Raw genomic sequence first — 135,957 nt, 5'->3', positions numbered from 1 at the left:
ACTGTTTGATAGAGATTTACTGGCTTCATGGAGGCCATCAGATCCCGGTGGTTAGTCAATAAATAATTTCATTGCAAAAAATAATTAAAAGAATGCAGTTCATTTAAATAATAATTCCTTTCTACAGAAACACCCAACAGGAATGTACAGGAAACAGCATCTGGTACTAACATGACATTGAGTTTTTATATAATAAAAACATGCCAGCTCCTTGGTCACTGCACCTTTGTCTGCCTCAAGTATTTCCAAGTTCTCTTCTAAGCCTGTGGCAAATTGTAAACAGGACCCTGAGAGGTGACGAGACCAGATTCTGGTCTCGCAAAGGAACTGCCAAGTTTGTCCCTAGAATCTATGTCATCAAAGGGCATAAGGCACCTGTTTTTGAGAGTTAGACTTTCTAATGCGATATAACTAATACTATGTAGTAATAAGGAATGCAGCCATAGCATGGATGTGTTACGTGACAATTCACATAAAACACATCTGAATTTTGGGGGGCATCAGGGATGGGAAGAGAATTCTGTCTACAATGTAACACCCAGGGTATAGATCCCCACCAGCTGGCTTCAGACCAGTTTGCTCATGTGTTGCTTTGCAACTGGCCTGGAAGGGGCAAATTCCCTCTGCTTGCTGCGGCCAGATAGGGCTGTGAGCTGACAGGTTGGAGAGGTGGGGGTGTCTACACTGCCTGGCTGGGTTGATTTAAATGTAGCATCAAGTGTTAGCAGTCAAGAGTTTCATGACCATGAGCGAGCTGCTGGAAGGTTTCACAGGATCGGGGGTGGATCAGACTGCCTGGGGAGAGGACACACAGCGTGGATAGGGGGAACCAGACACACATGGGAGACACACCTGGTCACATAACTCAGCGGGGCAGGGGATGGATGTACGTAGTACATACAATACTGTTGCCTGAAACCAGTGACTGCTGGTTTGGGTTGGGACGGGGCTCAGTGCTTGGGCCTGGTGAGGTGGTAGTCGGTGATGAGGTCCTTGCCAAGGCAGTTGGTGATTCCCACAGGCTGACTGGGTTCCTGGGAAGTGCAGATGTACCAGCTGGGGTGAGAAGTGAACTCAAACTTGGTCATGTTGTCCACCTGGATGCAGTAGATGAAGTACTGGAAGTCATCTCCAGAGATGTCCCTTTTGACTTCTGCTTCCTATGGCCAGAGGAAAAGGAAAAATGGTGAGAGGGAGCTCAAATTTGCAGGTGCTGGTGACCATTGGGAGGATAGGGGTGGGGAGGGGTAGTCCATCTCTTCCCCTGGCACTGGCTCTCCTGGGTGACCCTGGTCATGTCACATAGGCATTCTGCCCTTCTGTGGCATGACCTAGCATGATCCACTTCGAGTACTAGTTGCTTGGCCCCTTATACACTGGTTTGAGGAGAGAGAAAGAGAGAGTGAGCAACTCCCTCCTCTGTCACCGACTCTCCATATAACCTCAGTCATGGCACTTAGCTACTCTGATCCCAGCTGGGCTGAGCTATCACAGAGCCTCTTCCCTGCTCCCCATAGGGGGATGGAAATGTACACCACTCACCGCCAGTTGCAGCATGGGCTGGTCACCACTCAGCACACTGGAGAGATAGAGTCCCTTGTCTTTGATGCCCAGAGCAACAGGCAGCCTGACAAGGAACTGGCTCTGTGCTGCGCTCTGGAGTCTGTAGATGTTGATGCATGTTGATGATGACTGCAAGGCAACAAGGATCGCAAGTCAGGGAGGTGGGAAGAGGCAGGGAGTGGGGAGCTAGACATGGGAAAATTCCAGCTAATTCCTGCTATTCTCGGAGTCATCACTTAACTGGTGTGAATGACTCCCATTTCCTTTCTAAGGGCCTTCCCCTTCCCTTAATCAACCTAGCCTTTCTCTGGCAATGTTGCTTCCTGTTAGCTATTCCTGGTAATGTCTCTCTTCTGTCTCCCAGCTCTACAGACTTCTTTCAGCCCTAGCTAAACACCTTAATGCAGGTGTGAACTCAGGGGAACTTCACTCAGGTGTGGCAATGACTGACAGTGAAGTATTGAGTCACTGTCAAGGTGCTCAAGAAGGCCAGATTTTGTTTGATGAATCTGGAGAAGAAATGTATGTGGAGCTGTCATGACAATTGAACTATTCAAACTACGTCTTGGAACTATTCTGTGCCTAGCTGGTTGTGATATTTGAACAAAACATAAACTGGTGAATTCATGAGTTTTCCAGTATATTTATAAATAGTTTATGTGAATGTATATATTATGCATATATCTATTATCTACATGTTTCATATTATATATATCGTGTGTGTGTGTATGTAAGTACAGTATATAAATTTGTGTGTGTATATATATCTATCTATCTATATCTGTATATCTAGTGTATATATATATATCAATATCTAATATATATCTATATCATACTTATTTTGAGCCTAGCTGGTTTTGTTATTTAAACTTAATGTATAAGCTGCTGAATTAGTGCATGTTCCAACATATTTATATAGAGTGTGTAAGTGCGTGCATGTGTATATAAATAAATAAATATATGTATGTATTATATATACTATATATGTAATATATATTATATGTGTATTTTATATTATATATTATGCACATATAGCTATATATCTCTATAATCTAGATATCATATCTAGATAGATAGAATATATTTATTTGTGCTTTGATCTTGAACTGATTTATAGAAATCCTGGAGAGGAGGGGCTGGAAGGAAACTTCAGGGGTCACGTCTAGTCCTGAGGCAGGATAACCTCTGTCCAAACCAGGGGCGGGCAATTATTTTGGGCAGAGGGCCACTTACTGAGTTTTGACAAGCCATCAAGGGCCGCATGACGGGCAGCCCAGGGCAGATAAATATTAATTTTCTAAATTTTTTAGGGACCCTGTGGGCCCGATAGAATGGCCTGGCGGGCAGCATCCAGCCCGCGGGCTGCATTTTGCCCACCCCTAATCCAAACCATCCCAGACACATCCATTATCTAAACTCTTCATAGAACTACTATCACTCTGACACAACACGTCACAACCAACCCTGCCACAGGGAAATCAGGGGGACCTCAGTGGCCAACGTCCTGCTGTAGTAAAAGGTTGCTCATATACATTAGAGAGGTCCCAGGCAGAGGCCGTGCTCCCTCTACAGAAGAAGGCAAAACCCTCCAGTCCAAACCAATCTGACCAGGAGGGGAATTCCTTCCTGACCCCAAATGCAGTGTTAATCTGAGCCGGAGTGGAGGGGCAAAACACTAGCCAGGACCCTCCCGGTTTCTGTCCCGGTAGGAGTATATGGCACAGCCTATTCCCCACCCCGAGCCTGGGCTGCACTCAACACCCAGTGCCTCCCCTGACATATGTAGCAGAAAGCAAGGCGAGGCAACCAGCAAAGCCCAGAAACCTGGGCAATGCTGGCAGCAGAGCCCAGACATCTTTATGTCTAGATCATCCCTACCCGGTAGCAGTCCAACCTCTCCTTGGCGCATCCAGTGATGGAGAGCTCACAACTCCCCTGGGCATAGGCCTAGCTAGACCCAAATCATTTCTGACCAGTGACTGTCCAACCTCTGGATAATACAGCCCTGGGCCCTTGCCATAAAGGCCCCTGAGCCCTTGAGTAAAGCTTCTAATTTCTCTTTAGCTGGAGAAAACTAGGTATCGTGTAATGGAGGATTCCAGGAAATTTTGGGACCTCATGAGTCTCCAATCCCTGCTAAAACCCTCTGAGCCACGTATTCCTCTGTGATGATGCCTCCCACCCTCCTTTGCAAACCCTAGATCAGTCTGTGCTAAGGACTGTACCTTCCCCTACATCTGAGAGCAGCAAGTCCCAAGCCTGAATGACCGACTGGGTGAAAAAGAACTGCCTCATGTTTGCTTTACGTTGATGGCCTGCTCATTTTATGTCATGACCAATGATTCTTATTTGAGGAGAGACAGTCAGTAATAAATCGCTATTGATATTCTCTTCACCATTTAGTAGCTTGGAAACATTTCTCATGTTTCCCCTCAAGCATCCGCCAAACTAAATAGGCCTGGCTGTCCATTCACCCACCCCACACTCTATCTGCCCAGTATCTATCTATCCCACTCACTATCCCTCTATCCATCCAATCACCCCACACTCTATTTATCCATCTATCCATGTCTCCACCCCACATAGATGCATAGATACTAGGGTCGGAATGGACCTCAAGAGATCATTGAGTCCGACCCCCTGCCCTTGGGCAGGAAAGAGCACTGGGGTCAGATGACCCCAGCCAGATGCCTATCCAGCCTTCTTTTAAATACCCCCAAGGTATGGGAGGCCACCACCTCCCTTGGAAGCCCATTCCAGATTCTGGCCACCCTTACCGTGAAGAAGTTCTTCCTGATGTCTAACCTGAATCTGCTCTCTGTCAGTTTGTGACCAGTGCCCCTTGTTACCCCAGGAGGTGCCCTGGTGAACAGAGCATCTCCAATTCCTTGTGGCTCCCCGCTAATGAATTTGTAGGTGGCCACAAGATCAACTCTCAGTCTTCTCTTTTGGAGGCTGAAGAGGTCCAGGTCCCTATGTGTCCATATAACCACCCCTCACTCTATCCATCTACCCAACCACCTACCCACCCCACACTCTATCTACCTATCTGTCTACCCACCCCACACTCTCTCTCTCATTAGCTTGGTTAGTCTCTCCTCGTAGCACAGCTCCTCCATACCGCTCATCATCTTTGTTGCCCTTCTCTGCACCTTCTGTATTTCGTCTTCCTCCTTCTGGAGGTGCAGGGCCCAGAGCTGGGCACAAGACTGAAGGTGTGGCCACCCCAGGGATTTATAAAGCAGCATCAGGATGCTTCCTGTGTCATTTACAATCCCATTCTCCAGCATCCCTAACACTGTGTTTGCCTTTTCAACGGCTGCTGAGCACAGAGCAGAATGCTTTTAGCCAGCAGTCCACTATGACCCTTAGATCTCATTCCTGTGTGCTAACGGCTCATGCAGAGCCCTTCATCCTGCAGGTTTAGTCTGGGTTATGTTTGCCCAGGTGCATCACTTTACGCAATCCTTGTCTGCTATGTAGTTGTCCATTTGCTCCATGGTGCCAGCCCCTTCTGCAGTTCCTTACAGTCCTCCCCGGTCTTTACCACTTTGAATACTGGTTTGAGGGGGGATCTCAGGGCTTTTGAGAGGCCGAGAAGTAACACTGGATCTCTTCGGTGCTGGGGAGAGCTGGCTGATTCCACAAGCGGGCAGGGAAGCAGGAGGCAGGGGCAGGCTGGGGAAGCCCCAGCGCGGGCAGGTTGGTGACTTCTCTGTGCTGCTGACTCAGATCCACTTCCTTCCCCTTCAGCAGGTCCTGAAACAGTTGGACCCCCTTGTGTAAGCCTGGCAATCTGAGCCCTGCAGCTCTTCCCCTCCTTATCCTGGGACGCGGAAAACACATGGCATCTGCTTATCAATGGTTGTATTCAATTTATACTGACGGTAGGCCAAGGTCTATGCTAACAGAGTCAGCTCAGGGGGGTTAGCCTAGAAGTCTGGTGTCCAAATAACACAGCTCCTTCACCCAAGTATCCACAAGAACCTTTAATACAATTTCCATCCTTATTTACTGCACTGTCTGCTACCCCTCACTTCCCCTTCATCCACAGGGCAGGGGGACAGAAGACGATGCTCTGATTTGAGGCCATGGTGTCATAACTGAAGAGGAAGCTGTTGTGGATGGGAGCATTGGCTTGATGTCCTATATCCAAGAGGTCATTTCTGGCAGAGAATGGACAGGATTTTCATAGCCCCCCAAGCCAGCTGGCACGCTCATTACTCCAGAAAAAGGTGGCTTAGTCAGCAATCAGGTGTCTATAAGGGGTGCAATTCTAGCATGCTATGTTTTTCATATAATCTGGCACCTTTCCCCCTCTCCAAAACCAGCTTCTGGGAACTGTAGTGCGCATTCAATGCAAGAAATATGGTAAGAGCAGGTCCTGCTGCTTACTGCTAGCTGCTGCAACTCAGTTGCATGCTGCCAGGAAATATCCTCCTTTCTTTGTTCTGCCTTACAAAAAACATGGTGCATATTATATGCCGGGATGTGTTTTATGTGAGAAGTTACAGTAGCTATGCAGATGGAAGTATTCACTTGCATGCCACAGACACTGTGTGCCACCCCCAAAACCCAGCCCTCTAATATTGAGGTGTGGCCAGGGTATGTCTTAAGTGGGGAAGCTGATTTTCTTTATCGGAATAGAAGCATGGAGATGCTGGGCTTCTGTGGCTGCTGCTTCTATCCCAGCCAGCAAGAAGCAGGGTTTAGTGCCTATTTTTAAGCCTCTTGTAGCTGCGAGGGCTGCAAGAGGATTAAATATAGGCACTATAATGGGCTGAGAGGCCAAAGGATATGTCCATTGCAGCCAATGAGGATTAATCCTGTGGCTTTTACCTGAAGCACCCAATTTGCCGGTGAAGGGTGATCATGCTGCCATTCACTCTCTCAGCCTCTGGAGAAAGCTGTTCTGCCTCAGTTCTGCTTTCCAGAAAATAAGGTTTATATCTTATGGAGGGAGGGTGTGAGGTATGTGAGGAAATAGGGTAATTTGGGGGCTATGCTGGGGGCACATTGGGAAGATGCTTTGGCTGGGTAGGCGCCAGCTTCTCTTGGTGCCTAATTTTTGCGGCTGAAGTAGAAGTCGGTGATGTTGACCTGGCCCAGCTGGTTGGTGAGGCTCACAGGTTCATTGCTTTTCTGGGAGGTACAGAGGAACCACCCGGGGTAGGCAGCTGACTCAAAGTGGTGGGTGTTGCCCTGAGGGGTGTTGAAGAAGGTGAAGCGTGATGCGTCGCTTTGGCTATTGGAGATGGTCATGATGTGCTTGTTCTGGAAGAGGACAGAGGAATTGTGAGGAGGTGGCAGCAGGAGCAGGGAGATGGGCTGAGGGCAAGGGCCATGGAATAGACACAAGCACCAGGCTGGCTAGTTATGACTGATTATCCATTCATCTTTATATCCAATTATAATATTGGTCTGTCTAGCCATCCTTCTATCTATGTATTGATCTATCTACTATCTGTCCATCCATCCATATGTCCATTTGTCTATCTATCCATCTCTCTAGGTATCAATCTAGCTAGCTATCTATACATCTATTTAGTTGGCTATCCACCTATCTACCAGTAAATACCACTCAATCCATCTGTCCATCCATCTATCTGTCATCTTGCCATCCATCCATCTATGCATTTATCTACCTACTATCTGTCTGTCTATCTATCCATCATCTGTCCATCCATCCTATGCTCCACTCTTTCTGTCTTACATCTATCTATCTATCTATCTATCTATCTATCTATCTATCTATCTATCTATCTATCTATCTATCTATCTATCTATCTATCTATCTATCTATCTATCTAGGATGTGGTTGGCAGGACAGCAGCTGGGCAGGGGCACCCAAGCCTCCGGCTACTATAGCCTCTGGCAGTTTCTGAGCAGGCGGCAGTGGCGGGGGCTGGAAGCTGGTGTGGCGGGGGGGGGGTTCTCAAGGTTTTGGAGCCAGTGGTGAGCAGCTGGGAGGTTGATTCTGCTTCTGAGGCACCTGATTGGAGATTTGGGGGATGCTCACCTGATCCTCTCCCTTCTCCCCACCTGCCCAGCACTTGGCAAGGCACAGCTTGGAGGGTGCCCACTACTAACCTCTGCCCCCTGCCCCATACAGCCACCCCAGAGGGAGGGAGGTCTTTCACAGGCCTGTGCTCACCTCCAGCTGCAGCTGAGGCTCCGACGCCGTCCCACACGACAGGCAGTGGTTTCCATCCTCAACACCCATGATGATGGGGTAGTTCCCCCTGTCCATGAACTGGTTGGGCACCACGCTGATTGTATCTGCTGTGGGTGGGGAGCAGAGGGGCTCCATGAACCCCAGGGATCCTACCTCTCCCACATCCAACCCCCTCAGCCATGTCCCCCCTTGGGGTCTTGTCCCCCACCCAATCTGGGGTCAAGATGTCTAGAATCATCTCTGCCTGGAGCTGTCCAGCCCAGAGAATGTATTCCTCTATACAATATGCCTCCTCCCCCGCAAATAAAAGATTCATGGCTTGTTTGGGGAAAAGGGGTGGGGTAAGAGTTTTTTTACACTGGTTGAAGGGGCTGAGGGCAGGCCAGCTTGGCTGCTTCAGGAAGGAGTTGACACATTAGGCCTATCATGGCTGCTGCCACATTGACAGCAGCTTTGGGCTGGGAAGGATAAACCCCAACACTTGCCCCTTAGCTGAAATGCAGGCAGGCACCTGATCACGCAGTCTGAGGAGGCACAGGGGTGGGGATTATACCAACCACAGCCCAGGCACTGGAGTGGGAGGATGCCCCCCCCCCATGCCAGTGCTGCACCCACCAGGGACCTGGCAGAGGAGAGGGTGCACATGGTTCACCTGCAGCATTGCTGTCATCTTGAACGGCCACGAGGTTCTTGGCACGGAGGCAGACGACTTTCTGCTTGACGTCCCGCAGGATGAAGGGGGCGGGGGAAGGGGCGGACTCGGGAGCACACTGATGTGTATCTGTCTCTGCGGGGAGGAGAGGGCAGAGTAGTAGTAGTAGTAGCAGTAGTAGTAGTTCATAGTAGTAGTAGTTGTTAGGGTCGGAAGGGACCTGAGCAGATCAAGTCCGACCCCCTGCCATGGCAGGAAAGAGTACTGGGGTCAAACGACCCCGGCAAGGTGTTTATCCAGCTTCCTTTTGAAGACCCCCAGGGTAGGAGCGAGCACCACTTCCCTTGGATTGCCAAGCATGTCCTGCAGGGGCCCCACGATACCCAGTGCCTTCTTTTTAATCTCCATGTATTTAAAAAAGGGCTTCTTGTTATCTTCAATGCTGGTTGCTAGTCCTATTTCTGTCTTCGCCTGAGCCTTCCTAACAGCCCCCCTACAGTCTCGAGCAATGGAGGTATAATCCTCCTTGGTGATGGCCCCTCCCTTCCATTGAGTACAGTGTCTTTAACCCATGGGGCTCTCCATCAGGGACCCCTCTGGTCCCCGTCTCTCCTGGCTTCCACCCTCAGATACCCCTGCCCCCATCTCTTCTGACTTCCAACTCATGCCTCCCCTTCCCAGTGAGACTCATCACTCTGTGGGGGCCTAGCAGATCCCCCAGAGATCTGGGATCCTGGCAGTGAGATCCTGGGGATTGTGCCCAGTTCACCCTGTGCTGGGTTATCCTGGTGGGGTGTGGGGTCCCAGGATGTTTTGTGGTCCCACAGCCAGCCAGAGTTGGGCATACCTGCCCCTCACCTTTGTGGGAGAAGGTGTCGAACAGGTCTTCCATGTCCTTGTCCCTCTGCCAACCTTTGGCAGGTTTTGGTTGTCCGACTGCCATTGGGGAGAGGGAACCGCGTGGCTGGGAAGGAGGGAAGCAGGGTCAAGCTGAGCCAGGATGGGTCCCTGGAGATGTCAGGGGTCCCCCATGTGGTTGGTCCCCTGCCCTCACCCAGCCCTGACAAGTCAATGGGTCCCCTTATCTCCCCCCACAGTGATCTCCTACCTTGTCTCTGGAGTCAAATGCAGCCATAGGGTCACTGGGGAGGCAAAAGGAAACAGCATCTCAGGGTTGTGGGGTGGCATGTCCACTCCCTACCAGTTCCCTGGGTCCAAGGATGTTCCTGCCCCCCACCTTCCCCCAAGTGCCTGGGGAATAGGCTTGGCCCTTACCCTGCTTTCTCCCTCCTGCCGTGGGCACACATGCAAAAACATACATGCCCAGGCTCATGCATATGGGCTGGAATGCAAAAACCAGAATTTCCTGTCTCCTGAATCCTTTCCTCTACCTCTCCCACATGGGATATGAAGCATCATAGGTGTGCCCCACTTCTGCCTCTGTCTCCGCAGCCACCGACACTCAGGGCAGCAGAGTATCTTCAGGGACCTCTTCCCAGATCTGAACCCAGCCCCTCATGCCAGCTGTTTCTTCAGGAGGCTGGCTGCTGCTGTGGCAGTCCCACAGCAACCAGGCTCCCAGGAGATACCTCACCATGTGGGCACCACCCATCTGTTGGGTAATTCCTTGTGATAGACATTATCGGGGTAGAGATGTTCCCTGGCAGGGAAACGGCATTGGGAATTGGGGGATCGTCTCTCAGCTAGGGAGCAGCTGGTTAGTGGGTTTTGAGAGACAATGGGCCTGCAGAGGTGCTACTGCTCCATAATGGAAGCTTGTTCAGTTCTTCTCATTTGCTGTGCCCTTGTTCTTAGGGAGCCCAGTGGAGTCCAAGTAGGGCTGGGGTGGGTGTTCTCTGGATACAGGGTTCCCTTTTCAATGACTGGTGAGTGAGGGTAGCAGTGTGGCATTGAAAAGGCCAATTGCAGGGCAGAAAGGATCAGCTGGAACACTGGAGACCTCCCCATTCATCCACCCACCCACCCACCGTTACCTACATGCATCCATCCACAAACATATACCCCCTCTATCTAGCTATTCATCCACATACACCTGCTCTATCTATCTATCCACTCACTCATCCCCTACCCTCCTACCCACCCACCCATATACCTCATGCATGTGCACTGGAATGCAAAAATCAGAATGCATCTACCTCCTCCACCCCCAGTATGTTCCCCAAGACAAGGGCATCCCATGTCCCATCCCCTAGAGATCAATGCAAGAGAATTCAGCCAGAGAGCAAGCCTGCCAACAGCAGAGCTAGTGCCAAGAGCCTGGTTTCCAGCTTGAGATTTCCCAACAGCATTACCTGTAACTAGCAGCGGTGGTGAGCGTGGGGCCGGGGCACCTTGTGGTCCGTGAAGGCTTAGGTTGTGTTCTGCCCCAAGTGACTGCCTGGCTAATTATATGGCTGGGAACTGGGGCAGGTGGATGCACCTGAGTTGGTTTCCTAGGTGTGGCCTTCACATGCAAATCTTCCCCCGTGCAGGAAGAAAATATGAGCCAACAGGCAGGGGTGAGAAGATGCCTTAGTTGTTGCCTCATGCTGGGATTCATGGATCCCTCGGGGCAGAATTTCCAAGCAAGTCTGGTCATCCTCATGAGCTGAGAACCAAACATTTGTACTTTGCTAAGGTAGCTCCTGAGAGGAGGCAAGACAGGCGTTGTCTCGTGCTGCCACCTTTTTCCTGGTAGGGCAGCTGCCCATCTACTGCCCTACCCCACTTCCACTGATCAGGAAGCAACAGGGCATCTAATCGCCACACTGAGTAGCCATGAGCCAGAATAGGTGCGTGGTTCTTTCTCCTCTTTGCTACTTTTCTGCCTCTCCAAGACATAGATGAACCTCAGGGATGTTTCCTGGGTGCTGGGGCAGGGTGATGGCCCCTGGACACCTCCAAGGCAGGGCTGGTGATACTGCTGTCTTTGCTGTAGGACCTGGGCTGCCTGTCAGTGCTGGGCAGCTCTGCCAGCCTTATATAATTGGTGATTTCAGCCCATCAGGCCCAGGGAGTTCCCCACTTACAGGTTTCCATATGCTGCCTGGGCATGCCAGGAGTGTGACCTGATTCAGCAGCTGGTTGCGTGGTTTCCTGGCAGCTCCATCAAGCTGCTGGAAAACCTTTTTTTACCAGAAAGAGCAGGAGGGCAGGCAGAAGCATGGGCAGATCCAGGCAGGGGCAGTGACTCAATTGCCCTTGCATTTGAGGCTTGCTCCACCCAAGCTTTAATCCAGCTGCTTGGCAGAGACAGTGGTATTTCTACTCATGCAGCAGTGACTCCACAACTCATTGTCATCTCCCTGATTCCTGCTAACCTCTCATCACTCCATGAGTTTTAATGGCACTCTCTCCTTTTGTAATGGTCTTGTTTCCTTAATCAACCTCTCCTTTCTTCTGCAACATTGCTGTTTGTTAGCCATGCCTGGTGATGTACCTGTTCTCTATCACAGGCAGTAGTCTGTTAGTTGTAGTTAAAAATTTTGGTGTGGGCAAGGGGGAGGGGCGGGGGGGGGGGGGAGGTCAGCCTTAATGCAGGTGGTTATTCACTCAGGTGTGGAAGTGAGGAATATTGCGCCGTCCTTAGCAGCACAAGAAGGCTAGACATTGTACTATGAAGCCAAGCAACAGCTGTTCACAGTTCAAATGGCTATGAGACTTCTGCATCTTTTGACTATTTTGTGTCCAGCTTGTTGGGAGTTTTCTTAGCCAGCTCGGATGTGGTTAGGAAAATCCAACCACCTCCAAGCTCTGGGGGACTTGAACTTGGAACTACATCAAGGCCTCTGCCCTAGGAGTAAAGCTTCTAGGCTCTCTTTAACTGGAGAACGATAGGTGTTTGGTTGATACACTGCAGCCTCCACAATCCCCTTCTTAAAATCCTAGGTCTGCACCTGGACAGCTTTCAGGAAAGGCCAGTGCTTTAGAAACAGAGGAGGAAGGGGAAGGCAATGATGTGGTTCCAAGTTGTCCCTCAGAGGTTGGAAGCGGGTGGGTGGAGCCCCACATTTCCCCACCACATCTGAGCTGGAGTGATTTCTCCTGGGTGCAAAAGCCTGGGCAGCGGATGTGAAGACTCAAGCTGTCCACAAATCAGTGTCCTCCCCTTTGGTCTTGCTTGTTTAGTCCAAAGGTAAGGCAGGTGCAAGCCAGGACTCCAGGCAAAATTTCTCTAGTGCAGGATCTGCTAAAAAATAGCACCAATTGAACCTTGTTTCTTGCATCATGTGATGCAAAATGCTCCTCACATGGATGGCGGCTTCTTAGTAAGATCCTTTGGCCTGACAACATCCCTGCCCCTTGAGTTTCTGGAAGAATCGGTCAGATATTCCCAGTTAAACACCACCCCCACCCCCGAATGCCATCCCTGCCTGCCCTCCAAACCTAGAGACGCAGTGTGGCAGGGCACTGTTTGTGCCTGCCACTTTAAGAGCAGAGCCAAGCAGCCAGCAGGTGCTTGGTTGCCGTGGCTGTTTTGCAGTTGGCAGACCAGGCAGTAACATTGCGTGGCTACAAGGTTGCATGCAACAACTTGGAGGTAAGGGAGGAGATGTAGGTGATGTTTTGGAGGTTCCTGGTCCTGGGCATGAGCTAAAACTGCACCCTGCTGGGAGTGGGTGGCCTGGCGGGGCTCTCAGTGGCGCAGGAGCCCCCAGGAAATGCCAGGCCAGTTACCACCCTGGTGAAAGGCGGGTAGGAGCGCCTTAACCCCAGCCCTCACCTTTGGGTGGGTTACGTATCATCGGAGGTAGTTGGGGCCAGGCATGGCTGTGGCCACTGGGGAGGAAAGCCCCATGGCCCCAGTAAGGAGGCAGTGTGGAGCCCCAGTGTGGGGGGCAGAGATGAGGAGCCCCAGTGAGGGGAGGCCAAGGTATGTCTTCGGATGCCTGAGGCTGCAGCTCGGGCCAGAGGCCGAGTAAGGGAAGCCCCAGTGAGTGGGGGAAAACCAGAGGGCTGGGAGCCCAGCACTGTTTGAGTGTACAGAGCTGTTCTGGGAAGGGGCCAGGGCAAGCTTAGACCCAGTCAGGTAACTGGCTGGCCACTACCCCAGTGAGGGTCGCGGGAGAGGCCCAAAAGATGGTATGTCTGCCAACCAAGGTGTGAGCTAGCTAAAGCCTGTGGCTGAAGGGGCCTGCTCCAAGAGAGAGCAAGCCAGTACAAGTTGTCGACGCGTGACACAGACCCTGTGAGAGAGGGTGGAGTGTGAGAGGCCTTAGTGAGAGGAGGGTGGTATGAATGTGTGTGCATCTGAGGCCTGACAACGAGGCTTAAGCTTGTTCGGGCTGTAGGCTGGGAGCATTGTCATCTGGATGCCATCTGCGAGGCTTGGGCTGCTGTGTAGGGGAGGAATGGAGCCTCAGATAGCGTCCCCTGGCATCGGGGCAAGAAATGGGCAGCCTCCCACCTTAATTAACAACTTAATTAATTACAACATGGCGTAGCAGGAGAGACTGGAGAGAATCATCAAGGAGCATATCTGTGGGGGGCCAGCAGGGGAGATCATGCTCAGGGGCTATCAACATGGGTTGACCAAAGGCAGGTCCTGCCTGACCAACCTGATTGCCTTTTACGACCAAGTAACTAAATCCTTGGATGATGGTGTCGCTGTGGACATAGTCTTTCTAGACTTTAAGAAGGCCTTTGACACTATCTCTTACCCCATCCTCATCAATAAATTAAGCGACTGTGGCATTGATGCCTGCACAGTTGGATGGGTAAAAAATTGGTTGATGGAGCTCACCCAGAGAGTAGTGATGGATGGGTTGTACTCAGCCTGGCGAGATGTGAGCAGTGGGGTGCCCTAGGGCTTGGTCCTTGGGCCCGCACTGTTTAACATCTTCATCAGCAACTTGGACGAGGGGGTGGAAAGCACGCTGTCCAAATTTGCTGATGACGCTAAGATGTGGGGCGAGGTGGACACACTTGAAGGGAGAGAGAGGCTGCAACTAGATTTAGACAGACTACAAAAGTGGGCAGATGAGAATACGATGGGGTTCAATGTAGACAAATGCAGGGTGCTGCACCTTGGGAGAAGGAATCCACAGCGTACATACAGGCTGGGGAGTTCCCTTCTTGAAAGCACAGAGGTAGAAAGGGATCTTGGATTATCAAGACTCACATTTGTGAGAGCCTGGCAGAAAAAACTATGCTGAGGGGAAACCAGCACGGGTTCGTAGCAGGTAGATCATGCCTGATTAATCTAGTCTCTTTTTATGACCAGGTTACAAAACGCCTGGATGCAGGAGTAGGGGTAGACGTCATTTACTTAGACTTCAGGAAGGCCTTCGTTACGGTATCCCACCCCATACTGGTGAACAAGTTAAGAGGCTGTGACTTGGATGACTACACAATTTGGTGGGTGGCGAATTGGGTAGAGGGTCGCACCCAGAGAGTCGTGGTGGATGGGTCGGTATCGACCTGGAAGGCTGTGGGCAGTGGAGTCCCGCAGGGCTCAGTCTTTGGACCGATACTCTTCAATGTCTTCATAAGCGACTTGGACAAGGGAGTAAAGTGTACTGTGTCCAAGTCTGTGGATGACACAAAACTGTGGGGAGAAGTGGACACGCTGGAGGGCAGGGAACAGGTATAAGCAGACCTGGACAGGTTGGACATAGGGGCACAAAACAACAGAATGCAGTTCAACAAGGAGAAATGCAAAGTGCGGCACCTAGGGAGGAAAAATGTCCAGCACACCTACTGCCTAGGAAATGACCTGCTTGGTGGCACGGAAGCGGAAAGGGATCTTGAAGTCCTAGTGGACTCCAAGATGAACATGAGTCATCAGTGTGACGAAGTCATCAGGAAAGCTAACGGTACTTTATCGTGCATCAGCAGATGCATGACGAACAGATCCAAGGAGGTGATACTTCCCCTCTATCGGGCGTTGGTCAGACCGCAGTTGGAGTACTGCGTGCAATTCTGGGCACAGCACTTCAAGAGAGATGTGGATAACCTGGAGAGGGTCCAGAGAAGGGCCACTCGTATAGTTAAGGGCTTGCAGGCCAAGCCCTATGAGGAGAAACTGGGGCACCTGGACCTCTTCAGCCTCCGCAAGAGAAGGTTGAGAGGCGACCTTGTGGCTGCCTATAAGTTCATCACGGGGGCACAGAAGGGAATTGGTGAGGCTTTACTCACCAAGGCGCTCCCGGGGGTTACAAGAAATAATGGCCACAAGCTAGCAGAGAGCAGATTTAGACTGGACATTAGGAAGAACTTCTTCACAGTTCGAGTGGCCAAGGTCTGGAATGGGCTCCCAAGGGAGGTGGTGCTCTCCCCTACCCTGGGGGTCTTCAAGAGGAGGTTAGATAGGCATCTAGCTGGGGTCATCCAAACCCAGCACTCTTTCCTGCCTATGCAGGGGGTCGGACTCGATGATCTATTGAGGTCCCTTCTGACCCTAACATCTATGAATCTATGGAGTCATTATTGACTCCAAGATGAACATGAGCCGCCAATGCCAGACCACAGCCAGCAAGGCCACGCCTTGTCATGCATCCAAAGGTGCATCTCAAGCCGGTCCAGAGAGGTGATACTCCCCCTCTATGCAACTTTGGTCAGGCCACAGTTGGAGTACTGCATTCAGTACTGGGCGCCGCACTTCAAAAGTGATGTGGCCAGCCTGGAGATGGTTCAGAGGAGGGCCACCCAATTGGTGAGAGGGCAGCAGGACAGGCCCTATGAGGAGAGATTGAAGGACCTAAACCTGTTCAGCCTCAGCAACAGGAGGCTGATGGGGGACCTGGTGGCTGCCTACAAACTCATCAGGGGAGATCAACAGCAAATAGGTAGAGCCCTTTTCTTCCCAGCACCACCTGGGCTGACAAGGAACAATGGTAATAAGCTGATGGAGAATAGTTTTAGGTTAGAGATCAGAAGGCAATATTTTACAGTTAGGGTGGCCAAAATCTGGAACCAGCTTCCCAGGGAAGTGGTCCTTGCCCCTACCTTGGGCAAATTCAAGAGGAGGTTGGATGATCACCTGTCTGGGGTCTTGTGAACCCAGCATTCATTCCTGCCTGTGGCAGGGGGTCAGGCTAGATGATCTGTTCAGGTCCCTCCTGACCCTAGCAATTATGAAACTATGAAACTGGTGGGCGATGTGCCCAGAGGCAGGTGGAGAAACCAGCACTGTGGGTGGTCAGAGAGCTCCCACTTTGCCACACACAGCTAGGTTTCTGTGTCTCTAGGTTTGGAAGAGAGACCTAGATTTAATTCTTAGTTTTAATTCCTTTCTCCCTGGGTGGGCTAATTGTCCCGAGCACACCATGATTTCAAACATGAGACTGTTTAACAGAGATTTATTGGCTTCATGGGGGCCATCGGATGCTGGTGGCTTGTCAATAAATACTTTCATTGCAAAACATAATTTAAAAAACAGTCCCATATTGTATTGGCACCAAGATAAGGAAAACTGACATTGTTGGCAATCCCCCTTTTTTGACTGATGCAGTCAATAATATTGCTTATAAATTCCCTGTGCATATGCACAGCCGCAGTGCAGCAGCAGGCAGCCAGGTGCATAGCCCAGCAGTGTGGAGAGCAGCGTCCAGCTGATAAGTGTTGTGAGGGAAGGGGTGTGTGTGTATGGGTGGGGGGAGGGGGGATCAGGGGGCAGATTGAGGCCTGCATGGTGTGGGAGGGAGTAGGGCTGGGGTTGGGGCAGGGACAGGGGCAGGCACTGCACAGACAGGGCAGGGCACAAGACAGAGCCATGACTCCTCTGGGGGATGAAGGAGGGGGGCTCCACCTGCTGCGCACACCCCAGTAGGACATGGGAGGGGGGCGGGGGAGTGTGCTCCTGGATCTGTGCACAGGGCGAGGGTGGGCTGCTACTGTGGGCTTCTGCTGCAGGCTGGGCTGGGGCAGGGGCAGTGCTGGGCTCTGGGAGGGGGACTATGGGCGGGGGGGGCACTGCAGCCACCTGAAAATTCCCCATAGCCCCCACACCCAGTGCCAACAGTGCCTGCCCTGAGTGCAGCCCAACCCAGCCCCCCACTGGGAAGAGCTCAGTGCTGCCCTGGGCCCAGCCCACAGTGGCAGCCTGCCCTCACCCCACACACAGATCCAGGGGCACATGTCCCCCATGCCCTCCCTGTGTGTGCGCAGTGGCCCGAACCACTTCCCCCACCCGACCCCCCAAACGAGGCACAGCTCTGTCCTGCGCTCTGCATGGCCCTGGATGGGCCTCTTAGAGAGGAGGGGCTGGAAGGAACCTCTGGAGGTCACATCTATTCCAAGCCCCTGCCTGAGGCAGGATCAGCTCTGTCCAAACCTTCCCAGACACATCCATCATCTAAACTCTTCATAAAACTACTGTCAGCCTGGACACAACACATCACACCTAACTCTGCCACAGGGAAAGCAGGAGGACCACAGCGGCCAAAGTCCTGCTGTGGTAAAAGGTTGCTAATATACACTAGAGAGATCCCTCCAGCCCAAACCAATCTGACCGGGAGGGGAAATTCCTTCCTGACCCCAGATGCAGTGTTAATTAAAGCCTGAGCAGAGGGACAAGACCCTCTAGCCAGGACCCTTCTGGTTTCAGTCCCAGTAGGAGTATGTGGCACAGCCTGATCCCCATCCCCAGCCTGGGCTGTACCCAACACCCAATGCCTCCCCTGACACGTGTAGCAAAAAGCAGGGCTGGGGAAACCAGCAAAGCCCAGAAACCTGGGAAATGTCCATAGCAGAGCATACTGGCCATGCTGGACTGGATAGGCAGAGAGACTGGAGAGCTCTGAGCTTCTCTTGGGAATCACTGTGTTTTTGAAAGCAGCGGGCACCAGGCTTTTTTGGCCATCAGGCAGCCAGTTGCTAACAGTGATCCCCGTCCCCTGCCTGAACTGCTGCTCTGTTTTCTGTTCCCTGTCTCTTCTGCCCGTCACCTCCTCTCCTTTTACATACTGCACATTGAGGCAGCCCAAAGGATCTCACAGCATACGGGGCTTAAACCCAAAGAGTAATCCATTCACCTCTCCTTTTGGAGACAGACAGAGGGAACATACAGGGACTGACAAAGAGCAGATGGATCTTTATCTCAGGCATGGGAGATTGCCCTATTGATAGGGGACTTTCCCAGCAGCCTGCTTTTCACTTGTATGTCTGAGCTCCTTCTGAGATGGTTTGTGGAGATTTCAGACTGGATCAGGTGCTTCGTGGATCAGAAGCCAGGATCACACTGGATTAGAAGCTCTTCATCAGAGCCCAGTGTTGTCTGTGGGCTGAAACTTGGGCAGAAATTCCTGCTCCCAGGTGGGGATGTCTGGGGAACATCCTGATATAAGCCCTGTTCTCAGCCCTAATGTTGAAGAGTCTCAGAAACCACAGTTCAAGCACCAAAGGAGCTGCTTTGAACATAAGAACATTAGAGCTGCCAAGGACTGAGACAGACACTGTCCATCCTGCTCAGGCTCCTGTGTCACACGCCGGCAAAGAGCAGAGTCTGGAAGGGAGCATGAGATGGGTCTGAGCAGGGTTTGTTCCTTTCTCACTTGTAGCCTCCAACATTTAGGGTCTGCTCTGAATCAGAGGCTGCGCCTCTCACTCCTGTGCCCAATAGCTACTGATGTCCCTTTCCTCCCAGATAATGTCCAGTCCCTTGGTGAATCTGGCTGAACTTTCTGCTCCCCTTACATCTGGCGGCAATGAGTGTGTCCCAGGGGAGCTGGGTAAGGGTCCCGCTTACCTCCTGCAGGGCCGGAAGAGCCGATGGAGGCCCACGCGCCAAGAACTCTGGCGTGGGTTGTCAGCTGGGCGTTTATCCGGCTGTGGCAAAGCAGCTGGGGCGGGGGGGGACGCCTTCCGGGAGGAACAAAAGGCGGCCCCGCCGAGGCAATGGGGTGGCTGGACAGATGAAGCTGTAGCGGGAAGCCTCAGCGAGTGGGGAGTCAGCTGCCACCCGCGGAGTGCAGGAGGGAAGGAGGCAGAGCGGAGCAGTGGGCAGCAGTGCTGGTGGAGAAGCCAGCACTGTGATTATCAGCTTAGCCGGTGGGGAAACCGGTGGCAGCGCCGGCAGCAGGACCGGAGGAGGAACTAGCAGGACCCTAATCAATGTAGCCGGGAAAGGAGCCAGCGGCAATGCCGGTGATAGAGCCGGAAAAAGGGCAGAGAGGGCCCCAGGCAGCCTAGCTGGGGAAGGAACCAGCTGCTGCACTGGCAAGAGGGCCGTGGGAGGAACTAGCTGGATCCCAGGCCACAGAGCTGATAGCGAAGGCAGCTGCAGCGTAAGCGGCAGGAGCGGCGGAGAGGCCAGCTGCAGCGCAAAAGAGGGCATCGGTGAGGTAACTGGGTGCCCCACACAGAGGAGAGCCGGTGGGAGATATGGCGACCTCGCGGACCCCCGGAGGAACACAGGTACCAGGCTGGAGGGACTGGGCTGGCATCCCTATAGGCAGTACGCCCAGCCCGAAGACCATTGTTGACAGCCGGAGTATTGAGGCGAGAAGGTGGCAAGCCAGGAGCGACGTTGCCATAAGAGGAAGAGCCTAAGGTGGCGAGTGGCCGGGGTGTAGGGGAGGACGGAGCCCCGAGGTTACCCACCGAGGAACGTGCTGACACTGGTGGATACCCCAAGGGTGGACCCCCCCCAATGAAGGTACCATCAAAGTCGTGGCAGGCGAGTTCAGGGGTCCCCCTGATACCAGCAGGGGTAACCTCCGGGGTGCATTCACGAAGCCAGGGCGCACAAAGCCTTGGGCCTGGGCAAAGGCGGCGCGGGAACACCTGGTAGAGTGGAGGTGGGTACACATACTTATAGGCTTGGCAGTGCTATGCTCGCTAGCACAGTAGCTGAAAGGGACTTGGGGGTCTTGATTGACCACAAGAGGAACATAAGCCCCCAATGCGATGCCGTGGCTGGCAGAGCAAACCAAACTATGGCATGCATTTACCAATGCATCTCAAGCAAAACTAGGGATGTTATCCTCCCACTTTACTTGGCCTTAGTGAGGCCGCAGCTGGAGTACTATGTTCAGTTTTGGGACCCTCACTTCAGAAGGGTCGTGAATCTATATTTCTCCCTGGATGGGCTGACTACTCTGAGCAAACCATGATCTGGAAACATGAGACTATTTGATGGGGATTTATTGGCTTCATGGAGGCCATCAGACACCAATGGTTTGTCAATAAATAATTTAATTGCAAAAAATAATTAAAAGAATACAGTGCATTTAAATAATAATTCCTTTCTACAGAAGAAGTCAACAGGAATGTGCAGGGAAGCAGCATCTGGTACTAACATGACATTGAGTTTTTATATAATAAAAACATGCCAGCTCCTGGGTCTCTGCACCGTTGTCTGCCTCAGGTATTTCCAAATTCTCTTCCAAGCCTGCGGTGAATTTTCACAGGGCCCCAAGAGATGACGAGACCAGGTTCTGGTCTCACAAATGAACTGTCAAGTCTGTCCCTAGAATTTGTGTCATCAAAGGGAATAAGGCACCTGTTTTTGAGAACTAGGCTTTCTAATGAGATATGAATAATAATAAGGAATGCAGCCATAACATGGATGTGTTACGTGACAATTCACATAAAACACATCTGAATTTTGGGGGGGCATCAGGAAAGGGGAGAGAATTCTGTCTACAATGTATCACCCAGGGTATAGATCCTCGCCAGCTGGCTTCAGACCAGTTTGCTAATGTGTTGCCTTGCAACTGGCCCAGAAGGGGCTAATTCCCTCTGCTTGTTGCAGCCAGATGGGGCTGTGGCCTGGCAGGCGGGGGAGGTGGGGGTGTCTACACTGCCTGGCTGGGCTGATTTAAATGTAGCATCAAGTGTTAGCAGTCAAGAGTTTCATGACCATGAGTGAGCTCTAATATAGAGCTCACTGGCTGCTGGAAGGTTTCACAGGATTGGGGGTGGATCAGACTGCCTGGGGAGAGGACACACAGTGCTATGGGGAACAGACGCACATGGGAGACGCACCTGGTCACATAACCCGGTGTGGGAGGGGATGGATGTACGTAGTACATACAACTCTGTTGCCTGAAACCAGTGACTGCTGATTTGGTTTGGGTTGGGAGGGGGCTCAGTGCTTGGGCCTGGTGAGGTTGTAGTCAGTGATGAGGTCCTCGCCAAGACGGTTGGTGATTCCCACAGGCTGGTTGGGTTCCTGGGAAGTGCAGATGTACCAGCCGGGGTGAGAGGCTGACTCAAACTTGGTTATTTTGTCCACCTGGATGCGGTAGAAGATGAAGCGCTGGAGGTCATCTCCAGAGATGTCCCCCTTGACATCTGCTTCCTATGGCCAGAGGAATAGGAAAACTGGTGAGAGGGAGCTCAGATCTGTAGGTGCTGGTGACCATTTGGGGGTGAGGGTGGAGAGGGGTAAGCCATCTCCTCCCCTGGCACTGACTCTCCTGGGCGACCCTGGTCATGTCACATAACCATTCTGCCCAGCTCTGGTACATGCTGAGGGCCAGTCCCAGCCCCAGCCAGAGGTAAGCGGGGATAAGAGGCTGATTCAGCCCCTAGAGAGAGGGGTTCTGGATATCAGCTTGGAGCAGACAGCAGCAAGTCAGCTGTTTAGGCAACAAACAGGTGGGCTGCACCTGTGGCTTGTTTAGAGCACCTACATCTGGCTCCATACCCTTGGATGCTCCTGTCTGGTCTTGTCTTGGACAGCCCAGCCTGGATCACCTCACTATCCAGGGCTAGCACTGACACCCAGTTTGGCCTTGACTTCTATGCTGGTAACCCCCTGGGCTAGCATGATCCACTTTGAGCACTAGTGACCTGGTCCCTTAAATGCTGGTTGGAGGAGACAGGAATTCCCTCCTTGCCACCGACTCTCCAAATAACCTCAGTCATGTCACTTAGCAACTCTGATCCCAGCTGGGCTGAGCTATCACAGAGCCTCCTCCCTGCTCCCGATAAGGGGATGGAAATGAATGCCACTCACCTCCAGCTGCAGCATGGGCTGGTCACCACTCAGCACACAGGAGAGATAGAGGCCCTTGTCTTTGATGCCCAGAGCAACAGGCAGCCTGACAAGGGCCTGGCTCTGTGCCCCACTCTGGGGTCTGTAGAGGGCCATGTTGATGATGACTGCAAGGGAACAAGGATCACAGTCAGGGAGGTCTGAAGATGGAGGATGTGGGAAGCTAGGCAGGAAGTTCCTACTAATCTCTGAGTCATCACTTCATTGGTGTGAATGACCAGCCTCTCCTTTCTAATTGCCTTCCCTTTCCCTTAATTAACCTAGCCTTTCTTCAGCAATATTGCTGCCTGTTAGCTATTCCTGGTAATGTCTGTCTTCCATCTCCCAGCCCTACAGCCTGCTTTTACCTCTAGCTAAACACCTTAATGCTGGAGTGGTCATGTGAACTCAGGGGAACAGGTGTGGCAGTGACTGTGAAGTATCAGAGGTGCTGTCAAGGTGCTCAAGAAGGCCAGATTTTGATGAATCTGGAGAAGAGACGTATATGGAGCCATCATGACAATGGGACTAATCAAACATCTTGGACTATTTTGTGCCCAGCTGGTTGTGCTATTTGAACTTAATGTATAAGTTTGTGAATTAGTGCATATTCCTATATATTTATATATAGTGTGTATGTGTGTATGTAATATATCTATAATATCTGTATAGACAGACAGACAGACAAACAGAAAGAAGTTGTGCTTTGATCTTGAACTGATTTATAGAAATCCTAGAGAGGTGGGGCTGGAAGGGACTTTGAGAGGTCACATCTATTCCAACCCTCTTCCTGAGGCAGGATCACCTCTGTCCAAACCTTCCCAAACACATCCATCATCTAAACGCTTTATAAAAACTACTATCAGCCCTGACACAACACGTCACACCTGACCCTGCCACAGGGAAAGCAGGGGGACCACAGTGGCCAACATCCTGCTGTGATAAAAGGTTACTAATATACACTAGAGAGATCCAGGGCAGAGGCCATGCCCCCCGCTACAGAAGAAGGCAAAACCCTCCAGTCCAAACCAATCTGACCAGGAGGGGAATTCCTTCCTGACCCCAAATGCAGTGTTAATTGGAGCCTGAGCAGAGGGGCAAGACCCTCTAGACAGGACCCTTCTGGTTTCAGTCCCAGTAGGAGTATGTGGCACAGCCTGGTCCCCATCCCCAGCCTGGGCTGCAGACAACACCCAATGCCTCCCCTAACATATGTAGCATAAAGCATGGGGCAGCAACCAGCAAAGCCCAGAAACCTGGGAAGTGCCCATAGCAGAGCCCAGGCATCCTTATGCCTAGTCCATTCCCACCCATCATTATGACTATACCATCCCCACCCGGTAGCAGTCCAACCTCTCCTTGAGCCTTCCGGTGATGGAGAGTCCACAACTCCCCTGGGCATAGGTCTAGCTAGACCCAAATCATTTCCGACCAGTGACTGTCCAACCTCTGGATAATACAGCCCTGGGCCCTTGACATATTAGGAAAGCTTCTAGTTTCCCTTTAACTGGAGAAAACTAAGTGCTGTGTTACACAGGATCACAGAAAATGTGGGGACCTGATGAGGCTCCAATCCTCATCAAAACCCTCCCAGCCACGTATTCCTCCCACCCCACCCTCCTTTGGAAACCCTAGATCAGTCTGTGCTAAGGGCTGTACCTCGCTGCCCGGCATCAGGGCCCTGGATGTGGAGAGCTACCAGCTGAGCAGGTGTCTGGAGGAAGAAGCATTTCTGAGCCACATCCTGGATGTCAAAGGAGAGGCACCGATGGAAGCGGAAGCTGGTGTTGGCTTCATATGCCAGTTGGCAATTTGAGAAAGGCACCGGTTCTGAAAGCAGAAACATTCCCCAGCGTCAGGCGCATGCCATAGACCCCATCTGGCTGCAGGACTCCAGTGGGGATTCACCTGCCTTTCCAGCAGCAGAGGGCTGTGGGAGCGCGTGTATGTAGTAGGGGTGAGGGTTAAGCCCTGCCCCCTGTGCCTAGGCCAGCAGGATAGATGGGGCTTCCATGCACCTTTAGATCAGGGCCCTAATGGGATTTGGAGGGGAGATGGACGGTAGCACCCACAGAGAACCCCCTCAAGGAATAGGGGCCTGGATGCTGCTAATGGAGGCTGTGACTTGACTTGTCCCAGCCCTTGGGTGGCTGCTTGATGGGGAAACAGGCATGGAGAGAAGGGATGTAGCATAGGAGAGGGGAGCACGGCCTACAGATTATGTCCTTGCCCCCTCACAAAGCCGCTGGGTCCATACCGAAGACTGCATTGAACAGGTTCAGCAGGTCGCAGTCGCTGAAGAGCTGGGGGCTCTGCGGCATCCTCCGCATCTTTTCCACTGCCACCACCAGCACCACAGTTGTGCGGAAGCCACGGTGGGTCTTGGGCTCTGTGAACTGGAGCTGGACATTCATCCCACAGCCAGATTCCCCTGGGGATAAGGGCGCTGCACTGTAGCCCTGGGCACAAAGAAGATGCTGTGAGATCCACTGCTTTCTCTGAATGTCTCCAGCCCTGATGCCTTCTCCGCCCCAGTACTGGAATGATGCTAGAGGCAGTCACTACCACTCTTTGTCCCCAGCCCTGCCCACAAACCAGTCTGATCCCTGCCCAATGTGGTGGTGGATCCCAGCTGGGATGTACCCGGGGTGGAAGAGGGGAAGCAGACAGGATCCTTACCTTCACCGTGCTGGGGTAATCTGCCTCGTAGAAGCATTCCTCACTCATGCTGCAAAAAGCAAGCAAAGCTGGTTGAAGAGGGCCAGAGCGTGATCAGGTGTGATCCCCTGGATTGCATGACATGAGGGGCCCCTGGGGAAATCAGTGGCTTTGTGGTACTGGTGAGGACTGGAGGGGGCTGGTGGAGGGATTGCACCTACACTGGGACAGTTAATCCAGATTTCCAGATTAAGTCATGGGGGCACACAATAACTTGAGTCCTAGCCAATGGGAGGCACAGGTACCATCACTGCTGATGATAAAGAAGCAAGGGGCTCAGATCAAGCCACCCCAGTTGGGGCTTTAAAGAGCCTGGCCCCATTTCAGCCCCCAGAGATGGGCTAGGAGGGCAAATTTGCACTAAAAATACATGCTGCTTGAATGCAAATTGGCTTGTGAGGACACCCATCGGCTGGGGAAGGCCTGCCTGCTTTATATCTGGAGTGGCCTCAATGCCCATAGACCCCACCAGCCTTGGAAGAAGCCTGGCCAGGCCTGCTCTATGCTGCTGGATCCCTTAGAGATCTGCGGATCAGAGCTGGAGTCTGCCTTGCCATCCCCAGAGACCCCAGTCAGCATCACAGCCCCTACACGTCCCACAGTAGCCCCATGGGGTGAGTTTCACCCATGCCTCCCAGACCCTCCAGTAGACCCCACTGCAGTAGCCCACATTACCTGCAGGTTTCCATTTGGTCAGCCAAGAAATCAGGGACCTCAGCCATGGTGCTTCCAAGCAGGGAACCTAAGTGAGTGGAGAATGCAGGCTTTTTCGTCTCCCATCCCTTGAAGCCATTGGCAGCCAGGAAGGGAGACAGCAGAGCTGGAATGGAGCAGCCCCTGGAGGAGCTGAGCCAAGCAGTGGTGGCAGAAGCAAAGTCTTTTGGCTGTGATGGGGCAGCATCTACTGGTGCTGGGTGGGCAGAGGTTGGGAAGTGTAGAGGGAGAAGAGTGGAAATGAGAGGGGTTCTTGTGAGAGCAGTGGAGGATAGATAGATAGATAGATAGATAGATAGATAGATAGATAGATAGATAGATAGATAGATAGATAGAGGGAGGGAGGGAGTATGGATGGACAGCAGCTCCCCTGCATCCAGACGAAGCAGGCAAGTGAGACCCCTGTGCTTACAGCTAGTGCGGAAGCAGCTGGCTCATGGCCAGTTCCCCAGATCATGGTGCCTGGGGCTGGTGGGGGTCTCACAGGATCTCCACCCCAGCTGGCACACCCTGCCTAGCCCATGTCCCAGGCCCATGCCCACCCCACCCTCCCAGCAGCTCCCAGGCTGTACCTGTCTCTCTGCCTCCAGTGGCTGACTGACTCCTGAGACCTGCCCTGTGCCCTTATATACAGGAGAGGCAGGAAGAATCAGTTCCTCCTTTCCTCCCCCCTGGGAATTTCTCCACAGATGAGAGGAACTGATGTCACAACAACAATTTCACAACCTGAAATGAGGCAAGTTGCTTCAGGTCCCTTTCTTAGCCTGGGGGATTTTTGCTTTTAACAGGCAGGTGAAACCATGCTCGGACCCGGGAGGGAGTAGGTTGTTTCTTGGCTCAGCGGGTGCCTTGCAGCTGATCTGAGAGAGACCCAGAGCAGGGTCAGGCTCCTTGTCAGGTGCCCTCCTTAGAACTGAAGCCTCTGGTTAGGCTTAAGGCGGCCCTGGGAAATCTCAGCTTGGTTCTTGGCCTTGGATACATATCCAAGAGGTTCTTCTGTGGCCAAGAGAGTGGCAGGACCCCAGCAGGCCACGCTGAACTGGACAGGCAGAGAGTTCGGAGAGCTCTGAGCTTTGCTTGGGAATCACGGCATTTTTTTTAAAGCACTGGACACCAGGCTATTTTGGTCATTAGGCAGCCAGTTACAGCCTTTGATCCTCTTCCCTGCCCAGTCCGTTCCTCTGCTTTCTCCTCCCTTTTCCTTCTGTCTGTCCCGTCCCCACCTGCCACATACTGCACATAGAAGCACCCCAAAGGATCTCACAGCATACAGTGATCCATTTGCCCCTCCTTTGAGAGACAGACACAGGGAATGTATAGGGACAGACAGACAGAGAGCAGATGGACCCTGATCTTGAGAATGGGAGATCACCCTGTTGCCAGGGGGCTTTCCAGAAGCCTGCTTTTCACCGAAATGTCTGAGCTCCTTCTGAGACGACTTGTGGAGATTTCAAACCGGATCAGGGGCTGCTTGAATCAGGAGACTGGATCAGAAGCTCTTCATCAGATCCTGGTGTTGTCTGCAGGCTGAAATTTGGGCAGAAATTCCAGGCCCCAGGCAGAGATGTCTGGGGAACAGGCTTCAGCAACCTAATATAAGCCCTGGTCTCGGCCCTAGTGTAAAAGAGGCTCAGAAACCATAGCGCAGACACTGCCCAAGGGAGTTGTTTTGAACATAACACCATCAGAGCTATGAGGGACTGGGGCAAACCCTTGCTCCATCCTGCTCAGGCTCTTGTGTCACACGGCAGAAAAGAGCGGAGTCTGGAAGGGAAAATGAGCTGGGTCTGAGCAGGGTTTGATCCCCAGTTACTCTCTCACTTGTAGCCTCCAACATTTAGGGTCTGGGAAGCTCTGATTCAGAGGCTGTGCATCTCACTCCCATGTTCATTAGCAACTGATGTCCCTGTCCTCTCAGAAAGTGTTCAGATCCTCAATGAATCTGGCTGAACTTTCACCTTCCCCTACATCTGAGAGCAACAAGTCCCAAGCCTGAATGACCGACTGGGTGAAAAAGAACTGCCTCATGTTTGCTTTACGTTGATGGCCTGCTCATTTTATGTCATGACCAACGATTCTTATTTGAGGAGAGACAGTCAGTAATAAATCGCTATTGATATTCTCTTCACCATTTAGTAGCTTGGAAACATTTCTCATGTTTCCCCTCAAGCATCCGCCAAACTAAATAGGCCTGGCTGTCCATTCACCCACCCCACACTCTATCTGCCCAGTATCTACCTACCCCACTCACTATCCCTCTATCCATCCAATCACCCCACACACTATTTATCCATCTATCCATGTCTCCACCCCACATAGATGCATAGATACTAGGGTCGGAATGGACCTCAAGAGATCATTGAGTCCGACCCCCTGCCCTTGGGCAGGAAAGAGTGCTGGGGTCAGATGACCCCAGCCAGATGCCTATCCAGCCTTCTCTTAAATACCCCCAAGGTATGGGAGGCCACCACCTCCCTTGGAAGCCCATTCCAGATTCTGGCCACCCTTACCGTGAAGAAGTTCTTCCTGATGTCTAACCTGAATCTGCTCTCTGTCAGTTTGTGACCAGTGCCCCTTGTTACCCCAGGAGGTGCCCTGGTGAACAGAGCATCTCCAATTCCTTGTTGCTGTCCCCTAATGAATTTGTAGGTGGCCACAAGATCAACTCTCAGTCTTCTCTTTTGGAGGCTGAAGAGGTCCAGGTCCCTATGTGTCCATATAACCACCCCTCACTCTATCCATCTACCCAACCACCCACCCACCCCACACTGTATCTACCTATCTATCTACCCACCCCACACTCTCTCTCATTAGCTTGGTTAGTCTCTCCTCGTAGCACAGCTCCTCCATACCACTCATCATCTTTGTTGCCCTTCTCTGCACCTTCTGTATTTCTTCTTCCTCCTTCTGGAGGTGCAGGGCCCAGAGCTGGGCACAAGACTGAAGGTGTGGCCACCCCAGGGATTTATAAAGCAGCATCAGGATGCTTCCTGTGTCATTTACAATCCCATTCTCCAGCATCCCTAACACTGTGTTTGCCTTTTCAACGGCTGCTGAGCACAGAGCAGAATGCTTTTAGCCAGCAGTCCACTATGACCCTTAGATCTCATTCCTGTGTGCTAACGGCTCATGCAGAGCCCTTCATCCTGCAGGTTTAGTCTGGGTTATGTTTGCCCAGGTGCATCACTTTACGCAATCCTTGTCTGCTATGTAGTTGTCCATTTGCTTCATGGTGCCAGCCCCTTCTGCAGTTCCTCACAGACCCCCCCGGTCTTTACCACTTTGAATACCGGTTTGAGGGGGGATCTCAGGGCTTTTGAGAGGCCGAGAAGTAACACTGGATCTCTTCAGTGCTGGGGAGAGCTGGCTGATTCCACAAGCGGGCAGGGAAGCAGGAGGCAGGGGCAGGCTGGGGAAGCCCCAGCGCGGGCAGGTTGGTGACTTCTCTGTGCTGCTGACTCAGATCCACTTCCTTCCCCTTCAGCAGGTCCTGAAACAGTTGGACCCCCTTGTGTAAGCCTGGCAATCTGAGCCCTGCAGCTCTTCCCCTTCTTGTTCCTTATCATGGGACGCGGAAACCACATGGCATCTGCTTATCAATGGTTGTATTCAATTTATACTGACGGTAGGCCAAGGTCTATGCTAACAGAGTCAGCTCAGGGGGGTTAGCCTAGAAGTCTGGTGTCCAAATAACACAGCTCCTTCACCCAAGTATCCACAAGAACCTTTAATACAATTTCCATCCTTATTTACTGCACTGTCTGCTACCCCTCACTTCCCCTTCATCCACAGGGCAGGGGGACAGAAGACGATGCTCTGATTTGAGGCCATGGTGTCATAACTGAAGAGGAAGCTGTTGTGGATGGGAGCATTGGCTTGATGTCCTATATCCAAGAGGTCATTTCTGGCAGAGAATGGACAGGATTTTCATAGCCCCCCAAGCCAGCTGGCACGCTCATTACTCCAGAAAAAGGTGGCTTAGTCAGCAATCAGGTGTCTATAAGGGGTGCAATTCTAGCATACTATGTTTTTCACATAATCTGGCACCTTTCCCCCTCTCCAAAACCAGCTTCTGGGAACTGTAGTGCGCATTCAATGCAAGAAATATGGTAAGAGCAGGTCCTGCTGCTTACTGCTAGCTGCTGCAACTCAGTTGCATGCTGCCAGGAAATATCCTCCTTTCTTTGTTCTGCCTTTCAAAAACCATGGTGCATATTATATGCTGGGATGTATTTTATGTGAGAAGTTACAGTAGCTATGCAGATGGAAGTATTCACTTGCATGCCACAGACACTGTGTGCCGCCGCCAAAACCCAGCCCTCTAATATTGAGGCGTGGCCAGGGTATGTCTTAAGTGGGGAAGCTGATTTTCTTTATCAGAATAGAAGCATGGAGACGCTGGGCTTCTTTCCCAACCAGCAAGCAGCAGGGGGTAGTGCCTACTTTTAATCCTCTTGCAGCTGTTGCCCAATGCATCATCCCTTTGGGCTGGGAGGCCAAACACTGTCTCCAATGCAGCCAATGAGGGTTAACCCTGTGGCTTCCACCCAAGCACCAGATTTGCCAGTGAAGGGTGATCATGCTGCCATTCACTCTCTCAGCCTCTGGAGAAAGCTGTTCTGCCTCGATTCTGCTTTCTAGAAAATAAGGTTTATGTCTTATGGAGGGAAGGTGTGAGGTATGTGAGGAAATAGGGTAATTTGAAGGGCTATGCTGGGGGAACATTGGGCCTGCCTTGGCTGGGTAGGCGCCAGCTTCTCTTGGTGCCTAGTTTTTGCGGTTGAAGTAGAAGTCAGTGTTGTTGACCTGGCCCAGCTGGTTGGTGAGGCTCAGAAGGTTGTTGCTTTTCTGGGAGGTGCAGAGGAACCAGCCAGGGTAGGAGGCTGACAGGAAGTGGTGGGTCTTGCCCTGAGGGGTGTTGAAGAAGGTGAAGCGTAGTGCATTACTTTGGCTCCGAGAAATTGTTGCAATCTCCTTGTCCTGGGGGGACAGAGAAGTCAGGAGGAGGTGGCAGCAGAGTCAGAAAGATAGGCTTAGGGCAAGGGCCATGGAACAGGCAGAAGCACTACAGGCTGGCTAGTTATGACTCATTATCCATTCATTTGTCTATCCATCTATCTAGCTGTCTATCCATCCATCCATCTATCTATGTATTGATCCATCTATCTACTATCTATCCATCGATCCATATGTCTATCTATCTGTACATCTGTCTATGTATTGATCTAGCTATCTATCTATACATCTATCTAGTTGGCTATCCATGTGGTATATATCAGTCAATCCATCCATCTATCCATCTGTATGTTTATCTGTCTATTTATCTGTCTGTCTGTCTAGCTCTCTAGCTAGTTATATATCTATCCATCCAACTAGCTGTCTGTCTGTTTCCCTGTGTGTCCATTCATCCATCCTTCCACCCTATGATCCACTCTTTTCTGTCTCACGTTATCTATCTATCTATCTATCTATCTATCTATCTATCTATCTATCTATCTATCTATCTATCTATCTATCTATCTATCTATCTATCTATCTATCTATCTATCTATCTATCTATCTATCTATCTATCCATCCATCCAGGTGGCTGGGCCCCAGCTGGACAGGGGCACTCAAGCCTCCAGCCATTATAGCCACTGGTTGTGGGGGGTCTCGAGGTTCTGGAGCCAGTGGTGATGGGTGGGGAGGTTGATTCTGCTTCTGGGTCACCTGATTGGAGATTTGGAGGGTGCCTACCTGATTAACCCCTGTCCGCCCCACCCTCCAGCTCCCAAAGATGCCCAGCTTGCAGGGTGCCCATGCTTAATTTCTGCTCCTGCCCCATACAGCCATCACAGGGGGTGGGGGCCTTCACAGGCCTGTGTTCACCTCCAGTTGCAACTGGGGCTCTGACGCCATCCCACACAACAGGCAGCACTTCCCTCCCTTGATGCCCATGATGATGGGATAGTTCTCCTCTTCCAAGAACTGGTTGCGTACCACGCTGATAGTATCTGCTGTGGATGTGGGGCAGATAACCTAGAGTTCACCAGGTTATTTAATTGCCTCCCAGTACATGGAATTAACAGTCACAGGTAGTATTGCCTACTGTAAATTATGGTAGCAGGCAAACCTGATCTGACAGTAAATGGTGAGGTGCATCCTCCCATAGAATACAACACCTATTTGTTGCCCACCAAAAAGAAAATAGAAGTTTTACTAAGACACTAGGAACCTAGGGCTTTACTATTCAGTTTAAAATCAGAACAAAAATCAAATATAACTTGGTTGGAATGTGCATTTATTTGCTGTATGTATAAAAAACCACAACTAACTGGACGAACAGTAATCAAAAGCTGTTGTTTCATTAGTCCTGTAGCTATTAGTGTTGCAGGGTACTAAGGTGCCTGCTCCTCTAAGAGCAGAAACTGCTTGGAGAGGCAGCCCAAAAAGCCAGAGAGAAGCCCACAGGTGATGACCAGAGGCCAAGTGAAACTAAGGCCTCGGAGGGACACTGTGTCAATGTCATCTGCGGGGCTTGGGGCATGGTAAAGGGGCAGTTTGGAGCCATGCATCTAGCCCATAAGGCTGAGGGTGTCCTGAGACATCCATTTTGGAGCGGGACCCAAAAGGGGTCTGAGAACCCACAGGGTTCAGTGGGGTCCATCAGGACCGTATCCAGACAAACTTGAGGGCAGCCTCCCTATTTATTACAGTTACACCAAGACATGGAAAGTGAGAAAGAGGGTACCCGTTGGGCAGGATTGGTACGGTCAAGGAGCCCTAGACGTATCACGACCATCCCATCCTGTGACAATTAGATTTAAATGTAAGACTTTTTTTCAGATCCATAGAACAACATCTAGCCTTCTTGAGCCTCTTGGCAGTGCCTCCAATGCTTCCCTCAAAGTTATTTCTGCCTGTGAGTTCATGTTCACCTGAGTTAAGGTTTCCACCCCTGAGTTAAGGTTTTTAGCTAGGCATTGGTTCGTAACCTCGGGGTGCGACCCAAACTGGGGGTGCAGGGGGTCCTTGGTAGGGTTGCAAAGAGCCTGCATACACATGAACACTCATGCGTGAAGCTCAGGAGCGGCAGGCAGGCGGGGCAGGGCCACCGCGCACAAAAGGGGCAATGGTGGCTCCCCCTACCCCCGGGCTGCCACCCCCACCGTACTCCACTCCCAGCAGCCCCCGTGGCACTGGGTTGGGAACCACTGAGCTAGACTTAGAGTCTCCAGGGCTCTGAAATAGGAGCTACATGACCAGGAGCAGCAGACAGACAGCAGTATTACAGAAGAAAAGATGGCTTGATTAATGGAAGATCAAGAACATTTAAAAAGGAGAGTGGGTCATTAACATCTATGGAATGAAGAGTTTAGAAGGAAAGTGGTTGAGGTCCCTTCCAGCCTCACTTCTCTATGATTTATGAGTCATGGAGTCAAATGACTCCCTCACTGCTGCCTAACTAGAAATGCTGCTGCTACTACTGACAGGCACTTGGTTTTAAGTTTGTGGGGGACCAGGAATCGAAGCTTGGTGGAACCGCCTCCCCGGATCTGCCCCTCCTGGCCAGAAGGTTGCTTCAGGTGCAGGATGGTGAAACACAACAAGGCCAGTCGTTTCAGATTCACTTGGTCCCCCAACTTCACTGCAGCTTCCCGGAAACTTTGATCTGGCTTGGATCTCTTCCCCCCCAAGGGGGCATTGAACACGGGGTGACAATCAGGATAGCAGGGCCTGGCATAAGGGGCCCTTGGCATTCATTGTTAACTCAGTAGGTGGCAGCTTTGGCTGGTTTCCAGGCAGCTCTTGCATCTGAAGGTGGTGACTTCCAAGTCTCTGCGTTTCCCTGCCTCTAGGAGCTCCGGGAAACCAGAGCTTGGGCTGTTGGTGGATGCAGCAATGAAACATCCATTGGCTTGCATGACTCCAGGATAATTCCCTGCCCAACCTGCTTCTAAACCTGAGGAACCTGTCTGGGTGGTGGCTTTTGCTACCTCTTGCTTTCTTTTGCCTGAGCCCAGGCATGGGAAGAGTGACAAGCCCCATCTATCACTGGGGACAAGGTTTTATCTGCTGAGATCAAACCTTGGTCCTATTCTAGCTTCTAGCACCAGAAAGTTCAAGTCCTCTGACATTATCTGAGATACCTGTAGCTTTTTCACTGGATACTATTGCCACAGTCAGGGCTGCCCCGGGCCCGGTACTTTGAGGGGGCCCCACGGAGCTGGGCGGAGAGGCTGCAGCCCTCCCGCAGGGCCTGCTTGGAGCTGGCGGCTCAGCCCTGTGCCACGGAAGAAGCATGGAGACCCCCCACTTTGCGGGCGTACCAGGGCACCATGCAGTGTTAAGGGGACCCCGCACAGGCTGATTTGCCGTGGGCCCCACACCCCGATAGGGTCGGCTGCGGCCACATGCTCTGATAGCTTCCAATCAGGCTAAATAAAGGAGCGATCAAATGCCCCTCCAGTGAGTGCTTTGGATGGTGGCTTCTACTGGGACACCACCCAAAGCACTAACCAGCATGCTCTGAGTAGAGTAGGTTTATGGATTTCCCTTGGAGATTGATGGTGATCAAGTTAATGTGTGGAGAAATAATAACAATAACAACAGTCATCATTATAAGAATTTTAATTAGAGTAATAATAATACAGAGAGTTTTAAAGGGTCACCCTTTGGTTTGTTCTGGGGGTTTCACTCCCCCCCCCAGCTATAACATCAGAATCCTCCTGCTTTCTCAGGGATCTGTAGACAGGCTGGACAAGACATGGTTTCTGCCCCTGCCTCTCTGTTCAGCAGACCATTGGCCCCTGGTTGTAAGGCCTAAAGCTTCTCAGGACATCTTACCATCCCAATAAGCCTCTTCCCATCCCATAAAAATGCTCCCAAAGGCCCAGTGCCCCATTCAAGTCTGTGCTTACCTCCTGGCGCCCCCTGGGGATCACCCATGTCCACTGCAGTCACCTTCTTCCCTACTAGTTGGACTCAAGTCCTTCTGGATGCTGTGGGGTGTTTCCTAACCCCTGGGGCTCAGCCAACTTGTAAGGCTTCATGCAACAATGTAGAGCACTGAAGGCTGGTGGATATCCCCATGTTAAAAATGGTGACCCCCCCTCCGGACTCTCCCCATCTCTTTCCAGCATCCATGGCTGAGAACGAAGGGTTCAGCCCTGCCAGGTACCCTGCATGCCCATCACCCCCCAAACCTCCCGGGGCAACTTCCAGTCTCCCACAGGGCATAGAGCGGAAGGGGCATCATTGTGCCTCTGATGGCTGCAGGCTATGCACTCTGCCCCCCAGTTGTGTTCCTACACACCAGGTGCTTTGTGGAGCCTGCTGATAGCTCAGACAACAGACCCCTTCTTTCCCAGTGGGTCTGTGCTGCCTGGTAGGGTCAGACTTCACACACCACAGTATTGTCAAAGACAGACAGATGGACAGACAGCTATAGATGGATGTAGTATATGAGGATATATATGAAGTGGGTAAGGGGATGGATTGATGGATGGAGAGAGAGAGAGACAGACAGAGGGGGTATATATGGATGGATGGATGGATGGATGGATGGATGGATGGATAGGGTCTATGAGGATAGGGTTAATGGATGGATGAACAGATGGAAGGGTGAATAGGTAAATAAACAGATAGGGTGTATGGATGGATGGATAGGTATGAAGGCAGACAGATAGCTAGGATGTACTGGGCAGGCTGGAGCTGGGGGTATCCAGCCCTGAGGCACTGCCAGTGCCTGTGGGAACTTCTATGTCCCCAAACCCCTTGGGCAGAAACCCATGGGTGCAGGCAGGCTTGGTGCTGGCCATGGAGCTGGAGCCCTGCTGAGTTGTGCAAAAGGAAGCAAGTGATACCACAGGAAGTCTGTGACACAGATATCAGGCAGCCTGGGCCAGTGCGGGCAGTGATTGCAGGGGAACTGATGTCAGGGCGGGCTCCCCACTGGCGTCATGGCCACAGATGCTGGCAGCTCCTGGGGGCTTCCTTTGCAGCCTGGAAAGTGGGAAACTCCGTGCTGATGGAAGCTGGTTCCCTGCCTCTTGCCTGATGCAGGGCTGTGATTGGGCTTGAAACTAGGACTACACTCAAGCCCAGGGCTGACATTGGGAGAATATCCCACCCAGAGCTTTGGCTTTGAGTGCTGACATAGAGGTGATACTGAGATTATAAAGAAGGTATCTAGGTCATCAAGAAGGTTCTGAGGTCATCAAGGCAGTGCTGAGGGCATCAAGCCAGCATCCTGGTGCCCATGGCACTGCCAGGCCAGGCAAAACCTGGCAGCAGCCTCAGTGCCCTGCTGGCACCTCTCTCAGTGCCCCACAGCCTGCTGCCCATCTCCTTATGGGTCCTGCCCCATGCCCAGGTCTTAATCCCTGCAGGGTGGCTGTAGCTCACGGGGACGTAGCATCATGCCAGTGGACCAGGCCATGCCTTCTCTATTGGCGTTCACAGTCACCCTTCCCAGAGCTTTTTAACTGCTTTTCTCCAGCCACAGATCAGTCCCAAAGATGGCATTCCAGCTTCTCTGGGTTGGGTGATTCTTGGCTCTGAAGAACCAGAAGCCCCTTGACGTGTCCAAAGGCATCCAGCTTCCTCGCAGCCAGAGGAAAGGAAAGAAAAGACCAGATGGCAAGTGGAAGAGCAGGGTTTGTGGGAATCAGATGGAACCAGAGGGCCAGTGGGGGTCGCAGGGGTTATGTCTAGTCCACGAAGGATTGTCTCCAGTTTATTCCTGCTGATATGTCACCCCAGAGGAGCTTTTGGATAGGCACCCACTGGTGTTGCCATCAGCATGAAACCTTCCAGGCAAGCATGGCGGAAGCCTCTGTGAAAACAAGCAACTCGTTTAGTCCCCCAACCAACTCCAGGTTCTGCTTAATAGCTCCCTTCAGCCCCCACTTGGACTGAGAAAAGCCTGGCATTGATGCCCCTCCTGACCCCTTTATTCCCTTGCTGGACCTGGAAGCAGAGTCAGCTGAACCCACACACCCATTTTAGCCTCTGACTAAGGCTGGGGGCTCTGATATGTATGTGGAGTTACAGCATTCACATACCACCGGGCATAGAGCCACAGGGCCTGGACACACTTAGCCCCATTTAAATCCAGTTGAAACCCACAGAAGACAACTGTACACACCTGTTGTACTGGTTTAAAGCCACCTGGGATGGTTCAACCATGTGGCCAGGAAACCCAGGGCTACTTCCATCCAGTGCGGTTATAGGTAGATACCAAGCCTTCTGCAACAGATCTGGTCGGGCCTCCAAGCATCCCACACTGCATTCTTGCCCCCCCTCGCTGCTGCCATTGGCCGCTCTGGTACACAGCCAGAATTCTACTGCTCCTTGTTTCCCCCCACTACTTTCATTAGCAATTTTTATCGCTCTTTACCTGGCTTGGTCAATCCAGGTGAACTTCGTAATGAACAGCTGTGTCCTCATTCCCCACCTGACTGCAGCCAAACATCTGCCCCTACCAGCCCTTGGGAACCCAAAGAGGTGGGTCCAAGACCTCTCCTTCCCCCAAACCAGCAAATGTGCCCCAGATTGCAGGCTCTTGATTGAACTTCTCTATAGGCGATAAGGGAAAGCAGAGCTAACAATCCCCCAGCCACAGATTACCCACTCCTGAAACCCCCAGAGGATAGGTGCAAGCCCTTGCTCCCCCTAGAAGCCATGTCCCCAGGAGCAGGGCAAAGGGTAATGAGGGAAGGGATGGGTCCTGGAGGATGAAAAGCGCTGCAGGGTGCTTGGATCATAGCTAGGAGGGAAATGCACAGCTCAACTGGGTGATGGTTTCTACCCTGCCCAGGCAGGCCGCTCCCATGCCCATGCCCATCTGCTGGGCCTGGTACCAATGCAAAGGAGCCATAGGAAAGCTGCTTTCCTTGTTCTCTCATCACACCCAGCCTGGGGAACTCCCAGCTTTCTGACTTCCTTCCTCAGAGAGTTTCTGGCACTGGGCACTTCCCATCTCAGCCCCTGCCCCAGGGGCAGGGAAGGCACTGGGCACTGTCCCCAAGGGTGCCGAGCTGTGCAAGGCGGTAGGTGGATGGATCCTGATGGCTCACAGGTGCAGGGGGATCTTAGACTCCCAGCTCCTCCTAACACCGCAGACCAGCCCCATGCACAAGCTGGGAGCCTCTGGCACAGGGAACGAGGGCTGGCTGGGGGGGTTCATTGCCCACTGCTGCAGTGGAAAGCAGCCCCTCCACCTTCTCCCGCCTGTCTAAGCAGAGGATGTGGGGATCCTTTCCTGATCCTCACTGCAGCTCAAATCTGGTGAACAATGCCTAGCATCTGAAATCTTACCTACATTCAGTAACCATCAGAAAGGGAGGATGAAGAAGGGAACTACAAATAATACAGGAAGTATCCTGTTGCCTGGTGCCTGCACCTCGAGAAGGAGACAGAAGAATTAGAGAAGGTGCAGAGAAGGGCAACATGGATGATAACTGAAATGGAGGGGCTTCCCTATGAGATGAGTGTATGGAGGCTAGTGTGAGAGAGACGGAGAGTGAGAGAGGGTGTGTGGGGTGGATAGACGGATAGATAAATAGTGTGGGTTGGATAGAAAGACGGATAGATTGTGTGGGGTGAATAAATGGATAGAAGGACAGATAGTGTGGGCTGGGTAGACAGATAGATGGATAGATAGAGTGTGGGGTGGGTGGATGGATGGGCAGGCCTATTCAGTTTGGAAAAGAGACACTTGAGGGGGGCAGGATCAGGGTTTCCAAAAAACTAAATGGCAAAAAGAAAATCAATAGGGATTTATTACTGACTGTCTCTTCCCAAACAAGACCGAGGGGTCACAACATGAAAGGCACAGGTCATTGGTTTAGAACAGACATCAGGCAGTTCTTTCTCCCCCAGCGGGTCATTCAAGGGTGAGACTTGTTGCCAGCAGATATGGGGGAAGCTGAGAGTCCAGCCAGATTCATGGAGGGATTGGAGTTGTTCATGGCAGAAAGCACGGCAGTGAGATGCATGGCCTCTGAACTGGAGCTTCACAGATCCTAACTGCTGGAGGCTGCATATGAGAGAGGAACAAACCCTGCTCAGACCCAGCGGTCTCCCTTCTAGCCTTCGCTCTCTGCCGCCCCGTGACGCAGGAGTTTGAGCAGGATGGACTGAGGGTCTTCTCTGCAGTCCCTGGCAGCTCTGATGTCCTTAACTCTACCCCAATGTGTGGTAGAGATCCCTCGAAGACATCCCTGCCCCTCAGCACTGAGAAACCGAGCGCCAGAGATCAGGATGAGGCCTCCGTGGGCCACCAAACCTCAAAAAGGAAGTTCCAGTTCTGGTGATTTGGGATGAAGCCAAAGCCTCCCTGGCTGGATTTTCTACCCCTCCCTCAATAAAACCTCCCTTCCTTTCTCCCCAGACCTGGCCTCAACGGGTTAGTCCCACTGAAAGGGACCCCCACAGTGACTCCTGCCCCTCCTGGTGTAGGAGCTGGGGGCAGGGACACAGCAGCAGCAGTCAGGGGTTTGGAGTCCCCTGGGGCAGAGGCGACAGAGCCCTGCTATCAGGGGCGGGGGTTGCAGGAATGTGGGAATGAGCCTGGGGGGCTCTGAGATTCCCCAGCAACAGCTGCTTCTCTCCCATCTAGGGGACACAGGCCGGGACATAGTGTCCCCTGCCCAGACTCTGCTCTTGCCTCACTTGCCATCTCCTCTGCGCTGGGCAGCATTAAGGATAATGAGTGGCTTGTCCGGTGACATCACTCTGAGTGGCTATGACATCACAGCCCCTCTGTCACCGAAGGGGTCATGTGAGACCCCACCTCCTTAACAGGGGTTAAGGTGACATCTGTCTGTAGCTCCAGGTTGGGGGACTGAGGTGCCAAGGTGGGAGCCCAGCCTCCTCTCCACACCGCATGGGGAAACTGAGGCAGGACGACATTCAGCAGGATCAAGAGGAAGGGTCCACGCGCCACAACAGACTCCCGCCACGAAGGCAATATCCAGGCCCCACCCCTCCCGCGCTAGCTCCCTCCACTTACTGCCTGGCCACGCCCCTTAGTCTCCCCGCCCATTGGCAGCTGGACGCCTGCCAGTCACGCTGTGGGCGGGGCAGTACGTAGGGGGCGGGGCAAGCCAGCGTGTAGGGGGTGGGGCCAGGGCGGTGACGCACAGCGTGTAGAGCCGTGGCCTACGCGGTGACGCAAAGATAAGGGCGGGGCCTGGGCGGTGACGCGAGGCGCAAAGGGCGGGGCCTGGGCGGTGACGGAGGCGTAGGGCGGCCGCGCGGGCGGTAGTTGTCGCTGACCGGGCGCTTCTGTCAGAGTGGAGCTACGAGGGGGACGCGTGTGACGCCAGGTACTGTAGCGGCGGGGCGCGGCGTGGCGCGGTGCGGGGACCCGCGGCGGCCGCATGTGCACCCCTTCCATCCCTCCGTCCCCGGCTTCGACTTGCCCTTGTCCGGGCACCGCCTGGGAGCGGGGGAGTGGACCGGGGCTGGCGCGCCGAGCGACAGCCTCTCAGGCCAATGGGGAGCCGGCGCGGCGCACTTCTGCCTGTTCACTGGTTGCCCCGTTTGGCGGGCTGCGGGGGTTGGACGCCGGCGCCTGGGGGCGGGGCCGACCCAGGATCACCCAGCCGCGCCCGCCTGCTGGCCTCCTGGGTTCCCTGCCCATCCCCCACACCCCGCTCTCCCGGGTCCCTCCTCCCTACCCACACATTCCCCCACCCCTGCATGGGCTGGGGGGGGAAGATGTCAGCCTCCTAGGTTCCCTAACCCCTCCCGCATTGTCCCCCGTGGGGCATCCCCCACATTCCCGGTTTCCCTGGCCCCCCCCTGCAGCTCCCCAGGCAGGCAGACAGGGCTGCTGCTGTACTGGGCCCCCTGGCCCTGGGCAGACCTTGGTGCTCTCAGCTGTGGGGCAGGACAGCAAGTGTCCCTGGTCATGGAGCCTGGGGGGGAGTTGGCAGAGTCCAGCCCCCTGCTCTGTGCAGCATGTGCCTGCCAGACCCTCCCAGTCGAGTGTTTGCTGCTCCTGCTCTTGGACACTTCCAGGGACAGAGACTTGGGAGGCCTTGGGCAGCCTGCACGTCCCTTCTCGATGCCAGCCTTAGTCTCCCCTGCTGCAGTTGAGGCTGTTTGCTCCCCGTCCTGTCCCCATACCCGTCCATCCTCTGTCATTGCCCTCAGGGGGCTCGAGGGCTGGGATCCAATCCCCCTCCCCCCCCCCCCCCCCCCCCCCAGGCTTCTCTTAACTTGACTTGATTACCCCAGCTCTTCCAGCCCATCCTTATCAGTCCTGTGTCCTGGGCCCCTGATCTTTTCTGTTGCCCTGTGTTGGACTCTTTCCTGCCTGTCCACCTCCTCCATAATGTGCAGGGCTCAGAACTGGCCACAGGACTCCAGGCAAGGCCTCCCCACCCTGGGACTGCTTTCACCCCTGTTCTTGTGAGTAAAGCTGGGGGATTTAGTCTCACCATGGGTGTCGAGATCCCCAGTGCTGGATGGAGCTGTCTGAGCTTGATTGCACTGAGGAAGAACCTGTGCTCTTTCCCCCAGGCTGGACCCCACAGACAAGCCCTTAGGGAGCTCCCTTCTGTGCCCTAGCTTTAGTATCAGTCCCAGCTGGTGCTCTCTTGGTCTCTGTAGACTTTATTTAGTTCATCTATAAGGTGTGTCTTTACTCTGGCTTCAGACTAGCAGGATTAACCACCTCTCGGGGTTTAGCTCTGCCCTTGATGGAGCTGCCTGGCTGGGACCTATGCTTCATGTCAGCACTGTGTGACCTCCCAGGAATGTGTCATTCCCTGCCTGGCACCTCTGAGGCAGGCTGGGAGAAGGGTGTTTCAAAGGCAAAGCAAGGAAGTTGCCAGTCCAGCCCTTCTGGGCATCTGCTGTTATGGCAACAGTTGTTGGTGCCTTGTTCTTCCCTATCCCTTGCTCTCCTGCTGGTAGGGAGTCCATGCTACAGCGTTGAGGGTACTCTGGTGTGCACTGCGATCCTATCAGGGGTGCCATGCTAGCCCTGTGAGGTGTGCAGGCATGAGCTCCCCCTCCCTTGTCTTTCCTGTTCTGATCTCTCTTCTGCACTGCTGCTTGTAGGTCCTTTCCCAGCAATTGGTGAAAAGAGCTTAGGCTCACGACAGCTTGTTGTGTGTAATGTACACATGCATTCACATGTACACACACGTATGCGCACACACTACATATGTCCTTACTCTGTGTATGTGATCTACATAGTTACTGTGCCAGGCATTCTTCAGGATGCGTGTGGCCAGATGTAACATTTATCACAGCTGAGGAGGTCATCCGGTGGGTAAAGCAAGACCTTATCACACTGTAACTCAGTCTTTGTAGTACTTTTATATAACCCTGGATGAGACCGGGATAACCCAAGAACTTTGGAGCAGGGATGGCATATAGATATGGCCCACAAGCCCAGTCCAGCCTGCTGGATTTATGTGGTGCCATGCAATTCCTAAAGAGCTGCCATAGCCTCGGTCAGACCCTAAGTCCATTTTGTCTAGTCTTCTGTGTCGTACGGTGGCAGAGAGTAGATGTCAAAAGGGGTAGTGACCTGGGTATGACCAGAAGTTTTTCCATTCCTTCTCTCACTTGCAGCCTTCAGCATTTAGGGTCTAGGAGGCTGTGCTACTCACTCTTGTACTTGTTGGCTACTGATGCCACTTTTTCCCCCAAGCATATGTCCAATCTCTTGGTGAATCTGGCCAATCTCTCAGCTTCTCCCACATCTGATGGTAATGAGTCCCACTCTTGAATGACCCGCTTGGTGAAGAACTGCCTTGTATTGGTTTTGAAATGAGCAGGCTGTCGGTTTATGTTGTGACCTCATACTTGACTGGTGAGATGGTCAATAAGAAATCCCTATTGACTTTCTTTGCCACTTAGCATTTTGTTAAACCCTGATCCTGCCTCCCCCGGGAGCTTCTCTTGTCTAAACTGAGCAGACTTAGCCTTATTAGTCTGTCCTCAAAATGAAGCCCTTCCACAAAAGGATTTTTATCTGGCCTGGTGTGAGGAAGTGGTGTTGAGGGGGAGCCATAGGTGGTTAGGATTGTCTGGGATGGCAGCATGTGGCATGGAGAGCTGGCAGCCTCACCCAGCTTGGTGGGAACTGTGGTGGGGCTGGGAAGTTAAGATCTGGCTCAAGGTTCCCAAGTCAGGCTGTCAGATACTTGGCAGGAAGTGGGCAAGGACTGCCATGGCATTGGAGAGTCTGACGTGGCACTGACAACCTGGCAGGGACTTGGCAGCATCCTATCTACCTGGGCATCAGGACAGCCCTGTTCGTTCCAACCAGGCCAGGGCGTGCGGAAGCTTTTTGCCTTGGAACAGAAATGTGCTAATCCAGCCTGTGGCCTGGAAGCTACTCCATGAAAACTTTAGGCTCTTTAAACTCTTGACCTTGGGGTTGTTTCTGGATCTTGCCTTTTGGATGCTAGAAGGTACCATGGCTTCAGCCTCTTAAATCTTTCCTGGGACTTGGACAGCAGCATACAAAACCTCGGCACCAAGGCAAACCTAACCAGGCCTCTGCTGTGTCTCTTTCTCAGTGTTTTCTGCATGCACCTGTTCCAGGTTGGCTGTTTTCAGACTTGAAATGAGCTGGGAAGGGCTGGAGAAATCAGTTCCATCAGTGATCAAATTGATCGAAGGCAGAAAATCCAGAAAGGCACATGGACCTTCGTGTTTTTTTTGTTTTTTTTTTACAAGCGCATCTTTATAATCCAGTGGTCATCTGATAGCTCAGGGTATGCTGAAGCCTCTGCTGGTTTGATGGCTGTCTTAACACCTGAAAAATCATTAAGACCAAGGCACTTAACACTTTTTTTCAAATCCCCTGCTCCCCTCCCCCCAGTAATTAGATTCTGTTTGTGGGAAACTTTAGAAACTTGTTTAGATTCTACGCACAGAAAGTTTTATATTATAGTGAGGTACTCTTGAGTCCATTCTTCTCACCATTGCAGGGGGACAGGTATTTGGGGGCAGGTGATGTGTGGAGGTCAAGCAGCTTGCTCCCTGCTTGGGTCTGCCCCTCTTCTCCTCCTCTAGCCTCTGCTTCCCCTAACTCCAGCCTTTGCTCCCCATTTTACCCCACCTTCTTACTCTTACTTTATGAAGTAGGCTCCATTCCCCTTCTAGCCAGGAACACTGAACACAGTCCCAGCCCAGCCGTGTAGCAGCCTGCATAGCTGGTACAGGAGCTGGGTTGGGACCATGTTCAGTTCCCCAGGCTGCATTGTATACAGAGCGTGTCACTTTTAAATTCAGGGTAGTGTCTTGGATTTCCGTAAATACGGCATTTCCTATCATAATCTACCAACCCCTGCTCTTGATTGCTAAGTGACCCTGACTCAGAACCTGAGTTGCCTGACCCTGCACTGCCCTCGTACTTGATTCTAAGATGAGGGGCTTCTTCCCTGTGTTAAACAGGGAGGGAACGTTGTCTTGGAATGGAGTAAATATGGTACTTGGCACTTAGGACCCCCCTCCCCCCCCATCTGTGAAGCTAGCAAGCTGGTGTTTTAATACTGCTGAAGTTATTTCCTGTTTCCCTGTCTTCAGAAGGTCACTGTGCAGTCACTGCCTCTCATCTCCTTCAGCTGAGGGCTTTTTTAAATGAACTGCTCTATGGCAGGGGCTGGTTGCTCTAAGCCTGGCTGCCTGTCTCTCTGCAGCCAGGCCCTTCACTTTTACACTGTCACTGAGCTCCTGCTCAGTGCTTTGAGGGGATGCACTTCACTTGTGGACTGGATTTCCAGTGTTGCCTACGGCTAATAAAGCAAGCTGAGGCCCAAAGGCCACGGTTACAAATGTATTGTAATTTCGTGCACATAATGCACTCCCAAATATAATACGCAACCTGTTTTTGATAGTTTAAAGGGGGGAAGAAAAATTCTTATGTTGTGGTATGGGTAAGTAATTTATCTGGCTAGTTGGGGCTAGGGTTGTACACTGCTTTGATCTGAGGCATGGGGCCATGTCATCCAGCTGGGAGGTTCCCTAGGGGTCTGGAAGCAGTGGCAGAACTAAGTGCCACAGCTCCCAGAGCCTCTGCAGTGGATACTGTCATCACTACCCTGCTGCCAAATTTCAGGGCCATATTTCTCATGTATAACGTGCACCTCAATCTCCAGCTGGTTGGCGGGCGGGGGGGGGAATGGGACAGGGTGCATGTTGTATGCAAGACAATATGGTATCCTTTGGTAGGTCACCATGGAAGAAAATGCAAACAGACGATTGATCAGGGCAAAAAATACCTGACATTTGCAGTGGATTAGGTAGCTTCCAAGAGAGAACAGAGCTATAAGCCTCAGGAAAGTTTCTCCACCCGAGACAGCTTGTTAGGGTCCACCTTTCATTAGAGACATGTCTAATTAACCTGGCAATCAGATGGGGAGAAATTGCAGGTCTGCCCTTATCTTGGATTGGGTAGAGGGCCAGCCAGTATCTGTGACCTGGGTTTTGTGTCTGTGTACAGCATGGTGGGAATCGCTGGCAGCTTCCCTCTGCTTGGGTTGGCCATGAGACAATTGACATGTTTCTTTGCGGGGAAGACTGGCTCTGAGGTCTTGTCCTGGGTGGTCAGAGGAAGGGGAAAATAGGATTTTCTAGCAACACCCTTTTTTTCTCAGCATCTGTTGAGCTGACTGAGAGAGGCAATAAAAACCTGTGCCTGCTGTACTGCTCACCCTTAACTTTCAGTATTCAAATAACAGCTGGTAGGCTTTTAATTTGCTTTACTTTGGGAGCTGATGGACTCTTCTTTATGCAGTGGAGCTGCTTTTAGATGCATGGGAATGTAACAGCATAGACCCCAGGGAGGGTGAAAAGCTGGAGAGAGCATCCAGGAAGGGCAACAGATAGCTCTAATTCAGGGGCTGGTAATTATTTTGGGTAGAGGGCCACTTACCCAGTTTTGGCAAGCTGTTGAGGGTTGCATGGGGTGCTCTGCCCCTTGATGGGTGCCCTGCCCCCTGATCACCATCTTGGCACCAGTGTCCCAGGGTCAGCACTAGTGGGGCCCAGAGTGGGGCGCAGGCTGGCAGGAGTCTGGAGCCAGGCTGGGCTGCACCAGCAAAGAGAGGGGGGAGCTGGCCTGGCTCCATAGAGCCGCTGCCGGCTGGGACCCCTGTACCCCTGCTCTGGGCCCAGGACGCTGGTGCTGGCCTCAGGACACCAGTCAGGGCCCTGTGCTCCCACTCCTGCTCACTCCCAGTGCCCGCTGGCCCTGCGGTATGGGTGGGAGGGCTGTGTGCAGCCCCAACACCCTGCTCCCTGGCAGGCAACCAGTTGGTACGGAGCGCGGGGAAAAGCAACCCCTCACCTGCCCTGTGGCCAGTGCTCCCTGCTGCAGCCACTTGCAGCCTGGATGGGGCTGTCCGTAGCAGGCACAGACAGCCCCAGGCGGGCTGCGAATGGCTGCAGCGTGGGGTGCCGGCCATGGGGCGGGTGAGGGGCCACTTTTCCCCATGCTCTGCACCAGCTTGTAGCCCGCCCCTGCTGCCAGCCTAGGCCCCGCGTGGCTCTGGGCTAGCCTGTCGGGGCTGTGCTGCAGTGGCAGCAGCTGTGGCCCCCTCCCCCAGCTTGCTGTGCTGGGCAGTGTTTGCTGCTGCTGCCTGCCCGGAGCTTGCATGCTGGGCAGCCCTGAGGCGGCACTGGCAAACTCTGCCTGGTGCGGCAAGCAGGGGGGCCGCAGCTGTTGCTGTCATGTACAGCCCTGACAGGTGAGCTCAGAGCCGGCGCAGGGCCCAGGCTGGCAGCAGGGGCGGTTTACAAGCTGGCACTGAGCATGGGGAAAAGCAGCCCCATGGCCGGCGCTCCCTGCTGCAGCCGCTCACAGCCTGCCTGGGACTGCCTGTGCCTACTCTGGACAGCCCTGTGCGGGCTGCAAATGGCTGCAGCAAGGAGGGCTGGCCATGGGGCAGGGGAGGGGCTGCTTTTCCCCCAGGCTTGGCTTCTCTCTGGCCCCCCCCCCCCCCCCTTTCTGCATGGTCCCACTGGGCTTCCCCTGGGCCCTACTGCCCTTGATTCCTGTCATTTGACAGGAACCAAAGACAAATTAATATTTAATTTTCTAAATTTTTTTTAGGGGCCCCGCAGGAGAACAGCCTCATGGTCTGCATCTGGCCCGTGGGCTGTATTTTTGTCTACCTCTGTTCAAATTGGTATAAACACTTCAGGAAACAGACCTGTCTTTAAAGATCTGCAACGGTCAAAACAATGAATCAATGTCCCAGTCTGATTATCTTGCCTGGGAACAGAGGGGATCCCCTCTACTAAACCATATCGGGGAGGGTGGGGGACCCAATGCCCTTTCATAGTGATGGGATGGTTTAGTCCAAGTTCACTCGCGGTGGGCCTCTGGCCCTTTGACCCTTCTGGGCCTGGCCCCAGCATTGACCAGTCTGGGGAAGCCTAGACAGGTCGGTCTGTCTGTCTGTCTGGGGGTCCACCCTCCAGACCCTACAAAAAGGGTAACCCACCCAGTTGTGGGGGCTAGGAGTTAAGGCACCCTGACCCACCTTTCACCAAGTTGGTAACTGGCCTGGCACTTCCTGGGGGCTCCCACGCCACTGAGAGCCCCTCCAGGCCACCTACTCCCAGCAGGGTGCAGTTTTTAGGTCATACCCAGGACCAGGAGCCTCCTGACCATCCCCTACATCTCCTCCCTTACCTCCAGATTATACCAGCAGCCCTCCAGCCAGGCAGCGTTGTTGCCTGGCCTTCTAGTAACGAAATGCCCTGTTTATATGGGCAGCCCTGAATCTAAAATGGCTGCCTTAATCAGGCACCTGCTGGCTGCTGTCTTCTGGCCCTTAAAGTGGCCGGCACAAACTGCCCTGCTACACCACACCTTGATGCTGTGCTTGCGTCTGGCCCCTGTACCTGCAGAAGGATCTAGAAGTGCTTGAGAAGGTCCAGAGAAGGGCAGCAAGGACGATGAGTGGTATGGATGGGCTTTCCTATGAGGAGGGACTAATGAAGCCAAGCCTGTTCAGTTCAGGAGAGAGAGAGGAGTGGGACAGGATCAGGGTCCAACAAAATACTAAATGGCGAAGAGAGAGTTCATAAATCCATAGGGATTTATTATTGACAGTCTTTCACCAGACAAGTATGAGGAACCACAACATGAAACGAGCAGGCTGTTAGTTTCAAGTGAACATAAGGCACTTCTTTTTTTTTTTCTTCACCCAGTGGGTCATTCAAGGGTGGAACGTGTTGCCACCAGATATGGAGGGAAGCTGAGAGGTCAGCCAGATTCACAAAGGGACTGGACACGTCCTCGGATGAAAGGGGTATCGGTAGCTGTTGAGCGCAGGAGTGAGGGGCACAGCCTCTGATTCGGAACATCTTAAACCTTAAATGCTGGAGGCTGCGAGTGAAAGAGGAACAGGGGACAAAAAGTATGCTCAGACTCAATTCACTGTCCCTTCCAGTGTCTTCTTTGCTGTCGTGTGACACAGGAGACTGGGGAAGGTGGACTTAAGAGAACAAGAACTGCCACAACCTGAACCAGATCCTATGTTCTGAGGCTAATCCTGTCTTGGCTAGATGTGACCTGGTGAGGTGACTTACAGCCCTGTTTTCCCCTGACCCTAGAACACGGAAAGATCCCATTTGAAAATTAGAGCTGCAGAATTTGACCTGAATCTGGTTCAAGTCAGATCTTTGGCTCAAAGGTGAACATGCCAGTTAGCCAAGACTTTTCTTTTCGTCACCCTTTCAGTTCCATTCTGGCTTGGACTTGACTCTCCCTTGGTAATAACAAGGCTGACAGAACTTTGCTTGAATTACTGGGAAGTGCCCATGCTTGCATTTCCAGAGTAGAAATCTTATTAAAGGGGGCAGAGAAGTGACAGACATGGAGAGCCCTGGCCCAAGACGGAGTGCCACTGTTGCTGGATGACCTCAGCCACATGGCTTTGCCCCATGTGTGCCTTGGTTTCTGATGTCTTTTGACTGGTTGTAGCCAAACTTTTTTGTGGCAGGCTAGGCCCAAAGGATGTTAATGACACCACTGGGATGTGGCGACAGTGGATTCCATAGCAGGTACCCCCACAGCCTCCAGTGGGATTTCCAGTCCCTGCCCTGCTCCCTGAGTGCCTCTAGGACTCCTATAGTCTCCTTTTTAACTCGGCGCCCAGGGCCCACATGCCAGTCACGCTGTCTGCCTGTGGCACTGGTTTCAGTGGAGAGACTCTTCTCTTCTGCTAGGCTGAAAAAAAGAGGTTTAATCCAGAGTTGATCCCAGGTTTTGGGACGGTTGCTTCCTGGCAATTAACTCCGATTAGCCTTGTTTGTCCCATTCTTTTGGATACTTCATGGGTACTTCTGTTGAGCCAACAGGCTTGTAAAATACATGGATTTTGTGGGGGGGAGGGGTGAATCCGAGTCCATTTACAGCCCCAAAGTGCTTTGGAATGGGGAGAGGGGTTGATCTAAAGGGCAGATTCAGGAAGGCTTCCCTTGATCTGAATCTCTTCTCTGCTCTTATCCCAACAGGACCTGTTTAGGAGGCTGAGGCTGCAGGACAAACCATGTTTCACTTAAGGACTTGTGCCACTAAATTGAGGCCGTTGACGGCTTCACAGACTATTAAGACAATTTCCCAACACAGGCCGGCAGCCCCAAGGACGTTTCAACCCATCAGGTGCTACAGCGCGCCTGTGGCTGCCGAGCCCTTCTTGAGTGGGACTAGTTCAAACTATGTGGAGGAAATGTATTATGCCTGGCTGGAAAATCCCAAAAGTGTACATAAGGTAAGGAGCAGCTCTACCAGGTCTCCACCTCCCACTGCCATGGTGGTGGGGGCCGAGTAGGGCATCCGGGTAAGTGAGGGTAGATCCCTTTCTGAAGAACCCTGTGAAGAATGGACTACCTGCTTGCTGGCAGCGCATGGCTGAGCCGAAGTCCAGTGAGAAGATCCCTTCCCACTCCAAAATGCGTTGGACTTTTAGAGTTTATCCGGGACTCGCCTCTTCATGAACAGAACCAGGATACAAGTGGGAGTAGTGGAGTTTCCCACCTTCTCTAAGAAGCTGCTGATCTTCCTCCTAATAAAATCTTGGGGGGGGGTGGGACTTCTTGGGATGGGAGGAGAAACTGTGTTCAAGCCCCCGCTTGTCTCCTACCCAGAGCTGAGAGAAGGGGCACATTGCCTTGAGGCTTGTTGCCTTAAAACCCATATGAAGCTTTGTGGCTCGATGGCAGGCAGGTACCCTGCTTTGAGTGACTGTGTACTGAAATGCTTGGTATCATGAGAAGGCCACGTGCTCCTGTGCACCAGTCTCAGCTACTGACTCGTTCAGCACTCGGAAAATAGCCTTGCTTATGAGGCGAGCAAATAATCACTCTAGCCCAGTGATACTCAATATTTTGGCTCTGTGGGTCAGGTGAATGGCGGTGTGGTCTGTCTATGGGCCAGATCAGACCCCGCGTGCCAGGATCAGGGCCCCATGCTGCCTATGCCCATCCCAGTGTGCCATGATGGGCGTTCTGGGGCCTGGCATTACCTCCACTCAGCTTGACATGCCAGGCCTTATGCTACCTCTGCCTGGCCCCACATGCCGAGATTGGGGCCCTGCTCCATCTCTGCCCAACCCTGAATGCCAGGATTTGGGACCCATGCTGCCTCTGCCTAGCTGTATTCAGCAGGATCAGGCCCTGCATGCCTGACCTAGTACACATGGCCACAGCGCACAGGCCAGATAACTCTGTATTGAGGCCCTGATCTAGCCTGCAGGCTAGGAGTTGAGCACTTTTGCTCTAGCCCTTTTCTACCCCTTACCAGTACCCTGCAATTGGCTGTCCTGAAATGAATGGCCACCAATTTTCAGGTGGCTGTTAGGGGGCAAGTCTCTCTGTAAAAATATACCCTGTATTGGAGTTATAAAGGTGAGTGGGAGGTTCCCATAGGAAGATTCTGCCATATATTCTGGTGTAGAACATTGAAGGCGCTTCACCCCACTGCACAAAATCATTGGGGCGGGGGGAGTGGGAGGGCACAAGTTTTTTGGGTCCAAGTTTAAATTTGGGCTGACACTTCTTTATTCTAATGGCTTTAATGTATTCCTTGATGTAGCTGTAGTGTATAAGGAGGCCTGCCTGATAACCTGAGTCCTCCATTTCTTGGGAGGCAAGGTGGGTGACTGCATCTCACACAGCAGAAAAATAGCAAATCCGCTTCAAGCAGTTCTTTGTTTAATATTAAAAGAAAATGTCCATGTTTGGCCAATTGTAGCCCCACTTGGGCTCTTTAAAGGCGCTCTGTACCCCCTTCTCTCTGGTTTATACCATATATTTTGACTTCTCTGTGTAGCCTTTGAGCTTTCTTTCACAATGGGTGACTTTGGTGTACAGGAAGCTGATGTCTGGATGGTGCATGCTTGAGCCATTCTAATGGCAGGTCCTGCTGGGGGAGCTGGAAGGCTCTCTTGTGAGGCTAAACCGAGGCACCCGTGGTACATTGTGGATGGTCTTAGCTATAGAAACAATGTGGTTTTGGAGGAATGGGTGGGTGAGGCCAGGATGAGGGTTGCCAGTTTGTGGCACAGGCAGCCACTGCAGGTGGCACACCGCTGATCCGGCTGGGGATGAGCAGCAGAGTTTGGAAGGGAGCACAGGCAGGGGAATAGAAAGCACAGCAGCAGATTATGACTGGAGCACAGTGGGGAGCAGAAAGCAGAGCTCCTGATTTATTTTTTGCTGTGTGGAGCTGGCTAAGATGCTTTTCCTCACCTGCAGAGGGACCTCACGGGGAGGGCAAAGATCAGCTTAAGCTACTGGCACTAAGGAGCAAAGTGCCAAGCACGTTACGTGGCTGAGTTACAAAGTCCCACATACAACCAGGACGCTGGCTTGGCTCATCTGACTGAATGGGTCCCTCTGCCTCAAAGCTGAAACATCACGACTCGCTCATTAGCAGGTGTACCTGCTGCCAGTAATTGGAACTTATGGGTGTCAGGCACCTGCTTGGGCAAAATACTCCTTTTGAGGATGGGGAAATCCCAGTGTGCTTCCTGTTTCTCAGGTCACTTCTAGATGACGGGGTGGCTTGGCTTTCCCAGCCTGTTGATGCCAGCTTCTGTCTATACCTTCCTATTGGGAGCTGTTTTAACTGATTTAATCCCCCTCTTCAGTGGCAGCTCTTTGTTACAAGTGGAATTTTTAGAGAGTGATGTGTGCATTATGGTGCTAACCAGAAGTCCAGGCCACAGGCTTGAAGCCTGGCTGGGACCATGTATCCCAAGTACTTCACTTTTCCCAAGGTGCTAAGAGCCTTACAACTCCTTGTTAGCCTTCCTGTCTGGTGATGCCTTTATTTGTGCGAGGACAGGAAATGACTGGCTTGCAGCATGGATGTCAGTGGGATATACAGCAGAGTGAGTGGGGATATATAGTTACCATATCACCTTGCATATGCATGATGCCTGCCACCTTCTCCCCCCCCCCCCAATCCAGCTGTCAAGAATTTGGGGTGCACATAAGTGAAGAAACACAGTACCAGCCAGGGGAAAGTAAAAGCAAAGCTGTGGGTGGTTCTCTTTTGTTCTCTTCTCTACTCCGCCCCAGCTGGAGTTCTCGAGGAAAGATGTCTTGGCCCCCCCCCCTTTTTTTTTTCTCCTCTTCTTCCCCCCACTTCATTCTACCTTTCAAAAACCAAGCCTGGGGTTTATTTGGTGGGAGTGTGTGTTTCATATAATGTATTGGATCAGACCATAGGTCCATCTTGCTCAGTCTCCTGAGTTGCTTGCCGGCAGAGAACAGATGCTGTCAGGAAGAGTGAGCTGGGTCTGAGTAGGGTTTTTTTCCCCCCTGTTCCTCTCTTGCTTGCAGCCTCAAAGCATTTTAAGATCTAGGACATTCTGATTCGGAGACTGTGACCCTCATGCCTGTGCTCAATAGCTACTGATACTCCTTTCCTCCAAGAATGTGTCCAATCCCTCAATGAATCTGGCTGAAATCCTTTTCCACATCCTATGTGGATGTCAAACTTGATTGCATGGTGGTCAGTATTGCAGAACAGGTCAGTAACGCTTACTGTTTTGCAGTAGATCTTGTGCACTGCTTAGGATTAGGTCAAGAATGACTTTTCCTCTTTGTAGCTTTCAGGATTAACTGCTCCAGAAAGCAGCCTTCTATTGGGTCATTAAACTTGCTCACTGTATCCTGGCCTGATGTTTGGTTGACCCAGTCTGTTTGTGGATAATTGAAGTCCTTTGTTTTTACGGTCTGTTCTGCTGTCTCAGCCTCTTGTCTCCTTTAACACTTCTTGCTGCTGCCATCCCCAGACTTCTTTTCTGTTCATCCACCAAGATTTTTATGGTACCTCTCTTACCAGTTAAAAATCTGCTATATTTGTTTTGCTGGAATCTTTTTTGATGGGGAGTATGACCTATAAATATGTTAGCATGCATTAGAGAAAGGGGGGCAAACACTAATCTAGCCGTGGGGGGCAAGCATGAATCTCCCTAAAGGAGAATCGGCTCCTTTAGGGACTGGGAGTCTAGGGTGTTGGAGCCTGCCACTGGAAAGCTGGGGGTTGGGCTTGGGGGGGGGGGGGGATGTCCCTGCCTTAGCCTATGGGGGTGCAAAGAGCTTCCAGGTGAGATTTAACCTAGGAGTTGGACTTAATTGCAGTATAGTTGATGCCTTGTGACATGCCTGCTCTTACTTTGGGGTGGAAACCCAGTTGGCCTCCCTCTCCTTTGAGGTGTTTGTTACCTGGCAATTATGGCAGGGTAAAGGCATAAGCAGCTGGGAGGTCCCCACCTCCCAACCCTGATATCTTTATTTTTTTTCTTTTCTGCCCCATATCTGACCTTGATCTGTGATGTCATTCTCTTCCCAGATAGGCTCTTGCCCTGCTAAGGTTCACAGGTCTGCTGATTTGGGGCCAGGATCTGCTAGCTGTAGCTTAAGGAAGGGAAAAATGGGGGTGAAATTTTTCTCTTGGGGGGGTTTAACTGCTTATGTTTTGGGCTATAAGTTATTACCTTGCTGCTTCTGCTTCTGCCCTGCACAGACCTGGCTCAGCTGAAAAGCCCTAGATATCTTGCTGCTCTTCCCCTCCTGTTCCCTTCCTCTATCCTTCTTGAAGCCTGTCAAGGGCAGGGAGTGAGCTTCCTTATCTGGGTCTTACTGCTTGTTGCAGTCATTGCACTCATTAACACAACGGGGTTTTTATTGCTCACTGTTCCAGCACAGGGTATTCTGAGCTCTTCTGGGAAGCACCGGGCACCAGTGTCCCTAGTAGGCTGAAAGTCCCCACCAGCTGGGGGACTGGTGCACCAGATTTACACTCCCAGCTGATGGGTTAAATGTGGCTGGCAGAGAATAGTGCAGGCACTAAAGAAAACCTGATTCTGCAGTCTCCCACTGGCCACAGCTGGTCCTGCCTGTGACTGGGGCTTCCTCAAAGCCTCAGGGTCCAATTTGCATTGAAATATTTTGTTCAACTCCGAGAGAGTTTCCCAGGGAGTTCTCTCAGTCCCCTTACCCATAGAATACTATCTCGGACATTCCGGTGGGCAATTAACAGCCCCGCTCTGGGCTTTCAAAGCCAGGCAGCTGTGTTTCACTCGAGCTGGAGTGGATCTTAAGGATGAGGATCTTCAAGGTGACTGGCATGGAGTCCAGTGTCTACTTGGGTTCAACCTGTTCAAACATTCAGGGATGTCTTTTTCCATATGGGACCTCCAGTGGATCTGGGTGCTTCATTCATATAAAGAATGAAGCCCCTCAGTGCTGGGCTTCCAATCAAGGAGGTGCTTGGGGAGGTTGTACAGTTATGTGGCATCTGTCTCTAACCCAGTGATTCTCAGCTGGGGCTTCAAGTGACTTGGTAAGAAGTCTCCACTGTCTCTGTCCTTAAGATGCTGGATAGAAGCCAGACAAGACCTCTGTATAGGTCCCAGTTCTCCCGTGTCGCTGGTGGGTGTCTTATCTGTGTAACACCCTTCCTTTTGAAGGCAGGGGCATGTGGGTTCATCACACCATGGGGTGTTTTTGGTTGTCTGCCCCTGTATTGTCCCATCTTGCATGCACAGCCAGCAAATAGCTGTAACACTGACTCCAGTTTTTCAGAGCCCGTACCTAGTCCTGTATCTCTCGTGTGGTGATGCAGCAGGTGTGTGCTATGTTCTACCCTTTGAGTTCAGAAAACCAGAATCCCCCCTGGAATTAACTTGCATGTAGACTTGCTTGGGGAATCTCACTTCCCCGAGCAACGGCATTATGAGCTGTTCTACTTATCCTCAGACCTGGGATTGCTTTCATGCTAATTCCCAAGTTGCCCTATAATCTGTCTTTCTACCACCAACTTGTTGCTATTAGAATTAGTGCTGGGGGTGGGGGGACAGCACAGGCTGGGATCAATCATAGGATGTGTCCTATCTTCCTGCTGCCACGCCACGCTGCGCCCCCAGATCGGGTCTCAATGGCTTTTTGCACAGTACAGTTGTACCTGCGGGGAGGAATTCTTTTAAACCCTTCAATCCTCCATGATGGATGTAGTAACGCTTGCAGCTTGATTCCCTTTCTACTTTATAAGTACCTTCACATTTGTGATGTTTCTTACTAGGGTACAATATGCTTTGTCGCAGCCCAGCCTTGTGGCTGACAAAAGGGGAGCAAATACCGTAGAATAATGCCTGTGAACTGCAGGAGTGGCCTGTGCTAAGTTTCTTCCACTCCAGCAAGGGCGAGGCACCTTCCATGGGCTGAAGGATGCCAGGCACTGAAGTGGGTTAGCAATAGGGTACCTGTGGATGGGTTGGCTTTGGAGGAGAAGACTGGGGCTTTTAGTGAGTTCTAGTTAAGGGCACCATGCACTGATTGGGTATGTGCTGAAATGGAAAAGGCTATGGGGAAAGCAGTGCAGCTTTTCTTTGCCTAGATCAGGGGTGTCGAACATCTGTTACCGCATCAGGCCAGGTGTGAATTCAGATCTGCAAGGCTAGTGGCAGCTGTGGCAGGTCCAGGGGTGCAGCAGGCCTCAGACCTCGAATTCTGTGCCAGATCTACTAGTCTCCACCCCCACCAGCTTTTGGTAGATACTGGACTACTGGTGGAACAGCCAGCTCTAGTTCACAGGCCATATATTTGACAGCCCTGGAATGGACAAAAGTCTTCAGCGCTAGCGAGATCAGTGGAATTGTGATTGCTGTGTCTCTTGGCAAAGACAGCTTCCCCAGCATTGTAGGTCCTGAGGTGCGCTTCAGGGCATGGGGTCCATGCTTGCTGCTCTCTTCTGGTGGGCAAGCTGTTCGCAGCTCTCTGGATGTTTCGTGGTCTCCCTTTTTAGCAATCTGACCAGAGGTTGACACCAGGGAACTTCAGCTCAGTCAACCTGTGTAATGGCTGCAGTGTAACCAATGCCTGTTTAACCGCTATTTGGTTAAAGCAAGCCATGTTGTGCCCCAAGACCAGTTAGAGGATCCTGGCTTGAGGGTCTTGCCCCTCTGCTCAGCATCGTCCTGAGGATATATTTGGGGTCAGGAAGGAATCTTACCCCTGGTCAGTTTGGTACAGACTGGGGTGGGGGTTGCCTTCCTCTGTAGTAGGGGCATGGCCTCTACTTGGAATCTCTAGTGTATATATTAACAGCCTTTTTTGCCAGCAGCAGAATGCTGGCTGCTGTGGTCCCCCTGCTTTCCCTGTGGTGGGGTTGGGTGTGATGTCTGGCCCTGTTAGGGCTGGCGGTATAGTTCTACTAAGAGGTTGGTTGATGGATTTGTTTGGGCAGGGAGGATTCTGCCTCAGGCAGGGGTTGGATTAGGTGACTGCTGGAGGTCCCTTCTAGCCCCTCTTCTCTTTGATTTCTAAGTTCTTGTAAGCCCTATGGTGTGTGTATAGTGAAGATATCTGGGTGCTGTTACCTTGTTAGATCTGGGTGTGTGACACATGCCCAGAGCAGACTTTCTTTTAATTGAGTCCTGCTGAGTGATCTGTAGGAGGACACCCAGTGGAGTCTGTGCAGCTTCACTTCGCTTGGCTAGCATCCATGCTGGGATCCACCCTGCTCCGTGAGCTAGGGCAGCAAGTCAGTGCAGTGCAGCAGTGGACTGTGGGGTTGAGTGGAGCATCCTATTGCTTAGCTATAAAATCGGAGAGAGGTAGAGCTGGAAGGGACCTCCAGAGAATACGTTTAGTTCAACCCCACTGCAGAACAGTCTTGAACTCTGTGTGGAGATCGAGATAGCAGCATGGCTCCGTGTTTAGGCAGCAAACAACTAAATTTAGTTCTGGGGTTGCGGAGGCTGGGTTCCAACTTGAGCTGCCCAGCTGCATTAGTGTGCAAGCGGGGCAAGTGAGGTTTTGAACCAATTTAGCTAACTGATGGAAGCCCCAGAGCAGACAGCTTGGCTTTGATTTGCCTTCTGCTTTTCTCATTCCACTACCATCCCACTACTGTATCTTAGAATTGTAATGGTTTCACTGCATCAGTCATACAGCTGCAAAATGCTGGCAGGGTCTTGAATGAATCCCCCAATCTCCACTGTTCAGTTTCTCTTCCGAACCACGTCATGGGAGATGCTGATTTCTGAATTAAGCGCCTAGGTCACTTGTCCCTTGAAGGGTCTGATTTCTGAATGAATTGAAATGGGCCTGTATCCTTGTTGTGAAGAAGGCTGATGGCATACTGGGCTGCATTAGTAGCAGTGTTGTCAGCAGGTTGAGGGAAGTCACGAACGACTTGTGCCCCTGGCAGCTGGGGGGGTATGGCAGTGGCGGCGGTAAGTGGGGGAGCTCCTGCAGATGCCGCCAGCACTAGCTGGGGGTGGTGATGGGGGAGGGGGGGGTGAGTGCTGACCAAGGGTCGGTGACCACATGCAGTCACTATTGGCAGCAACTAGTGGGCATCGCGGGCTACCCGCAGAAGCCCCCAGCACTGTTGGTGGCAGTCTGAGCGGCAACTGCCCACAGGCACCGCCACCACTGTTGGTGCCCCCTTTTTGTAGGGGGTGCACCACTGCGCTCAGGGTCCATGTGTACCCCCTACACATCGCCCCTGAGGGAAGTGATTGTTCCCCTCTATTTGGCACTAGTGAGGCCACATCTGGAGTCCTGTGTCCAGTTTTGGGCCCCTCACTACAGAAAGGGTGTGGCTGAATTGGAGAGAGTCCAGCAGAGTGCAACAAAAATAGTTCAAGGGCTGGAGGACATGACTTAGATGCTGAGGGAACTGGGCTTATTTAGTTTGGAGAAGACTGAGAGGGGATTTAGCAGCAGCCTTCCCCTACCTGAAGTGGGGTTGGAGCTGGACTGTTCTCGGTGATGGCAGATGATGGAACAAGGAGCAACGGTCTCATGTTGCAGCGAGGAAAGTTGAGGTTCAGTATTAGGAGAAACTTTCTCATGAGGATGGTAGTAAAACACTGGAACAAATTACCCAGAGGAGTGGAGGAATCGCCATCCTTAGAGTTGTCTAGCCAGGTCTTAAACAAAGCCTTGATGATCTAGTTGGGAATGGTTCTGCTTTGAGCAGGGGGTTGGACTAGATGTGAACTCCTGAGGTCCCTTCAAACTCTCATTTTCTATGATTTTTTAAAAATTTTTATGGATGACTTCTCAATTAAGATCTTAAGGGCCAAGAAGCCTCATTCATGGCCCTTTCTGCTTGGCTCAGTTCTAAAGACAACAGGGGTCATTATAGAGCAGAGGTTCTCAGTCTCATTAGACTACAGTCCCTGTCCCGTGTCTCCATTCCCCCCCGCCCCCTTAAAATCTCAAGAACTGGCATTTACTCACTCTGGGTTTTGTCTATGGGGAAAAATATCAGAGCCTGTAGAGAACTCAATAAGCCCATGACAAGACCAGAGCGTTTGGCTACTCCTAGATTTCTATTGGAAATGCCAGGGTTTCTCTTGTTCAAGCCACTGAAAAGTGTTGGCACATCCAACAGTGCTAATGTTGCTTGGCACCCTTAGAAGAACCTTGCAGAAGAGTGCCATGGCACCCTGGTTTTGACTCTCCAGCTTTGAAGAGGCATATGAATCCTTCGGGAGCTGCTGACTGGCCTGTCTCTCTCCCGTGCTGTCTTCAGCATTCAGCTGGCTGCCATCAATCCAGGAGGAAATTTTTCCTGTTAGGTTTTCCCCCCCTCGGTATTTGGTGTTTCCTGCGCTGAGATTCACATTTCCCTCTTCTCTGAGGGAGCAGAGCCTGAGATGCCCTGTCCCATTCCTAATGGCTCAAATGCTGTCGTATGGGTTTTCATCTAGTTGGGTAAGGACTGGTGCTTTCAGGGTTGTTGGTAGAGTTTTGCTCAGAGGTTGGACAGTGGATTTGTCTGGGATGGTTTGGACAACAGTGATCCATCCTCAGGCAGGGGCTTGAACTAGGTGTGACCTCTGGAGCCCCACTTCTTTGATGCCTCTTGGTCTAGTCCTTCCCTCCAGCAGTGAGGAGCCCTTCCTAGGCTCATTCTGGATGCATGGGATTGAAATCTGGGTAGAACCCACGCGTTGCTCTTGGCTTGTGTCACCGCTATGTGAGTCGCTTCTAAATTTAATCACCTTGTGACCAGCAGGCCTGGAAGTTGAACATGCTGAAAATAACTTCCCAGTAGTACAGGATCAGAGCAGTGTCAGGTGAGCAGTGGCTCCTGGAATAGTCTTGCTAGTGGGGAAGGGGTATCTGCTGTCTACAAGGGCTGGGTTGGGCTGGCAGGGGTGCATTCAGGCTTCTGGATCATAGGGAAGTCAGGCTGGGAGAGATGTCACAGAGTCATTTAGTCTAGCCCCTTACTTAGGGCAGGACTAAACTCTTTGCAGCCTGTCTGCCCTGCCCTCGGAAACTTTCCAGGGATGGAGATCCCACAACTTTTTTTCTGCTCTTTCAGTGTATTTTGCATCTTTGACCAGGGAGCACCCTGTACTAGACTGTTTCTCCAGCAGCCAAAGATGAAGTCTTTTTGGACCATCCTATGAGATGAGGAGGTGATGTGTACTGTCCTCTTCAGGCTTGGGTTGGGGCTGGATGCTGTTGAGATGTCCACGAGCCCTTTAACCCTTAAAGAAGGGAGGGTGAGGGACAGGTGCCAAGGATGATGGATCTAGGCTGCCATTGAGTCACCGAGGCTATTGTTATGAGTTGGGCTGCCACCTCGTGATTTGATGGAGAGGGAACAGCTAGCCAGCCTTGGGCCCCTCTGAAAATGCTTAGTTTTAAAGGTCACAGTCTCTCTAGTGAACAATAGGGTAGCTTGAGAAGAGGTGAAACGTTCACAGACCTGACCCCCCCCCCCCCCCCCTTCTGAAATTTCCCTCTACTGACTGAATGCCTCTAGGACTCCACTCTTGCTTCTCAGCCGTTGGCCTGAGTGCTCTAGCGTTGGCCTTGGATGCTGCCAGCTCCTGAGACTAACTGGCAAAAGGCAGCAGGTCAGAAAGGGTTCATTGAGCACAGCCAGGATCTCTGGTGGGTCCAGCTCAGAGCTGCGGCCAGTTCTTCCTCTGGATTGCAAGAAATAACATGGAAGGGTGCATCAGGCACAGGATATGCGGTATGGGCCTGAGCAGAGGCAGATGTGGGGAGCTTTGGTATCATTTTGGAGGAGAAAGTCAAAGGAGCAGAGCCTGGACTCTCTTCTACAGGACTAGGGTGATTGTGGGCTCTGAACCATATCTTACAGTAATGCAGCAAGTGCTTATAGAGATGGAGACTGCTGATACAGGACAGTCCAGAATACCCCTCTTGGCCAGAGCCAGGTCCATGTGTCTTGAGAAGAACATGCCGTCTCCACCCAAATGCACCTTTGCCCCTCAGACTCTGGCCCTGCTCTGGTCATGGGAGCCTTCTAGCTGCATCCCATATCCTTTCACCCCTCTCAAAACTGAATATGTCAACCTCTTCCCCTCCCTGCACCCATAATTCAGTGGATCTGCTTGGGGAGGGAGCAAGAGCTTTTCAAGGCCGAGTCTGGGTTACCAGCTCGACGCTTGAGTCAGTGTTGATTGCTTATTCCCCGTCTTCTGTGGTGCGTCTTTAACTTTGCCGGCTGTTCAGGCCTGAACTGCAAACTCAGCCCCTGGAGGTGCTTTTGGCTCTCAAAATCCTGCTCTCCTGAGGTTCTTAGCCTTGGAGATGGGAGGCCTGGTTTTATTGCTAGGTAGATGGCAGCTGAGCAGAGAGCAAGTTTTTAACTGGCGTCAGCAGGGAAACGCTCCAAGCTGAGGGAGGCTTTTTAATGATGCTGGAGTCAGCAGCTTTGTGCCTGACTCGCTTGGCTCCAGTATCCTTTTGGTTTCTGGTTTCTCTAGCATGGGTTCCTTCCTTCCTCCCCCCACAATTGCCCACATCTGGGCAGGCATCTGTCGGCTTTTTCCATTAGGGACATGTGTGGCATGGCTTCATAACTGACAGTACTGCAAGCCAATGTTTGCTCTCCTGTGGTATCCATGAGACTTTCCAGTGCTCCCACAGGTTGTTAGTCTTGCTGAAGTCCCTGATGCCTGTGTGACAGTGCTGTGAAAGATGGGTGTTGGTAATATCACAGTGAACCCCACCCTCTGCTGTATTTATTGGCATACTACATGCCCCCCCTTGGAAAATGCCAGCTTTTAGTTTCCATTTTTTTATTGACTTTCATTCCTATACAGAAAAAATACCAGAGCAATTCTTTTGTGGCAAAGACCTCCAAAGACCCTGGCAGGTCAGAATAGTTTGGACACTCCAGATTCCTGTTAGAAATCACTGGGTTTCTTTTGGCCACTGCGTGTGAAGATCTAACGATGCTAATTATTGTGTGGTGCCCTTCAAAGGATCTCGTGGCACCCCTGGACACCACAGCATAATATATAAAAAATGTAAGATACAGGACCATGTACTGGGTCTGACTTGTATTTTGGCTGCTACATGGAGCAGGCAGGATACGGTAGCTGTGCCCCTTATAGATGACCCGTTATAGGCTACCAGCTGTATCTGTGTGGAGCAGATGAACTGAAGATGTATAAAGAACATAAGAACTGTCATGGACTGGGTCACTCCATAGTTCCATCTTGCCCAGTCTCCTGTGTCACAGCGGGCAGATGTTGGAAGGGAGCCTGACCCTGGGAATGACCAGGCTTTTTCCCATTCATCTTTCACTTGCAGCCTTCAGCATTTAAGGCCTAGGATGTTCTGATTGTTAGAGGCTGCGCCCCTCACTCCTGTGATCAATAGCCACTGTTGCCCCTTTCCTCCAAGAACATGTCCAGTCCTTTAGTGAGTCTGGCTGAATGCTCAGATTCCCCTACATCTGGTGGCAATGAGTCCTGCCCTTGAATGACCTCCAGGTTGAAAAAGAACTGCCTTATGTTGGTTTTAAACTGACTGCCTACTAGTTTCATGTTGTGACCCCTGTTCTTGTATGGGGAGAGACCATCAGTAATAAATCCCTATTGACTTTCTCTGTTCAAGTATTCTTCTAAAATGAGCAGGCCTGGCCTCATTAGTTTCTCTTCATTGGGAAACCCCTTCATACCAGTCATCATCCGGTTGTGCATAGCTGTACCCTCTCTAGTTCCTGTCACTGGCTAGTGGATTGTGGCGATAGATGGTTGGGGAGTGGGGCCAGCTGTCTCCAGTTATGTCCTGCGCTCTTAAGCTGTCCCTGGTGTCATGTAGGCTACATACAAATTGTTGTGTGGAGCAGCTCGCAACAGCTGGGTTATCCACTGAGCCAGAGGAACTTGTACAGGTATGGCATTGGGCAGATCCATGATGGACTCATTCTGCTCTCCTTTCTATCTCTGCAGTCATGGGACATATTTTTTCGCAATGCCAATGCTGGAGCTGCTCCGGGCACCGCTTACCAAAGCCCCCCTCCACTGAGCGCCAGCCTGTCTGCACTGACCCACGCCCAGGCCCTTGTCCAAGCACAGCCTAATGTTGATAAGCTGGTGGAAGACCATCTCGCCGTACAGTCGCTCGTCAGGGCCTACCAGGTAAGAGGTGGTAGTGATGAGAGGCTGGTTCCCCTTGCCTGGACCTGGCTCAGGGCAGTGGAGAATCAAGCCTGGCACTGTACAGTCGGTTTCAGGTCCTGGGCTATGCTTTAAGTAACTCAGTGAAAGCAAACTGCATGCTGCGTTGTGTTGGAGAGATCCATCCAGGTCAACCTGTGAACTGAGACAGCTGTGTCATTTCTGACTGTTCTGCTTTGGTTGATGAGCAAGCTACTAACCTGGGGGGGGGGGGGAGAAGAAGGAATCAGCTGATCCTTGCTAGACAATAGTAACACTTTAAAGACATTGTCAGCCAACAGGGCAATTAGCAGAATTATTAACTCCACCCTTGCAGCTACCACTTTTCACTCCATTCAAGCCCCTTGGTGTGGTCATTCCCTGTCCCATCTCTTCTCTTCCTCCCCCCCCCCCCCCCCCCCTTTGCTTTGTCACCCATTTCCTAGAACTCACCCCAGGGAATTATGTGCATAAAAACTCAATGACAGACAAGAAAACTCAATTATGCTAAATTCATTAATTACTTTTTTTTTTTTACAAATTAAACTAAATATAACACTGTTTGAACCTTCTTTAGAAAAATATATGCAGGTACTTTGTATGGTTGGTGGGTGGGTGGGTTGCAAAGGGGTGTGTGGAATCTGTGGGATGCATAATTGTATAATTTTATGCACCTGTGCACATAATTATACAATTATGCACCTGTGCACATAATTCCCCAGGGTGTATCAAGTGCAGGAAATATATGTCTCTATCTCCCTGATGGCAAGGGGCTGGGGGCCACATCCTTGCTGGCTTCTCAGATAATGGCTGGATTAGCGTGGACATGGCTGCCAAAATCTTCCGTTTCAAGAGGTGCATATCCCTAGCTGCAGAAATTAATGCACACTTTAAGTTCCATTGTCAAGGAAGCAACAGGGGGCACAAAGCTCCTCTTGCTCAGATCTTCCATTCAGCTCTCTCTAATTGTTATCTGCTTTGCAGTGACACTTCAAAAAGGGCTAACATCTACGGTATTTGTTTTCATACAACACATCCACAGACTATAACACACACCCTTGTTTTTGAAATGTGGGTGGGGGGAGATCTTTCCTTGTAAGTAAGGAGGAAGCAGAGCCTGTTTTTTGTCCTGCTTCCAGTGGGTTGCTGCAGATCTTTCTTTTGGTTTGAGCTAACAAGTGGTAAAACCTGCGTATAAGACTCTTCAATTTCTAGCAGCTGTTTTTTTGGGTGGAAAAGGCATGTTACATGCAAGAATATACAGACTTCCTATCTCTTTGTGGGCAGCCTGTGCAGTAGGTTAACAAAACTGCTGATTACCCTCTTGTATATCTCGTTTGCCACCTGTAGTAGGTGTCTGGCACTGTTGCTCGAGGAGAAACTCATCAGAGGTTATCTACAAGGTGGGATCAACCTTGTGTTGTAGATAATGGCCAGCTTTGCTTCCTCAACTTTTCATAGATATTTTAAGGCTGGAACAGACCTCGGAAGATCATAGAGTCCAGCCCCTCTGCCCCAGGGGCAGGAAGTTGGCTGAGATCTCAGGATCCCAGCAAGATAACCATCCAGTTGACTCTTGAAGGAGTCCAGAGTAGGTGCTTGCACCACCTCTGGTGGCAGTCTGTTCCAGGCCTTGGGGGCTCGGACAGTAAAGAAGTTCTTCCTTATGTCCAGCCTGAAATAGTCTTGGAGGAGCTTGTGACCATTTGACCTTGTCATCTCATGGGGTGCTCTGGTGAACAGGCATTCCCCGAGATCCTGATGTACACCCCTTGCATATTTATAGGCAGCCACTAGGTCCTCCCTGTTGGCTTCTTTGCAATTTTCCTCCTGAAGACAAGCCAGGCAACGTGCACTGATCTCCTTCTTGCCACAAGGCAACACAATTGTGCTGCAAAACCAAAAGACTCAAACATGTTGCAGAAGAAGAGACTGAGGCTATCAGCCTTGTCCTGCTTAGTGATAGATAAGCAGAAAAACAGGCTGCCGCTTGAATCTTCTGGGTCAGTTTAGAATCTGTTTCCAGTGTCTTGGATGGCATCTCATCACCATTCAGTTCCCTGGCTTGCGGAATGACCAAGCACATTTGCTGTTTAGAAAAGAAGCCTCACAGGAGTCCTTTAAAATCCACAACTCATGCTTCTCAGCCCTCTCTTTTTTTTTTTTTTTTTCTCCTTGATTCCGATGACAATGCTGGGGAGGAAAACCATAGAAGACGGGCCAGGACTAGAGGTTTTAAGATCCTCTCTATGTGTAAGTGGCTTGGTTTGCAGAGGTTTACTTTTAGCTTGGTATAATCCATATTAGCAATGTCCCCATAGTTTTTCCAACCTTGTGATTCTATATAGACAGCCTTAAAAGCTATGGAGGTCTGTGCAACCAAATGTATGGGACAGTTGCCTCTTTCATGCACCTGGCAATTAACTGCTTTGACTGGATGGAGTTGGGGTGCCTCCCTCTAGTTTTAATCTTCCCCTGCTCCGAATGTGCATATTCATGGCTTCTGCATCACCTTAGAGCAAAGTGCTGGTTCTTCAAGGGCAGGGAAACAATCCTAACCCCAAGAGGGAAAGTGTCATGTCACGTCCTCCACCTTGGTGAAATGCTACATCTTGTCTGCCTGCAGAGTGGTGTGCGCCTCTTGGGGATAAAAAGAGGCCCATCTCTTCCTTCCTCTTGCTCTGAGCTGCTGAAAAGCTTCCTCCAGCTAAGCCAGGGGTGGGCAAAATGCGGCCCAGAGGGCCCCTAAAAAATGTAGAAAATTAATATTTATCTGCCCCTGGCTGCCTGTCATACGGCCCCTGATGGCTTGCCAAAACTCAGTAAGTGGCCTTCTGCCTGAAATAATTGCCCACCCCTGAGCTAAGCCAACCCTCCTTGGACTTGTGGCTACCACAGAACAGGACTGCTTCCATGGGGATCCCAGACCATGTGGGGTTTGGCCAGCTGAGCTTATTGCCTCTTTGCAGGTTTGGTTTCATATATCCTCTTACTTTGCTGCTGAAATCCAGAATTCTGTGGCAGTGCTTCTCAAGCTATTTAGACTTGAGGCTGCCCCCTTGTCAGACTCCAGAGCTCCAGCTCCCCCAGAGGGTGCCTGCTTTTAGCTTTGACTTGTTTCTTGACTACAGAAAAATATTAGAGCAATGCTTCTATTGCAGAGAACAGGCCATGAGAGTGCAGAATGGTCTTTAATGCTCTGGGTTCCTATTTTTACAGATGGTTCATGAGAAACCCAGGTGTTGGTAGGTTTAAAAGGGCTTGTATTTCATAACACCCTTAAAAGGCTCTCACAGCACCCCATGGGGTCCCTCAGTTGAGAATCACCACTTTGGAGGCTTGTCAGCTTTAACTGGGGTTCATGTGCTACTTGATGAGTTCCCCTCACTTCATCAAAGAGCCAAAACAAATCGGCCCTTGAACCAAATTGTGGCTAGGGCTCCCTGAATGCTCCTTTGGGCACTTTACATGTTCTCTAACGCGTTCTGATTAGAACGTGCCAGTATGCTGCAATGCCTCATGTATTCAGCGTCCCCATATTTCAAAAGGGTGGCAGGGGTGCTTAAACTAAAGCTCATTGAACAGGCTTTAGTTAAAGCATCCTGCTGTCGTTTTGAAACACTGGATGCTGAATACACAAGATGCTGAAGGTGCTTTTAATTGGAGCAGCTCCCAAGAGCCACTAAAATTTAAAAAACACCTTTCTCCCCCCCCCCCCCCCCCCCCCCCGCACATTTGTGGGTGTCCTTTTATGTATACACAAGTTGTCCCCCTTCCATTCCACTAGGATAAAGCAATATAACCTCTATTACTGGGGTGGTGGGTTTTACTAGCCGTGCAATTTCCATAGAGGAAAGGCAACAAATGCTTCTGTTATAAATCTCTCTTAGGTCCATATTTCACTGCTTTCACACCAGAAGCGGCTGTGCTGTTTTAAGGTTTAAATAATCACATCCCAGAAGCCAAGTAGAATGAGCTGCAGAGAAGAAGCAGGGGCTGAAGCAGAATGAGCTGCTAATGAGACATGAGGGCCACAGCTCTTAGAACTGCAGACGCGTTGGGGAATCAGTGCAGTGGTTTGCAGAGTGTGGCTACCTAAATAGGGCTGGAGAACTCTTTGGCAATGCAGACACTACTCCAGAGTCCCTGAGCTTGCTTCAAAATGACCTGACAGCAGTTCAGTAAAAAGTGGTAGCATCCGAAGACTTGGTTGGGCACCCCTCCCTCCCCTCTGGCTCTGTAGCTTCTAGAAAACTATCTCCTCCGTTGAGTAAAATGGCAGACCCAGAAAATAAAAGCTGCTGACTCTGGTTGTAGAGGAGCAGCTGAGGAAGCATATGAGAGTGGCCACCACTTAAAAGGAAGCTGTCTGGTGAGAGCCATGTCGGGGTGGGGAATGGGAAAACACTCACTTCTGACTTGGCGGGAGAAGAAGTGACATTGCTGATGATGTAGGCTAGGTGTTGGGTTGCCTCTGACCTTTTGCAGCCCCCTGGTAGGTAATAACTGCATTGTAGTCCCAAGTACAGGTGAGACTCTCAACCCAAAGCCTTAACAGCCTTAAGAGACTGATCTGTGTTGTGGTTCTTGCTATATTGGTACCTATTGCTTGGTGGCTTCCAGCTTGGCCTGAAGGTCCAAGCTGATGTGAAATATTTCTCCTTCATGGGTATCAGCTGGGTTCATTTGGAACAGGGCTTCTTGGGTCATGCTGTTGGGAAGAAACAGCTTTTGAGACTTGCAGTGGGACCATCCTGAGTGCTTCAGGACAACAGTCCTGTTCTGCTTCCCCAGCTGGAACCTCTTGAGTGCCCTGAGGCCTAGCTCTTTTTTTCCCAAGACCTTGACTCCTGACCCACATCTCCTTGCCAACTCCAGCGGCTCCTGCCACAGCTTAGCCCATTGCTCTTTGTCCTGTTCTTTGTATCATCCTTAGATCAACATTGAAAGACACAAGGTGGCTTGAGTTGCCAGCTCAGAGGGGCAAATGCATGGGGATCTACAGTGACTTTCCATTGACTTTGCTAATGCCAGGACAGGTATACTTTGACTTGATGTTTTCCATATATTCTGTGCCTGCCAGTCTGAGAGCACTCTTTCCTACACCCCTGGCTGCAGTCTTTCATTTATGAAGGCCCTGGGACAAACAGAATAGCAGCCAGTACTCTTTGTCCTGGGAGCTGGTCCAGAATTGGCTTTGGCCCTTTGAAGGATGCTTGTTTTGAGCTTGGGGCTGTGTGAAACAGGTGCCTCTTCTCCCCTGCTCCAGGCTGACAGTGGTAGTGCCACCTTTATCTCAGAGCTGATTTCTTTGAGAATTTTCTATAGGTCTTAGTTTCTGTACAAAGCCCCCAGCACTGCATATTTCTCCTCTGCAAACCAAGTAGATGCAGGTCTAGTAGGAGCCAGAGACCTTATTTGTCCTAGATGGTATGTGTTTGATTCATGCCTCCTCCTTTGCCCCCAGTTTATGGAAAAAGGAGTTGTAACTGTATTACCTTGGGGGATTAACCCCATCTTGGAGTTCAAGCTCAGCTAGAGTGGCCTGATAAAGACTGGGAGTGGCTAGTAGAGGCCTTAAAGAGTTGCCAGTCAACATACCACGTTGTCTCACATACAGCACACCCTGGAACATAATAAGCACCTTGTTTTTGAAAGGCAGATCAAAGTGGGGCGGGCAAGATCTTTCCTTATAGTAAGTAACTGAGTAGCATCAGGGCAGGAGCCCAGCCTGGTAGGTATTCTGCTCCCTAGGGATCATGTGCAAAATTGCTTTCACTTTTGCCCAGCAGAACTGGTGGTTACCATATCTATTCTCACAGTGCATGCTCCAGTTTCCAGCCATTGATTTCTTTGTGGGGGAAAGAAGGATGTTGTGTGTGGGGGGGAAAATATAGTAACTCCCTCTGCATTTTGCTTCCAGCTGTTAATGGGATTACTTGCCCCTGCACAGGGGAGAGGGGTCACCTCTGAAAAATTTGTGTAAGGTGTTTTCAGATCCTTGCCAAATATGCACCATAACAGCGGTGCAGTAGTCTTATGACTCGTTTATGCTAGTGATTGACCAAGTAGGGACCCTCTTATTATACAATGCAGACAAAAATTGGTTTGACAAAGCAGGGGGGAGGGTGCATGTGCATCTAACAAATGTCTCTCTTCTGTTACCTTGGTTTTAAAATAATTACTAATGTATGTTGTTGCTTCCAGGTCAGGGGTCATCACATTGCAAAACTTGATCCTCTTGGCATTAGCTGTGTAAATTTTGATGATTCGCCAGTAACTGTTTCTCCAAACGTCGGTGAGAATTGATCTGCCAATTTAATTTGAATGTAACTTAACTTTTTTACCCCTCCCCTCCCTTTCCCACCCCTCTTTTTTTTGTTTCTCCTGTCCCTTTTGGTCTCCACTCTCCTCTCCTCTCCTCCTTTCCTCCCTCCATTCCCGGCTCATTTCATAGATTCGAGGGCACCATGTAGCACAGCTCGACCCACTGGGAATCTTGGATGCTGATTTGGACTCGTCCGTTCCAGCTGATATAATCACATCCGCTGACAAACTGGGTGAGGGCTTCTCAAGAGCAGTTTGTGCTGCATCGCTTGAGCTCCTCTCTCACTTCTTAAGGCTTTGTAGGTAGAATGCTTCACCAGGGCTGGCCAGGGGGAAAGGTCTCAAGTTTCCTTAGAAATGATCACTCTCCAAATTGTCTAAGTCTGAAACCTTGGCTTTACCACATGGCTGCCAGGGAAGCCTTGTGACCCCTTCTTGCCTCGGGGAATGCTCCTCTTCCCCAGATGGAGAAGCTGGTTGTGTGCTTCCTTCACTGTAGTTGTTAAGCTGATTGACTAATCAACCCAATGGGACCAATGCTTGCATTTCCATGGAAATGCCAAGTGGTTCCATGATGATGGTTTTCTGGGATTCTTCCCGTTGCTGCTTGGTTCCAAGGCAGTGCAGCTACTGTCTTGCCAATGGGCTGATTGCCTCTGCAAGAAGCAGCCCACGGTGCTTGAAGAAGACGGGAGCTTTGCTGGGGTCCTCTATGCCAGGAGACTGTAGTCAAAAGACACCTTTCCTTGATGTTGCATTCTCTAGTTTTCATTCAGGTGCCCGGCTCTGACTCCTTACCTGCCAGTGATCATGACAAGGAAGCTTTGGAAGGCATTTCCAGATTGACAAGAGAGGGTTAAAATGACAGTGCCTCTAGATAGGAGGTGCATGCGTGTGGCACAAATGGACGTGTGGTGCCTGGTGCTGGCAAGTCTGTTCAGAAGGTGCCTCTCACTATGCTCTGTAACCTGCTGCCCTTCTAGCCTAACATGGGCTCCGGTGCCTGAGCGCTCTATCCACTTGCTGGTATTTTCTAATGGTTCACGGACTACGTTCTGTAAGCACTTCTAAATGGCATGCTTCTAACTTAGACTAGAGCTACCATAATGACTACTAACCTTTTGATGTAATCAAAATATGCCATAAGACTATCATGCATGTAAATGAGCTTGATCACCTAACCAGGGCACATCTAGAATCTGCTGGGGAATGGGCAGATGGGGAAAGATTTATTGGACTGTTTGGTGTGTAAGAGATCACTTCTGGGGTAGGTGTACTGTGGTATTGAAGGTAATCCAGTGCGTCTAAGATTGACTGACTATTTTTGGAGTTACAGTGGGCAAGAGTGATACTGGATTCATGTTGCTGTATTCACTAGCATACCATGTGCCGCGCCGCCCCCCCCCCCCCCCAAATAAATAAATAAAATAGTACTCTAAAATTGGGGTCCATGTCTCAGGTGGGGGAAGTTTATTTTCTTTGCCGGAATAGGAGCACAAAGATGCTGTGTTGTAAAGTGGTTGCTGGCTTCTCTCCCTTTCTCTGTCAGCATGGAATTGTATTGCTAACCCTGTCACAGCCACACTCAGCTTGCTTGGGGGTGAAGCGTATTGTATGCAAGAGAATATGGTATGCCAGCTGTTCCTGATCCTCCCAAGGTAAAAGCTTAGCTCTGGGAAAACTAGATTTGCTCAAGTTGATCCCTTTTTAGAAGTGAAAGCACACATAATGACAAGTGAATTTGGGAAAGCTTTTTGAGTCGGTGTACAAGCTGTAGGGTTCTGGATATCAGGAGGTTAGGACTTAGGGCTGTCTTTTCCCCCAGGGAAAACAGTTAACAGGCAAATTCTTAAGATAAAGCTTAACATTAAATTAAACTGGTGGCTATCATGTGCAGCTGCCTGTGGAAATGCACTTGATGTAATCAGTACAGTGTGAGTGTTTTGTATTCCCAGAATAGGAGATTTGCCTTTTAGGTCAAAGGCAGGTGACAGCTTGGACTGAAGCAGATGGGTGCTCGGTGTTGAGTGGGTCAGTGCTGGAGACACAAACCCAGAGCAATTAGAAGCCTTTAAGGGTACAATGCTGCTTGCATAACAGCACAAGAAGCTGGCAATCTTGGATAAAGTGGCTGGTTTGGGCATCTCTTAGCTGCTGTCTCCCTCCCTGCTCCCCACATGATGTCTTCAACTCATTTTGGGTGAATTCAGGCTTGTTGCAGTAGAAATGGGATCTGCTGGTTTGGGTTATCCTGCCTGCCAAGACTCCCAAGGAAGAAGTCATCTTGCCTTTGGGTGGTAGTTGCATACCCCTCTTGTCTGTCCCTTTCTCTGACTGGTAGCAATGGGGCTGGTGTGGGGGAGCGGGAAGGGAAAACTGTATCTCCCTTGACCAAACGAAGTGTCTAAGAACCCCCTGTAATAGGTTTGTGGCAGGGGAAGCCAATTTCTAAGCTAATCCCTCTGGCTTTCTGCTTGGAAAAGTGATTTCCTAACTAAGTGGGGGGTGCTTGCAGGAGGGTACTGTTAATTGGCAGGCTGGGTAATGACTTGGTCTCTAATTTCTCCTGAAGGCATGAGAGATCAGCTTGGAGATAAAAGAACAATCTGCTTGGGCAGAGCTGCCATTAAGAAAAGAATTGCTGTGATCTCTTGCTGCTTGCTTGGTTTTTGTTTAGCTGATGGACTGTTCCCATACTTGCCCTCTGATCATGTTAAGGCTGAACTCTTGGAGCCTGTCCTGAGAGTGACTTGTTGTTTCTGGCACTTGAATTCCAGCCTACCTTTAGCAGACTTTTTTTCCTTTTGGAAACTCTCCACCTCAATTCCTGATTTAGGAATGGTCAGTGGCGGGAGGGGTAGTGTCAGGTGGACCCATTGCTGTGCATGCTGTGGCTCTGTCTCCCAGAGCACAGTAAAGCATTAGGGCTGGAGGAGCTCTGGATGGAATTGGTGTGGCTTGCAGGATCCAGAGACACCAACACATTTCCTTGCCCTGCGCTAACTGAAATACGTTGGTGTCCCAGCCCACGCTATGCAGCTTGTCTTCTCCATGATGGCTCTGATACCCCCACTTACCTCCAGGCCAGGCCTCCACTGCTGCTGCTTTTAGCAGTTCCCATGCTTCTGGAAATTGGGTCCTCTCCTGGTGGCTAAACTGGAGAAATTCCTTTTATATGCAAATAAGGTGCCTGAGAAAGTGGAGGTGACTTCCTCACTGTTTATTGCTCAAAACCTGCAGGTGCTGACTTCTGGCCTGCTGGTTGATGTGGACTAAGCGACCAGGATGGCAGTCCTCTCGGCTCTCGGGAGATGTTGAGATGGCCAGGATGAGTGGACAGGCTACTTGTGGAGAATGTGTCCGGAGGGGTGGACTGGAAAGAGGGGTGGGGAGTGAAAGCCACTTCTCTGCAGAAACCGTGTTGCGTGAAGCAGGGGGACATTGTTTTAGCACTGAATTAGTTAGATCTTCCCTGCTTTAAAAGGGAGTGCAAGGCATTCCTCTGATAATAGTCCTAGAGAGATGGAGCTGGAAGGGACCTCCAAAAGTCACATCTAGTTCAGCCCTCCTGCCTGGGGGGAGGATCAGCCCTGCCTAAACCATCCCAGACAAATCCATTGTTCCACCTCCTTAGCCAAACTACCATCAACACTGCATGAGGCATCACACCTGAACCTGCCACAGAGAAAGCAGGGGACCATAGTGGCCAATGTCTTGCTGCTGTAACAGGTTTTTAATAATGATCCCAAGTAGAGACCCCCCCCCCCAGCTGAGTAAGGCAAACCCTGCCCCCCCAGTCCATACCAATATGACTAAGGGGTAAAAGTCCTTTCTGACCGCAAATCTGATGTTGGTCTGATCTTGCACAGGCTGGGCAAACCCCAGATGGAGCCCCCTCCCTTCATTTACTCCTCCCCACCTCCTTCCCATCCTGAAGATGGCATGGGTGGGGCTAGGGGAGCCAGGGTCATCTAGGTGTCCCCTGGGTTGGCTTCAAAGTGGAGCTTGATTGCCCCTCCCCCACCGACTAAACAGGGACCATCTGTTTGGGGGGAGTTTGCTGTAACTCGTGTGCTTTCTGCATGTCTGTTGGCACACCCAATGCCTCTGAGGGAGGCTTGAAAACAAGAACACACCTGACCCAATGACCTAGTTTCTATTGCTTGTACTAGTTGCAGGCTCATGATGTCCTGAGCACCTCCTTGGAGCTGGTTCCACAGACAGCTGCATGTTGGGGCCTTTAGTACCATGGTACCAGCCAGAAATGAGGAGACCCAGCATGAACACACAGCCCGCTTCCTCTTCACCTCGAGGCAGGTGGACACTGGGTTTGTGGCATAGTCCTTAGCAGAGGTATCTGAAAAGTTTTGGAGAAGGAGACCCCTGAGGTACCTTGTCCAAGAATGGAGTTAAGGCGCAAGGGTCCCTTAATTGCCTTTCCCATCTCTGTCCATAGCTGTACTGCAGTCTGTTGCTCTTAGCAGCCTACTGTCCATGGATCCCCCCATTCCTTTTTAGGGGTGACCTTCTAACCCTTCCCCTAGAGCTAAACTACCCAAGGACATTGTTTTGGATAGCATGATTCCTGGCTTGATGAACTTCTCCCTAAAGAAAGAGGTGGGCTGTATCTGAAATGCTTGATACCTCACCACAAAACTCCAGGGTGACTTGGCAGGGGACAGAGATGGTGTCTCTCAGGGGCCTTTGTCAGATGGTTGCCTTTAGCTGTCACACACCTTTTGTTCCCTCAACAACATGTGCAGCCAAGAGGAGATTTCAAACCATGCAGCTCAACTGCTACCCAGCGTCAATGCCACCCTGGGCTCTTCCGCTCTCTGCCTGGCTGTCGGAAGTATATTCACCTGGATCTTTTTTTCCATCCCCTACCCCCTCTGTAGCATGTAGTCATCCTCTATTCTAACCCTTTCTCCTGTGCTGGTTTGAATTGTATGTGACTTTTTTTTTTTTTTTTTTAACTTGTGCCTTCCATGGCTACTTTTCACAGTTCCGGTGTTGTTTTTTAAACTAACTTTGACTGCTGTATCTCTGTCTTCCTCCCTTCTGCAACCCACCTCTTCCCTTCCCCCTCCCAGATCTGGCAGTGTTCAAGGAGCGGCTGAGAGTGCTAACAGTAGGAGGTACGCAAATCATGAGCCTCTAACCCCTTCTGGAGCTCAGGACTCTTTGAATAGCTGATTCGGGGCATGAACAAATCGGGTGCAGCAGATAACTCTCCAAGATGGCTGCCATGATAACTATCACACATTTGTCTGGGATCTCTGTCTTGGGAGATGTCTGAGCTGTACAGTTGGCCAGCAGTGCCTATAATGCAGATAGATGTCTACTGAGTCTTAGGATAGATAGATGTCTGCTGAGTCCCCATGTCTAGCTTGCTAGAGAAGGTTTCTCTGTAGTTCCTGTAACCCAGATAAATGTTTGAGTCTTGGGATAGATGCCCAAGTCCCCATGTCTAGCTTGCTTGGGAAGTTTCTTTGTAGTTCATTGTTCTGAGGCCTCCATCTTCCTGGTTTTGTTGCTAGAAGCTCTGACTAGGTTGAATTGGCTGTAATACCCAAGTGTTCCTAGCACCCTCTCTGGGTTTCCTTGATCAGTCATATAATTAAGTACATTTTTTCTGTCACTGGAAAAATCCTTTGTCCTCAGAAGCCAATTTTTCCACCTTGGCTGCTTCCCATTAAGCCTCTACCTCAGTCCCCTAGGGTCTAAACTATTGGCTTAGTTGTGAGGACCTGCTATTCTCACTGTTTTTTCCTGAGCTCAGCATGCTGGAACAGACTGGCTGCTGTGGGGCTCTTTTGAGACACCAAAGGTGGGAAACCTTTGATTTCCTAGTATTGCAGAAAGTGAATCTGAGACCTAAGAACATCCCCGGGTGACAACTTTGTAGCTAATCCCCGTCTCAGCTGCCTGGCTGTATTAATTGCTCCCTGGCTTTTTGTGGGTGGAGGCAGTGAGGGAGCAGAGGAGGAAGGATCTCTGACCAGCTGTCCTTTAAACCTGCCCAGAATTATAGTTTCAAAGTGAGAAGGCAGCTTGAGCCTGGAGAAACCTGGACCTGTAACTGCAGCCCTACTGTGTCCAGGGACCTCCTAGGGCATGAAGCTACCCTCCAACCAGCTGCCCAGAAGCCTAGAGAAGTATTCTTAGTTCGCCCATCTCCCTCCCCAAAGCAGCAGGGTCCTGGCTAGTGCCAGTCAGTTCCCCAGTGGTTGGCCTACATGTTGAAGAGAACCCCCTGGTTTTAAGTGCCATCTTCCTTCCCAATGGCCTCTCTGGAAACCTCCCCATGCCTACGGTCTCGGCTCCTACCAGTGGCCTTGGTACTTCCTGCCACCTGGGCTTCTTGTCTACAGAGTGATGTTGGTTGAGGAGAGCCGGCTTTGGTTCATGCATCTTTGCCTCTCGAGGCCTTGCCTACACAGAGAAGACCTTCCAGAGAAGGTAAGGGGTAAATGTAACTCATGGTATTCCAGACAAACACTACCCCCCGATAGAGCTTGAACCTAGAATAATAGTAGCTGGTTTGGTCAACTTCCCCATGGATGTTCCCTCTGCTCAGTTTTTCGACTTAGAGATTAGTTTCCCCAGGGTGGCTGGTGACTATGTTACTTCAGGTCCAACCACTTTAATTGGCATCGGACACCCCTTGGCCTGGTGCTGTGTTCATAGCTGCCTGATAGCCATAGGGGTAGAGTGTGCCTACCTCCTGGTACCAACCTCTCACCCTTTTCCATATTTTGTCCAGAGACTGCCAGCTTCCACATGTTGCATAACTTGGATGCCAGTGGCCACTTGAATTAAACTTTTTTCTAATTTTAATTCTCCACCAAAATGCATGCTACCTCTGTTCCCTTGGACGACCCAGATCTGAGAGATTAAGTAGCATGCTCTTCTGTGTAGCTTCAAGCAATAGGACTTTATGAAGTCCATTGGGTTCTGTCAGTCCCTAGCCATCTTTCCTACATAAAATGACAGCTGTGCTCACCCCAGGGCAACCCATCTCCTGGCACAGCTCCCCATAAGGCTTTGTGGCTGTGCTTCTTGTCTCTCCAAGCCTAGCTTGCTCAACAGAGTTGCAGAGATCATAGCAGACTGCCTTCCGAAGGACAAGCTGTCACCTCAAGCAAACTTACCCATGAGATAAGGCTGCCATTGTGTGACCAGGCTGAAATTCCTGTGCATTTATGTCTCATCTTTGTCCTTGGGTTGTGAAATGCCAAACAGCACTCCTCCATTGAGCCTTTTGATCCCAGCACGTAGTGTCTGGCACATGTGCCACAAAGGAAACTTAAGACCCAGACAAGGCTGTAGATCTGCTCGTTCCGGAAGGAGAGGTGATCCAAGATGCTAGGATCCTCTCCTGATTTGGGGGCAGGCTGCCATCTATGCATACGGTAGATATTGACCTGAAGTTCTTAGCCCTTCCTATGGAAGCCCTCAGTTTGTGTTATGAAGACCTAATTAACCACATTGCAGTCTCATCCCATGACTTTGCTAGGCTTCCAGAATCGGGCAGATGGTTCACCCATGCCAGTGTAGAGCTCTGATCAGAGTGCCCCACCTCCATCAAGCCCAGCAGAAACCTTGCTTACTGGTTTTGACTGGTCCTGGCCACTGCTGGTCTCCATGTGACATACTGGTTAGACTGGGCGTTGGGGCTTTTAACATTGATTGAAGAAAGCCCTTTTTTTAGTTTCTCTACCTATTTTAAAAGGTAACTTGTGCCTCAGAGGCACATTTAACATTTGTTTGCACTCTTCCTATACCATTTATGGCAAAATCACTTAGTTGGATTTAAAACCACCCCATAATCACTTAGCTGCTTTTGTGGAGTTCCTGCTTTGTTCTGCGGACCACTTATTGCAGTACCAGTGAGGCTGGTTACCTGGATGAATATGCCTCCAGGACACTCAAACTCAAGAACTTCTCAGTGCAGTTTGAACAAAACCTTCCATACCAATTTGCTCCCAAGCCCTGGTGCTAGGAGGCCTTTCTGCTTTCAGAGTGGATATTGGAGGCCACTCTACAAAGGCAGGTAACACTTAGGGTCCTGCTATACGTTCAGCTAAAAGTGCTAAATAAGTAAAAGCTAGATAGAAACCAGTTATAAAATTGGTACATGTTTATGAGCACTGTGAAGCTGGTTGGTTTTCTTGTAGCTGGATGGCCATTTTTATGGTATGATAATTACTTTGCCCATGTGGCTGGTGAAAATGAATTGTGCAATTCACTGGTGAACCATGTAATATGTAACATGTGGCAGGGGCTCCAGTGACCTAGTGGAGAGGTAATTTGGAGGACAAGATGGCTCCTATCACTAGAGCTGGTTTTGGTAGACGGGTCAAAGAAGCTCACACTGTCTACCCACAGTGGCTCAAAATTAGACCGAAAATACCAAACAGCACTCTTTCATTGGGCCTTTTGATCCCATGTAGCATCTAGCAGCAAATGCCACAAAGGGGACTTGAGGTCCAGGCAAGGATGCAGCCATGCTCCTTCCGGAAGGAGAGGTGATCTAAGATGTTGGGATCCTCTGCTGATTCGGAAGCAGGTTGCTATCTGAATGTATGGCAGATATTGCCGTGAAGTTGGGTGAATGCAGGCTGGGGGAGTGCAATAACTAAAGAGTTTGCTTTCAATCATTCTGCCAGAGTGAGGGGTGTTTTTAAATAGATCCTGTGGGATTTGGTGGCAGCTGGAGGAGGAGAGATCCCATGACATCATTGGCCTAGTTGGCAGATACAGAGCCTAGAGTTTGTCAATAGTCCCCATCTGATAGGTCTCAGATCATGGTTGATGATTGTCTCAGATCATGCAGACAGACCTTGGTAGGCAGCCCTTTGCCTTGGTTCCTTCGGAATTCAGCAGATTGTTCTTTCATACAAGTCAAATCTAGGGAGAGTTGAGCTGGAAATTTCCCCTTTGTATCACGAGGTTGTAAGGCCACCCTAACACCACTGTGCTGGGCATAGCCATAAGCCTCTGTTCCAGAGGAGAAATTGTAAGAGCTCTGAGATCAGCCAGCGGGTCCCATGCAGGTTACAAAGGGAAGTCCGGTTCTCTTTGCTGGCCAAACCCAACGGAGGTTGCGTTGCACTGCAAATGCTTCTCTCCCTGGGTGAGCTATTCAGGGGAGTTCACTGCAGAATCCGGACACTGATGCAATTTTTCTTTTTTCTTTCTTTTCCTTTGTCTTACTTCCCTCTCTTCTTCCTTTTGGGTTTGGGTCCGTTTTAACCCTTTGTTTCTTGCTTTGTCTTCCGTTTCATTCTTGATGTGCGGTGAAATCTGGTTTTATTTATTTATTTCCCCCTCACGTGCTCAATGCCTCTCTGTTTTACTCCCCCCTCCCTTGACGTTCTCTGGAACACGTCTCGTTTGCGGGGCTCCGATCACCTCCTGATTCCAACGCTGATTTTAATTTGCCAATTGACGTGCCCATGTATTGCCCTATGTGTTTGTATTCTGCATAAATAACAACCCCCTTGGCTTTTTTTTTTTTGGTTTTTGTTGTTGTTTTTTAATTCTGTGCTGACATCTTCTGTTTAATTACTGCCTGGGTTTTTTTGTTTTTTGTACCCATATAAACCTCCTTCATGCTTATTTTTTTGGTTTTGCACTGCTTTCTTTTGTCCTTCCCTCTCCCCTCCCCTCCAACCCCCCCCGTCCCCCGGCTCCTGTTGTGACCGTCCTTGTCCAATGACCCCATTCCCTTGCCCCCTCCCGCCCACCAACTCTCTCTCTCTCCTCCTCCCCCCCCCCCCCCCCCCCCCGCTTTGGCTTTTCCCAACCACCGAAAATCCTGCAGGGTTTTATGGGCTGGACGAATCGGATCTTGACAAGGTCTTCCACTTGCCCACGACCACCTTCATCGGAGGGAATGAGTCAGCTCTCCCACTCCGTGAGATCATCCGGCGCTTGGAGGTAAGATGTCCTTGAGTTCCCGTCTTGGGTATTGCCTGAGATTCTCCTTCCATCATTCCCTATAGGTCAAGTCTACCTGATAGATTTGCTGTACCCAGCAGCAGTGACACCAAGCAGGGCATATGTCTGGCTGGGCAGTTACCTACCCCATGCCCAGAGTGACATTAGCTGGCTCATAGTGGTATGTGGATGCTGCCATGCTGTGTCTAGTGGAAGAGGAAGCCTGTCCAGAGCAGGGGGGCATGGTGGAGGTGAGTTTGTTGTGCAGGCATAGGCTGGCACTTGGTATTAGAGAAGAGTTGGGCTGGAAAGGACTTTAGGAGGTTGTATCTAATCCAGTCTCAAGGCAGGATCAGCCCATCCAAACCATTCCATAAACCTCTTGGCAGGAGGGAAGCGGGGTCTCCTTGTCTTCTGTGCCTTCAGCAGTCCTGCTTCTCTGGTTGCCTTCTGTGGGGGCTATAAGCTTCATCTCAGCCAAGGAGCCATTGTAGGTCAAATGAAACGTTGTAATGGTGGATCCCAGCCCAGCTTGGGCATCGGGAGAAATGGGGTCCCCAGTCAGGGGCTGAGGGCAGGGAAAGCTGCTTCTAAGGAGCTGGGTAGAAAGCCGCGGGGAGCTGCCTTGCATGGGTTGGTTGGCCACCCCCACCCCCTAGAAAACACCTGATGTTACCACAGGACATGACAACCAATGGATGGAGAACAATCGTGCATCACCCTATGGACAGCCTGGTGGCCTTGAGTATGAAAATGTTTTGTGGTCACTATCCCATCCCCAGCCTGCAGGGCCTTTCTGCAGAGTGTAATCGGTGCCTCGGACATGGCCTGCTTCTTAGCACTGAAATGGCCACCTTAGCCAAGAAACAAGGCAGGACCCAGCTGGAACCAGCTTGGCATTGCTGTCTCTCTCTTGGGGGTTGGGTTCCTTTTGGGGATAGATCTGAATGTTTGTTTGTGTTTCATCATTGGCTACAAAGCTTGCCAGGGCTGGGATCCTTGCCCTAATACTTGGGTCTCCAAAGGTGTTCATCCCATCTTAATTGCACCTTGCCTGAGGGGAACCCCCCCCCTCCCCCCCGCGCGACTTCCGCTCTTCCCTGAGAGAGGCAATAGACAATCCTGTGTGAAAAGATTTGCCAAACGCTTTGCTTGAGGCAGTATGAAGGGCCGGGTTGGGCTTAACCTACGAGTCAAGCGTCCTCATCTTGTTCTATAACATCCAAGGGCAGATCTTATCATGGTAAGGAACCTGTTGGGAGCTGAGTGCTCTTGAAAAGACGTGGTTTCAGCTGTGAGTCTGTAGCACTGAATATGGGATCGTACTGGGTTGGTTCCAGGCACTGTTGCTCCAGCCTCACCCTCCAGAGCTTCTAGTTTTTTGTCTTGAATTCCCTCGCCTGCCAGGGTGTTGGGAATGGGGCACTGCCTACCCTGCCCCACTGCAGCTGTTGTATGAGGTGTGATCTCCAGCCAGGGAATATTTCAGAACAGGGAGCACCACTGTGTGAGCTTGGCTTCCTGAAAGTGGACAGGTGGTAGCAACTTGGAATAGATGCCCAGGGAAAGGGTGGATTCTCCATGGCTGGAGGAGTTCAAGGACAGGTTGGACAGCTACTGGACAGGGATGATCTAGGTGTCGCGAGGTCTGTGTTCTACTGTGGAGATTTCCCAGGCTTCTGGGCTTGACTGGTCGCTCCTTTCCCCCTGCTTGCTGTTCCATGAGTCTGGGGATTTGTGAGCCACTTTCAGACATCAGGTGTAGGCTGGAGCCCAGGCTGGGGATGGTGACTGGGCTGCCCCAATGCTCCTGGTGGGACCAAATCTGGAGGTTCCTGGCTAGAGGATCTTACGTCTCCACTCGGGACCAGACCAATGGTGCATTTGGGGTCAGGAAAAAAAATTTCCCCCAGTCAGATTGGTATGGACTGAGGTGAAGGGGGAGTGGGGTTGCTACCTTCTGCATTGGGGGCATAGCCTCTGCTTGGGATCTCAAGCATCTATTAATGATCTTTCATAGAAGCAGGATATTGGCCACTGTGGTCTTCCTGTGGCAGGTTCGGGTGTGATGTTTGGTGTTGTCAGACCTGACAGTAGCTTTACAAAGAGGTTGGACAATGAATTTGTCTAGGATGGTTCGGACAGGGCTGATCCTATCTTGGACCTCCTGGAGGTCGCTTCCAGCCCTGCTTCTCTATGATACTTTCTGAACCCACCTTAGCGCCTAGTTCTAGGGGTACCAGGGTCTCATTGCAGTATGTTTGGGCCATCTACAGGCTGTGCTTTAATTCAAGGCAGTAAGTGAGGTCAGTGGGAATGCTGTTCAGGCCGTGATCATTTCAGTCTTGGTAACACGGGCAACATTGACCTGCAAGGCAATGAGGTGGATGTTAAGTTATAGCGGGGCTGGAGAACATCTTAAGGAAGTTTTTAGGCACATGCTCTGTTTCCAAGGTGGAGAAAAACCAGCCTTGGGTCTGCTTTATCTGACATCTCTTTGCTGTGTTTGCCTAGATGGCTTACTGCCAGCACATTGGGGTGGAGTTCATGTTCATTAATGACCTGGAGCAGTGTCAATGGATACGGCAGAAATTTGAGACCCCAGGAGTCATGCAGTTCACCAGTGAGGAGAAGCGCACCCTGCTGGCCAGGCTGGTGCGATCAACCAGGTACTCCACTGTCCTTGAATGACATTTACCCTGCAGGCCTATAGTGAATAGGTTGGGGTGTCCTCTTCCAGCCTTGGGATGTCCTGTTAGAGCCACCAGCTCTCTTGTCTAAAGTAACGTCCTGGTCCCCCTAGCTGGAATGCTGTGGGAGTCCCATCTAGGTGGTCTGATGGGCTCAAAGTGTTTTCCAACCCTCTTCTGCTGAGAGTTGAGGCTACAACTTTTTCAGGCCTACTGGAAGATGGCTGTTGGAGGTACATGAATCCATGTGTAGAGCATCTCTGTATGTGCATGTACATACTTTCCATACAGTGATCATTTTAGGGATCTTCCTTACAAAGTCTAGACTCATTTGGTCCTTTTTTTTCCTTGGTCTGGATCTTGGACTTGTCATGTTGCCATGTTCTCCAGAACAAAACTTTGGGAGCTGCCCTCCAACAGGCTTTCACTGCCCGGAAGAGAGGAGTTTGATGTATATCCTCCATCAGCACGATCCCATGGAGTTGTTTATTCCCCATCCTGTAAGCCGTAGCCTTTTGAGTGACTTCTCTCTGCTTCTGCCCTTTAGGTTTGAGGAGTTCCTACATCGGAAATGGTCCTCAGAAAAGCGCTTTGGCTTGGAAGGCTGTGAGGTGCTGATCCCCGCTCTGAAAACTATCATTGACAAGTCGAGCCAGAAGGGGGTGGACTATGTTATTATGGGCATGCCCCACAGGTAATACATAACCCCATAAACTAGCTGGGTTTCAAGTTGGAGGGGTTGAGGACTTGGCTTTCTCTAGCCCTGGCCAGTGGGCCTCTTTCCAAAGACAATTAAGTTTGTTTTAAGGGATCTTACTCAGTAGATCAAGTGTAAGAAATCAAATTATCCATCACCCAGTCCTTAGTCTTGAGTTTACACTCGCTGATGGCTGATCTCAAGCTGTGTTACATGGTCATGGTATCCACTTATAGAAGATCTCTAGATATCTTGCACAAACTGGCCAGCTTGCAAAGCTTTTATTGCCTGGATAATCCTGGGCTGCAATGGATGCGAGAAGAGCATCCCCACAACTTGTGGTTCCAGGATAAATGTAGTAGCTTCTGCTAAAGAGATCCTGTCACTCGGGTGCGCTGCATGGGGCAGCTTGGAGATACGGCCTTATAACAAAGATGTCACTGGCCAGTTGCATCCAGCTTGCTTAAGAAATGTGTGGTATACAAGTTCCTTGGTGTATTTCTGCTGGATTCTGGCTGGGGTGGCAGTAATTAGACAGGTTTGAGAGAGGAACCAAGCATGGGAAGGCACCCTACCTCTGCCCTTTTCAGTTAGAGTCCCAGCTAGGGCCTGAAGCATGGGGGATGAGGGATGGAGGGTCCATCTCTGGGCAGGCTGTATGAGATCTCAGTATTACTAACCCAGGTTGCTCTCACAGGGGGCGTCTCAATGTTCTGGCCAACGTCATCCGCAAGGAGCTGGAGCAGATCTTCTGCCAGTTTGACTCTAAGCTGGAGGCTGCTGATGAGGTGAGTGGTTCTCCTCCTGGGAGTGCTAGTGAACCTGGAGCCTATCAAGGACATGACCGGGTTTCTTGAGAGGGTGAGGAAGGCAGGGAGCAAATTAGATTAGCACAGTCAGGCCTCATAGGAACTTTTGTCCCAAGCTTTTTCCATTGTGTCTTTCATATAAGCTGGCTGGGAGGCAACCTTTTTTGGCAGACATACCACAAATGAAGCCCAGTGCCCTCCTTGAGTCATTCTGGTCCCCTTCCCCTGTCCAGTCTGCTGATGGAATCTCGGAGATTGCTATAGCTCGAAGAGTCTGATTAACCACAGCTAAATATAGGGGCAGACCTGGAACGTGGAGGTGGAAGGGAGAAAACATGTAGCAAGACACTTTCCCCGTTTTACTGGCAGTATATGGTGGTTTCAGTCCTGGCAAAATCCTGCCTGAGAATGTGGTTCATGTCATTCTTGACAGTGTCTGGCATGGAGGAACAGGCAAGGATCCCTCCAGTGGTCAATGCTGGAATAACCCACTGAGATGGGGACTTATTCCAGACTCCAGGCACCTGGGCCAGGAACAGAAATTGCACATATAAACTGGTTTAAACCTGTAATGGGACTAAGGGTATTTGTACACATGTACGCGCTGCAGCACCAGGGGCTTTTAAAAGCGCCCGGCACTGCAGTGCGTACATTTGTATAAATGGCAAAATGCGCATCAATGTGTAGAAAATGGCAGCAGCGTGTTTTTGAACTAAAAGACATTAAAGGTATTAGTTCAAAAGCACACCACCTTTTTCTGCGTGTTGATGCACATTTTGCCATTTATACAAGTGCATGAGACACGGCACTGGGTGCGCCAGACTTGTCCCTGCCCCTTCGACTCCAGTGGGGATATGGGACAGCAGGCTCAGGTGGAGGAGGATTAAGCCCCCTGTCTCCCCTCTGCCACTGGCAGGGACTGCAGCTAGTGTCTGCCCAGCTTTTTTCCCCCTTGCGTGTGGTTCAGCATGGCCTGGGACCCCCAGAGCCCCCCCTCCCAGCCTTGGGTGATCCTGCTGCACCTTCCCAGCCACTGGGGTCAATGTTTCACTTGGGGCAGCCCAGGAGCAAAGGCCAGATCGGGGGGGGGGACGGAGAGCAAAAGGGCACCAAGCCCAGGTGGGGACAGGCACAGAGGGATCACAGAAGTGGTGGCCCCATCCTGAACTTGAGCCTCACTGAGCTGGGGGTGGGGACTGGGGAGGGGCTCAAGTGTGCGTCTGCTCAAGCCTGGGGCAGAGCTGAGCTAAGAATGCAGCTGGGGGAGCAGCTTCTGCTCAGTGGCCCCTTCTACCCACTGGAGAGTTGCCCCCGGGCTGGTCCCAGACCCCACAGCAGCACACACTGTATGGGCTCATCCCCTTAGCCCTGAGTGCTATTAACTGTGTCCCTTGGCCTGCCAGGCGCCCAGCTGGGTGCACATGCTCTCACTTCCCCCTACCCCCTGGTGACAGCAGCACAGCACAGCCCCGTCTACCAGGCGTGGGGCGCTATCCCTACGACTTCCCCGCTGCTGCTGTCAGGGGGACCCACCCTGGCCATAGTGGTAGGCGTGCATGTCTGAACCACTCCATAGCGCTTCTCTCTTTCCTCTCCCAAGATCCCTGCATAACTGGAGACATCTGATGCTTTTGTGACCTTGCTTGGCTCCTGACCTGTATCTTGTGGCAAGAAGACTGTTAGGGAATGGATTGGAAGGGACCTCCATGAGGTCACAGCTAGTCCAGCCCCCAGTTTTAATGGCCCTGACTAAACCATCCCAACCCATTGTCCATCTAACCTGCTCTTGGAAGCCTCCAACAGTGGACCCCCACCTCTTCTCTGGGCAACCTCTTCCAATGCTGGATGGATACTCCCTTGCCCCCGAGTCAGGAAATTCCTCCAATCTCAATTTCCCTTGCTGCAGCTTGAGGCTGTTCCTAGTCTGGTCACCTGCAGCCACAGAGAAAAGCCCGTCTCCATCCTCTCTGTCATTGCCATTCAGGTATTTGAAGGCTGTGATCAAATCAGTCTCCTCTTCTCCAGACTCGGTAACCTCAGTTCTTTCAGCCTTTCCTCATCAGTCTTGCTTCTCGGGCCCTTCATCATTTTTGGCACTCAGCACTGGACTCTCTCCAGTCCACCCATGTCCTTCTTGAAGTGCAGGGCACAGAGTTGGACACACAGCTCCAGATGAGGCCTCTCCATGATGCCTCACCAATACCGAGCAATGTGTGAAGTGTTCACAGCCGTTGAACTGGCCTCCTCTTCATCCCAATTCCCATGTTGTAGTATAGGTGATATTATCAGTAGATCAAAAGGCTTATTATCTGCTTGAAGTCTTTCTGAATCCAAGATGAGTAATCCCCTGGGTTCTTTTGTACCTGTTGCTGACTTATCTCTCCCTTTACCATGCTCTTCTGAAGTCCAACTTTTCTTCCTTGCAAGAGTCTGTAGACCTCTTCCCCTCCAAAGCATGCTGAATTGCTACAGCATGGTATGCAGCTAGTAGCAACTCCAAGTGCCTTGTTGGAAGGTGTCTGTCAAAGAGAAACCACGAACTTTCCATTCGCCCATCTCAAAACTTTCCACATATGCAGCCATCTGTCATCTCTGGGGGGGGGCGTGTGTGTGTGTGTGTGTGTGTGTGTGTGTGTGTGTGTGTGTGTGGAGGGGGGAGGGGGCAGTATTCTCAGCAGCTTCTTATTCTCTCTCCTTCTCTATGGAGAAAGGTGACCAAAAATGATCAGACAGTTGTCAGACTAGGGGAAACTGAAAAGGCTGGGACTCTCCAGTTTGGAAAGGAGGCAACAGTGGGGAATAGGATAGAAGTCTACAAATCATGAAGGGTGTGGACCAAGTGACTGGGGAACTGCTCTTTGCCAAGTCCCAGGATACTAGAATGAAGGAGCACCTGGTGAATGAGCAGGAGATCAGTTTTAAACTGAACAAGAGAGAGTCACTTTTTATGCAGTGTATCGTTAATATGTGGAGCTTAAGTGACAGGCAGAGAGTACAGCCAAGTCCAACAAGGGACTAGATGGATTCATGGGCAATGGATCTATTGAGAGCTGTTTAAGCAGAGCAGTTGATATTTCCTTTCTCTAAACCAGAGATGCTGGATGCAGAGAGGGTGTTGAGTAGAGCATGGATCACTCTTGTATCTGCTTTGATGCTCTCCACCTGAAACATTCACTCCTGCCACTGTTGGAGATAGGTTGGTGGAGAAGGGACACAGCTAAGGAGTGCCGGACTGGACCAGACCCATAGTCTGTCCAACCCAGCATCCTATGTCCCATGACTCTCCATCATTAGGATGTAAGCAGGTTCAGATTCTTAAGAACTGCCACTTACTGGGTCAAACCAGAGTCCTGAGGCCTGGGATCACCCAACTCCCAGCATCTCCATGGCAGTCGCTCGGGGAGATAGGTCTGTCTCACCCAGCCTCCTGTGTCATACAGTGGCAGAGGCTGGAAGGGAGAGTGAACTGGGAATGACCAGGGTTTGTCCCTTGTTCGTTTCTCACCTGCAGCCTCCAACACTTAAGGTTTAGGACATTTTAATTCGGAGGCTGTACCCCTTGCTCCCATGCTCAATAGCTACTGATGCCCCTCTTCCTCCAACAACATGTCCAATCCCTTGGTAAATCTGGACAAACTCTCAGCTTCCCCCCCCCCCCAAATCCAGTGGCAACAAGTTCCAAACCTTAATAACGTGCTGAATGAAAAAGAACTTCCTGATGTTCGTTTTAAACTTACAGCCTCCTAGCTTCATGTTGTGGCTCTTGTCTGGGGAAAGACTGTCAGTAATAAATCCCTATTGACTTTCTCTTTTGCCATTTTAATGTTTTTATAAACCCTTCTCCTGGCCCTCTTCCAAGTGTCTCTTCCAAGCTGAACAAGCCTGGCTTCACTAGTTTCTCCATACCACTAATCATCCTTGTTGCATCCTTCTCTGGACCTTCTCTAGGTCTTCTAGATCCATTTGGAGGTGTGGGGACCAGAACTGGGTACAGGATTCAAGGTGTGAACACCCCATCAGTTTTTATAAAGGGGCTTCATGATGCTTGCAGGGAAGGTAATGGATTCTTTAGGTAGCTCCAGTATCTTGGATATTTCTAAGCAGTTGAGAGGACCATTGGAGCCCCCTGTCTGTATCCCAGGCCGGCTGGAGCCTTTACAGCTCACTGCCTGCCTCCTCTTTCTCTCTCCCTGCCTCCAGGGCTCGGGCGATGTGAAGTACCACTTGGGCATGTACCACCGCCGCATCAACCGTGTCACTGACCGCAACATCACGCTCTCTTTGGTCGCCAACCCTTCTCACTTGGAAGCTGTGGACCCTGTGGTTCAGGGCAAGACTAAGGCGGAACAGTTCTACTGTGGGGACATACAAGGGAAGAAGGTAAGTGCCTCTGGGATAAGAGTGGATGCCCTTGTTGGCATGCCCACAAGCTGGCTGGACTCTGGTGACTGATGGAGTGAGGGATGGGGAAAAGGGATGGACATCTCTAGCCACATATATGGCTTTTAGTCCACACTGGTGAGGAGAAGATCTTTGTCATCAAGGTAGCTGGAGGAGCTAGGTATGTTCAGCTTGAAGAAAAGGTGCCTACGAGGGGACATGATAGTAGCCTTCGAAGACTTGAAGGCCTGCCATAAGAAGAAAAGCACGTCTGCTGCAGAGTAGGGCATGGGCCAGCAAAGTTGGTTCAGATTGGATCTGGGGCGGGGGGAAATGTCTTCGCTGGTGGAGCAGGGAGGCTGCAGCATAGATGCTCGGGGAAGTGGTGGACTCTCCATCACGAGGTGTTCAGGGAGACGTTGGACAGCTATTGGTTGGGGATGATCTAGATGTAGCAATGCCTGTGTTCTGCTAAGGGGATTTTCCAGGCTTCTGGGCTTTACTGGTTGTCCATGAAGCTGGGAGGGAATTCCTGTCCCCCTCCCCACCCATGCTACATTGGGGGGGGTGGGGGATGTTAAACTTCCCTCCAAGGCATCAGGTGTGGACTGCAGCCCAGGCTGGGGATGATGATTGGTCTGTGCCAGTGGTTCTGCTGGGACCCAAGCCAGAGGGTCCTGGCTAGAGGGTCTTGCCCCTCTGCTCAGTCTCAGTCCAGTGCTGCATTTGGGGTCTGGAAGGAATTTCCCCCCTGGTCAGATTGGTATGGATTTAGGGGGGGGTGCCTTTCTCTGTAGCGGGGGCACAGCCTCTGCCTGAATTTTCTGGAGTGCATGTTAACCTTTTTAGAGCAGCAGGATTCTGGCCACCATGGTGCTCCTGTGATGTCTGGTGTTGTGTGAGGTTGATTAGTTTTTGCTCAGAGGTTGGAAGATGGTTTTGTATAGGGTGGTTTTGGCCAGGGCTGATCTTGCCTAAGGTAGGGAGTTGGATTGGATGCGACCTCTGGAGGTCCCTTCCAGCACCGCTTCTGTGATTTTTATGGATTTCTCACTTGAGACCACCCGCTCTCTTGGGGCTGGATGAGCAAGTGGGATGTCAGCTGCTGCTTGATGAAGTTCAGTCACTACCCTGGCTCCAATATGACAGCTGGTAGGCGGCTGACGAAATGGCACATCCCACTCTTTGCACGGAGGGTTCCTCTGTAATTAGAGATGATGAGTTCTTTCTGCCCTCTCAGCATCTCCCAGAGTGACTGCAGTGGAGATGCTGGGAGTGGGAAAAGTGTCTGGTAATCCCCAGGCCTCAGGACTTTGGTTGGACACCACTTAGGGTCAGAAAGGGTTATTTTCCACCCCCCCTTGTGAAGGCTGCTGGTTTCTGGGGCAGTTTGCCGTCCTCTGAGGCACTGGGTAATTGGCCACAGCCCAGGCTGGGGTTTTAGACTTCGGAGTGCTCATACCCCCATTGTGACTAGAAACCCAGAGGTTCTTGGCTAAAGCATCTTGCTGTTCCTCGCAGGATAGCCAGGCTTGGGTGCAGGGAGGGATATCTTCTCTAGGTTTGGCTGGCACAAACCACAGAGCTTTGCCTTCCACTTGCTTCTCTTCCTAGGAGCTTCTAAGCATCTAGGAACCTATGGCTTCTTGATGCAGCAGTACCATGTTGGCAGTGCCCTTGTCTCCTTGCTTCTGTGCAGGGGATGGAGTTCTCCTAGCTACAGAGTAAGGTTTAAAGTGTTATTTTGGGGGATAACTTTCATGGGTGCAGGGAACTACTTGGCACTGAGACTGCAGCTGGAGTACTGCATCCAGTTCTGGGCACCACACTTTCTGAAGCTTGTCCACGGCGTTGTTAGAGTCTAAGGAAGAGCCACCCATATGATCAGAGTCTTAGAGGACAAATCATATAAGGAAAGGCTGAGGGATCTGGGACTCTTCAGCCAGAAGAAAAGAAGGCTGAGAAGGGGACCCGATAGCAGCTTACCACTACATTAGGGGAGTACATCAAGGGCTCAGTGAGCGACTGTTCACCAGGGCACACGAGGGGAAAACCAGAAGTAATGGCCACCAACTCCTGGAAAATTGATTCGGGCTCAACATTAGGAAAAACTTCTTCATAGTCAGGGTGTCCAGACTGTGGAATAAGCTCCCTCCAGCAGTGGTGCAATCACCTACCCTGGAAATTTTCAAGAGGAGACTAGATGGTCACCTTGCTGGGGTCACCTGACCCCTGGTTATCTTTCCTGCTTGGTGCAGGGGGCTGGACCTGATCTTTTGAGGTCCCTTCCAGCATTACAGTCTATGAATTGGAGCCCCGTCCAGCCTGACATTCCCCTTGTCTACTCAAATCCCACCTCCCAAAGCCAGACCTTATTGGTACCTGAAGCCATCAGCCTGAGGCCTTCCCCACTACTATAGTTGTCCATGGGTTAAGAGTCTGGCTGTGCAGTTGATGGGTCCAAGGAAGCATCTCATGACTTTGTGGGCTCTCAGCCGGTGCCCCATGCCAGCTGATACCCCTTCCCCTGCTCCTACCTTGAGGGACTTCTGTGCCAGAGGGAAATCATCAGGCTGCCTCAGTTGATTCTGCTCCCTTTTGTCTCCTCCCCTCACAGGTGATGTCCATCCTTCTGCATGGAGATGCAGCATTTGCTGGGCAGGGCATTGTGTACGAGACCTTCCATTTGAGTGACCTACCATCCTACACCACTCATGGGACTGTGCACGTGGTAGTGAACAACCAGGTAATGGTGGGGCCATGGAGGAAGGAGGAGCTAGTGGCTGGAGCAGGGTGACACCCTGCCCTAAGCAGCCTCATGCCAGACTGTTCTCCCCTTTAATGCCTGGGCTCTATTATGTGAGCCAAGGTGGAGGCAGTGGTGGCTGGGAGGAGGGTAGGGGTGGAACCAGAGGGACAGGAACTTCTAGGACTCTGATTCATCTCGGAAGAATCTTACCGTAGTCCTAGAGCAGCGGAGGTGGAAGGGACCTCCGGAGATCACATCTAGTGCAACTGCCTGCCTGAGGCAGGATCAGCCCTGTCCAAATCATCCCAGATGCATCCATCATCTAAACGCTTTGTAAAACTACAGTCAGCCCTGATGGAGCACAAGGCATCGCAACCAAGCCTGCCACTAGTCAAGCAGGGTGGTGTGGGGGGGCGGTATCCTACTCGTATAAAAGATTGTTAATATATTCTCCAGAGATCCCAGGTAGAGGCTGTGCCCCCACTACAGAGGCAGGTGAAACCCCTCCAGCCCTTTACCAGTATGACCAGGGGGTCAGGCTCCTTCCTGACTTCAAATGTGTCAGAAACCCAGGGAGGGCTGGGGAGGTGGACCAGCCCCAATCCTGTCCCCTGCTCTGAGCAGGGGGGTAGGACTAGATGACCTTCTGAGGTCCTTTCCAACCCTCATTTTCTATGATTTCTGTGGCATCAGTCTGGGCTTGAATGGGGAGGCAAGAGGCTCTAGCCAGGACCCTCTGGCTTTGAGAGACAACAGGAGCACTGGCATGCCTGTCAACTCCTGACAACCATGGTTCCCCAAGGGATCGTGGCTCCCCTGCAATAGCTTCCTCACAGCCCTTCTGAAAGGTGCCACGAGTCCTCTGGGGATCCAGTTACCCCAGCTGGGCTCATGCCAGCAGAGGCTGCCTTCTGGAAATGGCCACTCCTAGTGTGTGGGATTTGTTGGACATGACTGTGTTCTCTGGTGCCTTTATACTGGGGGGTGGTGTCTGAGCAGAGGCTGATGGGACAGGAAATGGAATATTTGATCTCTTGGTGAACAAGCCTCTTTCCAGGCTCCTCCCTTGCATACACAGCCTTTCCTACAGACTCTGTTTTAATCCTCTTCCCACCTCGCCAGCTTTCACTTCCTTCTCCCTTTTGTAGCAGTTCCGAACTCGGCTCAGTTGCTGTATTTTCTCATCTCATGTACCACCCATATCGGCCGCTCCTGGCGATTTTAAGCCAGGGCTGGGGGCAGCTTTGTCTCTGGGGCTGGGTGATAGGTGGGTGAGTGGATGAAGAAATCTTTGCTTCTTTCAGAGTAATGGCCGCATGGAGTGGACAGGGCCTAATCTTAGCCCCCTGCTGCCTACCCCCCCACCTTTCTCAGGCTAAAGCTACAGTTTTAACTCTGTTTTGCAGCTCAGTTACCTAGAAGATGAGACTTTGTCCATCAATTCAGCTGTGAAAGGGGTCAAAACTGTAGCTCCAGCTGCAGACAGGACTCTACCCCTTTCTCTTTGTGGCCACAGGCAGTGGGGGAGAGAAGGGGAAGAAGCCCTGGCCACCTGACAGTCTCCACACTTCTATTCTGGGCACAGAAAGCTGATGTGTTTAGCTCAAAGAGCTGACAGGCAGAAGAAGCTTTTTTGATGGCAGCTTCTTGGCCTGGCCTGGACATAGTGCCTCCATGGCAGTAGCTAGGTGAGGGGAAGTGTTCAGTAGGGAACCCCCAAGACTTGCCTTTTTGTTGTGCCAGTGACTGACCTGGAGGCTGCCCCTGACACTGAAGCCATGTCCATTTCCGCCCCCACCTTCCAATATCTGATACATGGAGATTACTTCCTTGCCCACCCCTGACTGACCTGAGCCCCTCATGTGCCACCCTTCTCCGGGCCCTTCTTTACCCACCCTCTCGCCTCAGATTGGCTTCACCACGGACCCGCGCATGGCCCGCTCCTCGCCTTACCCCACCGATGTGGCCCGTGTGGTCAACGCACCTATCTTCCATGTCAATGCTGATGATCCTGAGGCTGTGGTGTACGTATGCAACGTGGCGGCTGAGTGGAGGAGCACCTTCCACAAGGATGTTGTTGTGGACCTGGTAGGTGGCTGGTGTTGAGCCAGGGCCCTCACCAGTGGGGAAGTGGCAACTTTGGGTCTTTATCCCATTGCAGGGGATTTTGTTCCATGGCCATGTCTGCTAACCCTTTGTTTTAGGACTGTGTTGAGGGGTGCTGAGACTCCAAACCCCCCAGTGCTAGGTGTGTCAGTCTTGGGATCAGCCAACCTGTGGGGAGGAAAGAAGCCATCTGTTCCCCTCCCAGGTAGACCGAGCCCACAAGCAATTTGTCTGAGCTATATCTGGGTGTAGCTGCTCTTGGTGACTGTATCCGATTTGCCAGTATCCCCATAAACCGCTCTCTAGTTACTTTGGCTTGTCTTGGGACTTCCTCAGATAAAATAAAAACCCCCAGAGTCATTTGTGGATGTTAACAGCTGATAAGGCCAGTCTACGACACCTCTGCTAGCTCTGATCAGGGGCCACAATGGGTCGTAGCTAGCAAACCAGTGACAGAGCACATGTTACCAGCCTGCATGGGGATCTGAATGAACGTGCTCAGCCCTTGACCTCAGCAATCCCTTTTATAGCTAGTTTTATCTACAACCCATAATCCTCCCGGATTAGCTTTTTCACGTGGGTTTATTTAGAAAGGAAAAGTTTCCCCGAAATGCCACAATGCTGGGCACACAAATAGCTCCTGCAGGAAACCATCTGGCTGCCTTGAGGCGGGAAACAGAATGGAAGATACTTTCGATCCAGTGTAGAAGGGAAGAGACTTGTAGACGCGGATGAAAATAAGGAATAGGTGAAAGGTCTTACCGCCTTGTCGTGGCTTGCAAGGTGGTGTGTGTTGGCAGAACAGTATAAAAGCTGTATCGTAGCTTGCTGGGATACATGTGCTGTACATGCTTGGTGGCTTGTTCAAGTCCCTCTTCTCTGGATCTCAGTGGGAAGTGAAGGCATGCCAAAAGAAGTAGTAATGGAAGGAAAGCCTCTGAACAGGCTGTCCTGAGAATCCCCAGCCTTGGGTCTGGGCTGGGCTGGTTTAGCGAAAGGCAGTGCTGCTTGAAGCTTGGGGCGGCGCTAGGTGTGATTCTCTTGAGGACCCTGCTGGGTTTTGATAGTCAGTAGCAGACTCTCTCTCCTGGTTTTGCCCTGTGTCCACACTACAACACAGCTCTGCAGAAACTAAGTGTAGGACCTCATGAGTGAGGCTTCCTTCCTAGCTAGTGCATTGTGCGCAGCTCTGGGCATGCAGGGCAGCATTGGCTGGCAACTTCTAATGGCCCCTTTGCCTTGTTAGGTATGTTACAGGCGCAACGGCCACAATGAGATGGACGAGCCCATGTTCACCCAGCCACTGATGTACAAACAGATCCGGAAGCAGAAGCCTGTGCTGCAGAAATATGCTGAGCTGCTGATTTCCCAGGGGGTGGTGAATCAGCCAGAGTATGAGGTACAAGTGCTTGGGAATCCTCCCAAGGGATCAGCTGCTTCCCTGAGAGTGCATGAGAGGAAGCAGATCTTGCTTAGAATCACAGAGAAGCGGGGACTTCCGGAGGTCACGTCTAGTCCACCCCCCTGCCTGAGGCAGGATCACCCATAGGCAGGGCATTGGAAGAGATCATTGGTTCTCAACCTTTCTAGAATGGAGATGCCCCTCAGTAGACTCAAAGCTCCCTCCTGGAAAATGCTAGCTCTACAGTGTGGGGTGCCCTCTTCACCGTGCCCTTATGGGATGGCAGCAACGGCTGGCAGGAGGATGGTGGCCAGTTGGGCGCAGCCATGTTTTGTGGCACTTCTTGGGTCTGGGGGCAAACTTTCATAGACCCAGCTGGTTCCCTGGGGTGCTGGAACTTGCAGCAGTGGGCACCATGTGGGCGCGACATGCTTGATTGCATCTCTAGAGCAGGTGTGGCCAGACTGGCTTGGAGCTGGGGGTGTAGCCCAGGCAGCCATCAGATAAGCCAGCCCTTCCATGGTACTGGGCAGTGCTGCCAGCTCGGCCCTCATGTCCATGCTGCTGAAGGCCATCTTTCACTCCTTTTTGGAGTTTTACTTGCCTGCTGGGAGCTGGCGATTTTAAGCCAGGGCTGTGGGCAGCTTTGTCTCTGGGGCTGGGTGATAGGTGGGTGAGTGGATGCCAGAAGTGGCCCTCACCCCCAGCCTTCTGTCTCCCAGGAGGAGATTGCCAAGTATGACAAGATCTGTGAAGAAGCCCATGCCAGGTCCAAGGATGAGAAGATCCTACACATCAAGCACTGGCTGGACTCTCCCTGGCCTGGTGAGTAGCTTCCTCTTGATGGCCCCTCACAGCTGGGGGACAGGCAACACCCCAGGCCTGGGTGACTGTTTCCCCGTTCCTGTGTCTACAGAGTTGTGGCCTCAGCTCAGAAGAGGACAGCCACCTCTTTGGAGACATGGGGTTCTGTATGGCATTGGCATCCCTAAACCCAGGGGCGACACATAGGGGGTACATGCAGGTGCACATGCACCCCCTGAGCGTGGCGGTGCACCCCCTACAAAAAGGTGCCACTGACACTGTTGGTGGTCACCACTTGCCGCTCTGCCACAGATACTGCTGGCGGCATCTGCGTGTGGTCAGTGATCCCTGCTGGCCTCTGATGCTGCCAGCAATGGCTGCAGGTGGCTGCTGACCCTTGATTGGCACTTGCCATGCCCCCCCCCACTGCCAACAGCTCCCCCGCTTGCTGCTGTGCCCCTCCCCCACTAGCTGCCGGGGGCACGAGTTGTTCATGCCTAAACCCGCATCTCTGTTGGACCTAGGTCCTGAACTTGTCTCTCTTCTCCCTCCAGGCTTCTTTACCTTGGATGGGCAGCCCCGGAGCATGACCTGCCCTTCCACAGGCCTGAGTGAGGAAGACCTGACCCACATCGGCAGCGTGGCCAGCTCGGTGCCTGTGGAGGACTTCACTATCCATGGAGGTAGGGGTTCTATGCCACGTGGGGGTGGAAGCTCCACAAAGCGGCCTTGATGCTGGCGTGGCCTGCAGGGTGATGCCATGTACTGGTCTGTGGGGGATATGGAGGGGCCCTACATAGCACTGGGAAGGCAGTGAGGTGACAGGCCAAGCTTCTGCAGCCCAGGGCAGTCAGGTTGGACCATGATCTGATGTTCCATCCACCCTCAGCATCCACAAGGAATCCAGGTGGCTCAGTGACTTGGCCTAATGACTGTGCAAATCAAGCTCCTTGTGACGAATTGTGGCCCTGTATAGTGCCCCCCCCTCCCCCCCCAGCAGACAACAACTGGTGTCTTGTCTGACAGGCCTGAGCCGCATCCTGAAGACTCGTGGGGAGATGGTGAAGACTAGGATGGTGGACTGGGCCCTGGCAGAGTACATGGCCTTTGGCTCCCTCCTCAAGGAGGGCATTCACGTGCGTCTCAGTGGTCAGGACGTTGAAAGGGGCACATTCAGGTACGTCCCCCTGGCTGACAGGTGCAGGGGGTAGAGCCCTCCTGGAAGGCCCATGGAGAGGTCCCCATTGCAGCACCTAATCCATGGGTGCCATCTTGGAGCTACCCAGCCCAGGTACCTCCTGGCAGAGGGGAACACGTTAGCGATTGCCCTCTCTGCTTCTCCCCACAGCCACCGCCACCACATCCTCCATGACCAGAATGTGGATAAGAGGACCTGCATCCCCATGAACCACTTATGGCCCAACCAAGCTTCCTACACAGTCTGTAACAGCTCCCTCTCAGAGTATGGTGTTCTGGGTGAGTGGACACCAAGCTGCAGCAGGGGGATGACAACTGAGCTTGGTGTTGCCTTGTAGCATGGGTGTTCTGCTGACCTCCACATCCTCCACAGGGTTCGAGCTGGGCTTTGCCATGGCCAGCCCCAACTCCTTGGTCCTCTGGGAAGCCCAGTTTGGTGACTTCCACAACACAGCCCAGTGCATCATCGACCAGTTCATCTGCCCTGGGCAGGCCAAATGGGTCCGGCAAAATGGCATTGTCCTGCTGCTGCCCCATGGCATGGAGGGCATGGTAAGGACCCCTCCCCTGGGCAGCCAGAGCCAGGCGTTTCCTGGAAGTACCATATTCACTCTGAGAAGGAACATAATAGCAGTCTTCAAAGACTTGGAGGGCTGCCATGAGGAGGGAAAGCACCCACTCTCACTGCAGTGAGCAGGACACCAGAGCAATGGCTTGAAGTTTCAGTAAAGCAAATTTAGGTTGGATTTCAGGAAAAACTTATTCGCTGGTAGAGCAGGCTGTAGAATGGACACGCAGGGAAGGGGTGGACTCTCCATCACTAGAGGTGTTCAGGGAGAGGCTGGACAGGCACTGGTCAGGGATGATCTAGGCATAGCGATGCCTATGTTCTACCATGGGAATTTCCCAGGCTTTTGGGCTGTGCTGGTTACCCCCTGCTTTCTGCTCTGTGTCTGTGGGTTTGTAAACCTCCATTGGAGACGAGACATTGGGTGTTTGCTGTAGCCCAGGCTGGGGATAGTGACTGGGCTGTGCCAATGTTCCTGCTGGGACCAAAGCTGGAGGTTTCTGGCTAGAGGGTCTTGCTCCTTCACTCAGGCTCGGACTGATGCTGCATGTAGGGTCAGGAAGGAATTTTTCTCCCTGGTCAGACTGGGGGGGGGGGCTGCCTTTCTCCATAGTGGGGGCATGGCCTTGGCCTGGGATCTCTTGAGTGTCTATAAAAACCTTTTACAGCAGCAGGACATAGGCCACAGTAGTCCCCCTGCTTTCTCTGTGGCAGTCAGGTGTGATGCCTCGTGTTCTGTCAGGGCTGATGATAGTTTTACTAAGAGTTTAGATGATAGACGTGCCTAGGATGGTTTGGACAGGGCTGATTCTGCCTCAGAAGAGGGGGTTGAACTAGATGAAACCTCTGCAGGTCACTTCCAGCCCTATTGCTCTATAATGTCACATAAATTGTGTAACTTTTACCACCCCCACCCAAAAAAAAAAATCAGCCCCATCTCTCATTCTTAACTAGGGAAGCTCTTTGCTTCCCAGAATCAAAGGACCCTCCGTTGATTCCTGTTCTGTCGACATTTCTGTTCATGCAGCTGAGGAAGTCATTTCACTTCCTGGCCCGTTCCGCTTTGCCTCATGGGTGTTAACCATCTCTCCCTTTTTTTTTTTTTTAATGGCCTTGATGTTCCTTTAATCAAGCTAACCTTTCTCTTGGCAGTCCTACTGGCTCGTAGCCTGTCTCTTCTCCTATTTCTTTAGCAAGAAGTGGACAAAATGACCTCCCAAGGTCCCTGGCAACCCTAATTTTCTGTGATTCTATAATTTCACAGCCCTACAGACTTGTCTTTTAGCTCTTTTCAGAATCACAGATTTGCTCATGGAGGTCTAGTCTCCTACAGCAGCTAGGGTTTCAGCTTCTGGCTGAGCAGTGGAGGGAGGGTGAGCAAATGAGCTGAAGGTTAGGCTGTATCCATGCTCTATGCATCTGTAACTTGGCAGGTGGGGAGAGGGGAATTTCTGTCTTGCCAAAAACAAGGCATGTGCTTTTTTTGGGGGGGTGGGGGTAGGGGGGAGACAGTGATATGTGAGAAGATGGGGCATCAGGCCAAGGATGTGGATGTCTATTGTGTGCCATGGGTTGGTGCCAACTGTGCCATGTCTAGCCATGTATAAGCAGCCAGCAATGGGGTTCAGGCCCTGTGTCACTAGGACATGGAGCCATCCCAGTCCCTCTGCTGACGGCCGGGATGGGAAGACATCAGGTTCTTCAAGCCCATGCTGGTGGCACGTGACATCGACTGGCTGCACTGCAAGAGAAGGGCAGCGCTTAGGGGTACATTCTGGCACCCCTCTGCCCCTGACCTCACCCCCCCCATGGCTTCTGACCCCATTTCCAGGGCCCCGAGCATTCGTCAGCGAGGCCAGAGCGGTTCCTCCAGATGTGCAATGATGACCCAGATGTGCTGCCTGTAAGTGTTGAGCTGCATCAGCCTTGGGGAGGAAGGTGGGCCTAGGGCATGGCTTCCCTGCTTTACTTTTATGCGGGGAGAATGTTACTCCTCTGCCACTTCTCACAGGACAGCTAGATGCTGATGCTGCCCTAGTGGGGAGCAAAGCAGAGGTGGTCAGTGGATGAGGATCTGGAGTTATGTTGGCCCAGAGCTGGGGACTCCTCTCCTGGTCTTGCCATCATCTAAGGGATGGGAAAGCCAAACTCTTAAATTCATACCCCAGTGGGCAGATCAAGCCTTGGAGGTTCCATGTGCCCCCAATGGACCCCTGGTATGAGCCCCACACTGCTCAGGGCTACTGCGGCCCAGCCCTGCCCCAGGGGACATCTCCGTGCTGGATGGAAAGATTTACGAACAAGCCAGGCTAGGTCTCATCCCCCCAACCCTGCTCCCTTTGCTGTAGAAACTGGAAGACTTCAATGATGTGCGCCAGCTGTACGACTGCAACTGGATCGTGGTGAACTGCTCCACACCGGCTAATTTCTTCCACGTCCTGCGCAGACAGATCCTCCTGCCCTTCCGCAAGCCGGTGAGTGGGGCCTCGGCCTGCCCTCCACCTCCAAGCCTGGCCATGACTCAGCCAGCCATGCTCAGATCCCTGTTGCCAGGGGGCTGGCAGATGTATCTGGGCTTTCTGCAAAGTGGCGTCTACACTGGAGGTAAAACCCACTCCCTGTGGAGGTGGGGCAGGTAGGAGGAGGGCTCAAGAATGCTGTGGTCTAATAAAAGATATCAGATTCATCCAAGGAACCTTGTGGGGCTGGTTTAGAACATCATCTGCATAGCCTCGGGTCCCCAAGATATGCAGGGAGAGAGCAAAGCAAAACAAGGGCACATCCCAAATTCTTCCCACCTTGCTTCTCTCCATTGGAGATCAGGGAAGCTCTGATGCTGAGATTTCCCTCTCCATCAGCCACGCTCCTATTACACCCGCCTTCAATGGCTCCATTCCCCTCTGAAGCTGGTTTTGGCTGTCAGCATACAGAGTCCGGGGTGGGGTGTCCCTGAATGAAGCCGCCCTGGGACCCTGGCAAGGGGCTGGGGCCTCAGTGGTGCCCAGGCCTGACACCACCTCACTTGGGTGCTGGTGGGGCTGTACCCAGCCCCGCACCCTGACAGCTTTGCTTATGCCTTTCCAGCTCATTATCTTCACTCCCAAGTCCCTCCTGCGACACCCTGAGGCTCGTTCTGGCTTTGATGAGATGCTGTCAGGTATGAAGGGCACTGAAGTGCGGCATGCACGGAGCAGTGCAGAGGGGAAAGAAGAGAGCCGGGGGGGATCCTCTGGGGTTGGGTAGAGTACCTTATATGCTGGGAAATAAGAACATTGTTCTTTGAGAGCCCTGCTCTTGCCTGGTCCCCTGGAGGTGGGGATATTCCTTGGGGGTAGTTGGGGATCGGGAAGGGTTCTTATACACTGGGAAATATGGTAATGCCATTGCTTTCCAAGCCCTGCCCTTGCCTGGTTGGGAAATAAAGCAACATGGAGGTGTGCCCAGTTCGTGCCACAGGGGGGCAGCCTGCTCCCAAACATGGCTGCCCTTGGTAGAACCTGATACTCCTGTTCCAAGATCTCCCTGCTGAGCCGCTCCAGACTGGCTCTGGGTCAACAGGGCCTTCCCAGGGGTCTACCTGTGCCCCTCTGAAGCCCCAGCCAGCTCTAGCTCTGGTGCCTGCCTGGTGCTGCTACCCCTGAGCCGATGGGCCCATGAGGCTGAGGGCAGAGTACCCCAGGGAGCCTGCAAGGCGACTGAATGACTGCCAGGGTTGGGCTGAGCTCTCCCAGCCAGCGCGAGGGCTCCAGGGCCCAGCTGGAGACAGTCATGGAGAGGGGGGTGCTTGTGGGGTAACATACTTTATGGTGTATGACAGGGGTTCCTAACTCCTGGGCCACGGCCCAGTACTGGGTCGTGAAGGGTTGGCTGCTGGTCCGCAGGAGGGTTGGCTGCTGGACCAGAAGTCCGGAAGTGACCAGCATACTGTGGACCGGCAGCCAACCCTTTTTTTTTTTTATATTCGGTATAAAAAAGGGTTGGTTGCCTGCCCGCAGTATGCTGGTCACTTCTAGTCCTGTGGTTTGCCAGTTCGCAGCATAAAAAGGTTGGGACCCCCCCCTGGTGTATGACATCCCTCCCCCTGTGACTCCCCTACAAAAGGGACTCTAAAGTGAAGGTGCGTCTAATACGCTAATGAAAAGAAAAATAGTAGAAACCCTTGAATCTTGGTCACTTTTTTTTTTTTTTTTTTAATTTAAAAAACAAAAAATTGGAATAAAAACTGGATTGCTGCACTTTTTATCTTCTGCTTTCATACCCTGCCCTTTCCAGGTTCCTCCAGGGGTGGGGACAGTCTTGTAGAAGGGGATGTCTTATGTTGGGGAATATGGTAACCTCATGTTCTTGTTACCCTGTTCTTTGGAGGGGGGGTGCATCTTGTACATGGGGAACAAAGTAACACAGTTCTTGAACAGCCCTGCTCTGGCTGTTCTGCTGGAGATGGGAATAGTCCTGCTGGGGCATGTTGCACATTGGGAAATACCATAATGTCCCTACTTTCTCACCTCTCCTTTACCATATTTCCCAATGTGTAAGATGCCCCCCTACCTCCAAACAGGCAATGTCATGCTTTGGCTCTCCTCCCAGGCACCCACTTCCAGCGTGTGATCCCAGAGGCCGGCGCGGCAGCCCAGGACCCAGCGGGCGTGCGGCGGGTGCTGTTCTGCACAGGCAAGGTGTACTATGACCTCACGCGGGAGCGCAAGGCCCGCCACATGGAGGCTGAGGTGGCCATCACCCGGGTGGAGCAGGTGAGCATGCCTCAAACCCGGGCATCTGGGGACCCCCCTCGCCCTGCTATCATGGCTTCCCTCGCCGTGTTATCCTGGCTTCTCTTGCTGCCATGCCCCCCCTTCTGACCCTGGGCACCAAAGCCAAGGTGATTTAGGCCTAGGCTAGAGGCCATGGTGTAGCAGAGACTCCCTTTAGCAAGGCAGCAGGGCTGATGCTGTGCATATGGGACTCAGGATGGGGTGCCCATGGATTCTCTATCCCTCCTGAGCCTCCTCGGCATCATGTTGCCTATCCAAACTGTCAGGGAGCCCTGATTTTCCATCCCCCAACCCCAGTGCCAGGCAGCTGTACCCACCCCCATCTCTTCTTCCACAGCTGTCCCCCTTCCCCTTCGACCTGCTCCAGCAGGAAGCTGAGAAATACCCCAACGCTGAGCTGGCCTGGTGCCAGGAGGAGCACAAGAACCAAGGCTACTATGACTATGTCAAGCCACGCCTACGCACCACCATCAACCGAGCCAAGCCCGTGTGGTATGAGCCCTTCCCCACTCCTTGGGTTGGGGGAGGGGGTGGTTTGTGGAATCAAGGACTATAGTGGCTCATGGAACTGGCCTCCTGGGATGGGGGCAAGGGTGATGCCTCCTCTGCCAAGGTACGGAAATGCTGGGCACAGCTGAGTCCAGAAGGTGGGGGTCTTATACATTGGGAAATATGGTGACATAACTGCTTTCTTGTTCCTGCTTCTGCTTGTGATTGGGGTGGGGCAAGGGCAATCTTATACACTGAAAAATAAAGTAGCATCAGGCTTTCCTGCTCGTGCCTTTGCCTGTTCGGAGGTAAAGGGACTTCTGATGCATTGGGAAATATGGTACCCTCACTGCTTTCCCAGTCTCCCCACAGGGCAGAGGTGGGAAAGCAATTACTGTATTTCCCAGAGCATGATGTGCCCTCCCCCTTCAAACATGAGTGCTGTGCCAGCTTGCAGTGGTGACCTTGGGGGCAGACCTGGGGGGATCTTAACTGGCCTCTCACTCTTGTCTCTGTCTGGAGTCCCAGCACTGCGGAGCTGACATAGACACCTTTTCTTGCCACCCAGGTACGCTGGACGTGACCCTGCAGCCGCCCCAGCCACGGGTAACAAGAAGACGCATGTTACGGAGCTGCAGCGCCTCCTGGACACAGCCTTCAACCTGGATGCCTATAAGGCCCTGGCCTAGGCCCAGCGCTCTCCAATGGACCCTTGGAAGCTTGGGTTGAAATCCAACACCCCCCACCCCCCACGTACTCTTCTTCCCCCCTCCCCCGAAGCACTGTCTTTGCCCCTCTGTGCCATGGAAGCTCCTAGTCATCCACTGCTGGCTCTTGCCACAGCCCAGGCTGGCAGGAGTCCTCTAAGGCCTAAGTGTGGCTTGGCCAGGGGATGCAGGGTTTTCCCTTTTGTCCTGCCACTCCTGAGTGGCTCCTGGCCTCCCTGCCTGGCTGTAAGTGGTGCTATCTGTCCCCTTCCTGGCCTACGGAAGGGCTGGACTCTGCTAGTACCAGCACAGGGGCACCTCTGCCTTTTTCCTGGTGTCACGGTGGCCCTGGCCTGGGTTGGAAGTAGCTCTGTGCCCCCCTCCAGCTATCCTGCCACCTGGTGCCATCTGCTGCTCCCTTCAGCTTGGGGATCTGGGCTTGGCTCTGACTTCCTCTGTGTGGCATTAAGGTCTCCCAGGCCTGTGCCAAGCTCAGATCTCACTTCTACTAAAGCTGGGTAGCGTGGTAGGGGACAGGGGCTGGCACCGTGGGCAGCGCTGGCCCTTGCCCTCACTGCCTGACTTATTTATTTGGGGTATTTTCAGTTCTGATTTTTCTCTGGCTTCACCAATAAAATGTCCAAGGCTCTTCCAGGTCATGCTGTCTCCTGCCTTCAGCTTTCCTGCCTGCCCTATGCCAACCAGGCACTCAGTGCGTTAGGTTGCTTCCTTTCCCATGGCTCCCAGTTTCCCCCTTGCCTGTTGGGTGAAGCCAGGCATGAATCCTCTGGGCCTAGCAGCTCCTGTTCAAAGGCCTGGGGGTGGATGGGGGCAGGGGAGGACTTGGGGTTCACGGGGCAGTATTGTGGGGACGAAGCCAATACTGGCAGTAGGAGGATCCCAGAGGGTTTGTGGTGGTTGGGAGGGCTGCAGGGGGCACTAGTTCTCTGTGGCATGGGGAAGCCTGGTGGCTGTGCTGAAAAGCAAAAGCACTGGCCTGAAAGATCCCAGGGCCCTGCAAGGCTGGACCAGAGCCACTACGGTGTAGGATGCCACCGCACAGACCTGGGTGCTGCCATGGGAAAAGAATTCTCCACAACCGTGGCAATGAGACAGGAGCTGCCAGGCTGGCAGCACCAGGGCAGGGCAGAGCCTCTGGTGTTGGTCCTCCACTACAGGCTCCCATTCTTGGAGGAACAGAGGAAGGCAGTGGGACCCTGCTCTGGGCCAGGCCTCTGTTAGGGCGGGCTGGGGAGAAGGTAAAGAGGGGCCAGAGGTGGCTGTGGAGGCTGGGGCAGGGCAGGGCTCAGAGCTGCATGTAGTGAAGGGGTCCCATCCTCGTGCCCTGGGTTGGGTGAGGGTGTGCAGTGGGTGGATGTCTGGGGTCCACGTGCATTAATTTGCGGCTGGGATGCCTGGGTTCTGCACGGGGGCCCTGAGGAAGGCTGCAGCCAGTAGGGATTGGAGGAGGAGGGTTAAGGTGGCACCTGGCCCTGGGGTGGTCTCAGCCAGGGTGTGCACACGTACACCCTTGTACACATGGGCACATGCACACCCAGAGAACCCAGCAGGGGCAAGGGCAGGTTCCACAAGCAAACGCGGACACGGGGGGGGGGGGGGGGGGTGCACACCTGCACGCACACAAATTCTGGGCATCTAGGACACCCACAGAGCCTAGGCCTCTGGGGGACATATGCATACACACACTCGCAGGAAGCCCAGGGGTCTGGGACACAAAAGGGCACATGCACAGACACCACCCTGGTGTCCGGGACGTGCACACACACAACCGAGGCAGCCAGGGTGTGAACGCACACATGTGCACGTGCACAGGCCTGGGCCCTGCGGCTGTGTAATGACAGGGAGTGGGGTGCTGTGTCGGGCTGTTAACTCTGGAACCTACTGATGCCCGCCACCCCCCCAGGCCTCCACATGGCCCGGGGGGGGGGTCAGGCCACAGGTGGTTTAAGGGGGGGCGGGTACGCTGTTGCTATAGCAACCGGAGGGGGGGGGAAGAGGCCGCCTTTGGGACAGGAAGTGCAGACTGAGACTTAGCCCTAATTGGTTGCTCGGGGCGGGGCTGCCCTTGGCCAGGACTCGACGGGCAGAGGAAGGGCCAACGGGAGAAGCGGCGCCGGCCGGGCCCAGGGTGCGGACGAGACGGGGCGCGTCCCAGCAAATCGGGGGGCTGGATGCAAATGAGATGCAAATGAAGGCCGGCCGAGGCGGGTGCGGCAGGCCGGGAGGAAACAGGCCGGGCGGGGGAGCGGCGCTCGGCGCTCGGCTGCTCAGGCCTGAGCGGGGCGGGGCGGGGCGGGGCGCGCGGGGATCGGCTCCATTGTGCAATCGCCGCGGCGGGGATCGGGCGGGATCGAGCGGGACCGGCGCTGCCATGTCCGCGGCCCCGGGCTGAGCTCGCGCCTCCCCCGCACCCGGCCTCGTTGCCGCCGCGGGCAAGGTGAGCGCGGCGCGCCGGGTCCCCCGGGAAGGGCGGGGCGGCGGGGCCGGATCCCCGCGTCGGATCCCCCCGGGGCCGTCCGGACCCCGCAGCGCGCGGCGGGGAGCGCGGCCCGAGCGCGCGGGGGCGCCCGGCCGGCCCCGCCGCTGCCGGGGCTCGAACCCGCGCTGCCGCCTTTGTCCCGCGGCGCCCCCCAGCGCCGGGGCCGCCCCGCCGCCATCTTGGGGATGGGGGTACCCAAGGGGAGCCGTCGCCATGGCAACGCGGGTCTCGCCCGCGGCCCCCCCCCCGCCCCGCCAGCCCGCCCCACGCGTGGGGAGAGCGAGGCGGGCCGGGCCCCTGGGCGAGCTCGTCCCGCCCGGCGGGGAAGCCATGGCAGGCTCGGTGGAGACCGGGGGGGGGGGGCTTCCTTAGTCTCGCCCCGCACCCATTTCTCAGGTGAGGAAACTGAGGCAGAGCGGGGCAGCAGCTAGGGGAGAGCCCAGGTGTCTGGGGGCTTTGTTAATCTCACCCTGTGCCCGTTTCTCAGGTGAGGCAGTGGCTTGGCAGAGGAGAGCTCAGGTGTCCGGGGGGCTGAAGAGGCCCAAAATGACTGAGCCTGCAGGCCAGGCGAGGCGGGGGTGGGCTCTGGGACGGGCAGCGTGGGAGAGCAGTTAGAGGAAGCGGGCGACTGCTTGGGGTCTGCTGGGCCAGGCCAGGCCGGGCCTGTCTCGGTGTCAGGTGCTGTACACGCAGATCTGGGCGCGACCTGGCCCCCAGGAGCCTGGTGCAGACACCACATAGGTCCAGAGCCAAGCTGAAGTCATTGCCCCGCTCACTGGCTATTGGCCGGCTGGATCCCGGCCCAGCTGCGCTCGGTGCTGTACTGTGCTGAAGGGTCTGGCAGGTGGGTGTCCTGGACGTGTGGGGGGAGGATGGATGCTTGGCTCCTGTGCGTGCGCCCTGGTCGCTCGGGTCCTACATGCGCGTGTGTCCCAGTTGCGGGGGGGCGCGTGTGCGATATTTTTGTCCCCGTGAGCCCTGGGTTGCATGTGCATATGTGTGCGTGCATGCGAGCGTGTCAAATGCCTGGGTTCAGTCTGTGTGTCTGTGTGTGCGCGCACATGCACGTGCCTGTGTCCCAGACACCTGGGTTCTGCGTCTGCTGTCCTGGGGCTGGGGGGCTGTGTGTATGTGTGCGTGCGTGTGCATCCTGGACACCTGGGTCCTGACTCTGTGTGTGTGTGTGTGTGTGTGTGTGTGTGTGTGTGCTTGCATGCTCATTAGGGGGCATGGTCTTGGCCTCAACGTGTGCATGTGCCAGGCCTGGCTGGATTTCCCAGGCAGGGCAGGCCCCGGAAATCCCCCCAGGGCTTTGCCATGGCCTGCTGTGGGGAGGGAGGGCACACTTCTTCCTGGCAGTGTCCTTAGTGTGACTTCCCCCACACGCACACAGGCAGTGGCTGGGATGTGTCATCCCCGCCCCCACGCGTGGGCCGTTGCAGAGCTGCCAGCAAGAGGAGGGCTGGGGGGGGCCATGTGTCACAGCAGCATGTGTCAGTGGTGGTGCCAGCCCTGTGTGTGTCATGGTAGCCCACAGGTCAGCCATCCTGTGAGCTTCATGTGTGTCGCAGTAGCGCATGGGTTAGCAATGGTGCAAGCCTGGTGTGCATCACAGCAGTGTGTATACGTGCAGCTATGACCCTGGTGTGTGACACAGCAGTGAATGGGTCAGTAGTGGTGTGAGCCCCATGCGTGTCATGGTAACACACAGGTCAGCAGTGATGTGAGCCCTGCATGTGTCATTGTGCATAGGTCAACAATGGTGTGAACACTGCGTGTGTCATGGTAGTGCACAGGTCAGAAACGGTGTGAGCTCCACATGTGTTATGGTAGCACACAGGTCAGCAATGGTGTGAGCTCCATGTGTGTCATTGTAGTACATTGGTCAACAATGATGTGAACACCTTGTGTGTCATGGTAGTACATGGATCAGCAATAGTGTGAGCTCCATGTATGTCATGGTAGCACATGGGTCAGCAACGGTATGTGTTGTTGTAGTACATGGGTCAGTGATGGTGTGAGCCCCTCGTGTGTCATTGTAGCCCACAGGTCAGCAATGGTGTGAAAAATGCCCGTGTCATGTTAGGACACGGGACAGCGGTGTTGTGAGCCTCATGTGTCACAGTAACGTACAAGTCAGCAATAGTGCAAGCCTGGCATGCGTCACAGCGGCATGTATCAGCAATGGTGCGAGCCTGGCATGTCATGGCAGTGCATGGGTCAGCAGTCACATGAGCCATGTGTGTCATGGTAGCACACGGGTCAGCAGTCATGTGAGGCCCATGTCTGTCATGGTAGTGCACAGGTCAGCAATGGTGCAAGTCCCGCATGTGTCATGGTAGCAAGTATCACTGACTGCTAATCTATGCACTGCTGTGACATGCCAGGCTTGCACAGTCACGCTGGCCCCATGCGTGTCATGGTAGCACATGGGTCAGCAGTCATACGAGTCTGGGACATGGTAGCACAGGGGTTGGCAGTTATGCAAGCCACATGCATGTCATAATATCACAGGGGTCAACAGTTGTGTGAGCCTCACATGTCATGGTAGTACATGGGTCAATGCTTGTGTGAGCTCGTTGCACGTGGCAGCAATGCCCATGCGAGCTGGAGGTGTTGCTCCTCTTGGGTTCCCCCCAGCCACAGGGCCAAGGCCAGAGTTACCTCTACGCTCTGACCACTATCCTCCTGCTCATGCAGGTCAGCTCTAGTGCTCCCAGGTGGGCATCGCACCATGCAGCGTGCCCAGTCCTGCTGCCCACATGGCTGGCAGGGGGGCTGGCTGGGCCAGTCCATCCCCTGGGCAGAAATGTTTTGGGTGCCCTTCTGTGCCTCTCTCAGCCCCTAGTCCTGGGGCCAGTTGGATGCTGCCCCCTGCCCTCCTGCTGCAGCTGGGAGAGTTAAGTGCGTGGGGAGGGTTATCAGAGCGGCTTGGTTACCTAATGGTTATAGCAGGGTGGGGGTGCAGGGTCTATTCCCCCCTGACCTTCCCCCTGTGCCTCAGTTTCCCCCTCCCAGCAGGCATCTGGGGTGCTTCCATCCCCTGCCCCCTGGAGCTAGGGGGATTAAATGCAGGGCTGTGGGGAGAGGGGATAGCAAAGCAGCCTGGCTGCCTAATGGTTAGAGTGGGGTGGGGCAGCGGGTCTGGTCTCCCGTGCCTCAGTTTCCCCCTCCCAGCAGGCCTTCAGTGGAACTTGAGGTGACGCTGTCCCTTTAAGGGAGCTGGTTTGGACTGGTGAGGCTAGGAGTGGCTCCAGGAGAACACTGCGTTCTGCCTGCCCAGGGGAGTGGTGCCGGGGCCTGCCAGGGGCTGGGGCCCCTGGGTGGGGGCCCAGACACAGCCAGCTCTGGGGTGGAGCAGTGCCTAGCCCGAGGGCCCCCTGCTCTTCTGCCTCTTAACCCCTTCCTGCTCCCCCCAAGTCAGCTCAGCACCAAGAGGCTCTAGTTGAACCGTGCCTCAGTTTCCCTCAACCCATGCTGGATTCCAGCCCCATCCACCAGCCACGGTCTGGCTGAGATCTACCCAGTGAGCTGCTTGTGACCCACCAGGGTAGGGCAGCAGGTTGGCCTGAGCCCTTGGGAATCCCCCGTCAGGACTCCTGGGTTCTGTTTAGGCTCTGGGCGGGGGAGGGGAGGTTGTTGTCAGGAAGTCGGAGGCCTGGGTTCTCTCCAGCTGTGGGAGGGGAGAGGGGTTAGGTGGGTGTAGGGGGTGGGGATGCCTGGGTGGGAGGGGAGTGGGGCTGGGGGGTGAGAGGAGGGGCCCTGGGAGCCCAGACTCCTGGGTTCTCCCCAGCCAACACCAGCATGGGGGCACAGGGGGGTTCTTCGACCCCATGCCAGGGTTTGTGGGGGCAGGAGGGTTCCCTGGCCCAGCTGAGGCAGAGGCGGATGGGAGACGCGAGCCAAGGCCGCGGCGGCTGGGCTGGGCAGGACGCCAAGTTCTCTCCCAGGTTGATGTCGGCGCTGCCAGGAGCGAGGGTGAACGCTCCCCCGGCACAGCGGGTCCTGCTGGGGGGGGCCTGCTCAGCCCTGCCTGACTGGGGATTGCCTGCCTGCCCCCCCCCCCCAGCACCCCCTTCCAGCTGATGCCTGCTTGCTCCCCAGAACCCTCTGGAGTTGCCACCACCCCTGTGGGTGCCCTGGGACACGCCGCCGATGAGCTCCATGAACCCAATGAAACCTTCTCTGCCACCCACACCGCATGGGTGAGTGCTGGGGGCCTGGCTGGGGCTGGCCACATGGCCAACAGGCATGGGGACATACTTGAGCCACATGGGCCTGGGCCAGTGTCTTCTCCCCAGACCCTCCCAGCCACAAACCCCCCTCAGCATCGCCCTCCCCCCTCCCCAGTCTCCACAGATCCCCCATTGTCTCTTGACCTGGCCACAGATCCCCCGCCTGTCCTCTATGCCCAGGCCATGGATCCCCCCACTCCCTCCCATATGGCCACAGACCCCTCCCCAGCCACGGATTTGAATCCTGGGCCCTGGAGCCCCTAGCCAGCCCCGACCCGCACATATGTGTTCACAGCCACACTGGTCATGCGTGACCTGTGTTCCCTGTTCCCCCTGCCAATCTTCCAGTCTGTTAATGAAGTTGTTTTTCATTTCCTAGTGATGGTTCATTTGCATACGAGTCGGTTCCTTGGCAACAGAACACCAATCAGCCGGCCGGATCTCTCTCCGTGGTAACCACCGTGTGGGGAGTCAGCAACACGTCCCAGAGCCAGGTACCAGTGCCCGGAAGCTGGCACTGGGAGCACAGGGGGGATCCCTGACCCCAGACCCCCCCCCCCTCCCCTCCCCTCCCAGTGGGTGGGGGTGCCCAGTCTGTGCAAAGTAGTGTCATGGAGAAGCCCATGGGCCTGATTTCCACCTGCTGGGCCTACCCCAGGTGCCACGTGAGTGTCATGTGGGTTTTGATGGGGCCTGTCTTTGACTCTGCTTGCTCCTGTAGGTGTTCGGAAATCCCATGGGCCCCGGTGGGAACACATCTGGTACCTCCATGATGCCCGGTCTGGCTAGCAGTGGCTCAGGCATGAGCTCACCCCCGTTCCTGGCTCAGCAGCCATTTGCTGAGGGCGCCGCAGGCAAGGGCTACGTCCAGCAGGGTGTCTATGGACGCGGTACCTACCCTGGCGGGCCCAGCTTTGCAGCTAGGTAAGGACAGGAACAGCACCAGGCCCATGGGTGCACCCTCCCTCCATGCCTGCCCCCTGTTCCTGGGCACTTGGCAGCGGGCAGCGATCTCAGCTGGGTGCCCTGGTGTTAAGGGGATTCAGTGTCTGGGGGCTGGGGGAGCTAGGGACTAGGTGGAAACATGGGGACCTACACGGCTTGTCCCATTTATGCCAAGAGTCACCCTGGGCACACAAGCCGCTGTTCCAGGCTGGTTGGGTTTGGAGTCCGCCATGTGCCCACCATGGGATGAGGGATTGGAGCAGGGAAATGGATGGTTGCATCAGGATGTTTGCCCCAACACCCTTCTTGTCCCCACCCCGCAGCTATGCAGGCAGTCCCAATGGCCCCGGGGGCCTGGCGCTCCCCTCCCATGCTGCGCGGCCGCCTACTGACTTCACCCAGGCAGCTGCTGCTGCTGCTGTTGCTGCTGCTGCCGCCACGGCCACGGCCACAGCCACAGCCACGGTGGCTGCCCTGCAGGAGAAGCAGAGTCAGGAGCTGAGCCAGTATGGAGCAGTACGTGTCCGTTTGTGGCCGGGTGCCCCCCAAGCACCACCTGCCTGGGGCTAGAAGCCTGGGCAGGGAGGGGCTGGGTGCCTGGGCAGTGGAAGGGGTGCAGGTGGGTGCCGGGTGGGGGTAGGAGTGGGTGCCCAGTGCCAGGATGCTGCCCTGCCCTTGGGGTGAACCCTGACTTGCCCCCACCTCCTCCTGCCTCCTGTCTCTGCAGATGGGGGCCGGGCAGACCTTTGGCGGGCAGTTCGTGCCACACTCAGCGCCACGTGGCCCCGCTGCCTTGGGGACTGTTATGGGTCCATCGGGCATGGCTCCCATGACTCTGAACGCTGCCCGGGCCCCTGGCTTGAGCCCCCTGTACGGTGGGCAGCGGTTGCCCCAGCATGGCTACCCTGGCCCTCCTCAGACCCAGCAGCTGCCCCGCCAGGGCGTCAAGAGGGCCTACCCCAGCGATGTGAGTATGGGCTGTGAGTGGGTGAGCACCAGAGGGTGATGGCACCAGCCCCCAATTCAGGGCCTAGGGTGGGGTGTCAGGAAGATGCTGCCAGACCTGTGTTGGTGCCAGCTGCTAGGCTCCCAGCCCTTGCCCAGGTCAAACCCAACCAGGGCTGGTTCAGCTGAGTGACCTAGGTCTGGGATTTAGGGGCTGGGTGCCCAGGCACTGGAAGGCTGGAAACCAGGTGCTTGGGCACTGGGGCCTGGGCAGGGCTGGGTGCTCTGAGAGGGGGGTAAGGGTTGCCCAGCCAGTACCTCTGCACTAGCTCCGCCCCAGAAGCAGCGGCATTCTTCCCATTGGACATCAAACCTCGGTTCAGGGCTCTGGTTCTTTTCTGTGTATCAGATGGGGGCTGGTGCTACTCAGTTCCCTCACATAACACCCTCTTACCCCTTGCCTCAGGGCTACCCAGGCCAGCAGTATCTGCAGGGGGCGCAGTACCCAGGCCAGGCTGTGCAGTATGCCCCCAGTGCCCCCCAGCCATCGGCCCCCTCCCCCTCCTACCCTGGGCATAGGATGCAGCAGAGCATGGGCCAGTATCTCTCTGCCTCAGGGTCCACTGGGCCCTACTACAAGGTAAGTGCTTGGCTGGCTGGCTGGCGTCTCCACAGCTTGCTTGGGGTGGGGAGGGAGTAGCGCAAGAAGGGAACCCAGGGGCTGGGCTAGGATGCCTGGCTAATTTCATCTTTTGGCTTGCCAGCCTAACGATCAGTTCAATGGGCAGAACACCAGCTTCGGCACCTACAGCCAAGCTACCATGAATGGGGTGAGTCCTGGCAGCGGGCATGGGGCATGCCCCCACCTCCCTGGAGAGCACAGCAGGGCTGTGGGCCCCTTCCAGTCTTCCCTGTACCCTGGCTGGTCCCTTGGGGACGCTGGGGGCGAGACTTATGCTGCTCTGGATTCACCCTTGCAGCCTGGCAGGTCCATGCCCAGCTACCCCAGCTCGCCCGGGAACCCTACGCCCCCTGTGACACCTGGCAGTGCCCTGCCACCCTACGGCTCACCTGGGCAGGACGTCAAGTCACCCTTCCTGCCGGACATCAAGCCCAGCATTCTGCACCCATCCCCCTCGGGTAAGGACCTCCCACACTGCCTTGGTGCCCCACCTGTGGCTTCTGATGTGGTGGCCTGGGGCCTGCCAGGGAGGCTGGGGGGTAAGCGCCCCCCCCCCCCCCTTGATATCTCCCATGGCTTTTTGGGCCACCCCCTGAGGCCTGGGGCCTGTTGGGGGGGGATAGAGGGGGTAAGACCCCCTCCTTTGGTGGCTGCCATGGCTTCTGGGAGTGTCCTGGCACCCCAGGACCCTGTGGGGGGTGGTCCTGAGCTTTGCCGGGGTGGGCAGCCCTTTTAAGAGCCAGCCTCCATTTGTTAAAGTTCAGAGGGGTTGTGGCCTTTATGGGCAGGGCTTGTTCAGGGGTGGAGTTGAGGTCCCCAGGCTCTGCCTACCAAGGGGGTGATGTGAGGGGGTTGACGGGATGCCCCCCCCAGCAGGTGGGCCGTGTGAGGAGCTGCGCCTCACCTTTCCGGTGCGTGACGGCGTGGTGCTAGAGCCCTTCCGCCTGCAGCACAACCTGGCCGTCAGCAACCACGTCTTCCAGCTGCGCGACTCTGTCTACAAGACCCTCATGATGCGGTGGGGGCTCCCCATCACTCCCCCTCCCTCCCCCCAGGCTGGAGGGATCCCAGGGGATCAGCCCTGGAGACCCCCCAGCCCCCCAGGGCTCACTGGTATCCTCTCCCCCTGCCCCCAGGCCCGACCTGGAGCTGCAGTTCAAATGCTACCACCACGAGGACAGGCAGATGAACACCAACTGGCCAGCTTCAGTACAAGTGAGTGTCAACGCCACGCCGCTGACCATTGAGCGTGGGGACAACAAGACCTCTCACAAGCCTCTCTACCTGAAGCACGTGTGCCAGCCGGGCCGCAACACCATCCAGATCACTGTCACCGCCTGCTGCTGTGTGAGTGCCTTCTCCCCAGAACCCCCCTAGCTTGGCTTGGGGTGTGGGTGCCATGGGCTGGATCTGTGTGTCCTAGCTCAGGGCGTATGTGGGTAGCCCAGGGCCGTGGCAGGTTGGGGTGGGAGCAGAGCAGCAGACGGGGCAGGGATCATAGGATAGGAGGCAGAAAGCAGAGCAGCTGGTGGGGCAGGGATTGGAAAGCAGAGCAGCTGATGGGGCCTGCAGGTGCTGAGCAAAATACGGTGTAGGGAACTGAACACAGAGCAGCTGATGGGGCCTGCAGATGCCCCCCCCACCTGATGGGGCAGAGAGCACAGGGCAGGGAGCCAAACGCAGATGAGCTGATGGGGCAGGATGCTGAATGCACAGCAGCTGATGGGGCCTGCAGCTGCCCCCCCACCTGAGGCATCCCCCACAACATAACTGGGCCCAGTCCAGCACAGGGCCAAGGGGAAGGAAGGAGCTGGTTCCCGTCCACACCAAGCCCCCAGCTACTGAGGGAGGCTGAGCCCCTTCAGCATGTGCTGACCCAGCCAGCCAAGCCTGTGAGCAGAGGAGAGAAGAGCTGACTTGCTTTCTTGATGGGTTTTGGACCTCCAGATTGGAAAAAATGTTGATTTCCACTCCCCCGGCCAAAAAGCCCCCAGAACTGTCACATCTGGACCCAAAACTCAGGCCTTTTGCCCGGCAAGCCACAGACTGGCTTTCTCATAGCCTTGGGTGTGGCCATGATGCATGTTACCCCCATGGGCTGCTGTGGGAGTTCTGAAGGGTGGGTTGGGAGCAGAGGGGCCTGGACTACACTTCCCACAATACATTGCATCACCCCAGCCTATATCCCCGTTTTCTGTTTTGCCTCTGTTTCTGGCAACTCCACTGAGATGCTCAGAGGTTCCCGGCTAGAACAGGGCTCTGGGAAGGCCTCGCTGCTGGGGAGAGGGTGGCCTAGTAGTCAGGCAGCAGGGCCAACTCCTTGGAGCAGCCAGCAGGAGGTGCTGGCAGCCTAGACGCCTGGGTTTCAGCTCTCGCTGCATGCCGTAGACTGTCGATGCTGCATGTTGGCAGCTGGATGAATTGAAATCCTTCATTAGGGGCCAGAGATGGCAAGATCTGTCCTCCCATGCCCTTGAGCATGAGCCCAGCTCTGAGCCAGACCCCTGAGGCATCTGAGATCTTGGTTTCAACCGTCCCATAACTGTCAGCAGCCACATTTTTCCCACAACCCCCCCACCGGACTGGGCTGTGGAGTCCATGCTGGATTTTGCCACCAGGGTGGATATGTGTGACTCTTCAGTGCAACCAGGGACAGAGCTGAGGTCCCGTAGCTGGACGTGGGTTAATAGCAGATCCCAGGATCTTTGCCTGGTGGACAGGGAGAGAATCTAGGAGCGATGTGGGCCCCCTCCAGAAGGGAGTTTGGAGACAGCTCTTCTGTAGCCAGGGGGGAGTGCGTTGGAGATCTTGAGCTCTTGTACTGGACCCAGTCAGCCAGGGTGGCTGTGCAAAGGGGCAGCCAGGCACTTGCACCCCAGAGCTCAGAACTGGGGATCTCTATGGGCAGAGCTCTCATGGGAACCAGACATGGAGCCCCAGCCCCTCTCTGAACCCTGGCCCCATCCTTTGCAGTCTCACCTCTTCGTGCTGCAGCTGGTTCATCGCCCCTCTGTGCGCTCTGTGCTGCAAGGTCTCATCAAGAAGCGGCTGCTGCCGGCTGAACACTGCATCACCAAGAGTGAGTGCCTGGAGGAGCTGGGGGCTGGGAGCTTGGCTAGAGCAAGGGGTGGGAGCCCAGTCCCTGAAGGGCTGCCCCTGGGAGCACCAGGTGAGCTGCTCCTAGTTTGGGGTCCTGCAGCCAGTAAGAGCCATGCCCCTGCCCTGTGGCTTCTCCCTCTCTGCCCAGTCAAGCGCAATTTCAGCAGTGGCACCATCCCGGGCACACCGGGTCCCAATGGAGAGGATGGGGTGGAGCAGACAGCCATCAAGGTGTCCCTCAAATGCCCCATCACCTTCCGGAGGATCCAGCTGCCCGCCAGGGGCCACGACTGCCGGCACATCCAGGTGAGACCCCTTCTCTTGCTCCTGATCCCTGGGCCTGGTGGGGTGGGGGGCCCCCCTCAGAGCACGGTGCCTGCTGGGGTAGCACAACCTGGCTCATGCTCACCTGCTGTCTCCCATGCTCAGTGCTTTGACCTGGAGTCCTATCTGCAGCTGAACTGTGAGAGGGGGACCTGGCGATGCCCCGTCTGCAAGTGAGTGGCTGATTCAGGGCAACAAGGTGCAGCAGTTAGAACCAGGCTCTGCTGGGGAATTTCCAGTCCTACACTGCCTCAGTTTCCCCATGTGTGTGACAGGCATCAGGATGGGGGCATCTGTCCTGATCTCTGCTGGCAGGACATAGGGTATCCAGGCCGGGAGGGGTTGTGGGGGGGTGTGGGCTGCTATGGGGTGCTGAGCCCACGCTTACTCAGCCTCCTTCTCACCCTTGCCATGCCTTGCCTGCAGCAAGACAGCCCTGCTGGAGGGACTGGAGGTGGACCAGTACATGCTGGGCATCCTCATCTACATCCAGAAGTAAGTGCCCCCCTGCCTTGCCCCCCACTGCACTGTAATGCTAGAGCCAGCTCTCGCCACTAGGGGGCAGGGCAAGCCAGAGGTGCCCCAGCTGCCCTGTAGATCTGCCAAGGGAGCGTCTCCTAGAGACCCCCCAAGCCTGACATGGCGTGGGCAGCTGGCTGGCCCTGGTGTTGCGAGCTGTGTTTAGCCCAGAATAAGCGCTGGGCACAGCCCGCTAGACTCAGCAAGGGCTAACCAGCCCTGTGGTGCTCTGCCTCCTCAGCTCGGACTATGAGGAGATCACTATCGACCCAACGTGCAGCTGGAAGCCAGTGCCCGTCAAGCCTGACGTGCATGTCAAGGAGGACCCGGACGGCCCTGTGCTAAAGCGCTGCCGCACCCTGAGCCCCAGTCACATGGTGCTGCCCAATGTCATGGAGATGATCGCGGCCCTGGGTCCTGGCTCCTCACCCTTCGCTCCCCTGCAGCCTCCACCTACTGCAGGTGGCACTGCTGCGGACTACAGTAGCCAGGGTGAGTGTTCCTCACATTTCCTTACCATAGGGTGCTGTGCAGGGTGAGCAGGGCATGGAGTATCCCAGCCTGGGGAGTCATGGGGGCAGGGCAAGGGGTATCTAGGCAGTGGGTCTGTGGGCAGGGCATGACATGCTTCTCCCCTGCAGGCTCTGCATTCCCTGGCCCTGGGAGCTTCCCGGACTCCTTCCCATCCACCAACCCCGGCACGCCAACGCTGCCTGATTTCCCACCAGCACCGCCTCCTGTCTCCTACCCACCCGATGTGCCTAGTGGCCTCCTAACTCCTGAGAAGCCGCCCGCATCCTCTGGCACCACCACACAGGTCAGCTCAGGGGGCCAGCACAGGCTGCGTGGCCATGAGGCCTGCCACGGCTATCCCCTGGCTGGTGCTGCCTTCACCGCCGGCTTTTCTTCTCCCCCTGCAGATGCCCCCAGCGGGCCGAATGGACCCTTCCCACAATGCCGTGCAGCAAGGGCTCCATGCTCCCGGCCTGGGCAGCCACCGTGCCACGCCACAGGCCCGGACACCACTGGCACAGGGAGGATCGGGGCCACCAGGCCACACTGGGGACCTGGCCTTCACCCCCGGGCCAGGAATGGTGGGGCAGGCAGGCATGCCGGGGGCCACAGATGGCCCGGAGCCTTCCCTGGACGTAAGTGATCGCCTTCCCTCCCCATCTCCCTGTAGCCCCATGCCAGCTGGTGCCCAGGGTGCAGTCCCTGGCCAGCCAGGCTGGAGTAAGCCAGTCGGGATTCCTGGGTTCTTTTCTCAGCACAGTGGGTTTGGAGTAGGGGTGGATGAGCCCAGACTCCTGGGTTCCCTTCCCAGCGGGGCTGGATCCAGGGAGCCCAGATTTCTGGGTTCTTTTCTCTGTGGGACGGGAGCAGGGGTGGGTGAGCCCAGACTCTTGGGTTCTTTTCTCAGCAGGGCTGGATGTGGGGAGCCCGGATTCCTGGGTTCTTTCCCGCCCAGCTGACAGCCCCCCTCTGTGTCTGCAGCTGCTGCCTGAGCTGACCAACCCCGATGAGCTGCTGTCTTACCTGGGCCCCCCCGACCTGCCCACCAACAGCAACGATGACCTCCTGTCCCTCTTCGAGACCAACTGAACTTCTCTCTTCCCCCCATGGACCTCTCCCCATGCCCAGTGTTTGGGTCTGAAGCTCCTGCCACTGTCTCGGGGAACCATGGTGACTCTGGGCAGGGGGGACCCAGGGGTCCAGGATGTGGGCCGGGAGATCTGTGGCTGGAAAAGAGCCCTACTGACCCCATGGCTGGGTGCCTGGACATGGTACCTGTCCCACGGTGAAACATCCCATGTCCTTTCCCACCCCCATCCCCGCCAATGCCCGCAGTATCCCTTGCCACCTCTATGCCCTGGATGTGTGTGGGCAGCTGTGCGAGGCGAGAGCGGCCGAATTCTGGCCCCACAAGCACAAGGATGTACATAATGTAGAAACACTAACCCCTCCCCAACCCGTGACATATTTAAAGGCAAGAGCATCGCCCCAGCCCCCCTGTATATAAATGTGCATACGCTGCCCTATTTGTAACATAGCCCCTGCTGTGTGGAGCCCCCCCAGCACGCCAGCTGCACCCTGCGGCCTGTCTGCCTCTGCCCTGAGCTGTGACCGAAAGAATCGGGGCTGTTTCCAGCCCCCAAGCACGCCCAGATCGGCCGGTGGGGGGTGAGTAAAAAATTGGAGTGTAAAGGAAAGGAACACACCTCCCAGCATACGCATGCACGCACATGGATACATGCAGGCATGTACACAGACATAAGAGAGGGAAGTAGGGCTGGAAGGGATCTCTAGAGGTTATCTAGTCCAACCCCTATGTGCATACCTACACGTGCATGCACATGGATAGACACATGGACATGCACGCATAGACATACGTGCACAGATGTGCACACCGCTATGCACATACACACACACATACATGCAGACCCTTGCACACAAGCACAGGCATGCATGTGCACACGTGCTTGCATACACACAGACATGCGCACATGTACATGCAGCTGTGGGCTCACATGCACACACTTGCAGAGAGACACGCTCAGATGTGAGCACACAGACACGTGTGCACACCCTGCACAGGTGTGCAAGCATATGCCCACAAACACAGACGTGCACACTTGCAAGGAAGGGGGAGTAAGGAGTATGCACTTCCCTTCCCCACGCATGTGCGTGCACACACTTCCCCATCCCAGCCTGACCTCAGCAGAAGCTGGGGTCCTGGGAGGGGCCTGCTACCCCCAGTTGGCCCCCCCGACCCCATCCTGCCTATGTCCAAGCGCCGCGGCTGCGGCCCCAGTTGGTGTTGGTGTACCTGGGTGTCCTCGCTCTCCATTAAAGGATTTCTTTTGACCATGGGCCCTGTGTTGCCCACCAGGGGTTTGGCTCTGGGGCAGAAGGGGTTAATGCCAGCTGGAGGAGGGAAGGGGCACGGGGCTGGCAGGGTGGCATTTGTGTGTTGGCATGTGTTGGGGTACACAGTTGTGCCCCTATCTGTCACGTGTATGGGTGTCCCAGACACCTGGATTCTTTGTGTGTGTCTCCATATTGGGGTATGTAGGGGTACACAGCTGTGCCTCCATCCATCACGTGTGTGTATCCTGGGTGCCTGGGCTGTATGCATTTGTGTCCATGTTGAGATGGGGAGGGGTACACAGCTATTGTCCCATCTGTCACACATTTGTGTACGTGGGTCTCACCTGGATGCCAGGGTTCTTTGTATGTTGGAAGACTGTATAGTTACATATCTGTGCCTGCCATCCCTTGTGTGTGTGTGCACCTGGTGGGATGCAGAGGGGTACACATCTCTGCCCTCATCCGTCGTGTGTGCATGAATGCATGCCTGTGTTGTGCGTGTGCCTGTGTTGGGAGGGGGAGTGGTTGCTCCTCTTACGCCCCATCCCTCACTAGTGTTTGTGTGCATGTTTCTGCATGTGTGGCTGCGTGTGAGTGTGTGTAGGCATAGCCGTGTGTGTGTGCGCCCATGTTGGGAGGGGGTGCAGTTTACTCTTATTCCCCCTCCCTCACTAGTATGTCTGTGTCTGTGTGCGTGTGTGGCTACATGTATGCACGTGTGTGCACAGGCATGCATGTGCGTGTGTATGTGTGCACGTATGTGTGGGCATGTCTGCATGCATGTGTTCCAGTGATGGGGTAAGTCCAGGAGCATTGGGGGGTGGTAGGAGGCCTGCCCCCTGCCCCCCCACCCCCATGACAGGTGAGGAAGGGGGATGCCCAGCGTCTCATCAATCCCTGGCTCCCAGAGTCCCAGGTTCATACAAGAAGCTAGGGCATGAGGGCCATGCCCCCCTCCCTCTGATGCCAGACATGAGTATCCACACCACCTTCAGTTTTCATGGCACCTAGTGCCCAGATGTTCCACAGAGTCTTCTGTTGCCCTAGCAGCTGGTACCCACACCGACCTTAGTTGCTATGACAGCTAGTACCCACACCAGCTTTGATTGCTATGGCCCCTGATGCCCACACCTCTTGGGAGTGGCTCTGTGCGAGGGAGCACTCATTCCCAGGGAGACCTGGACTGGCTCCATGGCCATGGGCCAGCATGGCCATGGCCTTGACCACCCCAGCTTCCCCTTGTGCCAGGAAAGGAGTTCTGATCACCAGGCACCCTCTTCCCACCTATACCTGGGGCCCGTATCATGGGCTCCTGGTTTGGAAGTGATTCTAGGGAACCCAGGAGTCCTGCAGGGAGGCGAGGCCCCCCTGGGCAGGTGCAGCTGCCCCGCCCCGGGTTGCGGGGCGGAGACCCAGGATCAGCCAATGGCAGCAGGTTCACAGGCAGGCAGGGGGCTGGGGCTGTGCCAGCCATAGTCTGGCTCCCAGGTGAGACTAAATGCAGACGCCAGACATGCTTGGCCCAGAGAGAGGCCAGAGCACGCATGCGCAAGGGGGGATACACCCCAGAACGCACAAGTGCACATGGAGAAATAGCCAGAGCACACACTTGCACGCCGAGCTACAGCCCAGAACATACAAGTGCACAAGGAGAAATAGCCAGACCACGTGTTTACAGAGAGGGATACAGCCCAGAACACGTGCACATGAGGCGATAGCCAGAATGTATGCTTACCCCTGGAGGGATACAGCCCAGAACATATCCATGAACACAGAGAAATAGCCAGAGTGCACACGTGCTTGCTTGCATGTGAAAGGATACAGCCCAGAACATAAATGTGCACACAAAAAGGTAGCCAGAACACACGCTTGCACATGAAGGAACATAGCCCAGAACATGCATACACATGCAGACTGCCTGGAGCACAAGCAGAGGCAGCCTGGAGCACATGTCTGCACATGCAGATGGCTCAGGGTACGCCCATGCACATGCCCACATATGGGAGCACATGCATGGCAATGCAAGCCCAACCTACTGACGTCTGTGCTCCTTCCCCAGGGCTGCTCTTGAGCCGCATCCTGGAGCTGCCCTAGCGGAGGGGCTTGACATCTGCACCTACCCAGGCTAGAGGGGGGTCTCCTGCCTGTCCCCACTATCCAGGACCTCCCCTGTTGCAGCTGGGAGCAGGGGATGGAGACTGATGGCTTCACACCTGGCCCCAGCCCTGGGGGGAGCTTTCTGCTGGGAAAGGCAGGTGGGAATGAGCAGCCTGTCCTTGCTAGAATGCCGTAGGCCATGACCAGCTCAGCTCGTGGGCACTACGTATCCCATAAACTAAAGCACCATCCCCTGCCCCTCCAGCCCGCGCTTGGTCCTGTAGTTACCGGGCCAGCCCCCCTGCCCCAAACTCCCCAGGTTTCTCCTTGGGGATTGCTGGTTCCCTTGAGATCTCAGTGTCCCTGTATTTCAGCTCAGCTCCCCACCTCTCTGCTGGCTCCATGCTTCTGGCCTGTAGCCAGATCCCCTCAGCCTTTGCAAAACCTGATCTTTGCCTGTTGGGATTCACTTCCCGCCCAGGCTTCTCTCTCCAGCACTCTTGCTCCCAACCCTCCCCCCTCCCACAACACTAGGCTTGATGTATTGCATTGTAGGCCTTAGCCCCCCACCCACTCTGTGATACAGCCTGATTTCCACACCAGGCAAGGGCAGCTGGGCGCCGTGACTCATTGCCTGGGGAGGAGCAGAGCCTTCTGGGCACGGCTGGGTTCTCTCCCTGCTCACGGCCCAGAGATACGGGTCTGCGGTTGTGCTTCTTTGAACCTCTGGGCAATCTGGAGGCAGCTTTCTGGATCCAGCCACTTGCAAAGACCTCAGACCCCGTGCCCCACCTCTAGGGGATGGCGCTCGTTAATAAGGCAGCGTGATTAAACCAGCCTGCGTAGCACAGACGAATAGGGGCTGCCGTGGCTCCCCTGCCGCCACCCGCCAGCAGCCTGATTTAGACATAACAGTGTGTGGGCAGGCTTCTGCTCCATCCCCAAACACAGGAGCTGACTCAGATTCCAGAGGTGAAGAAACCGAAGCTGGTGAGGAGAAGTGGAAAAAGCCAGGTCGCTTTGCAGAGATCCCAGCAGCAGTGGCGGGGGAGACTGTGGATGGGGGGGAAGAGGCACTTCAGGTGGCAAAGACTGATGAAGAAGGGCTGCGGGAAGGCTGGGAAGCATCTATTTTGGACCAGGGCCAGGGAATCAGGTCTCTTGGGGATGTCTGGGTGTTGCAGGTCCAGCAGCAGGGGAGCCTGTAACCCCTCTGGCTGTCTCTTGGCAGATCATTGAGAGGCCCTGTCTGTGCCCCTGCTGATGTGGATTTACACTAGGGCGGGAGGGGAGGGTAAAATCACTAGGGAGTGGAGATCTGATGCAGGGGGAACCTCTGGATTTGGCCCTGCTGGCCCCCATGCTCTCAGGCCTCCACCCTGATGGACTGTGGCTGGACTAGGTGACCTTGTGAGGCCCCTTCCAGCCCTGCTTTCTTCTTGTTCCTATGACCCCTGCTTTCAGTGACCAGGTGCATCGGGGGATTTGCAGTCAGGAGGATGTGAACACCAGGCCAGCCACAGAGCCCAGGTCATTCCGCGAGGCACAGGGCACCCAGAACCCAGGGCTGGAAAGGGATCTCCAGGAAACACCTGCTTGGGTGTATCCAAGGATCAAATCTACCTTTCTTATAGCTGCATGATAGCTGAGATCAAGGACACCACAGCTCTCTCCTACTCTGTCTCAGAGCAAAGCAGAAATCCCTGTGATTCATCTCTACCTGTGTGATATTCCGATCCTCCTCCCAGTGGACCCTGCCTCCTGGCTGTGTCCTCATCAGTATTTAGTAGCGCACAAGCAAGATCATCCATGAATAGATAGGATGAGATCCACCCCTGAGACTGATCCTTGAGTAATTCCAACCGGGATCTCCCATCCTCCAGGGACTTCTTTCAGCAGACAAAAACAGTCTCCCCTTTCACTATTGTCTCGCCTTGTCTGCCTTGCAGTTCATGTGCTAACCACCCTATTTTCCAGCTGAACTAGTCACTCCCCCACCAGCTGTGGCACTGTGTCAAACGGATTGCAGATAGATTAGATCCGCCATGGTTAGAAAATCAGCCATGTCAAACCCAGTGAGCTGGTTAGCTTGGCTCAAGACACCTTAGCTAAAACCATGTGGAGTTTGTTCTCTACATTCCTCTGCGTCTTTAAATCGCTCCAAGCAGCCCCTGGCAGGCTGGGCCTCTGCCAGCTTGCAAGGGAAAAGCCATGATATCCCATGTTTTTCTCCTTTAAAGGAGAATCCGTTTTTAAAACGTGTTCGTGACCCTTTCATATATTCTTGTGACCCACGGGTTGCGAAACCCTGGTCGAAACTGTGCAAGCCTGCTGCCCACCCTGCCACCCATAAAGCAGGGGAACCACTTCTACGAAACACTCAGGAGATCCTTTCTGATCCTTTGGAAAGTGCATGGAGATCTAAAAGAGCTATGCTGGAGGCACAAGTACAAAAAGCACCAGTACCTCCGCTTTGTAGATGAGAAAATTAGCTTAGATACATGCTGGAGACTTTCCAGAGGGCAGCTCTGAGCAGCACGGGGAGCCTGGGGTTGGGAAATGGATGCCAGCCGGGTTAAATCAGGAGTGGGGAGGTTTTGGGACAGATAGTTCCTATTTTTTTTATGCGGTGAACAAACACCCATGGGCCTTTCCAGCGTCGGGAACGCTGGTTTCAAGTGAGATGCAGTCACGTGGGCCAGGAACAGTTGCTTATGCTGATATAATAACCAAAAAATGTGAAGCGAGGAAGCTAGATCTGCCCTCGCTTTGCTGGAGGGCGCGCGGGCCGGCTTCCGAGATGGGAAGGAGCACGTTTCTCTCGGCCCATCGCCGAAGGGAAAAGGACGCTGGATTTTTTTAGCGGGGAGTTTTTCTCCCCAGTTGTCCGGCTGAATTTAAGATGGTGATTTCGAAGCACAGGGGCGTGCTGCCAAGGTGGCCCCGGGGGGGAGGACATCTCCCCAGGGAGACAGTCATTTCCCTGCACGGTTTTCCTGCACGAGGTACCCCTGTTGCGAACAAAACAGGCTGGAGCAGAGCGGTCTTGTGCAAGCGTCCAGGGTGGATAGGAAATGCATCTCACGTGGGGCGGTGGGGTGAGGTGTGCTGTGCTCCCCAGGGTCTGCGGGGGAGGCCACAACCGCCCCTGAACGAGGCCAAGGGAGGAAGCAGGACGGCGCTACACGCAGCACCCGGGCTCCTCGCTTCCCCCGGGGGGGGGCCCTGCCCAATGCGTGGGGCTGGCAGGCGGAGACATGAGGGCACTGGGGATGCCCTCGGAGGGCCTGCCCCACTTCCAGGGGAAGCCCTGTCAGCTGGGCTCAGCCGATATGAAAGCCCACGGCGCCATGCTACACCCCACTCCCCTCCCCCCCCCATCGCCCCCCGCCCTTTCTTTCTCCTCTGCGCGCAGGCGCCCTGGGTCCCGCCCCATTCCGTCGCCCATTGAGTCCCGCCTCCCCGACTGCCCATTGGCCCCGTGCGGTATCACTCCGGGGTGCCGCTGGCGACCATTGGTCGGGGGCGGGCGCGGCGCCGCTATATAAGGCGAGGGGTCGGCCGTTCTACCTTCCGCTGCTCGCCGCCACCCACCGCTGAGGAGCTCCGGCCGCTGCCGCCCGCCGTCGCCATGCCCAACCACGTGGTCTTTTTCGACCTCGCCGCTGACGGCGAGCCCCTGGGCCGCGTCACCTTTGAGGTGCCGGTTGTGCGGGGGGTGGGGGGGGGTGCGGCGCCATTTTGGGCCGGGAGCGCCGCCATTTTGGGCGCCGGGCGGGGGGGGAGGGGCGCGGGGCTGCGCGCGCAGCCGGAAGGCGGGAACGGGGCGCGGGAGCGGCCCCACGTGGCCGGGCTGTGGGGTCCCGGGATCGCACCCCACGTGGGGCGTGGGGTCCCGTATAGCATTACTTATTTGTCCACTGCATGGTGGATCTGCAGCGCGTCTTCCCACCCCTGGGTGTGGCATCCCGCATGGCGCTCCCGTTGCCTAGGCCCCCCGTTGCATTGCATTGCTGTAGAGGATCTCCAGTGTATTGCCCCAACCTAGGCTGTGCTTTTGTGCTACGGGTTTCGAGCCTCTTCTGCTCTGGGTGCCTTGCATGTCTGCAGCATATTCCTTTGCCCCCCCTCACCCACCCTCTCCTTGGCTTCGCTGCTGCTTCACACCCCTGAGGTCCTCTGTAAAGGGATCCTGTATCTCTCCTGACTCAGCGTTGATCCTGCCTGGGAGGGAGGGGGCTGAGGATGGTTTTGGTGGGGAGGGGAACACTTATGATAGGCAGGATCCAACTCGCTCTTGTAGCCATGCCCCTCGACCTGCACCAAGGGCCAGCTGTGCACAGCTAAGTCTTTGTTCAAGCAGGAGCACCCAGGCTTTCATTTGTGCTCCAGACCTGTTGAAGCCTCAGGCTGCACATGCCTGGCAGAGGCATGACTGGAATGTGTGGCCATGTGCAGCCGCCGTCTGTTGGGCCCCTGCTGGGGGGCCTGGGTTGCAAAGTGCCACTTGCTGGCAGGATTCTCTCTCTCTCCTAAAGATGCCTGCGAGTCTCATGCAGAAACTTTCCTGTCACCCCAGTCTGTGTTGTTTCTGTCTTGGATTAAGTTGCATTTTAAAGAGATTTGCTATGTCTTAAAGCAGAATCCCTGGCAGAAAACAGATGGCCTTGGGCCATAAAGCAGAACTGTTGGAGGAAACAATGCTGTTGCAGCCAGAGAGATTCTGTAGAGAGGATCCCTTTTGTGAGACATGATTCAGGGGCTAGATTAGCTTTAATCCCAAAGATAAATACACATCTGCTGTCCTGTGACTTCATTTTCCCCATCTGATTGAAAGGGGAAGAATAAAAGCCCCTGCATAGAAGAGATGCATCTCATTTGGGGTCTATGGGTGTGCATCTTGTGCATGGCAAATTTGGGGTTTGGAAAAATAGTAAATGTCCCTGCCACAGCATTGAGGCTGCAGAGAGGATGTTTTTATTTGTACCTAAGGGTGGGGGCAGTTTGCAGAAAACCCTGCTCCCTGAGTCTTTGGAGTCTGACCCCCCGCTTGAGATGAATTTTGTCCTCTTAAACGGAAAGCTTGCCCCTGGAGGGACCAGTAGCCCTGGTGAAGTCCCTTGAGCTGTATCTTCCAGTTTAATATCCAACTGACTGATGCTGGAGCCGAAGGCCCTGGTGAGCAGGTGTAAAGCTCAAACGGCTGAGCTGTGCGGCCAGCAGGGTGGTGCATCTTCTGCTGAGGGACTCCATTTTGTCTGTGGAACATCTAATAAGATCATCAACTCTAGCCTGCCAGAGTAGGAAACTCCTCTGCCTTTCTCTCTAGCAGAAGGTTGTGGTTAAAAAAAAAAAAAAAAAGGCATGCAGAAGCATCAGCTGTGTGAAAGGGGAGATCAGATCTTATGAATGAACATTGAAACCCTCACATCAGGCCCTTCTGGCTGCAAGGTTCTACTCTTAAACAGGGGCAGGTGGTCAAAGTCTGGAACATGATCTAGCCAGCTGGGATTTCATTGTACAGGCATTTCGCACCCTACTAAATAGGGACTGAGGCATGTTAACATAATCCTAGACTGCAGTTGAAGAGCCTTTACTGTTGTAAAGGCTTCCTTTTGAGGGGAAGAGTTTTTTGTTTTGTTGTTTTGGTTGGGGGGGGGGGGGAGAGGGAGGCAGTTGTCTTGACTTGTCTGCTGCCTGGATGGCCTGAAATCAGACCTTTTAATTTAATTTGTAAACCTGTAAATTCATGCAGTGGAGTGCTCATCTTAAAACATGTCTCTGGAGCATTGGCTCTTCCCCTGCCTCTGCAGCATGTACACTGATTTGTCTGGGAGAGGCTGCATTAAAATGCATGTGCACCACCCTGGGAACAAGCATGTAGGCCTCACTGTTGCTGAGGCATGAAGTAACAGTATGAAAAACCTAAACCCTTGTTCAGATGGGGACAGTTGCATGGTAACTGAACTGTGATCTGCACACTAGCTTTTTGCTTCTTGATGCATGCATTGGCAAGCACTTCTCAGGCTGAGATGTAACTGACTCTTGCCTTCTCTCTCTCTCTTTTTTTTTTTTTTTTTTTTTTTTTTTTCTCTCAGCTGTTCGGAGATACGGTTCCAAAGACTGCAGGTCTGTACATCCCCTCTCCAGATGAGAGACTGCAATGCAGTCTCGTTAAGCTGATTTTATTGACTGTGTGTGACACGCTTATTGTGTGTTTGCCCTGAGGTCGGGTGACACAAGGTCTGACTACTTTCTCTTCTAATTGGCAGAGAACTTCCGTGCCCTGAGCACTGGGGAGAAAGGATTTGGATACAAGGGGTCCTGTTTTCACAGAATCATTCCTGGTTTCATGTGCCAGGTAGGCAGCTTGCTTTTTGCCTTGAATTTTGGCCTTGTAGAAGATTCCATAAAAAAAAAACAGTTGATAAGGCACTGGTAGAAACTAGGTTAAAGTACCATATGCCTTCAGTGACCGACTTGAGGTTTGTTCTGTGCCATAGCTAGCACAGAACAATGATGAAGGGCATGGGTTTGCTTTCTGCCACCAGCCTTCCCCTCCCTTTTGGACTGATCAGCTCTTGGGTAGATCCGAGGCCTGTGACTTAGGGATTTGTGGGTTTGTCCTGTCTGACCCACAGTGTGCTTCCTTGTAGGGTGGTGACTTCACACGGCATAATGGAACTGGTGGCAAATCCATTTACGGGGAGAAGTTTGAGGATGAGAATTTTGTCCTGAAGCACACTGGCCCTGGCATCTTGTCTATGGCAAATGCAGGTCCCAACACAAATGGATCCCAGTTTTTCATCTGCACTGCCAAGACTGACTGGTAAGGACTGGGGAGATCAGGGAGATGAACCAGTACAATAAGAGGCTGCTGCTTTGCTATAGCTTTGTCGCCTGTCCACAGAGCTGTTATTAACACAGCTCTGTAATTGATCAGTGAACATAAGCCTTTTAGACCAGAATAGCTCTAGAGTTCTTTGCACTCAGAGTTCACTGAAGCCTAAATCACTACAGTGATACCCAAGAAAGTGTATAATCCCTTAATTCTCAGCATACCAGGAAGAGTGGACTGTATTGGCTTGCTGTGCCAAGCAGATATTTAGACTAGGTGGCTTTAGGTTATACCTAGATTGCATTGGACAGGTTCATTCAGGTACTTCAATCCCTCTACTCCTAGGTTGGACGGTAAGCATGTTGTCTTCGGCCGTGTCAAAGATGGCATGTCTCTTGTGGACAAAATAGAGAAGTATGGCTCCAAGAACGGCAAGACAGCCAAGAAGATCACCATCGTTGACTGTGGGCAGCTGTCATAATTCATGTCTTAGCCAGCCTGCCAGCCAACCAACCATTCCTTCTGAAACCTGGGCTGGCACCCTTCTTCCCAGGTGACACAACCTCCTCTTGTAATCCTTGTGCTCCTGATTTACTGCTGCATTTCTATTGGGTTTCATTCCCTTTACTGTCACGAGTCCAGCTGGACTTCAGAGTTAAGTTTATGATTATGACTTGAAATAAAACAAGTTCAACCACATATGAGTCTCTCATTTGTTTTCAAGTTTCCAGTGGGTGTGAGAGCACCTTCTTGCCTTTATAGCCCTTGAATGTGGGAGGGTAGCGTTATCTGAGACTTAACAGCCTTAGTGTTTTTTGTCTTTGCCTTTTTTTTTAACAAAGGCCAGCAGCAAAGAAGCTGACAGGCTTCAATGGCACTGCTTTCAAGGCCACCACAGGGCAAATAATACTTTAATAGTGAATAAGCAGCCTCAACTTGAAGAGTCTCAGTCTCCCTTGTAGGTATGCAGTGTGCTGTAGATGCACAGAGTACCTCACTTGGAAGCACTGCCTCTAGTTTGGCAGTACCCACCTTTGGGAGGTTTGAAATGCATTACCCCACTACCTGGGGTAGTATTGGGGCTGCTATGGTCCAAGAACCATGTGAGAAGTAAGGATACTGTGAGTGATGCCTCTTATTGGACCAGCTAGTAGCTGAGGGATAGAGGTGAGCTTGAGAATCTTCATTACACAAATGATCACCCATGAAAATTGCCTAATCAACCAAGCTGCTTCAGCTCAGCAGAGTATTGGTCTAGAAGTGGACAGGATTGATCTGTGTAGGCTTTCATCTTGCTACTTTGGCTTTTGAATCCAAATGTTAAAGAAGAAAAACCCTAATGCTCTGTAGCTTAACTACAAGGCTCTTAAAAACCCTGGCAATAGCCCAGCCCTCTGCTAATACCTGCAAAGTAAACAGCATGCCTGCTAACAGCTTGTTGTATACCAACCCCAGGGCAGTTGCTCTTGGCATGTGTCAACACTGACTCAGGTCTGACACTGCTGCTTTCGAAGAAATTTACTGGCGGTAGATCAAAATGGCTCCATGGTGCTGTGATTGTGCAGCTCTGGACTTAAAGTAGCCTGTTCGGAGGTTGAAAATAGCCTCGTGAGTCCAGTCCAGTTTTCCTTGGCTTGTTTTGTACCTCAATGTAATCACACAGGGGTAATTCAGCCTACATGCAGTGGCTGTGTAACATTTGAGGTAGGTCAGCTGGCTTCCACTTGCTGCTCCAGGGAGTGAAATGGCTTCAACTCCAGTGCGTGCATCTTGAGAGGGAAGCTGGCCAGGCCCCTGCTATAGTCATCTGTAGCTTTGGGGAAACTAGTGTTCTGAGGTCATGGGCAATAAGACCCCCAATTTCTGGCTCAAGTGTGGCCCTCAACTGTTGCCTGGGAGGGGTTTTCCTGTTTTCCCTGCAGAAGTGAAACCAGTCAGGGGAAGAAAGAAGCAAGCACTCAAAAAAGAACTGGGGAAGTGATCTGGGTGTGGGCATCAGTGGCCACAGCTAGGAGGGCTGAGTCCAAATGCTGTTTTCCTTCCTAACCGTCCCCTGAAAGGTGGTAAGGAAAGTTCCCTGTTAGCAGTGACTATAGAGACTCTTCCCCCCCCCCCCCCCCCCCCCCCCCCCCCATACTGGGCCTGGTCTGGTTTGTGGCCCTCACTTGGGGAGCTGGTGTAGCCCCAGCTGTGAGGGTCCAAATGCCTTTAAGAAGGCTTTAGGTGGAAGAGCAGTAGCTGGCTACAGCTCAACTTGCAGTCTTTGCTTAGATCAGCTCCATCTTGGCAGCATTAGTCTGTGGGTCTGAGTGGGGCAAAATCAATGATCTGGTTGTGACCTGCTGTTACACCACAGCTTTTATTTTACCTGGATAAGTACAAGAGAAGCCAAAACAAGTTCCTCTGAACTAGGCCCTGATGTATTGGGATGTTAGCAATTGGGCAACATTCCCAAAAGCAGCTACATACAGCAGAGAAGCTACAGGGCTCCTTGCTGCTGAACTTGGGTCTCAACAAATCCATCATCATTTGAGGCAAGTTCCAGTTTCCTGCCCTTCTCCCTTGCTGTGCAGGAGTTGGATGCAGTCCTGGATTTGATGTCTGTTTTCCCATCCATTTCTAGCAGAGAATGTGCTCCTGGCCAGTGGAGTGGGAAAACTGAATCACAGCCTGTGCCCCTTACTAGCTTGGGGCATGATGGCTGACCTATGCATCTCTGCTCCTGTGAAACCCCCTCACCATTTGCCTTCTCTGATGTGTTAATTGTGATTCAGAGTGAACTTCTGGAAGCAGACTAAAAGGGAGTTAGTGACCCCCCCCCCCCCCCCCCCACAGAGCCACAAGGGGTATGCAGTGCTTAGGACTCCCCAACATGGCCTGGTAGCTTCCTTGTGCCCACTCCCACAGGCAAGTGCTTATCTATGCCCATTTCTGCACTGGTGGCCTGGCATAATATAGTGAGTCACTGCATCAGCTCTTAGGTACAGGATGTACTCCACCCCCCCCAATGCTGCCTGTTGCAGTGAGCTGGCTTGCCATGATGTCTTGAAGTCAAAGCCCAGCATGGGAGTTAGAAGCTAGCATGCTTCTTCCTGGGTGGCTACCCAGCTCACGGGCCTGAGGCCCAGCTGCTGGATCTCAGACTGGAATGGAAATGGGGGAGCCGGAAGGCAACAAGGTGGTGTGTAGCAGGCTTCCCTGTTCTCGGCTCTGCTTCATTCAGGGTCTTTCCCAGCAGGATGCATTTGCTGGTGACAAGCACTGATGGATCAGGCTCGTGGGGTGTTCTCAAGGCTCGCTGGGCTGACGTGCTGTGGCAGGGAAGGCAAGGCAGGATAAAGAGGTGACCTAGAAAAGGACATGAGCTAACAAGGCAGTGCGATGGCCAAGAGGCCTACTGTACTGGTGCTATAAGCAAGGGAGATGGCAGAGGTGGGCTGTGGCATCACCAGCTGCAGTATGGCTAGCCCCACTGTGCCAAAAGTCATGAGACAAAAATCAAGAGATTTGGAATGTAAATCATGAGATGCTATTTTCTGAAGTGTGTGTGTGTGGGGGGGGGGGGGGGTCTGTATGTGTGTGTGTGTGGGGGGGTCCCTGCACACCCTGGCAAGACGCATGGTACTGTGGGTCAGGAGTGAGGGGCAGCAGCAGGGCTGGGGGTGGGTTCTGGTTTTGGAGTGAGGGGCAAACACGGACACATGTGCACAGACAGTCACCCATGGCTCTTGGATGACTTGCCCTAGTCCCTGCCCCACTCTCTCCCTCACTGTGGTGCCTCAATCTGCCACCCCTTCCCTCTCCCCCTGCCTCTTTCCCTCCATGGACTTACCAGTTCGGCCCTCTCTACACGTGCCAGAAGAAAAAATTCCTGAGATTTGATCTCTCTATCAGGAGATCATGAGTCAGGGTTAATTTGACTTGAAAATCAGGAGTTTCATGATTTTTTTCATGAGAGTTGGCATTACGGAGCCAGTCTCCCCCAGGAAGAGGAAGAGGGTGGTGAGGCTGATGCTCTATCAGGATAGAGCTTTCCCTGGTTCTCTGCTTAGGCAGTTGAGGCAAGATCCTTGCTCCCAGGAAGGGCAAGGCCTTGTATCCCTGGAGCTGTGCTGGGCTTTGCTCCTTGGATAGACTGTCAGTCAGAGTCAGGCAGCAGGAGTCGGGAGAGCAGACACTGCATCTGGGAAGGCCGTTTGCTGGGGATTGTGGGGGGCAGTCAGACATGACCCAGCCCCCGGCCAGACCAGACTGCTTTGCTCTTGGTCTTCTCTCAAGCAAAGCAAAGCAAAGCAAAGTCAGCCTTTCTCTCAAGGATCTAGCTTGACGGGTCTCTTTGCAGAGACTTCTTTTCTCCCCAAGGTCAGGCAGGCATTGGAGTCCCATAGTGCAGGGAACCCAAGTGAGAAAGCCGTCTCCTTGCCATGTGGGCAAAGGGCCTGCTTTAGACTGGATGATGGAGGTATGTTCTCATCGCCAGGGCAGGCTAGGGTCCTCTCATCCATCTCTAAAGATGCACACAGACTCTCCTGTGTGATGGATCTCCCTCGTTAATGGCTAGAGGCCTGGTCCGCAGGCCCTTGACCCGTATTTCTGCCAAGGGTGTTAGCAGAGGCACTAGGATGCAGGAACTGCCTGGTGGAGCAGCTGAAGAGGGAGTCCCAGATTCAGAAAGATGCCCCGCTCAGAGATCATGCCTCTGCTAACACCTTCATGTCACCAGGCTTCTGTCCTTCATGGCCCTGAGCCCCACAGAAGCAGGGGGAGGAGAGCAAGGAAGCCAGAGAGCAGAGCAGCACCCAGAAGGGAGGTTTCCATGAGTTTTGGCTCCCAGCACCCAGCCCAGGGGAGGCATAGGCTGGTTCCCTTAGCAGCTTTGGGGACAATCAGCGGCTCCTGCTGTGATCCCTGCTCCCCTCCCTACCTAACATCTCTGTCCTCCTCACTGCCTGCAAAGATGCCTGGGGAATTTGTGCCAGCTGGACCACGCCCCAGCTTCAGATCCCTCTCCAAATCCGGGAGAGCGCATTCTGCAATCCTTATATAGCTTCCTGCAGCCTGGCTCTCTGCCCTCCCTGCTCCGCCCCAGTCCCGGGGGCTCTGAGAACAGCCAGTTGCTTGCCATAAACAGGATGTACGTGGTCTTCCAGCCACTGGGATCCCACCAGCCGCACTTCCCCAGCTCTCCTCTGCCCCACAGCAGTGGCTAGGACCGAGGAGGAGAAGGGATGGGTCTGAGATCACATGGGGACATGGTAGCGAGGCAGGAAGAGAGTCTCAGTTTCCTAGGTTGGGTCCCAACAGATCTGGAGGCCTGCCCAGGAATCTGGGGAACAGGCTGGCTGGTGGTCAGGTTTGCTCTGCCCCTACTAGGTTGCCCCTGGTAGCTGGGGTGCCGGGCGTTGACCTCCCAGCTATGCCTTCTCTGCTGGGATCTCTGCCTCTGCAACCAGATAAGTGTCTCCCTTCAGCTCTGGTCCCAGGGGATCCAGGCTGGGGCTGAGATTGATCTCCACAGCCGTGTGCGGCTGGCTTTATTCATTTATTCCTCACTGCAGGAGGCTGCGGTCCTGGTTTCTCCTTGCCCTTGCCAGCAGCCTGGGTGATGGGGGGGGGTGTATAGGCGCTGACATCATCCTCTGCTAAGCTCCTGTCCCCAAGTGCTGGTGTCTGCAGCGGTAGCAGATGCCCAGCCCTGCCTCTGCAGTCGGCATGGGCATCTGCGCCTGTGGGGTACCGCCCCTGCCAGGGGGATCATTGGGGTCGGTCTGGCCGGCCCTGGTGTCCTACGGTGCCTGGGGGGGGGCTGCATCCTGGGCAGGGATGGATCTGACATTGCTCCCCTCTGCAGTGCAGATGTTGGAGCCTGGTAGGGAGGGAGGGGACGAATGGGCTGCTGCAAGTGGAGAGCAGGGGGGTGTTCCCACCCCTTCAGCACAGATCTGTGCCAGGCCTTGCTCTTGCCTCCCTGCTGGGACGCAGGGGGGGGGACACGACACACGACACAACTGCTCCCTGCACCTGGCTCCTGCTGGGGGAAGAGTGGAAAATTACACCTTCCTTGTACTGGCAAGGAGAAGGCGGGAGCTGGGAGCGGAGAAGGGGGGCCCTGGGCTGCCAGAGCTCCTCCTCTGTTCCTGCCACAGCTAGGGAGACAAAGCAGGCAGAGCCAGGAAGGGGAACGCGGTCACGATTTCCCCCACACCTCCTCCAGCCGTGGATCCAGCTCGGGGAGGCACCTAGGCTGGGGCAGGGGCCCCCCTATGTCCCCTTGCTGCGGCAATAGAGGGCCCAGCACAGATCTGGCCCCCGGCACTGCCACTGGGGCAGGGGATTGCGGCTGGGGTCAGGGGGCCCATGGCTGCTGGAGGTGGGGGTCTGAGCTGCCTTTGGAGCTCGGGGAGGTTTGATGCAGCCGGGGGCAGCGGTGCATTGTGTGCATGGGTGGGAGCCTGGGAGGGAGTCATAGGGAGCCTAGGGCTGGCAGGCTGGAGGGGGGATGGGAGTCCCCAGGGACCATTTCAGCTCCTGTCCCTGTGGCCCCAAGCCAGGCTGGAGTGGTGCCAGCACCCTCAACCCCACAGCTGCGGCGCGTAGGCAATGCCTGTTGCCTTGTCACTTTTTGGAAGCAGGGAGACCCCCAGGTCCTGCCTCCACCTGGGCCTGGCCCGGCTTTGCTGGGATGGGAGCCAGCTGCAGCCAGCAGCCAGCGGTGCTTGCATCCGGCTGGGGGTGGGGTGGTTGTTGCTGCGCCCTGGCACCAAGCCCCAGTCCCGCCAGTGGAAATGTACTGCTTCCTTGGCCTGCTGGGGCTCTGCCTCTTGCCGCAGCCATCGGCAGGTGGAGCGATGGTGCCATCCGCTGGCCAAAGCAGAGAGATGACAGTGACGGGCCAGGCTGAGGTCTGCGGCATGCAACTGGGGGTGGTTCTCTGGCAAAGGATCCCCTCCAGCTCCGTCCTTGGGTTCCCCAGCCAGGCTGGTCCAGCAGCGCCTGGCCATCTGTCCTTCCTGCCTCTGGGCAGGGCTGTGAGCCCCAGAGCCACAGATGCTTGCCCTGGTGCGTGGGACTGGAGGCCTGGGGCTTGTGGGGCCATTCGCCCGGGAGCCATGGCTGAGCTCTCTGCAGCACCCCCAGAGCCATTTTTTTTTTTTTTAAGGAAAATTTTTTGTATCCCAAGTCAAATTAGCCACATCAATTCCAAATCCGTGAGTCATTCAAGAGCCATATGTGGCCCTGCTATTGGCACGCATCCTCCACCCCCGCCTGGGGCTTCAGATGCTTCCAAATCCTTTGGTGGGCATCCTGTGTGCCAGCCCAAGCCTGGAGGTTTGGGGTTCGCTTGCCCTCAGCTGTGCGGCCGCAGGAGCAGGCTATGGAGGAGGCGCTTATTTCCATAAAGTCAGCATATATCTGAGATCTTCCCACTGGAAGTGAAAGTGGGAGGCATTTGAGTCATTATTATTATTGCAAAAAAAAAATGTATATCTATGTATCTATTGCTCTACCTCCAACACTTTGCCAAGTGGCCCCTGTGTTCACTTGGCAGCTTAAAGCACACTAAAACCCATTACGCAGTTTGCACCGCGCACCCATCCCCATACCTGTACCCCCACCCACTGCCCTCCGCAGAGGGTTTACTCCTGAAAAAGTCTATGTCAGACCCTTCTCCTCCAGATGAGGTCTTCCATTTCTTTCCCTTCATCCTCTTCTGTCTTCCTGTTGGACCAGTACATTGACTGTATTTGAGCCATTAGGGATCTCCCTTCTACCATGGCTGTAGACTGAGCAGGCGCCTCTGGGCATCCCAGCAGAACCCCATTGATGCCTCTCTGGGTTTCCCTGCTTAGCCAAAGTCCAACTGACCTGGGGTCCAGTGTTTCCCAGGCATCTGGGCTTTTCTGTGGGTCATGGTAGGTGTTGCCCCCTCTTCTGTTTCTACGGGAGGGCACATTCCCCTTTCCTTAGTAGTGCTAGCTGCTGGCTTCAAGCTCAGGATGTGCCAGTGCCCCCACTGAGACTCAATCCTGGAGGGTCCCACCTAGAGAGTCCTGCCCTTCTGCTCAGGGTCAGGTTGATGCTGCAGTGGGGATGAGGCTGCTCAGACTTGCACGGCCTGGAGTGGGGGCTCCCTTCCTCTACAGCAGGAGTATGGCCTCTACCTGGGGTCTCTTAAGTGCATTTAACCCCCCTCGCAGTGGTAGGGCATGCATGGACTGCCCTTGTCCCCTGGCAGAGTCAGGGGCTTTCAGGGTCTCTGGGTCTGGTCACTATGCACAGGGCTGCAGTGTTGTGTTAGGAACGTGTCTTGGTGGGAGGTGGTTTGGATGGGGCTTGACCCTGCCTGGAGCAGGGGACTGGGCTGGATGGGACCACCCAGAGGGTGCTCTGAGCACCCACTCCCCAATGTCTCCACCCGCTCTCAGCCCCATCTCGGTAACCAGTGGTGAACGCCACCTCACTCTCACCCATCCAGGCCCCAGAGTGCTAGGAGAAAGCCAAGCCAAGTGTGTCAGCTGCCAGACTCTCTCCTGTTGCTCGGGGGCAGAGGATTGACCCACTGGCAACAATGAATAGCTGAGATGGATGGAAA

General features: G+C 53.3%; 7 protein-coding genes across 12 annotated transcripts; 3 read left to right on the top strand and 4 right to left on the bottom strand.

Moving 5' to 3' along the window:
- Positions 1–56: 56 nt before the first annotated feature.
- On the bottom strand, positions 57–1,716 carry LOC132251655 (interleukin-1 beta-like; the record flags this gene model as incomplete). The annotated part of the gene is made up of 2 exons (XM_059731610.1): positions 57–1,160; positions 1,543–1,716. Coding segments are annotated over 2 exons (384 nt in total), but the record flags the coding sequence as incomplete, so codon positions are not given.
- Positions 1,717–5,537: 3,821 nt separating this feature from the next.
- LOC106738033 (interleukin-1 receptor antagonist protein) lies at positions 5,538–10,950 on the bottom strand. Its single transcript, XM_019498943.2, has 6 exons — positions 10,703–10,950; positions 9,499–9,532; positions 9,249–9,354; positions 8,391–8,525; positions 7,718–7,845; positions 5,538–6,837 (listed from the first exon to the last, which is right to left on the bottom strand). Exons 1-6 carry the CDS (start codon positions 10,948–10,950, stop codon positions 6,625–6,627), a joined length of 864 nt encoding a protein of 287 aa, XP_019354488.2. The 3' UTR covers positions 5,538–6,624.
- A 9,555-nt stretch (positions 10,951–20,505) lies between these two features.
- Positions 20,506–26,230, bottom strand: LOC102570262 (interleukin-1 beta). Its single transcript, XM_006269358.4, has 6 exons — positions 25,705–26,230; positions 24,991–25,039; positions 24,569–24,770; positions 23,971–24,141; positions 22,294–22,439; positions 20,506–21,633 (listed from the first exon to the last, which is right to left on the bottom strand). Exons 1-6 carry the CDS (start codon positions 25,749–25,751, stop codon positions 21,421–21,423), a joined length of 828 nt encoding a protein of 275 aa, XP_006269420.2. The 5' UTR covers positions 25,752–26,230; the 3' UTR covers positions 20,506–21,420.
- Positions 26,231–30,510: 4,280 nt separating this feature from the next.
- Positions 30,511–34,672, bottom strand: LOC106737377 (interleukin-36 receptor antagonist protein). Its single transcript, XM_014607067.1, has 3 exons — positions 34,645–34,672; positions 31,613–31,740; positions 30,511–30,723 (listed from the first exon to the last, which is right to left on the bottom strand). The coding sequence occupies exons 1-3, from the start codon at positions 34,670–34,672 to the stop codon at positions 30,511–30,513; spliced, it is 369 nt and encodes a 122-aa protein (XP_014462553.1).
- A 5,271-nt stretch (positions 34,673–39,943) lies between these two features.
- OGDH (oxoglutarate dehydrogenase) lies at positions 39,944–102,971 on the top strand. 4 transcript variants are annotated; one of them, XM_014607075.2, is made up of 24 exons: positions 39,944–40,056; positions 49,226–49,482; positions 62,464–62,652; positions 68,878–68,968; positions 74,091–74,135; positions 78,827–78,942; positions 81,457–81,611; positions 82,180–82,326; positions 83,027–83,117; positions 87,339–87,518; positions 90,136–90,264; positions 92,176–92,355; positions 93,620–93,772; positions 94,498–94,600; positions 95,134–95,262; positions 95,606–95,756; positions 95,928–96,055; positions 96,150–96,328; positions 98,176–98,247; positions 98,693–98,818; positions 99,429–99,501; positions 100,932–101,095; positions 101,454–101,608; positions 102,174–102,971. In XM_014607075.2, exons 2-24 carry the CDS (start codon positions 49,261–49,263, stop codon positions 102,292–102,294), a joined length of 3,099 nt encoding a protein of 1,032 aa, XP_014462561.1. In that variant the 5' UTR covers positions 39,944–40,056; positions 49,226–49,260; the 3' UTR covers positions 102,295–102,971. The 4 variants fall into 4 exon arrangements, with proteins under 4 accessions (XP_014462561.1, XP_014462563.1, XP_006269421.2 ...); XM_006269359.3 differs by lacking the exon at positions 68,878–68,968 and adding an exon at positions 69,128–69,230 and having other exon boundaries at positions 39,945–40,056; XM_014607077.2 differs by lacking the exon at positions 74,091–74,135.
- Positions 102,972–104,634: 1,663 nt separating this feature from the next.
- Positions 104,635–118,431, top strand: ZMIZ2 (zinc finger MIZ-type containing 2). Of its 2 annotated transcripts, none has more exons than XM_006269361.4 (19): positions 104,635–104,770; positions 108,917–109,017; positions 109,427–109,541; positions 109,769–109,971; positions 110,316–110,508; positions 110,720–110,959; positions 111,404–111,577; positions 111,702–111,767; positions 111,918–112,077; positions 112,496–112,637; positions 112,756–112,966; positions 114,593–114,698; positions 114,867–115,024; positions 115,148–115,215; positions 115,469–115,537; positions 115,803–116,053; positions 116,203–116,378; positions 116,482–116,709; positions 117,056–118,431. In XM_006269361.4, the coding sequence occupies exons 2-19, from the start codon at positions 108,968–108,970 to the stop codon at positions 117,161–117,163; spliced, it is 2,718 nt and encodes a 905-aa protein (XP_006269423.2). In that variant the 5' UTR covers positions 104,635–104,770; positions 108,917–108,967; the 3' UTR covers positions 117,164–118,431. The 2 variants fall into 2 exon arrangements, with proteins under 2 accessions (XP_006269423.2, XP_014462573.1); XM_014607087.3 differs by having other exon boundaries at positions 104,636–104,770; positions 112,493–112,637.
- Positions 118,432–124,093: 5,662 nt separating this feature from the next.
- PPIA (peptidylprolyl isomerase A) lies at positions 124,094–128,063 on the top strand. Of its 2 annotated transcripts, XM_059730496.1 has the most exons (5): positions 124,094–124,226; positions 126,625–126,655; positions 126,799–126,887; positions 127,183–127,355; positions 127,710–128,063. In XM_059730496.1, the coding sequence occupies exons 1-5, from the start codon at positions 124,158–124,160 to the stop codon at positions 127,843–127,845; spliced, it is 498 nt and encodes a 165-aa protein (XP_059586479.1). In that variant the 5' UTR covers positions 124,094–124,157; the 3' UTR covers positions 127,846–128,063. The 2 variants fall into 2 exon arrangements, with proteins under 2 accessions (XP_059586479.1, XP_059586480.1); XM_059730497.1 differs by lacking the exon at positions 126,625–126,655 and having other exon boundaries at positions 124,135–124,226.
- The last annotated feature ends 7,894 nt before the right edge of the window (positions 128,064–135,957 follow it).

Source organism: Alligator mississippiensis, chromosome 7 (genome assembly GCF_030867095.1).
Source record: "Alligator mississippiensis isolate rAllMis1 chromosome 7, rAllMis1, whole genome shotgun sequence".
Taxonomy (NCBI): domain Eukaryota; kingdom Metazoa; phylum Chordata; order Crocodylia; family Alligatoridae; genus Alligator; species Alligator mississippiensis.
This window is presented reverse-complemented; position numbering and strand designations above follow the sequence as displayed.

Bases quoted from the DNA above. Each gene is read 5' to 3' on its own strand.
- LOC106738033 (XM_019498943.2), bottom strand. From the start codon at position 10,950: ATGAATCCCAGCATGAGGCAACAACTAAGGCATCTTCTCACCCCTGCC. The intron at 9,533-10,702 runs GTAATGCTGTTG...TTGCCTCCCCAG, and splicing joins ACCACCGCTGCTAGTTACAG to TGACCCTATGGCTGCATTTG. The intron at 7,846-8,390 runs GTGAACCATGTG...CCCCACCCACAG, and splicing joins AGATGACAGCAATGCTGCAG to CAGATACAATCAGCGTGGTG.
- LOC102570262 (XM_006269358.4), bottom strand. From the start codon at position 25,751: ATGGCTGAGGTCCCTGATTTCTTGGCTGACCAAATGGAAACCTGCAG. The intron at 25,040-25,704 runs GTAATGTGGGCT...TGCTTTTTGCAG, and splicing joins GACCAAATGGAAACCTGCAG to CATGAGTGAGGAATGCTTCT. The intron at 21,634-22,293 runs GTGAGTGGCATT...CTCTGGCCATAG, and splicing joins AGCCCATGCTGCAGCTGGAG to GAAGCAGATGTCAAGGGGGA.
- LOC106737377 (XM_014607067.1), bottom strand. From the start codon at position 34,672: ATGGGTGATCCCCAGGGGGCGCCAGGAG. The intron at 31,741-34,644 runs GTAAGCACAGAC...CCACATCCACAG, and splicing joins TCCCCAGGGGGCGCCAGGAG to CAGATACTATCAGCGTGGTA. The intron at 30,724-31,612 runs GTGAACACAGGC...CTGTCCCCCCAG, and splicing joins AGCCCCAGTTGCAACTGGAG to GACAAGGAGATTGCAACAAT.
- OGDH (XM_006269359.3), top strand. From the start codon at position 49,261: ATGTTTCACTTAAGGACTTGTGCCACTAAATTGAGGCCGTTGACGGCT. The intron at 96,056-96,149 runs GTGAGTGGACAC...CATCCTCCACAG, and splicing joins CTCAGAGTATGGTGTTCTGG to GGTTCGAGCTGGGCTTTGCC. The intron at 101,096-101,453 runs GTGAGCATGCCT...CTTCTTCCACAG, and splicing joins CCATCACCCGGGTGGAGCAG to CTGTCCCCCTTCCCCTTCGA.
- ZMIZ2 (XM_014607087.3), top strand. From the start codon at position 108,968: ATGAGCTCCATGAACCCAATGAAACCTTCTCTGCCACCCACACCGCAT. The intron at 110,960-111,403 runs GTGAGTATGGGC...CCCTTGCCTCAG, and splicing joins AGAGGGCCTACCCCAGCGAT to GGCTACCCAGGCCAGCAGTA. The intron at 115,025-115,147 runs GTGAGACCCCTT...TCCCATGCTCAG, and splicing joins ACGACTGCCGGCACATCCAG to TGCTTTGACCTGGAGTCCTA.
- PPIA (XM_059730496.1), top strand. From the start codon at position 124,158: ATGCCCAACCACGTGGTCTTTTTCGACCTCGCCGCTGACGGCGAGCCC. The intron at 126,656-126,798 runs GTCTGTACATCC...TCTAATTGGCAG, and splicing joins TACGGTTCCAAAGACTGCAG to AGAACTTCCGTGCCCTGAGC. The intron at 127,356-127,709 runs GTAAGGACTGGG...CTCTACTCCTAG, and splicing joins TGCACTGCCAAGACTGACTG to GTTGGACGGTAAGCATGTTG.